The 139,139-nt window shown below is 34.2% G+C and overlaps 18 protein-coding genes, 1 long non-coding RNA gene and 1 pseudogene across 44 annotated transcripts; 11 read left to right on the top strand and 9 right to left on the bottom strand.

Moving 5' to 3' along the window:
* The first annotated feature begins 4,589 nt into the window (after positions 1-4,589).
* On the top strand, positions 4,590-7,203 carry LOC111290894 (abscisic acid 8'-hydroxylase CYP707A2-like). Its single transcript, XM_022882400.2, has 7 exons — positions 4,590-4,873; positions 4,966-5,284; positions 5,495-5,881; positions 5,974-6,148; positions 6,275-6,381; positions 6,477-6,595; positions 6,722-7,203. Exons 1-7 carry the CDS (start codon positions 4,677-4,679, stop codon positions 6,813-6,815), a joined length of 1,398 nt encoding a protein of 465 aa, XP_022738135.1. The 5' UTR covers positions 4,590-4,676; the 3' UTR covers positions 6,816-7,203.
* Positions 7,204-8,474: 1,271 nt separating this feature from the next.
* On the bottom strand, positions 8,475-13,260 carry LOC149515946 (uncharacterized; annotated as a pseudogene). Its single transcript, XR_016346082.1, has 7 exons — positions 12,928-13,260; positions 12,748-12,816; positions 12,447-12,476; positions 11,892-11,924; positions 11,154-11,224; positions 10,185-10,266; positions 8,475-9,848 (listed from the first exon to the last, which is right to left on the bottom strand). The product of XR_016346082.1 is annotated as an uncharacterized LOC149515946 (transcript).
* Positions 13,261-13,702: 442 nt separating this feature from the next.
* LOC111289325 (AP-4 complex subunit epsilon-like) lies at positions 13,703-22,976 on the bottom strand. The gene is made up of 11 exons (XM_022880284.2): positions 22,192-22,976; positions 21,307-21,492; positions 20,998-21,213; positions 20,768-20,878; positions 19,744-19,941; positions 19,535-19,666; positions 18,428-18,484; positions 18,217-18,333; positions 17,956-18,033; positions 16,220-16,363; positions 13,703-15,248 (listed from the first exon to the last, which is right to left on the bottom strand). The coding sequence occupies exons 1-11, from the start codon at positions 22,756-22,758 to the stop codon at positions 14,199-14,201; spliced, it is 2,856 nt and encodes a 951-aa protein (XP_022736019.2). The 5' UTR covers positions 22,759-22,976; the 3' UTR covers positions 13,703-14,198.
* Positions 22,977-27,680: 4,704 nt separating this feature from the next.
* Positions 27,681-33,113, top strand: LOC111290918 (decapping 5-like protein). The gene is made up of 7 exons (XM_022882434.2): positions 27,681-28,027; positions 28,532-28,632; positions 30,679-30,750; positions 30,827-31,720; positions 32,065-32,262; positions 32,387-32,497; positions 32,631-33,113. Exons 1-7 carry the CDS (start codon positions 27,880-27,882, stop codon positions 32,778-32,780), a joined length of 1,674 nt encoding a protein of 557 aa, XP_022738169.1. The 5' UTR covers positions 27,681-27,879; the 3' UTR covers positions 32,781-33,113.
* A 779-nt stretch (positions 33,114-33,892) lies between these two features.
* LOC111291437 (protein MODIFYING WALL LIGNIN-1-like) lies at positions 33,893-35,956 on the bottom strand. Of its 2 annotated transcripts, XM_022883201.2 has the most exons (4): positions 35,763-35,956; positions 35,545-35,678; positions 35,212-35,414; positions 33,893-34,583 (listed from the first exon to the last, which is right to left on the bottom strand). In XM_022883201.2, exons 2-4 carry the CDS (start codon positions 35,647-35,649, stop codon positions 34,349-34,351), a joined length of 543 nt encoding a protein of 180 aa, XP_022738936.1. In that variant the 5' UTR covers positions 35,650-35,678; positions 35,763-35,956; the 3' UTR covers positions 33,893-34,348. The 2 variants fall into 2 exon arrangements, with proteins under 2 accessions (XP_022738936.1, XP_022738934.1); XM_022883199.2 differs by having other exon boundaries at positions 35,545-35,956.
* A 1,644-nt stretch (positions 35,957-37,600) lies between these two features.
* LOC111289317 (Long-chain fatty alcohol dehydrogenase family protein) lies at positions 37,601-42,486 on the bottom strand. Its single transcript, XM_022880259.2, has 3 exons — positions 41,956-42,486; positions 41,360-41,629; positions 37,601-39,827 (listed from the first exon to the last, which is right to left on the bottom strand). The coding sequence occupies exons 1-3, from the start codon at positions 42,259-42,261 to the stop codon at positions 37,929-37,931; spliced, it is 2,475 nt and encodes an 824-aa protein (XP_022735994.2). The 5' UTR covers positions 42,262-42,486; the 3' UTR covers positions 37,601-37,928.
* Positions 42,487-48,373: 5,887 nt separating this feature from the next.
* On the bottom strand, positions 48,374-52,299 carry LOC111291393 (uncharacterized). 2 transcript variants are annotated; one of them, XM_022883089.2, is made up of 5 exons: positions 51,852-52,299; positions 51,689-51,766; positions 51,123-51,210; positions 49,026-49,168; positions 48,374-48,726 (listed from the first exon to the last, which is right to left on the bottom strand). In XM_022883089.2, the coding sequence occupies exons 1-5, from the start codon at positions 52,119-52,121 to the stop codon at positions 48,517-48,519; spliced, it is 789 nt and encodes a 262-aa protein (XP_022738824.1). In that variant the 5' UTR covers positions 52,122-52,299; the 3' UTR covers positions 48,374-48,516. The 2 variants fall into 2 exon arrangements, with proteins under 2 accessions (XP_022738824.1, XP_022738825.1); XM_022883090.2 differs by having other exon boundaries at positions 51,129-51,210.
* Positions 52,300-54,242: 1,943 nt separating this feature from the next.
* On the top strand, positions 54,243-56,166 carry LOC111289977 (uncharacterized). 2 transcript variants are annotated; one of them, XM_022881350.2, is made up of 2 exons: positions 54,243-54,382; positions 54,469-56,166. In XM_022881350.2, the coding sequence occupies exon 2, from the start codon at positions 54,498-54,500 to the stop codon at positions 55,971-55,973; it is 1,476 nt and encodes a 491-aa protein (XP_022737085.2). In that variant the 5' UTR covers positions 54,243-54,382; positions 54,469-54,497; the 3' UTR covers positions 55,974-56,166. The 2 variants fall into 2 exon arrangements, with proteins under 2 accessions (XP_022737085.2, XP_022737086.2); XM_022881351.2 differs by having other exon boundaries at positions 54,248-54,382; positions 54,493-56,166.
* Positions 54,249-66,113, top strand: LOC111289978 (uncharacterized). Of its 2 annotated transcripts, none has more exons than XM_089767385.1 (4): positions 54,249-54,382; positions 63,952-64,288; positions 64,533-64,712; positions 65,238-66,113. In XM_089767385.1, exons 2-4 carry the CDS (start codon positions 64,034-64,036, stop codon positions 65,865-65,867), a joined length of 1,065 nt encoding a protein of 354 aa, XP_089623511.1. In that variant the 5' UTR covers positions 54,249-54,382; positions 63,952-64,033; the 3' UTR covers positions 65,868-66,113. The 2 variants fall into 2 exon arrangements, with proteins under 2 accessions (XP_089623511.1, XP_022737089.2); XM_022881354.2 differs by lacking the exon at positions 54,249-54,382 and adding an exon at positions 62,376-62,563.
* On the top strand, positions 60,164-61,332 carry LOC111289979 (late embryogenesis abundant protein). The gene has a single exon (XM_022881355.2). The coding sequence runs from the start codon at positions 60,465-60,467 to the stop codon at positions 61,071-61,073; it is 609 nt and encodes a 202-aa protein (XP_022737090.1). The 5' UTR covers positions 60,164-60,464; the 3' UTR covers positions 61,074-61,332.
* Positions 66,114-69,192: 3,079 nt separating the features above from the next.
* On the top strand, positions 69,193-77,257 carry LOC111289312 (benzyl alcohol O-benzoyltransferase-like). Of its 4 annotated transcripts, XM_089767384.1 has the most exons (3): positions 69,195-69,959; positions 73,878-75,581; positions 75,875-77,257. In XM_089767384.1, the coding sequence occupies exons 2-3, from the start codon at positions 75,446-75,448 to the stop codon at positions 75,964-75,966; spliced, it is 228 nt and encodes a 75-aa protein (XP_089623510.1). In that variant the 5' UTR covers positions 69,195-69,959; positions 73,878-75,445; the 3' UTR covers positions 75,967-77,257. The 4 variants fall into 4 exon arrangements, 1 of the variants encoding a protein (XP_089623510.1); XR_016346080.1 differs by lacking the exons at positions 73,878-75,581; positions 75,875-77,257 and adding an exon at positions 73,424-73,866 and having other exon boundaries at positions 69,193-69,959; XR_016346078.1 differs by lacking the exons at positions 73,878-75,581; positions 75,875-77,257 and adding an exon at positions 71,104-71,450 and having other exon boundaries at positions 69,193-69,959.
* A 1,955-nt stretch (positions 77,258-79,212) lies between these two features.
* On the top strand, positions 79,213-87,382 carry ROPGEF14 (RHO guanyl-nucleotide exchange factor 14). Of its 3 annotated transcripts, XM_022881653.2 has the most exons (8): positions 79,213-80,101; positions 80,614-80,749; positions 83,940-84,323; positions 84,833-84,987; positions 85,071-85,145; positions 85,237-85,506; positions 86,006-86,353; positions 86,709-87,382. In XM_022881653.2, the coding sequence occupies exons 2-8, from the start codon at positions 80,674-80,676 to the stop codon at positions 87,081-87,083; spliced, it is 1,683 nt and encodes a 560-aa protein (XP_022737388.2). In that variant the 5' UTR covers positions 79,213-80,101; positions 80,614-80,673; the 3' UTR covers positions 87,084-87,382. The 3 variants fall into 3 exon arrangements, with proteins under 3 accessions (XP_022737388.2, XP_089623509.1, XP_022737392.2); XM_089767383.1 differs by lacking the exons at positions 79,213-80,101; positions 80,614-80,749 and adding an exon at positions 83,240-83,354; XM_022881657.2 differs by lacking the exons at positions 79,213-80,101; positions 80,614-80,749 and adding an exon at positions 83,339-83,856.
* A 427-nt stretch (positions 87,383-87,809) lies between these two features.
* Positions 87,810-90,744, top strand: LOC111290373 (isovalerate--CoA ligase AAE2-like). Its single transcript, XM_022881658.2, is given in 3 exon segments — positions 87,810-88,302; positions 89,187-90,565; positions 90,567-90,744. Coding segments are annotated over 3 exon segments (1,656 nt in total). The 5' UTR covers positions 87,810-88,089; the 3' UTR covers positions 90,631-90,744.
* Positions 90,745-91,853: 1,109 nt separating this feature from the next.
* BMY2 (beta-amylase 2) lies at positions 91,854-98,994 on the bottom strand. 2 transcript variants are annotated; one of them, XM_022881158.2, is made up of 10 exons: positions 98,410-98,994; positions 97,528-97,749; positions 97,191-97,271; positions 96,857-97,060; positions 96,154-96,348; positions 95,703-95,867; positions 94,831-95,091; positions 94,127-94,339; positions 92,892-93,111; positions 91,854-92,220 (listed from the first exon to the last, which is right to left on the bottom strand). In XM_022881158.2, exons 1-10 carry the CDS (start codon positions 98,827-98,829, stop codon positions 92,192-92,194), a joined length of 2,010 nt encoding a protein of 669 aa, XP_022736893.1. In that variant the 5' UTR covers positions 98,830-98,994; the 3' UTR covers positions 91,854-92,191. The 2 variants fall into 2 exon arrangements, with proteins under 2 accessions (XP_022736893.1, XP_022736894.1); XM_022881159.2 differs by having other exon boundaries at positions 94,831-95,070; positions 98,410-98,993.
* A 2,116-nt stretch (positions 98,995-101,110) lies between these two features.
* Positions 101,111-107,992, top strand: LOC111289824 (uncharacterized). 2 transcript variants are annotated; one of them, XM_022881161.2, is made up of 7 exons: positions 101,111-101,523; positions 101,629-101,838; positions 101,922-102,776; positions 103,091-103,285; positions 103,383-103,537; positions 104,843-104,953; positions 107,391-107,992. In XM_022881161.2, the coding sequence occupies exons 2-7, from the start codon at positions 101,653-101,655 to the stop codon at positions 107,449-107,451; spliced, it is 1,563 nt and encodes a 520-aa protein (XP_022736896.2). In that variant the 5' UTR covers positions 101,111-101,523; positions 101,629-101,652; the 3' UTR covers positions 107,452-107,992. The 2 variants fall into 2 exon arrangements, with proteins under 2 accessions (XP_022736896.2, XP_022736897.2); XM_022881162.2 differs by lacking the exon at positions 103,091-103,285 and having other exon boundaries at positions 101,349-101,523.
* Positions 107,446-117,018, bottom strand: LOC111289825 (Pectinacetylesterase family protein). 5 transcript variants are annotated; one of them, XM_022881163.2, is made up of 18 exons: positions 116,877-117,018; positions 115,168-115,297; positions 115,002-115,084; positions 114,669-114,798; positions 114,507-114,586; positions 114,346-114,432; positions 114,138-114,262; positions 113,960-114,020; positions 113,729-113,788; positions 113,553-113,630; positions 112,989-113,094; positions 112,757-112,902; positions 112,616-112,655; positions 110,234-110,308; positions 110,056-110,125; positions 109,341-109,450; positions 108,357-108,471; positions 108,078-108,257 (listed from the first exon to the last, which is right to left on the bottom strand). In XM_022881163.2, exons 2-18 carry the CDS (start codon positions 115,286-115,288, stop codon positions 108,173-108,175), a joined length of 1,572 nt encoding a protein of 523 aa, XP_022736898.2. In that variant the 5' UTR covers positions 115,289-115,297; positions 116,877-117,018; the 3' UTR covers positions 108,078-108,172. The 5 variants fall into 5 exon arrangements, with proteins under 5 accessions (XP_022736904.1, XP_022736898.2, XP_022736901.1 ...); XM_022881165.2 differs by lacking the exons at positions 108,078-108,257; positions 108,357-108,471; positions 109,341-109,450; positions 110,056-110,125; positions 110,234-110,308 and having other exon boundaries at positions 112,297-112,655; positions 115,168-115,302; positions 116,877-117,015; XM_022881164.2 differs by lacking the exons at positions 108,078-108,257; positions 108,357-108,471; positions 109,341-109,450; positions 110,056-110,125; positions 110,234-110,308 and having other exon boundaries at positions 112,297-112,655; positions 115,168-115,294; positions 116,877-117,015.
* Positions 117,019-118,190: 1,172 nt separating this feature from the next.
* Positions 118,191-122,929, bottom strand: LOC111290721 (pectin acetylesterase 8-like). Of its 2 annotated transcripts, XM_022882167.2 has the most exons (14): positions 122,566-122,929; positions 122,230-122,273; positions 121,967-122,088; positions 121,802-121,884; positions 121,277-121,406; positions 121,093-121,172; positions 120,882-120,968; positions 120,650-120,774; positions 120,480-120,540; positions 120,254-120,307; positions 120,097-120,174; positions 119,098-119,203; positions 118,673-118,818; positions 118,191-118,565 (listed from the first exon to the last, which is right to left on the bottom strand). In XM_022882167.2, the coding sequence occupies exons 3-14, from the start codon at positions 122,085-122,087 to the stop codon at positions 118,428-118,430; spliced, it is 1,209 nt and encodes a 402-aa protein (XP_022737902.2). In that variant the 5' UTR covers position 122,088; positions 122,230-122,273; positions 122,566-122,929; the 3' UTR covers positions 118,191-118,427. The 2 variants fall into 2 exon arrangements, with proteins under 2 accessions (XP_022737902.2, XP_022737901.2); XM_022882166.2 differs by lacking the exon at positions 122,230-122,273.
* Positions 122,930-127,155: 4,226 nt separating this feature from the next.
* Positions 127,156-127,775, top strand: LOC149515945 (uncharacterized). Its single transcript, XR_016346665.1, has 2 exons — positions 127,156-127,389; positions 127,504-127,775. It is a non-coding gene; the product is annotated as an uncharacterized LOC149515945 (long non-coding RNA).
* Positions 127,776-128,750: 975 nt separating this feature from the next.
* On the top strand, positions 128,751-131,521 carry LOC111289510 (HXXXD-type acyl-transferase family protein). Its single transcript, XM_022880621.2, has one exon. The coding sequence runs from the start codon at positions 129,422-129,424 to the stop codon at positions 130,766-130,768; it is 1,347 nt and encodes a 448-aa protein (XP_022736356.2). The 5' UTR covers positions 128,751-129,421; the 3' UTR covers positions 130,769-131,521.
* A 64-nt stretch (positions 131,522-131,585) lies between these two features.
* On the bottom strand, positions 131,586-137,998 carry LOC111289509 (Tetratricopeptide repeat (TPR)-like superfamily protein). 9 transcript variants are annotated; one of them, XR_002690193.2, is made up of 5 exons: positions 135,081-137,998; positions 134,860-134,938; positions 134,663-134,715; positions 132,285-132,417; positions 131,586-132,194 (listed from the first exon to the last, which is right to left on the bottom strand). XR_002690193.2 is itself a non-coding variant. In XM_022880619.2 (2 exons), exon 1 carries the CDS (start codon positions 137,634-137,636, stop codon positions 135,096-135,098), a length of 2,541 nt encoding a protein of 846 aa, XP_022736354.2. In that variant the 5' UTR covers positions 137,637-137,997; the 3' UTR covers positions 131,586-132,194; positions 135,081-135,095. The 9 variants fall into 9 exon arrangements, 1 of the variants encoding a protein (XP_022736354.2); XR_016346075.1 differs by having other exon boundaries at positions 132,316-132,417; positions 135,081-137,997; XR_016346074.1 differs by having other exon boundaries at positions 132,322-132,417; positions 135,081-137,997.
* Between the last annotated feature and the right edge of the window lie 1,141 nt (positions 137,999-139,139).

Below are 139,139 nucleotides of genomic sequence, written 5' to 3'. Positions count from 1 at the left end.
CTCAAACAAAGTATGCTTTTGATCTTATTGCTCGAGCAGGTTTAATTGATAGCAAGATTATATTATCACCACTTAAACAGAATATGAAGCTTTCTCCTTCTGATGGTACACTACTTTCAGACTCTTTTTGTATCGAACTCTAGTGAGTAGTCTCATATACTTGACAGTTACTCATCCAGATATTGCCTATGCTGTTCATCTAGTTAGTCAATTTTTGTATACTCGATTTACTCATTTTGTTGTTGTCTTTCGGATCCTACAATATGTCAAGGATACTATATTTCATGGTTTGCATTTTTCCTTTAGTTCCTCTTTTGACTTGCATTGTTATTATGATGCAAATTGAGTAGGAGATTTATTGATCGTCGTTCTACCACAGGCTACTGTTTCTTTCTTGGTTTTTCTCTTATTTCTTGTGAAGTAAAAAATAAACTGTGGTGTCCTGTTCTAGGACTGAAGTTGAGTATCGAGCTCTTATAAATGCCACATCATAACTTTTATGGTTACAATAGTTACTTCAAGATATGAGTGTTTCTCATCACTCTAGTACTCTTATATTTTGTGACAATCAAAATGCCATTCAGATAGCTCACAATGATGTTTTTCATGAGCATACTAAACATATTGAAATTAACTGTCACTTCATTCATCACCATTTGCTTACTCAAACTCTTCAACTTATTACTGTTACCAATGCTAATCAAAAAGCAGATATCTTCACCAAATCACATCCGCTTGATCAATTTCTTATCCTAGTTTCCAAATTCAAGTTAGCCTCTACATTACTATCTTGAGTTTGCGAAGAGAGGTCACCAATATTCTAATAATATTCTAAATTGATGATATTATTCTAATAATATTCCAATAATATTCTAGATTGATTTGATATTAATTTAAAGAATATTAGATATTGATTTGATATAGATTTAGATATTGATTATGTGATTATAGAAATTGATTTAATCATTATTTTTATTTATTGTATTTTTATTTTATAACAATTTACCTTTGTATAAATACGCTTTAAGCCTCGTTATAAAAAACAAATCAATATAATAAAATTTTCTTCATTTTCTCCTTTTTCAATTGGGAAAATTAGTATGCTCAAAAAGACTGCAGTTGTGATGCATGAATTTGTTCAAAGGCGGAGAGCCTAGGTGTGTGCATAAATGCTGGGTGCGGACGCTTGTATTTATGCCAGTATCTGATCATTGAAGCAATACAGTTTGCAGCTCACAGTTTAGGCTTAGGCTTAGCCTTCTTCGACCTTTCAATTTCAACTCTCTCTCTCTTTTCTAAACTTTCGTAAATCTATATGGGAACGCATGCATGCAAGGCAATTCTCAATTAATGTATAAAGCTGAATGCAGCCACTGGTTTTAACATTATGTTGAAACCATCTGCCTTACATCATTTTTCAGGACTTCTTTTTCTACCTGCACGAATGCCATCATGGGCCATGGGGGTCGACATCGTATTCATATGGCACACTTTGTAAACTTTAATTAGGCTCATTTATCTCTCTATATCCTTTTTGTAGCAAGGGACTCAGTGTAGTCAGAATCAAGCATGCATTGTCTTGCTCAAATTTTCGGGATGATAGAGAGAGATATTGGCAGACAAGTAATGTGTTAGGGTAGCTTTCTTGCTTTATATATAAATCTAATCCCAACATTACCTTGTCCGTGCGAGACTGCGATGGTACTGCCATGTTATAGAAAACTAGTCAAAAGAATCCAATTATTGTATCATCATATATAATTCTTGCCTAACAAAACAAATAGTGACATTCTTTGGGCAAATTTATGAGTTCCACTTTTTTTTTTAAGGAAAAAGATATATATATATATATATATATATATGATTTAACCCATGATTTATTTACACATCCTTTCGACATTTTTAATTCATCTAAATTTTGATAGCATCTATAAATGTTTACACACTCATCAAGTTAATTAATATATGTTATAAGTAGGGGTCATGGTCCCTCAAAAAAAATTTTTTTTACTCCATTGTAGAACAGTATCCAACTTCACTAAAAGTAATGCTTGCCCCATTCCCCATTGAAATTACTATATTCGGTCCCATTTTTTCATATTCCTGCCTTCGCTCTTGGCTATAAGGTGATTATATAACATGTTTTAATCATATTATGAATCAAAGATCTCTCTATATATATTCTCTTCATATATAAAATCTATACATGTTGTTAAAATATAAATCAATGTGCTCGCCAATTTAGTATCACCTATCAAAGTAGAATAAATGTTAACAAAAGCAATTTAATAATTTCGCACTATTCTTTCCATAGGCAAACAATTTCCTAACAAATACAAGGGAATTCTATGAATAAAATAATTTTGCTTTTTTTTTTTTTTTTCATTTTCGATTTCTTTACATTATGCAAGATCTTCAAAACTTTATTAGTTCCATGATTTGGGTAAAACATTTAGTACATGTTTACATGAGACATGCTATACATATGATGGATATAACTAATTAAGGAGTAAAAGAAAGGCACACATTGTGTGTGCATGGTGAAAACAAAATGAATAAAAGGACTAATTGTGCATTGGATATGTTAAAGAAAAGATAAATGGTAATAATAATAATATGCTTGGCACTTGCCAGTGAAGAAAAGCAAAATAAATGTTAACTTTTGAGAAAGTTGTGATTTAATGGTGATGTATATATAATTATATTATAATGTTTTGTTATCGATTTCTCTACAATCATCACCTGAAAATCCTTTCTTTGGGGGCAAAAACCTATGCATTTGTCATCGGAGAAGTACTATTATTTCAAAGAATGAAAGTTTCTTATGGAGAAGGGCATGTGTTTTGAATATAACCATTGGTTATCTATGAAAAGTAAAAGGCAACTATTAAAATAATTAGTTTATTGAACTTTATTATAATTCATTAGCTAATTATTACTTTATTATATAGAGAGGAATTAGCCAAGTCAAATTCTTTTAGATAGGACAAAGATTATTTGAATTGGTGGTTTCACCAGAAGGTCCCCGCCAAAAGATTTATTATGAGAAATTAAATGAAGCAAAGCAAAGTTGATCTCATTATAATTAAGCATTACATAAAAGGCTATCGACATGTGTGATTAATTTTCAATTCCTCTACAATTTGATCTTGGACATTGACGACTCTTTTTTCGGTTTAACTGGCTTTAATAATATGTATATAAGCCACATGTCTTGCTAGAAGTGATCGTGAATGAGTCATGCTCATCATCAATGGACTTTTCTTTTTCTTTAATACAAAAAAAAAAAAAAAAAGGGGGACCCAAAAGATTGGATATCTGACGCAGGAAAAATTTTTAGAAGATAAAAAAGGTTATAATATGTGTAAAAATGAAACACCTGATTTCCTTGGAATTTATATCAAATTAGTAGGCATTTTCATCTTTTGATTTTCATCTTCTTAGTGGTGTCAAGACAAATTAATGTGATTTTCATTACTGTACACAATTTGCAATTTCAGCACTAGAATCTTTTTAAGTGTGAATATGTGCTGAATGGCATAAATATCAAACAAAATAAATGGCAAAAAAAAAAAAAGTAAAAAATGTTAAACTCTTCATGTATATTGTCATCCATCTTAAACCAAAGTCTGAAAATGAAAAAAAAAAATTGTGTTTATATATGTAATTATTCTTATGTGGTAGCCTGTATAGATTATCAATTGGGTACATTATGATCCTACCTAACCACTGCTTTGAGATGATTATATTAATTGATCAAAGAAAATGGACTTTGAAATTTAAAAGGGAATGGCTTTGGACCAAATCATTCGGTTTTGGTGATATGAATCATTGAGTACTGAGATTTCACAGTATTATTCAATCAGTCCAGGATGGCTTCGTATCTTATTTAATGTAAGGTCCCATCTTTTATCTGCCAACCGCTGGCATAATAGCCAATTGTCCCAACAATGCTTGACAACATTGAGAAAGGTTTTGAGTTTTGACGGATTAATGGTTTGAATAGGCATTTTGATTAATAAGAATTTAGTTTAAGAAAGACAATCTGAAACCAAACAAGAAAACTTCAAAATCTCAGATTTTGATTGATAAAACCAGTTGACAAAAGGTAGTTTATGGCAGTCGAAGCAACAAGTTTATATGTTGGAACTTGACAGTCTAAACTTGCAAAGATAGGTCAAGAGTGGGTTGTTTGGCATTAAAGCTACACAAGTAGCAGGCAGGGGTATGGTGACGGTGTAGAGAAGTTGTGATTAAATCTGCTACATGTGTATGGACAGGGATAGTTAGAAGTCACTAATTAAACTAAACCAAAGCCAATGCCAATGCCAATGCCAAAAGAAAAGCCCTTTTTATTTAATTTTTTTTCTGGTCAAAATCTCAAAGCTTGCCCTCTAACTCACACGCTCTTTTTCCATTCTTCTGGACACGTGATTTCTCCCAGAGTATTAGTTTAGGACACGTGATTTCTCCCAGAGTATTAGTTTAGTAAATAGAGACCAACATCATGAATGAGCTGGAGGGAGATTCCGTGTGTGGGATTCAAGCTGTATTTGAAAGGCCTACCTCTCTCTTTCTTTCTTTGCCTTGTTTTGAGACCCAAATGCCTATATATACCCTCTTCCACTTGTTTTCCTCACACAACTACTCACTCCTTCACCCCCAACCATTAATACATGGCATTCAATTTCATGTTTTCTTTGTTTGCTTCAATCTTCTTCATTTTTCTCTTCCGTTCTCTCCTTAAATTCCTCAAACCCAATCGCCGGGAACTTCCTCTCCCCCCAGGCACCCTCGGCTGGCCTTACATCGGTGAAACCTTTCAGCTCTATTCCCAAAACCCAAATGTCTTCTTTGCTTCAAAGCAAAAAAGGTCTATACTTAATTCTTGTTCCGAGTACTATTTTCTGTTTACATGTAATGCATATTTACAATGACCGCTCGTTCTGTTTTGGTGTATAATAGGTATGGCTCCATATTCAAGACCCACATACTAGGCTGTCCTTGTGTGATGGTTTCGAGCCCAGAAGCTGCAAAATTCGTGCTCGTGACCAGAGCTCACCTCTTCAAGCCAACATTTCCAGCAAGTAAAGAGAGAATGTTAGGCAAACAAGCCATCTTCTTTAACCAAGGACAGTACCATGCCCAATTGAGGAGGCTTGTTCTCCGTGCCTTCATGCCTGAAGCCATCAAAAGCATCGTGTCTAACATCGAATCCATTGCCAAATTGTCACTCCAGTCAATTGAAGGGAGGTTGATAACCACTTTCCAAGAAATGAAAACAGTAAGCTTTACTTCTCTTTTATTGGTAGTGCAGAAATTTCTCTTTAAAAACAGAGAAAAAGCAGGGGTCCTCTGTTTTTCTTGCCCTGTTTCTGTTTACCCTGTTCCCGTTTTACCTTATTTACAAACTAAAAGTAGGTAATAATTGGTTTAACCTTTGACGAAATAACTTATTTACACTCCTCATTGATATGTTGCTCAAATTTTGCAGTACACATTCAACGTTGCCTTACTATCAATATTTGGAAAGGATGAAGTGCTATACAGAGAAGATCTCAAGAGGTGCTACTACATTCTTGAGAAGGGGTACAACTCGATGCCCATTAACCTTCCTGGTACACTTTTCAACAAATCAATGACATCAAGAAAAGAGCTAGCTCAGATTCTAGCCAAAATCATATCAACCAGAAGGCAAATGAAGCTCGATTGCAATGACTTGCTCGGGTCTTTCATGGGTGACAAAGAAGGCCTCACCGATGAACAAATTGCTGACAACATTATTGGTGTAATCTTTGCTGCTCGTGACACCACCGCTAGCGTACTGACATGGATAATTAAGTACCTCGGAGAAAACCCGAGCGTTCTTCAAGCTGTCACGGTAAGATTATCTCCTCCCCATACACCAAAGACTTATGAATAATTCATAACAGCGATAGCGGTCTTGTAATGCTATATATTGTGGGTTTACAGGACGAACAAGAGGCCATAATGAGTGGTAAAGACCAGGGCGGTGAGGAGCAAACTCTCACTTGGGAAGATACCAAGAAGATGCCAATAACTTCTAGAGTGATTCAGGAGACACTTAGGGTTGCTTCAATTTTATCTTTTACCTTCAGAGAAGCAGTGGAAGATGTTGAATATGAAGGTCAGTTAGCACAAAATCTCCCAAAATATCTTATAATAGTAGTAGCAGTACCTATTTATCAGTTTAGTTTTTTTTTTTTTTTGGTGCTAGTAGTTTGACTTTTTTCCTGCAAAAAATATTGTTCAGGGTATCTTATACCAAAAGGATGGAAAGTTTTACCGCTTTTTAGAAACATTCACCACAGCCCAGAGTTCTTTCCAGATCCTAAAAAGTTCGATCCCTCAAGATTCGAGGTAAATTTTGCAGAAAAATACATTTATACGGTTGACATCATTTGAACTTTGGGATCCCAAGCACTAATGCATACTTTTGCTCAATGATTGAACAGGCTACTCCAAAACCCAACACATTTATGCCATTTGGCAATGGAACCCACTCATGTCCGGGGAATGAGTTAGCCAAGCTGGAAATTATGGTTCTTATCCATCATCTGACCACAAAGTACAGGTACCAATTTGTTAATAGTCTTGCAATTGCAATCTTTCTTTTCAGTTGTGGATTAAAGCCCGTTTCTACAAATAGAAAAAGAAAAAAAAGAGTATCTGCTGACATTTTGGTGGTGGCATTTTGCAGGTGGTCTATAGTGGGTACAAACAGTGGGATTCAGTATGGTCCTTTTGCTCTTCCCCAGAATGGTTTGCCCATCAGACTAATCAAAAAATCATAGTAGCCTCAACTCAACAACTCGCAAAAGAAAGAGCAGGCTTACAAGTTGTTAGATAGGATGAAGCAAAGAAGGTGCAAAGCCAAAAGGCGTTGAGCTTTCTCTCTTTTTGTCCAAAAGAATACCCCAAAAGAAGAAACTTAAGATTAGGAAACCAACCACCTCCAAACGTACAGAAGGGTCTCAGAACTCATCTCATAACACCCAAAAAAAAAAAAAGGGAAAAGAAATTCTGTTTATTCTTTTCCAACTCATAGAAAAGAAGGAAATAAAAATCCAGTAAAATGATCAATGATTTTCACGTCTGTTCATCCTCGAAGGGATTGTTTTTGTAAGTCCGCAAGGCAAAAAAAGAAATAGAAAATAAAATATATCATGTGACTAGTTTTTATTCGGTTGTGATGGAACTCATGAACTTTTTAAACTTGGAAGGATGAATTTGATAGCGTATGTCTTCAACAACTGTTGATGTTTGGTATGAATGAGACAGCTCTTAAAACTACTAAACTAAAACTGTTGTCCAAATGCAAAGGAATTTATTTTTTGAGAATTCAAGAACAATAATCTTGTTAGTAAAGGAGAAATTTGAGGTTCAAAGTGAGATTGCTCTTCTGCCTGCATGCAACATCCTCATTCACAATAATATATTATTCTCAATCCTCAGACAGAAATAAATTCATTTGCTCGAAATGGGTACGAATTTCTAATCATCATCAGAAAACTAAATAATCTCCTTTTGTAAGATCGTGCACAGTATATATTGCTTTCCAGTTGCTTCCACATTTTACTTTCAAACAAATACTGCAATGAGATACATATCTACTACAAATTTCAACATGTTTAGCCTGTTTAAAATTGGAATTTAGTGTTTTAAAAGGTGCTTCTCTTTAACCTTTTTTTTTCTTTTAATCCCTTTCGGAAAAGGACAAAGGAAATTGTGATTATCGTTTTCGTTTAAGAGTAAAACTGCTGATCAAGACTAACAAGTAGGGAATAAAGGAAATGCCACCGTCTAAATAAATTTCAAGAAATCGTAGTGACTTATGACCAATATAAAAAAATGGAAATATATTTTCGAAACTAATGAAAACAAAAAAAAAAAAAATTTACTTTTAACAATTTAAAAATTTTTGTTTTGCAATTTTTATGTAAAATAGATCATAATTTTAAATATGAAAATAAATGACAAATGTTAAAATTTAATCTTCAAATTTAATAGTAATTAAAATTTAAAATTTTAGTCATTAAAACTAAAAATCAACGCTTTAGATTCTTGCTTTGCATATTTTACATTATTTAAAGGGAAGGGTCATTTTCAATGATCGTTATTATTACAAAGAATGGCAACAGCTCCTGCTTTTGACTTGCCATATCTTGAAATTTAAAATCTTAGCCAAAACTTCTGACTTTGGGATCTCCGTTTCTCATAACATAAGCACGTGTCCTTCCCTTGTTACTTGATGTCATCGTCGGGAGATTATATCATATATCCGCACGGAACAATTAAATTAAATTTATGCCCTCTGATTTCCTATTTTCTTATATGAATTAATAGTATCTCTATTTGAATCGTCCAACTTATTCCATCTTAATATCCTATAAATACAACTTAGCCATTCAAGAATGTGATTTGAAAAATCAATGTCTTGTTAATTAAATTACGCAAAAGGCTGAACTAGTTTCAATTTATAAATTTTAAAAATCAATATCATTCAACGTTGCTGATAACTTTCAGAAATGACCTTTGAGAGAAAATCGTCTCAATACAGATTGTCATTAAGTATGATTCATCATGAATGAATCAGTACAAGTCTGACCAAAAAAAAAAAACCCTCAAGTTAACATCGAGTATTAGGTCGTGGGATGAGTTGTTTCATAGATTGAAAAATATTGAGACAATTATCTCTGTCATGTCACCCAATGGCACGATGTACTTTGGAATTGTAAGCCAGCAGCAGCGACAAGATTGAATTTTGGGATCCCTTTCCTCAATATTTGACCCCCTTTAGGCTTTAGCTCCCTATCTCCACAAAAATGGCGGCCAAAAATGATAAAGTAATTAAATGGAATGAGCAAAATTAAAGGTCCCATTCTTTCCAATAGTAAGCTTGAGAGGCAGCGTGGCATTTGTGTCTACCCTATCCAACCAACAGAAGAGCAGAAGGAGCAAGGGCAAGAGAAAAGAAGATGTCATATCAATCCAACTCAGCACATAAATACCATTTTCATTGATTCTTGGTCTTACTATCTAGTCTATGGTATTATGTTATATACTTGTATGTTATAATGGGAGGATATTCAAAAGCTTGTAGATGAGCATCACACTAATAATAATTTTCTAATTTGAATATCAAAGGCAGGTCAAACAGTTATGTAGCCTTATGTTTAAGCTCAGATCAAGGACGTGCCACTGCCAACATTCAACTTCATATTCAGAATAAAATATTTATTACTACTTCATTGATTCCAGATATTTCAAAGTAGTACTCGACACCTTCTATGAAAAATATGACGAATCCAAACCCTCCAGTCTTGTTGACAAGAGTCCTTCAAATTCAAAATATAAAAGCATCTTTCCATGCTCAAACTGTGTAAAACAATCAGCACTTCACTCCATTCTGACAAGAACAACTTACATGCAAACAAACTCAAGGTTTTAATATCTCAGTACAAGTTGGTCTTATTAACCTATCCATGCAGCTAGTCGGTGCAGTGGAAGCTAACATTTTAGCCCATCAATTACAGATCATTAAAGCCAAACATTTTATTTTCCCCTTAACTTAAAATGCCACATCTTAACTGCAAAAGTTGCACTAGGTCAATTGAGATTAGATTTTCCCAAGTTAAATTAGCTATCAAGCACATGGCTTCAAGCCCATACGTCAACAAGTACATTCCTTTGGAAAGGAGACGAAATATTCATAACGTGAAATACACACCTTCTCAACATCTGTCGTGCTCAAGAGTCAAGACTTCTTGTGTCTTATTCTTAAGTAGCTCGATCTGAGCTTGGATGAGACTATTATGTTTTTCAGCCTATAAACAAATTGGAAATAATAAGACGCCATAACTTTCCAATGTTTCTAATCTATCGATTAGAACAAAGCAAAATTAACGAGGGTAGGCCATAACACACAATTTCAGCTAAACTGCAAACCAAGTCTATAACCCCCCAGAACACAGAGTTCTACTTAATCTGAAAACAGTCCACAAACTTTTTGTATGACTAATTTGATGGCTTACCTAGCTCTGTTCATACTTTTAAGTACAAAAATTATAGTGAGAACATGGATATAGACTGAAAAAGAGAAAAAGCTTATAATCGCCAACTAAGGAACTTTAAAATAGAAAAACTTTGAGTTCATTTCTTACCCTTTCCAGGAGGCCCCTTAAGTACTGGATCTCAGCTTTTTTTGCTGTTTAAATATTGTGCACTGCATCCATTACATTAGTCCTGCATTCAAACTCCTCACCAGTTCAAATGAAAGAAGTGCAACCAACATGGTTCCATGTGAATACACAACATGGTATTGGAGTGAAAATAATACAAGAAGGAACAATAATCAAGACAGGCAACATAACTCACTGGTATTAAATGTAAAAAGCGTTTTGTTCTGGTATAAAGCTGAGAGACTCAGCAATCTGAGGTTCTCAGCAGCTTTAGGGATAATCTGAACCATAACTACAGCAGAAAAACAAAAGAACAATCTAACTTGTCTTCATTTATCATCTTTTTTCCTAAACAAATGCTAAAATTTAACATGTTTAGGACCACTTTTTGATCATGGGGTTCATTCCAGTAAAATAAGCAACAGTATCAATGACAATTGTCCGATTGTTTGAAATCTGTCAACACTAACTTGCTTCCCTAGTTCCCATCCAACTGTGGATCCTAATCTAAACAGGAGTTGATGCACTATCAAGAATAATTGCATGAAGTGGCAGCAACAAGACAGGGCTTGTTTTGACAGGCAACAACTGATAGAACTCTGTGGCCTTTGAAGGTTGATAAACAAATGCAGATAGAATTGTTTATGGTTTCTCAATTCTGTCAGCTAATTTACTTGAGCCTTTCCTGACAAGCCTAGTATCCAAGATATTTCCAGTGTATATAATGTCCTTCAGGTTTATAAGCCTTAATTATAATTTGTTCAACAATATTTGAATACTTAGTTCAAGTAGTACATATATAACTTGAAAACAGAAGCTAATATGATTCAAATCTATGACAATTCAATTTGAAACTGCATATATTGAAATAGGATTGAATACAAATGTAACCCAATGTTATCAGTTAACCACCTAACATTCAAACAATCTTAGAAACCAGATGATACCTACTTATCTGAAAACAAAGGGTCAAGACATCGTTCTTCCACTAGTTTCTCCAAAGTATCAAGGGCAGTTCCTACCTATAAAACAAAGAAACTTAAAAATTCAAGGTCACCTGCATAAAAGGAGTATGATAGATGCACACCAATGCAATGCAATAAAATAGTCAGCAAATTGAATTTTATATAGACAATCATGAATACTAAGTGGGGCTGTCCCATTTAGGTCAAGTTTGGGATTTGTTGTGGCCCTATATTTAAAATCATTCTAGCAATTGACTTTTTATATTGAATACTTATGATACCAGAGCCCGATCTTTCTGTCTCCATTTTTTTTAGTCCACAAGATAGTCTTGTTTCTTTTGCAAATAGACAGATGGCAAGATTTATATAAGCTTTGAAGCTTAATAATTCCAAATAAAATGTTTAGGCTAAATTGTTTGGAAAAGAAAAGAAAAGAGAGAGAGAGAGTGAGAGAGAGAGAGAGAGAGAGATAGAAGGGGCGGAGCATTAGAATAAGGGCTCCAAACCTTCAACAACATATTTTAAGTGATGCTATAACCTTTCCTGACTCACTTTAACTAACTACGTTGGTTGCTATCATAGACTTCACATAAGTGCTTTCCCTCCCCCAGATTTTACTTGACATGTACCCATATTCAAAAGATGAAATAAAACCTACATCAGTTGTTTAATAAACTGATATAAATGAAACAACCAGATCGGTAGCTATTATAAAAGGGCATACCTGTGTGTCAAGGCATAAAGACTCAAATTCATCCTGTAACATTGAAGAGGTAAAATTAGAAATAAGGCATTATACAATATAATGCTAAAAGAACTAAGCGGAACAGAAGATAAAATTAACACAATCCTCTTGGCTGCAAAGTTGCTCAACTAGGCACCTCAGGTGGTCATTTAGAGAAAAGTAATGACTCAAGTAAAATTATCCTGAAACTTCCATCAACTTTTATATGAAGATACCTACGTTATATCAACATTCATTCTTTATATTATCATTGTATGCAGTTAACTATTTAATTCCACAATTCAGCAGAGAAAACCGGCCTAATTTCTGTTACTATAAATAATTATTTAAGCAATGCATCAGAGTTGATAGCAGTTCTCATTGCAATGCAAACTGAAGCCTGTATGGGTGAAAGCACTTGGCCAAAAAAACTTGGCAGGAGTGAATGTTTTGCATAACCTAAAGAAAAAAAAGGGGGCAGTTAACTATAACAATAATAAATGTTAGTTAAAAGAGTTAAGAAGGCATGATAAGCAAAGGGTAATGTATAGGTACCTCTATATTCCCATGCAAAGAGGTAATGACCTGAAAGTTTTGCATAGCACCAAGAACAAGTGTTAGTTAAAAGCTTGAACACAAAGGAGACCGACCGCAGCCAAAATGAAGAAAAGACATCTTTCAGATAGTGTTGAAATATATAATTCTAATAGCTTTCCTCTTTTAGATTTATGAGAAGTAGAATACCTTTTTAGTAAGGAGTTTGTCTAAATAATAAGGTAAGCCCAGATAATACTGAAATACAAAATGCATATAAACTATTGACATGGCATTATAAGAATATATATATATAAAGTACCTGAATAAAACGCTGGTGAAGACGTTCTTGCTCGGAACTTGTAAATTTTGGAAATGCTTTGCTAAATTCCTTTATAATTACAATAAAAAACCATTTAAAAGTCGCCACATTGTCATTAAGACAAATTTTAAAATGAAAATTTCTCAAAAAAAAAAAAGAAAAAAACAAAGGTAACTTAACCTGTTTAGGACAGGTAGTGAGAATAAAGCGAACAGCGAGGTTGAAAGACTTTTTCAAATCGGATTGCCTCCTTCCTGTCATCGAAGGAGCCCCATCGTCACTTCTGCTACCCATCTTCTTCTTCTTCTTGGATACAATATAAGCAACCAAACACAAACCAAAATTGAAGAGTAAAGGGCACGCTTTCTAGTTCCCAGCCAATTCAATGTTCAAATTTTGGAATTTCCTCCGCATTGGCCACGAGAAAGAGAGACAGCCCCCAGTGTTACTGTGTTAGTGAGAGAGAGATCTAGTACCCGCTATCCTTTCTCTATAAATATCTGACATTTCAAATCGAGGAGGGTTTAAAAACTTTTTATTTGCTTTTCAGTTTTATTACGAAGATTAAAAAAAAAAGGCATCAAGCTTTTTTTAAACTACTAGTATAATACTAGTATTAGTTTTTTTTTTTAATATATTGATTTAATCGTACCAAAATTTTTTTTGTATTAAGGCTAAATCAATTTAAAAAAAAAAAAAAAAAACAAATTGTTGCAAATGAGAACATGACTTTTTTATAAAAAAAACAAAAAACAAAACTTACGTGGAAATATTATTGATATTATTATTTAAAGAGTGGAGATTTAAATTTAAAAGCGGTTACCTATGTCAATGAATCAGCATGTGCACAAAGGAATATTCTTTTGACTGGCCAAACAAAAATATACTTTTTCAGCCTCGTCTTTGCCTTTCCCAAGCATTAACCAATCAGAGTATGGAATCAAAATTCTTGAGATGCCAAACAAAAGGACATATTTAAGTCTTCCCAAAAAAAAAAAAATTATGTAACATCCAAAAGAAGAACGGAGACCATTTATTATAGTACTATTTATACAGCATTATTATAACAACAAGAGACTCAACAGCATACAGTGAAAAAGCGGGCAAGCGCGCTTGGCAAACCCTCCGTCTTTGGGCATGAGGCAATTGGAAGTTGGAACAGCCACGAAAAGCTCCCCAGGCAAAACACTCAACAAAACACCCGTGTTGTGCTATTTCCTATGAAAACAACAACAACAACAACAAAAAAAACCAAAAAACTCTACTCTCCAACAACTTCAGACCCATATCTGGATTTTAAATCCCATTCCAGGTGGCTGGATCAAATTTCTACCAGTATCTCTGCATGTCTGCTCATAATAGCTTATAGCTCCTATGATTCACCAATCAACTGTCCAGCTGTATGAAAAACCACACTGAAATTTGATAGCCGTAAATACTTCAAATATACTTCAGCCAAGTAGATCTTTAAACAAGTTTGGATTCTGACTTGCCGGAGTCACACCCATCTGCCTAACCAGTGCATCCTTTTCCAAGGAATCTTTAGGGTTGGGGCCCTTACTACGTGGCATTGATTGCCTCGTTGTGGTGCCACCAGGCATGTTTGTCATTGAAGGATTTAACACGCCAGATAAAAGATCACCGTCTGCAGGTGTCTCTGAATACAATGCCATTATATCAGGTGACTTGGCAGCAGCAGTCAAACCATGATTTACAGCTGAAGCAACCTGAGTTGTGTCAACAAGGCCCTCTAATTGTTTAAATGGATCTACGGAAGGAACAGTACTTGTGACAGTTGGTTCCCCCAAATCAAGCAAGTCCAGAGGTTGTTGAACAGGAGGTGTCTTTTCTGATGCAACTTCCATACTAGACTTTGGCACATGAGACTTCTCCACCATGTGGCTGCTTGACTTAGAAATCTTATGACCAGTAGCTGCCCTCTTTTCTGTTTTTGATGAACCTCCAAACAGTGAAGCAGCAAGTTTCTTCTTTTCTGGAGAAATTTCAACCTGTGGTTTCCTTGAATCATAAGTTTCACGTGTTCTTGAATTTGCAGTGCTTGCCCCATCAACTTGTGTGATCCCATTAACTGTTTTCTGTGAAATAGTAGAATTTGAGGTAGATGTTGCAGGAGAAAATGTTGGTCTACCCCACTTCATTTGGACTCCATCTAGTCGTAGCTTGAGCTCTGAAGGTCCTGCATCTGATGATACAGAAGGCACAGTAGTCTGGTAGCTCTCCCTAGGATACATTTTCTCGGGCACCGGAACAAGTTCAGTTGAAGCAAGTGATGCTGGAGGAATCTTAGACTGCACTATCGGCTTTGGAAGCTCATACGCCTCAAACCTGAGACCATGTGATGAAGCTTCATGGTGATCTTGGCTCCTAAAATTGCTGATATTTAACATTCCAGAGCGTTCACTCTCAGGAATATAGGGCTGAGCGCCTTTTTCTATTGACTCTTGGATATAACCATTAAGGAATGAAAGCCCTTTATCAACCTGCAAGGAGACTCTTGCATGAAAATATATATAAATTAGAAAACAATGTTCCACCATGATGCGGTTGACAGAACACACAAGGAATTAAAAAGAAAAATAGCCATCATAAGCATGCTAATTATAGTTTAATGCAAAATGATCTTAACCTACAAATGGACCCTGGCTTTTGTAGAAAGCTAAGGTTTAAACATCGATCAATTAACCTAGCACAGGTATATGTTATAATCTTGTGAAGCTCCCAAAAAAATTTCAACAGAACATATACAGATCAATTGATTTATGTCATAAAGTTAATTCAACGAACTCCCAAATCAAGGAAAATTAATATTAAGTAATTTCTGTCACAAAAGAGTCAATTTTCAAAATGGGAGTAAATTTTAAGCCAACCTACTTGTAAAAACATTATCTCACTCATAGAAGAGCCAACACAATAGCAGTGCAATTTCAGTAATGAATAACTATTGGGATTGTTCAACAAGAAATATCCATGCGGTAGCAGACAACAAATACATGAGGCAACAGTATTAATCTTTCTTTATAACAAAATTTACAATTAAAGCAAGTACCACTATATATTCGAGAAGCAAGGAGAATAATGTTTAATTGTAAACTAAAGAAGTGAAGACATTAGAGCACTCTAAATGACAACTTCAAGCAATGCACTTACCACCAGAGTGGAACGGACCAGTTTAAGTCCTAGATGCTTTATCAGACTGAATATTAGGCCATGGAAGCTTCAATATATGTAACTAAACAAACAGGAAGGGCAGCAGTTTCATAAACATAAGACTTTCAGAGAATTTGGAACACAGACTAGAAAGACACAGAAGTTAAAACAAGACACTATAAGGAAATTGAAGTAGGAGATATCAGAGGTGTCACATAAAATGAGAACCTGTACATCAAAACCAAATTAAACAAAAAGAATGCAATTAAAAAACACCTCAATATTGGCCAAAAAGAAAAAGCACCTCAATGTCTTCACAACTTGCATCTGATGGCATAATACACGCAACAGCATGAGCATCAAGGCCAATCACTGCTTGCAGTTCATAGGCACGTTGCTGCAAATCTGTTGAGTGAGAAGCCAATAATTCTTCCATTAAAGATTGACACTGCATCAAGAGAGGAAACAGCAATCAGTCCACAAATTCTGTTAGACTTACAAGAGCTTAATATAATTACTCATGCAAGCACTATATATTCAGGCATTTATAACAAGGCCTTTCATCAAAGTGAATCTAGCTTTTATTGGAGCTAGTAAGCATTAAAAATAAATTCCCATCCCAAAATTTATCATGTGCCTTCCATCAAAGTGAATCTAGCTTTTACTGGAGCTAGTAAGCATTAAAATGAAATTCCCATCCCAAAATTAATTATGTCACCGACAGATCTATCACTATCCAGTTACAAGAAATTTGCAGCGATCTCCACCCTACCAGCACCCAGCACAATTGGCATCACCAACTGCAAAAATGCACCTTGTAATTCTTATTCCTGAATACCAAAGCATCAAAAGCTTATTCCTGCACATATTGTTCTCACTCCCTAGCCCAACCTGGTGCCAGCTTACCCATTACCCTACCATCCTTAATTTTGACCACTTGAGGAATCTCCAATGCAGATCTTATTCGTATATTTCCATAAAATAAAAACTGTTACTTTGAGAACCATAACTCTTTTTCACACCCATCATTATCTCACCATCACAACAACCTATTAAATGGTAGCTTAATTATAACTTCCATGTCCTTTCTATTCAAATATAACCCAGAGATAGAAATTAGAAATTTAAACAATAGAATCTCTTCTAAAAACTACAGTTGCTGCTACGAGAAAGATATCATTGTTATCGAACTGAAGTTCACATTCAATTCAATGAGAAAATGAAAACACAAACAACCAATCTGAAACTCAACCTCAAGCCTGAGTTATTTTCACCATTGCCAAATCATATGAAAAGAGACTAAGAGGTGTCTTATTTTCATACGGTAACTAGGGTCGAACTTTCCTTAATTTCAGTTATTTGCTTATTCCAAGTTATTTTACTGTGAAGAAAACGATTTCCAAGCAGCCTATGCATAAAGAAGTCTATTTTACTTCATTGGATACACTTCAACATGCTAAGACAACTTTAAGTTCACCTTATGGGTTTGCTACATGTAATTACCTAGGAACTATAGCTACGAGGTCTAGATTTCATGTTTCCTTCTTTCTATCTTTTTGCTTCTCAAGATAACATCAATGACTTGATTAACCATACCAAACTCTAGCATCCCTACTTTCAAATCTCTAATACCTCCAAACAATCAGACTCCTAATTTGTTTAAAAGCCATTGCAAGGTAATGTTGAGAGGATTACAGTACTTAAATTTTCTGTTTTTGGGCAACCAAACAACCAAAAGCAAGCCTTCTTCATAATAAAAAACTATAATCTTATTACTAACTTACAAATCCTAACCCCCAATTCCAGTATGTGAAAATAGTGCAAAAGCCTAAGATCTAGTTTCAAAGCATGTTGTTCAGCATCAGTCAGATACATGAAAAGCAAACACAGCTAGTTTAAATTATTTTCAGAATGTTGCGCTAAAAACATGCAACCTAACAAAAAAATTACCAAGGGATGCAAATACTCAACCACATCAACAACAGAAATGAGCATGCATTTGCATATAACAAATTTGTCCTCAAGTGTTTGGAAGCGAACCTCAGGCAGCATATCTACTTTCCTCCCAGCTGCTATTTCAAATGTATGTATTTTCATGAGAGCTGTAACTGCATATGCCTTAAAAAATAAGTGAAACATTATCACATTTTTGGATATTGAATGGACAATATAATATTATAAAAATTAAAAATGGTATTTTCAGATAACTACGAGAATAGTCAACATACAATCATGTTGTTTAACTGCATCAAGAAGTGGAAAAAACTTGTTTAAGATTCATTAGTTCATATTAGTTGATACCTTAACAGTCTCATCATTAGAATATGCCTCTGCCACATCACATAACTTCCCAATAATGTAGGAAGCAGAAAACTTTCCATCAGTGGTTCCATATTCTCCCAAGACCCAACAAATTACCTGAAATCAGAACTCACAATTAAGTTAATAATAAAAAATTTAGTACTGCCCACATACAAGGAACAAATGATAGAAAGGATAAAGGAGAACATACTTGAAGAAAAACAGATGGCAACTTTGGTTCACCAAGAATGCACAAGTATGACTCCACCTGTCCCAGAAAGTAATCATTCCAATTTAACATAAAGAAAAAGGAACAAAAAAAGATTAAAGCTAGAATACAGATGAACTCAGAAGGGTGAAAAAGTCGCTTTTGGCTGATAGATGTTAAAACATAAACAAAAAACCCTGACGAATTAATTAAGTTACAACACATACAACCTTCATTCAACAATCAGATAAAGAATAATGGATATGTATTATACGGAGTACTATATTTCTGACTTCAGCCCCTTTCTGCAGCATAATTTACATGTGAGACTGTAAATGCATCATAAGACATTACAATTTGAATTTGCAATGAAATTCCAAAAAATATGTCCAGGTATCTAATATTTGCAAAAGATTTCCACCTCCAGACATAGCTTTCAGTTGAAGCCCTCTGATCAAATTCAACCCACTTGATGCATCCATTTGTCAAGATCTAGACTTTAAGCTCCAGTATTTTTCTATAGTACTATCAAAGCCTTTATGAGGTAAAACTATTTTCATAACATGATGTTCCAATTGATTGTTAAATCCCCCATATACTCATAGGTTCTTAAAACTTATTGGCATGGCATGCCCATAAAAACTAGACCTGTTACTCAAGCTTGTGCTATATCTTAGAGGTTTCAGTTACACATTCAACATTTTCATTTCAGCTAGTCTTATTTTGCACAGTATAAAATTAATTGATTGTCTTGGCTACACTTGACTTTAAAATTTATTGAAGTAAGTGCATTAATTTTCATTTGTTAAAAACTGACTGCAGGTATCAATAAGAAATTCAATTCATTTCATTAACAAAATAGAAAAAGCACAAGGTATAAAAAAATCCAAGGTTTCAAGCTTTCAGGAGTGGTTTTTTTTTTTTTTTTTTTGTTTTCAGACTCAAATTGAAACATCATTAATTAAATACATAGATAAAGAAGAACAAACCAGATACAACATGTTAAATATTTAGTTAATTCATATGATGCATGAATTTGACATACACCAAAAGACAATGGGCTGCACGCGTGCATACAAAAGCAGTCTTCAAAATAAGTAAATAACTTACAGCAGATGATCTCAGTTGACTATCTGCAGTATCATCATCCTCTCCAAATCCCTCCGCAATCAACCGCATCAAATTATGTGCTACCTTAATATTCACCAGATCTCCCGCATGCTCAAAAACTTTGTTCATGGTCTGCGGGGTAAAATTATCAGGAATGGTTGCATTCTAAGCTAAGAAACTAAATTGGTCAATGGAAGGCAAATTATTACCTGGATGAACCAACGATTGCTCGGTGCAAATTGCTCAGCAAGTTCAACACATCGAGATGCTATTTCAGTTTTATAATGATTATCATTAATGCTAATCATATAATCAATCATACGATCAACAATAACCTCCACATTTGTAGACTTGGTCATTTTGTACAGTAGTTCAAATGTTTTTCTCTTCAGAGTGTCATCTGGGTCCTGTGTCATGCACTCATGTTAAATAATTGTAATGGCAAAATAATGGTTGCATGGCAGATAGCAAAATGAAGAGGCAAAATCATTCACTAAGTATTTAGCAGCCAAACCAAAACCACAAGCACAGATAGACGCTTAAGGAATTAACACCGATAAATCATTCTGCTACAACATACATAAGTACATCATTCACATTAAAGCATGGATAGAAAGGGCATTTTGAACTATAAAATCAATATTCAACCACAAACAAGGAGTGTTACATGCTCTAAAACAAGACTCATAGGTTACTCAAGTCCAGCGAACTGCCTTTGGCCAAATGAAAATCACTGAGATACCCGCACTTAAGTAAGATGAAACGAAAATAAAATTGACAAATTTTGTTCGGCAAACAAACATATAATTAAGGCTCAATCGTATCAGACCTAGACCATCGGAGGTCTCACAAATCCACTATCAAATTATTAAAGGCTATTCAGGAAAACCTAACACAGATTATTAGGATTCAAAACAGCTTCTTTTCTCACATGCTTCCCTGTTGGTCAACATTTTATGACACTAGAAGACAGATGGATTAGAATTTTCAAAGAGCATTCTACTCACTTTCCTCTAAATCTCATCTAGCAATCTTCAATGCTCCTGCTTCTACCCTTTTACCCATTTAAAAGAACCAAATAAGTGTTAAAACAGACCATATAGGGCAAGCCATATGAAAATAGATACATAGCTCCAAGCCTCCACAACTTACATCATATTAAAATATCCTGAAGTTTGTTCATAGATAACATAATCAAATAAAAAAGTGAAATGAACACTAGAAACTTCTCACCTCTAAGCAATCAATCACAGCCAATTGATGTTGCTCAGCAATCTCAGGACTTATCTTTATCAATCGGCCAAGAGCATCAACGCCCATGTACTTTAGGTTATGACTGTCACTCTGCCAACAAGAAAAAAGAGCTGGCATGATCCACTAAAGTTGCAAAACAAAATTCATAATGCTCCTCGACAATAACTCTCTGAATTCCACAAAGTAGGCAATAGCTACATGAGATATACCTTTAAAAATCTTGATATAACATCTGCCGCAGACTCTAATAACTTGGGATTTGGATATATAGAGGAAACACAGCATATGCACTCATAAAGTATAGCATTTCCTATATTACTTGATGAATCACATTTTCTGAATATGTCTCCCACTACAGTATACATTTTTGCACTTGATTGCTTGTCGCCACTTCCAAGCAATGCCAGAATTTTCAGCAATTTGATCTGCACAATGCAACTATGACTGTCATATGACCTACATTTTCAATTGAAAAATTAATTCACTGGGTGCTTAAGTAACCTAAAAATAAGCATTACCTGAATAAAAGGAGCTGGCATCTGATGGTAATCATAAGCCTTTGGTACTCTGCGTTCAACCACTTGTTTAAGAATGCTTACAAAGCTAATGACCAAATCTTTGTAAGAATTAACATCTCTTGTTACAAGATCAAAAAGCGGACAAAGGGTTGCACCCATAACTCCGGGATCATTATCACAAAGCCTCTGAAACAAAGGAAGCCACATTATAAGTAGATAAATGATACAGTGAATGTTCCTCAAGAAAAGTATATGGAGAAACATCAAATATCAAATATATCAAGATTAAATTGTCATTTTCGAATGAGTATTTCAACTTCTCAAGGCATATATTTTAAAATGGAAACCTTCATAAAAGTGGAAATAGTAATAAAACATATCAAGAACTTGCAGGATACCATTCTTTTAAATACATTTCACTCTATTTCCCCTTTTTTTTCCTTCCTTTAATAGAGGTCATTCTGCAATAGTTGGTATTTGAGAATTTGTGGTTTTAGTTTTGAACCATGGGTGAGTTATCGAACAACAGGTTAGCAGTTGGTTAATGAGCTTGAAATTCCTCTTATTTATTGATAAATTTGAAATCATTACATAAGACACGCCTAGTCATGCTAGTTTGTATGCAACTACTGCAAAATGATCATTCGAAAAACTAACCCAAAAATGAAGAAGAAAAGCAGCAAAATTGCCATCTGTAGTATTCATATCTACACATCACTCACATACATGCACAGAAACAAGATGCTATTTGGATTTCATAAAGGCTATAGGGTGAATACACAGAGACATAGTTGCATTGCAAGCTGATTATATCAAAGTGCATCAATGATAAAATTATATTAAAACCTATAAATAAATAGTAAAAGCAAAATGGGGAAGACATACCTTGCGAAAATTGGAGACAAGATGAGAGACAGAAGAGGGGGATTTCTGATAAAAGCGATGGAGAGCCATGATGGCCTTCTTCCGTACAGCCTCCTTAGGATGGGCAAGCAACTCCACGACCTGCGGCAATACGGCAGGAATTGTCTCCTCATTGATCAACTTAGAAACGGCATTTAAGGCGGCGCAGACCACCAAGAAATTGTCAGACTTCAAATCCTTCTGAATGGTGTTGACAATCAAAATGATCAAATCATGATCTTCATTCAAGAAGAGCGTAACAGCCAAGTAACCAGTTCGTTTGACGAGAAGACTATCATCGTGAGTCATCTTAACGGCGTGAATGTAACCGAAGGAAGCATCGTGACCGAGCATCTCCACGTAAACCAATCTGATGATGTACTCTTTCATCTTGCGTTTGGGGATGTCGGGCTCCGATATGCGGCGTTTGAGAGTCTCGATCTCGTTGAGAACAATTCGGTCTTCCTCGGCCTTGGATCGAGCCTCGCCGATGGACTTCACCAGATCCAGAAACTCTTTGGACTGATAGAATCCGCCTTGGGAGCCCATAGCGAGCTCCCTACCAATCGTCTTTAATTGCTCCAGCCTGAATACTTTGTGCGTCTATCAATTTTCCCTTTGGTGTCGAAGAATAGATCTGACAGTGAATAATCAGATAGTATTCAGAAATGTTTCTCTTGTGTTTACATAGTAGAGATTTTTTTTTCTCTCGGCCAAGAAGAGAGAGAGAGTAAAAACCAAAACGTGGTTGAAAGTGAAACGAGGGCACTGCCTGCAAGTAACCGGCGCATCCTATATTACGCATAATTCTTTTTGTTTTAATATTATAATTATTCAATTATAATAAAAAATATATAAAAATTTATCAATTATATATATAAAATTTACATAAAATTTTTATAAATTTAACGTATTTTACATTTTAATTAATTAATTATATTATAATTATTGTAAGTAAAATGCTCACGAGATATTTCCACGATCGAAACTTTAGAGTCGATTTTTATATTATTAGAATTTCATAGATTTTATAGCTGTATAAACCAAGGGGAGTGAAACTGTGAAATTATATTAGTTACTATAAATTGATAAGCAGATGATAAGTAGGGTGGGCAACTTAATCTATACTCAACGGGTATTGATTTGATCCAATTTTATAGGATCGATTTTTTTTTTTTTAAATCAAATTTCGAATTAAGTTGAGTAACGTTAAAGAAAGGTCGAGTTCAGGTTTTAGACAAATCTGATCCAACTCGATATTATATATAAAATAAAATTTAAATTAATTTTTTATTTATATATTTTTATATAATTATATATTTAAATATTTATATTTAAAAAATAATATTTTATTAATTTCGGATCTGATCAGGTACGATTTATATAATATCGGGTCGATTTGGGTTCAGATATTAAAAAAATAAAAAAAATCGAGTTCAAGTGTGACAGGTGTAAAATCAGGTTGAGTTCGGGGCGAGTAAAAACGCGTCCTGACCCGATCCGTTGCCATCGCTAATGATAAGTGATACGGGCCAAAATCTTGATGACTAAATATTGAATAGGGTCAAAGCTCAAAATGCTAAATGTCTCAGATCATGCATTCCTTATATTAAAATTATGTATATGTATAATATCAGTACTATTTATAATTGAGGTTAACCTTTTGTGAATCAATTTTCTCATGTATCACTTCAATATCTATCATTCAAGCTACCTGCTTATAAGTCTTTTCCGATTCATCCCTGTAAGATCATACATTCTTAAAGAAAGAATCTAATTCCCCTCAACTCATCAACTCATGATTCTTAAAGTAATCCTTAGCATCTGTCTCTATCTGTAGTCATTAAGATCCCAAGTATCGATTCGTCTGACTTAAGGGCACACAACTTTGGTTATCATAATATTATCATGATCTGATATGGTGATAACCCGACACTATGTCTACTCAGATCATCCGCAAGCTGTCATGCCTAGATTCTAAATGCACAACACAAATGTTGATCAGTAGCCAGCCCGAAGTCACACTAGGCTTGTCTCGTCTTAAGAAACTCATATCCCAAAGTCTCAACCCTTAACCTCATTCTAAATTGCTTGCACTCATGATGAACACTCGACATCATACCCATCCCGCCTTAAGGACTTGGGTGTGTTACTTCAACCACAACACACCTCTACCAATTGACTACAAAGGTTTAGTAACATGCCTACCTATTAGCCCACTCATCCATTAAGCTCGATGGTGTCTTTATACAAATATCATCTCATGATCCTTTTGTCTAAAGAAAAGGAAACCAAAGGTCCTAGCAAATATTATTGTCTAACCCCATGTTCAACGTAAAGGCACCATATGAGGTCCACCGAACCCAATTGTCTTCGAAAATAGATATCGTGTCACACTCGCGATCCTACGATATCTATCTACCCAAACATAATTTGTGCATATGAGTAGTTCACTTCTAACTAATCAAGTCTCCGCCTGCCCGTTAGCCAATAACAATCATCCCTTTACAAAAAGCATAAAAGATTTTATAGCTATACTACCAAAAATCGTAAGACTTTATGAAATACGAATACATTTTTTTCCAACCATCTCAAAGCCTTTTTTCACCTTACTCAAGCCTAATGACTTTCATCTTAATCATCATAATTTCAGTATTCCACTCGAAGGTGTTTGCGCACGACTTTGATCGACAACACTTGGCTGACTATCCGACTTTAAAGTGCCCCCCATTGGCTTGCACTTGTCTGCGCATATTATCAACAACATGGTCCCAGGCTTACACTACCGGTGCACAACTTCAAGACCACTGTCCTGATCACAAAATCTTGTCTGCTACTCAACTTAAGATCAGTCATGACAAGTTCGAGGTACACCAATACCTGACCATGACACTGAGCCTGAAAGCTGGCTGTGATGAAATTGGAGTGTGCCAGAAGGCTCTCACATCGGCACAACAACTATTTACTTTCCTTCCTCCCTTCGCCAGTAGCTTTAACTTTTTATTTTTAATATAGCACTACATAATCAGTATTTTTATGGATTAATAATGTTTTTAAAAATAAATATTTCATTTTATGCATACATAAAGTAATAGTATTTATGATTTCTATATTTTATTTTTAAGTTAAATATACAAAAAATAAAAAAATAAAAACAACATTCAAATTATATTTAGGAATAATTCAAATAAACCTCAAAGTTTAGTGCCACAATATATATATATATATATATATATATATAGAAAATTAGACACTAAAAGAGAACTTACGAATTTATAGATTTATATCTATATATATAGATCTATATTTTGTAAAGTAGAAGTTAAAACAACTAGTTGATATTAGAAAACAATAAATCAGGACCAATTGGTGTAGTCTTTGTAAAAAAAAATATAATGCTAAAGTATGAAAAATACTCATAGATTAATAATAATTTAAGTTTTTAATATTTTATTATAATCAATTAAATCATTAATTTTTTATTTTAACTCAATTAAATCATTAATTATATCACGTGATAAATTTTTATTTATTTTATTAATGTGATATGAAATTTTATTTTAACTGATAAAAAATTAATTGTATTTATTTTTTTATCCAAATAAATACTTAATTCAATGTAAATAAATATTGAATAAATTAATTGATTGTAACAAAAAATAAAAGCTTGAACGATTTTTTAATTATAGATCAAAAACTTTTTATACCCTTAAGACAAAATTAAAAAATGTAAAGTGATGTTATTTGCTCTACTATTTTTGTTTCATATATGTACTGTCTAACATGACTATAAATTTTTTTATTATAATAAAATTTGAGGTAAATAAATTATTTAAATCCTATTTCAAAACAGATATTGGAATTAAATACTCTAAAAAAAGATCACTAAAAGAGGTCACCAATCTAATACTACTTCTCAAAACAAATGATCGCAATCAATTAAGTCATCCTACAGATGGCTAATATACTATTGTCTACCCTTTACCTCTCCCCTTTCTTAATGCTCTGTTTGAAAATAGCAAAAGTATAACTGGTTTTCAATTAGATAATGTTCAAAATTTCGTTTTAACAGAATTGATGGATCAAATTAATTTAATTTGTTAATCGATCTATCATTAAATTAATTTTTATTAATTATCTAAAATAATTTTTTAATCTTTTAATTAATTCAATTTGAAAATCAATTTAAAGAAAATTATAATCAAAATATAACAAAATATAAATATAAAATGAAATATACATGAAATTGATTATTTATTTTATAAGTTATTAGAGTTTTTAATTTAATATTTTGTTAATTGAATATTTTGATGAATAATTTTATTTAATTTTGTTATAAATATGAAAATTTAAGAATTTAAAATATAATATAATTTAAATTTATTTATTATTTAATTAATTTAAAATTTAATAAAATTTTAGTCAATTAAAATTTTAAAACTAATAAATTTGATTCAATTAATAAAATTATTTTATTTTAAACAATTTAATTTAAAATTAATCGAATTCTTACATAGTGAATACATGTGCCATTCGAATGAATCTTTTAATTAGGTGTTGTAACTGGAAGTCTGGCTACAGTGTAATTTTAAAGTGAAATTTACAATGCTAATTGGATCTTAATTGGCAGCCAATTAAGGCCATAAGTGAAAACCTTAACAGAAAATAATATAATAACTCTATTTTAATATTTTTTAATAATAAGTAATAATTAATTGGCGGATAAAGAATACTAATGTATACCTAAAAAACGGCGCAAAATATCATTTTCTCTACTAAAATAAACGAGATCATCTGTTTTAATTTTAGAATTTTGAAAACAATGTGATATATAATTTATATATCAACTTCAACTAAAAATAATCCACAGAATTCTCTCAAGAAAAAAAATACATAAAATGCATCACGAATTTCACACAAAAATAAAAAGGCGAATGATTTTGAATTTATACGTCATGAGTTTTTTTTTTCTATTTAATAAATGTGTTATTTTAATAAAAAACGTTGGTCCATGACAAACGCAAGAACATAAGCTCGGGATGAAATTAGGCCCAACTATAATGTAATATAAGTTGAGAACTGGGGTGGAAATTTATAAAGCACTTACAAGATTGAGTATTCGATTGTATTTTAATTGTTATAATAAAAAATTTATATGAAATTCATATTTTGTTTTCCAATTTATTATTATAATATAAAATATTAATTACAATCAAATATTATATTCATATAAAAAATAAAAAAAAATTAAGTATAAATGATCACCACTAATAAAGAATGAGATTTTAACAAGAAACCTCAGTTTATAGCATATAGTTTGTTCTTCAATTTCATTTTGGGTTTTGCCCATTTGCGAAATGAGCTCTCACAATTAATTTAGGGCCCATATAGAATTTAGATCGAGCATTAAACGGCGCCGTTTAACTGAGTCGGCAATTTCTCCTCTATATATATAACTTTTACTCCCCCGCCTGAAAACTTTCCCATTGGGCCGAAGCAAAGTTTTGGATTATTGAGGGAATAATACTTTTGAAACAATCAATCAGAGAGAACCTATTCAAAAATTCTTTTGCTTTGTTTCTTTCATTCTCGTTCGTTTCCTGGCTGATTTTCTGGGGAAAGATTATCGCGATAGTTTTCTTTTTGGTTCGTAGCGTTGATTGAGTAGAGATGGCGAGCGAATCTTCGTCGAATTCGAAAAATGCAGAGGACTCGTATATAGGAAACTTCATTAGCCTCATCTCTAAGTACGATATACGCTACGAAGGTGTTCTTTATTATCTCAACGTCCAAGATTCCGCCATTGGCCTCAAAAACGGTACCCGTATTTTTCTTAATCAATATACGCATAAATGTACATATATATACACGCGTATTTCGTACAGATGCATGTCTCTTGCATGTTACGTATCTGCATATCTTCTACTGTCTGTCGACCTAGGCTTTGTTTTCTTTTTTCTTTTTTTTATATTTATATTTTGGTGAATGGATGATGCTCGGTCCTTGAGATGATGGTTTTCAGATGGATTTGTGTGCTTAGGTGAGGTTAATATGTACTATGCTGTTAGTATTTATAGGTTGGGAAATTTGTTGATACTTTTTCGATATTTTAGAGTGAATTTTTGCTGAAAATTTGATAGCGCATTTGATTATTTATTAATAATTTACTATAAATAAGTGTGGACAATTTTTGATGAAGAAGTGTTTACTAATCTATTCAGATATATGTGTATGGTATTACGATGGAATTGATGATGAATTTGGTGTTCCTAGTGCTGTTTTCTGAGTTTGCTATTGTGTCGTCTTCCTTTTTATGTTGCAGTAAGATCTTATGGAACAGAGGGTCGGAAGAAGGATGGTCCACAAGTGCCACCGAGTGATAAAGTATATGAATACATTCTCTTTCGTGGAAGTGACATTAAGGTAAGTGAGAGCATTTCATAGCTTCTTTTGTTTCGAATCCGCAACCAATCTATGATCTGCTTTAAGCAGATCACTTGCATTTTGTTGCTCATGTTATACATTGAGAGTTACATGCTTATTTTTGTGTTTATGTGTTTAAGGCTTTTACTATTTTATTCCTCTGTCCACTGTCTTATGCAGGACTATTGCAAGTGATAATTGTTTCTGCTAGTGCAACTCTTTTCCCTAATGATTATTCATCTTTGTAGATCTTATCATTTTTAAAGCTGTGTTTTTTATTACTCCGACGAAAACAATTCTTGTTTCTTTAATTTTTATAATGTTACTCATGCATTTATTTACAAACTCTCAGTTGATGTATCATAGTGTGTTTCTGGTGCCAGTTTCCACTTTTGCTGCAGCATCCTTTAATAAATTAAAAATCTTAGTAAACGCTGGAGAGCTCTGCTCTGAAGGATGATGTCATTTTTTGAGTCTTGCATAAATACCAGGAAAGAAAGAAAAAAAAAAGAAAGATATCTGATTTGAAAATATGAAACCTGAAGCATCAGTAAGTTATCAAACTTGATATGGCTATAATTGTGCAAAGTGAGAATGGCATTGGAATACTTGAAGAAAATAATTAGTGGGAGTTTTGTGTGTCTGGCATGTTGCTTTTATAGTTTTGGTATTTGGCACTAATAGTGTCCAATTGATCTTATGCTTCAGGTTTCTTCTTGTCTTGTCAAATTTCCAGAAAGTTAATCAATTATCTTAGGCCATGCCCTTTTAGTCTCGTGCATTTGAAAGTTTTTCTGTGTTCTTTGCGCATTATATTTGCTCTCATTGGGAGTTAATTGTCTACATTGACTAATGCATTTTCTTTTTTAACGTTTTGTGTAATAACTTTTTATTCTTGTTACAGTCATTATGAGTCAAAGAACCGATAGCTAAGACATTTATTTGAAGTTTAAAAATGTTTGGCTTGCAGTTAATCAAAATATTAGTTCTTAAAGGCAAATGAAATGATGTTTAGCTGCCTTTTACTTTGATAATATCAGAGGAAACAAGAAACATTGTCACATACTTGAAGAAAGTAATAGAAAACACTATTGTTTTTAATGAAAGCGTCTAAGGTAAACATCCATGAAAATTAGAGGTTTGTATGCGTAGAAGTAGTTCTGTCAGAGGACAACCATTTAGGCACCGCAATGGGGTTTGGGTTGAATCTTGTCCACTCAAGGTAATTCTAAATCTTCAATGTTTTGCTCATTGATTCTGATTGTATTTTATCTAATCATATATAGGAAAAGATTACTGATTTAGTTGAGAGCTAGTTTTGCCCTGGCTTTCCTTTGGCCTCTCATATTGGGAAGCTTCTGCTTGATTCCAGTTGTTTGTATGGGTATGCGTAAGAATGTCAATCTTATCTATACCTAATGGTGAACCTGATTTTTTACCCAATTGGGGATGGGGATGGATATTAAATTTTAGGGATAGGAATGGGGATGGGTATGATTTTAAATTTTTATTAGGTATGGGGACGAGGACGAGGACGAGGACGATGACGGATAATATAGCTCCCTTTAGTAAATAGATTTTTTATTAAATAATATGAAATTTTATTTTGGATTAATTACAATTAATATATTTTTATTTAAAAAATATATATTAATATATATTTATAAAAATTATATAATTGTGTAAGATAAAAATTAAAAGACTAAAAAAATAAATTTTAGTTTTTATTTTTTAAAAAAAGCTACAGGTATGTAGATCACTCATACCCATTAAATACTTGTGGGATGGGGATGGGGATGGGGATGGGGATGGGGATGGGAATGGGAATAGATTTGAAATACTCGATAGGTATGGGTATAAGGATGGGTATAATATAAAAATCCTGAGATAGTGATGGAGAATGCTTTATCTGGCCCATGCCCTACCCATTGACATCCTTAGGTATGCACATGCATATGCATGTAGATATTCATAGTAAAATTTTGGAAAGTTATAAGATATTGGTTTGTGGTGTATGCTTATTCATATTGAGACATTCAATTCCAGGATTTGCAAGTTAAGTCCTACCCTCCTGTGCAAATAGATGAGCAGCTTCACAATGACCCTGCCATTATTCAGGTATTGATGTTTAAAATTTCCCAAGGTTCAAATTTAAGAGTAATTGATTTTCTTCTTGTGTTACTTCCATTTGCAGTCACAGCTTGCAGGTGTGCCATGTAGCCCTTCTCTGTCACCTACAATTGGTGGTAGAACTTCAATAGAATCAACTCAGTGGCAGGATACCCCTGCATTAGCCAGTAGAGTCTATCCGAGTACTTTGCCAACACATCAATTTGCATCCCAGGTGGATCCAGCAAATTCATCAAATCATTCCCAGGCTGCTCAAAATGTCGGTCCTCCATTATTTTCCACGCCGTTGTATTTTCACGGATACAGGGGAACATCAATAAATGTTTCTCAAGCTCAACAGAACCAAATTCCTTTCCAATCTCCTTCAATGTTGTCATCTCCTTTGATGGTGCAGTGTCATGTAAACACTCCTGATCTTCACTCTTCTCCCATTATGGGATTGATAAATGCACCAGAACCTGTTAACCCTGTCCTTTCATCTATTACATCTAGTTCTTTACATTCTACGGTCACAGGCTCTTTTACTCCAGTGCACTATTCCATGTCCCCTGATATGCCATCCTGCTCATCCATAAAAGCGCCAGCCTCACAGGCTGCATATGCATCACTAACAATGTCTTCATTTCCTTCATCTTTTGAAGACACAAACATCAATGAATCTCAACCTGTGGGCAAATTAGTTAGAAGCCCTGCTGCCGCTGATCCTTCATCTGTTCTTCCCACCCGCATGCCTTATCCAGCTTGTTCTTCAGGTTCTTTGCAAGCATCACCTCCATCTTTGTTAACTCCGGGTCAGCTAGCACAGACCAGACCTAATGTGCTTTCTTCAATACAGAGTACATATCCTGGTCATAAGGATACAACTACTTTTGCATCACTATCCTCTTACACTCCGACTGTGAATTCTACTCTACTAACTCAACCACCATTGTTGCCACTGCCAACTCCTGCACAACAGGTCAGATAATTTTTCTTTTCTCCTAAGTTTCTTTGTACTCTGTTGAATCTGAAAGCTTATGCCTGTGAATAGCCATGCATAAATATTCTGAAGTGTTCCTATTAGTTTAAGCCTAAACAAAGATACAGATGTTAACCGTCTTTTCTACATGTGTACTGTTTTGACAAATTATATTGAATCTTTTCAGAAAAAGTTCTCTAACCTTTGCTGTTGATTCTTTTATTGTTTATATAAATGGATCAATATGGAGTTCAAGACGTGTTTAACATTCATTTTTGTAGACAGTATTGCATAGGTTGAAATCTTAGTCATAATTACTTGTTACATATTGTTGATTTTTGCAGTCTCTATACTCCACCACCCAGTTTACTGAAGAATTTGACTTTGAAGCCATGAATGAGAAGTTCAAAAAGGATGAAGTGTGGGGCTACCTTGGGAAGGCACACCAAAAGGATAAAGCAGAAGGCATAAAGGATGATGTGTCAGATCAGAGCTTGGTAGACAAACAGGGTCTTAGCCTTCTGTCAAAATTGGATCCAAAGGTTTTTCTCTTTATGCTCTATATGCAAGTCAGGGTTTGCTATATTCATCATTTTTAACATGAATGTGTGACTACAGTTATTGGTTCATAGAGGTTTGTATAAACTCTGTTGGGTTTTCCTGCAGCCTGCTTACACAAAGGATTGCTTCTTTGACACGATTTCCTGTAATTCTCAATCCCGTGTTGCAAAAAATGCACACAATCGTTTTTCTGAGAGAATGAAGTTAGATAGTGAGGTTTGTTATATTTCTCTTTCTTTTTCTTTTTGATCAAAGGTTTTTTTATATCTTTCAGAGAATAGGTATAGAACTTAGAAAAATTAAGGTTTGTTAAACAATTGATTTTTTTGTTGCATCTTTAATTTTCCAGACATTTGGCAACTTCCAACAGAGGTCTCATGTCAGCTACGGATCTTTTAGTGGCTATGTTTCTGGACGTGGTCAGAACTACAGGGGCTCTTATAACTGGGGCAGGGAATATGGCCATGGTGGGAGGGGCCATGGGAACATGTATCTTTGATGCTATATGAGTTTTCAGTATTCTGTTAAATCCCATGGCTGCTAGAGACATTGTCATCTGTCACCTCAGTTTACCTCATCAACCTTTGGCTTTATTAGGACATTATCTCGAGGTAAATGAATGTGGTTGTTTGGGATTTTCTTGCTGAGATGCTTGCTCGGAACTACTAGACTGATATAGTATGGCAGGTTCATGTGTTTTCTTTTTTGTGCTCATGAGCTGACCTTTTTTTCCATACTTTTTTATGGAAAAGAACCATTGTAGCTTGATGCATGTATGTGAATGATGATCGAGTGTCAACCATTTCTTTTTCTTTTTGCTGGATTTAGGTAATTTCCATCTACAACGCTAACAACCATTTATTTTATATCTGCACTGAGGTTTTGGGACAGTTAACATACTTTGTATAATGCTCTTATTATTATTTTTTTTTTTCTAAAAATGTGAATTCATTATCATGAGAAAGTTTGAGGAAAGCAGATAGGGGTAGGGGTTAGGTTGGCAATCCAACTCAACCCCGGCAGGTTTCGACCCGACCCGACCCGATCCCATAAGGTCGGTTTTTTTTTAAATTAGGTTTCGGATTTTAGACCAACCCGACCCGATATTATATAAAAATTATTTTTTTAGTTTTTTATTTATATATATTTATATAATTATATATTTACATATTTATATTTTAAAAAATAATATTTTATATTTTAAAAAATAATATTTTATGAATTCAAGTCGGGTCGAGTCAAGTATAATTTATATAATGTCAGGTCGGATCGAGTTGAATATTAAAAAAAAAAAAAAATTTAGGTCGGATTCGAGACAAACAAAAACTTGTTGCCAACCCTAGGTAGGGGGAGCTGAACTCAACCCAAGCTGGTTTGAAACCCCAGGTTTAGTTAATAGTGGTGTATGATTTAAAATTTCGTCGGTTACAGAGCTGGTGTAACGAGCGGGTAGAGCCCAGGGAGCTTAAAATTTGGCACTTTAGTTTGCTTGATATATATTACGAATAAAAACGAAAGGGGGGGGGGGGGGGGGGAGGTGGCAGAACTAAAGCAATGAATAGGGAATACATTTGTAAGGATATCAATTAAATTGAATTCACTATCGCTGTGGAGGCATCAAATAAATTTATCATTATTATTATGGGAATAAATACAAAAGAACCATCTCTTTCATTTTTGTTGAAGCTAACTAACCTTTCCTGATTTTGGGAAGGGACCAGAGAAGTGGAGTGCGTAGCGGGACATCCCCTTTGGGCTTTGGCCCTCACTCATTATCACTTTTCCGTTTGCTCCGTATAATAATAATAATAATATTAATATTAATATCAAGACAAGACAAGATGTAAAGGAATTCTAGTATTGCTTTTGAAGCCTCTCGTTTGGGGCTTCTGGCAGGCTTCTGTACCGTATATATTTTCAGTTGTTGACTTGTTGGCAGTTGCAGGTCTTGGACTTGGTGGAAGACATTATACATACTTGGTTGTTTCATTCAAAGCTCAAAACCCATCGTGTCACTTGAAACTAAGCTTCCAAAAATGGCAAACCTATCACTGGTTATTTTGTTTTTCATGCATTCTGTGCATATACTTTCTGGCCTTGATCAACTTGATTTGTCGTTATCGTTATGGCAGCTATCCCGAGCAAGGCCAACACGGCAGCCAGGCTTAAAAACCCGGAGCTTATGTACACTCCACCTCTAACCATGTAGCATTCACCGTCCAACCATCCTTCTCCATAGGGTTGTCTTCTGCTCATACTCGTGACCGTACTTATTAGGATGATTGCAACTCCAAAGCTGATCCTGCAAATTTGAAAGATTTGAAGCTTTTCATTTTTTTATAAAACAAACAAAAACCCCAAGGCCATGTTTCTGTTATCTTTTTAAATTATATTTTCCAAGGCGTTGAATCTCAGGGGAGATTATGAAACTGAGACACTTCCAGCTGTCCACGTTGTGTTATTCGGTTTCCCAACTAGTTGGTCTCCTCTATATCTATCTATATATATATATATATATATATATCATTATATCTCTTCAAAGCCATTCTAGATTCTGATCTGTACCCCAATCAGATTGACCCACAACACTGTCGTTAGCCCCACTGGGAAAAGGTGGAAAATGTGAAACGGTTATGAACTTGGGCCTTTTCTGGTCATTGTTATCCTATTCTGATTCTGGTGGCCAGAAATTCTAGAAATGAAATAGAGATTACAGTTTTAGCTATAGGCATCTACGATCAAGAATGAAGGTTTTTAGTTTTCTAGTAAATGAAACTATGTACGACCTAAAATATATGGGTCCACTATACAATTCTACCAGCAGCGAGCAGCCTAATTTGTTTATCTGAAAATCAGAATGTCTCAGACAACATGGCAATCCAGATTAAATGCTTGCATCAACAGACATAATGAAGAGGCCGATCACCTACCAGGAAAATGCCAGGAGAATTGCAGTAAGAATTGGTTTCTTAGCCTTTCTCGCCTTTCCTGATCTCGACCAGTAATTTGCACAGACTAATACGTTCCCTATGATTTGAGCGATTGAGAGACAGATTAGTGCAGCAACTCCGAATCCAAAGCCATGACTGGCAGGTAAGAAACACAGCTTTCCATCCAACTTGAGATCAGCCTTCTGCAAAGACAAGAAAGTTTTTTTGGAAAACATACAAAAGAAATTAAAACTCATATTTATTAATTGCAATGAATGAAATAAGCTTATAACTTATAATGAATCGTATATATATATATAACAAACTACGTACCTTGGGTCTCTTAGCCTCTGCTACAAGACATGAGGTGAAGGAGACAAGGCCGAGGGAGGCAATGACAGAGAAGACTAAGACGCAACCAAGTCGATGTTTTCCCATGGCAGGTGGCCGCTTTTCGTTGGAAGTGCCTTGAAAGGACAAGAGAATTTAGGTGAGGAAAGAAGAATGAAGGCGTGGGAGTTACTCAAGGGATAGAAAGTCGATGAAAAGACCTGTTGTTGTTGGTGGCTATCGTCCTCTTTCTGTCCCTTGGGTTTCTTCCTTTGCGGTGGTTGAGCTATTCTTCCAAACAATTCTGCCATTGCTTGGAAGGAGAGACACCGTGTTCCCTAGTCCTAACTGTATTTACTTTTTAGGTAGTTTTAGATTACATGGAAGCCTTTCTTTTTCTTTGACGTGGGGGTGGTCAACAACCACCTCAAGAGTTCCATTCTATTTTCTCTACTAATATATATATATATATATATATATATATATGTGTGTATGTATATAATATATGATAAACAAGACGATCCACTTTGATTCATAAATATTGTCCACTACAGATTTGCTATATACACAAAAAAGTGTAGTGATTTTAGTTAATAATTAGAAAACAACTGGCGCTAGCCGGATCTGCAATTATTAGAAGATATAAATTTCTTTCTTTCCCTTTTTTTTTTGTTAATGTTTGGTTGGTATAAAATAATATGTTTATTATATTGTAAGAGTATCTACTTTTTAAGCCTTTGATAGATAAATATATATTTTTAAATTTTTAATTGATAAAAAAGAGTAAAATACTAATATCTTGCTATTGTTATTGAGTTATCTGTTTACGCTAAGGATCATAATTTTTTATTTTAATATAAATTACGAAGATTTTTGAACTAATGAAAATTATATGTATCTATCTTATTCGATGAATTGGATTTCGATCTTTCTAATAAAAAACAATAATTAATCAATAAAATATATTTATTTTATAATTTTTTAAATTATTTATAGGATAATATATATAATAAAATTCATTATTAAGTTTTATAATTAATCAAACTACTTTTTACTATTATTATTTTTAATATATTTCATTTATCTAAGAAAATTTTTTTTTCTAAATTAGTTTTTTAAATTAATTTTGTCTTACATCTTTATATTTATTTAAAATTTGCCACTTAGTAAAAATAATTTTGAAATTCCCAAACACTTGTGCTAAAGACCCATGATTTATTTACACTTAATAAAGTCTAGAAAATTTGTCAATCAAAAGCTTTTTTTAAATTCTCATTTTAAGGGATTTTTTAAATAAATATTCTATTATTTAACAATTGGGCTTTCGCCTAAATTTATGGCCGAAAGACCAGATTAAATGTACTTTATGATAAACTATAACATAGTCTGATAGATATATTTTGGTGCAACTATATATAACAAAATATTATTTTTATTATAAGATAAAAGTGGGAAGCGGCCGGGGAATAGTTAAACGTTGGCGCTAGAATTATTAATTAGGGTTTTCCTTTCCAGGGAGATTTATTTAGCTTTAAATTAAGGTGGTGCAAGTTGGATATAGAGTTGGAGTTTGGTCTCAACGTATAATAATTAATTTATCAATATCAAACTATAAGAATGGAAAAGGAAAATCATTTGGAATCAAATTATAACTCCTCCTCTCATCTCTCTCTTTCTGCAATGGCAAGGCGGCTTAGTTAATTTGAACGCATTCCAGTTCCAATTCCATTGAATTTTTATTTTTCTCTGCTTCAGCTTCAGCAGTTTGTTTGCTAGCTTTTTTAGATTCAGAATTAAAAATCCTAATCACCCAATAATAAATAATCCATCTCTTTTTTAATTATGCTGAATTCCGTGGCTATATATTCATAGAATATATTTCTTTTCTTGCAATCTGACTACGTTTGTTGACCACCGTTTTCATGAAAGGATAAAATAAAATTACTTTGACAAATGGTAAATCTTGATTGACATAAGAATTAGAGCTCCAAGTTTCAACCTCCATCGTCCCTTAACCAATCTTCGGGTTACATACGATCAATTTTGCAGCGGAAAGGTTAAGTTCATGTTGTATGATATATATAATAAGCTAGTAGAGGATCAACAAAAGGAGACAATATTTTTGAACTTTTCATTATACAGTACTTTAATTAACAAGCAAAATTAAACACGCATAAGGGAAATTGAGGCCGAGGATCCTCAAGAATATTGAGGCCATCCGCAGCGCACTTGGCCAATATTTGGTTTGCAAGGAAGTCAGCAGATGAGTTGCTTCACTATGGATATATATATATATACAGACACACGCACATATATGCTGCAGAGTCTTAAGCCCTTAATTCAATCCCGAAGCACCCAAGCTTAATTTTCCTCATGTATATATCACTTCAGGGAGGTGGAGGTACAGTCTGGCGTCCCAATGATTGAGACAGCCGATTCAGTTTCTTCCTCTTCAGAACGTCAAGAACCGATTGTGCAGTACAGTATGCTATAGCCTGAACCGTAACCATTGGATTGACACCTAAAGCTGTTGGAAAAACACTTGAATCTGCAATAAAAAGTTCTTCTACCTCCCATGTTTCCCCCATCTGGTTCACTACTGATAGTTTTGGATCAATCCCCATGCGGCAGCTACCCATCTGATGAGCTGAACATATTTGTGTATTTAAGTTTCTTAGTGACCTCGAACTCTCCTCCTTGATAAACCTCTCAAACTCATGTGAGCTTACTTTCCTTACATTTATGCTCTTCCCTTTACAGTGATGTGTTCCAATCTCTTCAGCTCCAGCTGCTGCCAGGATCCTTAAAATTTTGTCTAATCCTTTCTTTAGATTCTCTTCATCGGTAGTTTCCATCTGATAACTAATTGAATTTGGTGAATACACGTTTCCTGACCCTTTATCCCTTGCCAATGCAAATATATGAGCTGTCCTAGAGAACCTGAGCATTCTCCTTTTTATGTCTGCACCAGAAAGCCAGGGCATTAAAGTTGAGAACATACCAGGGTGCAATGCTGGTGTCTGCAGTACTGCTCCATATCCGGACTTGTCCATATTTGCAACAACAGTAGACATTGCTGTCATGATTCCTCCTTCATAACTCTTCTTCTCTTTCTCTGGCCAACAACCGGACAAAGGTTCATCAGGAAAGTATCCCCAGGCCATTGCCACTGGATGGAGATGCAAGTTTTTCCCAATGTTCTCACTCTTCAAACCACTTCTTTTCAACAAATGTGGAGTACTGAGAGCCCCACAAGCAATTATGGTCACCTTAGACTCCACAATGCAGATATCTTTGTGCCCTTCGTACTCAAACTGGAAAGCAACCCCAGTTGCTGTTTTTCGGTCGCTTCCTTTCCTTCTTTTGTGTAAAACTTTAATGGCCTCACATCCAGGAAGAATCACACCATTTCCTGAATTTACCAAGTCCACCAGCCACGTCTCTGAAGTACCCTTCTTTCTCCCATCTTTGCAGCCCATACAACACCAACCACAGTAATGATCAGGCGGGGAATTTCTAGGGATGTCATTTACGGGATACCCCAGTTCTTCACACCCCTTTCTCAAAACTGCATTGTTGAATCCTTCTTCAAGAATTTCAGACTGAACTCCCATTTTGTCGCACACCACATCCATGGCTTCTTTGTACAATTTGCTGTCAAATAACTCTAGCTCATAGCGGTCACACCATTCGTTGATTACATGCTGTGGGGTTTTAATTGAAGCTGACCAATTGATTGTAGAGCCTCCACCAACAGTAGAGCCTGCAAGTATCACAACTCCCATGTCATCAGTTGCCAACAAACCACCACCCAGGTACATTTGATCCATACTTGGCCCTTCAAGAAGTGAAAGATTGCTTCGGGTGCAGTAGTTCCCTTTCTCTAAAACAATCACTTTGTAACCAGCCTTTGCAAGAACACCGGCAACAACACCGCCTCCAGAGCCGGAACCAACTACTACTGCATCAGATTTGATGATTAAAGGACGGGATGAGTTGGCTGCAGTCTTGATCTTCTTAGGAGGAACAGAGACCGGGAATCCAAATCGTCCTAGGTTATCCGCGACAATGTCTCGTGGGTGTTTTAGGTTAATAAGATGTCTATAGAGGGGACCAAAACGCTCTTCTTTCGCACCTTCACCGTCTTCTTCGTACTCTTGTTCCTTAGAGATAAAGTTTTGTAATTTTGATGTTTTGAAAGGACTGCAGGCATGTGGCTTGAACTCAGGGTCAGCTCCGCAGTAGCCTATTGCTTTCCATGTCAAGTTTTCATTCTTGTCATCTACCTGAATGCAGTAAAATCAACAGATGGGTCGGTTTGTTGTTATTTATTTAAATTATTAATTAAGCAAATTTCTTATCAATATTAAAAAAAATTACTATTCATTATTCAATAAATGAGATTATTTGACTTTGGTGGCCAAATCATCAAGATATGCAGTTTATACTTAATTATCAGTCATTAAGTCTCATAAAAAAGAAAATATCCTTTCCTTATCCGATGAAGTGTGGTCTTTCTTCCTGAATGCTGTTTATTGCTCAAATATTAGGATGAGCGTTTTCAATCTTTAATTACTCCATCAGAGAGACGGACGATTATATACTACTATATAATAACAATTTTCTAATTATGAATTTATGTTTATTTTTATTACTTACTATTTATATAATTGAGAAATCCTACTACTTTTTTTTTCTCTAAAATATGAGTAGCGGTTGCCTCTTCTAATGAATGTTGTATTGGTTTCTCGTTTTATGTCATTTTCTATGTAACAGTAGCGAATATTATTGTAGGAGTAGTAGGAACAAGGACTAGATTTACATCCAGTGCTATAAGTGAAGTTTATAAAATTTTTTATTAGAAATGAATAGATAAAAATCAAAATAAATTTTAAAATAGATAGATTGAAGATTTCATCGTATAGATAAAAACATGCATATTTTGAAATTTTTTTTAATATATTTATTAAATAAATATTTTTAATAAAAATATATTGACATAAAATATTAATTAATTTTAAATTTTGAATAATATTTTTTAATTTTTGTTACATATTCTTTATTAATTTATCGATTTGAATTTTTTATTAAATTATTTATTTATTTATTTATAATAAAAAATTACACAAACTCCACTAATAAAATTTCATATATATTTTATCCACAATTCTTTGCAAGCCAAATTAAGTATATAAAATGACACATTTGAATTTCTAGTTTTGGTGATCAAAGTACAATCCATTAATGTAAACCAGTAACCGTGCTGCCGATAGCCAGTAGATGCATTTATCGTTTATGTAAAGTTGATGTGCAATATTTTAACCTTTTTTTTAAAAAAAAGTGTAAATATGATAATTAAAATTAAAAATTCAAATCACATAATTATTGATAATTCAAATGTATATCTAAATATGTGTATATAAATGTATTAAAATCGACCACAACTTTAATGAATTACCTCTTTAATTAAGGGATTCAAGAGTATATAAAAAATTAGAAAGTGCGTGTCTATGTCTACGAATCTGTGTAAGTAAATTTTATAAACTAAATGATTAATATCTTAATTAATTAATTAATTCTTACCTTAAGTCGCAACACGGGTTTATATATTTGACTAATTTCTTTTTGAATTTCCATATATGTAAGCATGTTAAGCCCTAGAAGCCTAGCTATTCTTTTTGCTTCCCTCACGAAAAACGATGTCAGATCACGTACATTTTTTTGAAACAAAAGAAAGTAGTTCTTCAATTAATTAGCGAGAGAAATTAAGGAGAAATTAAATTTTAAATGAGAAGAGTATTAATTAAGTATTTGTTACCTGGGAGAAGAAGACTAGAAGTGTGAGAAGCTTCACAGCCTTGAAGAGCATTCTAAGGTGAAAGAAAAAACTAAGAGACCAGGAAATCAAAATGTCTTGTCTTTTCTGTGGAGACAAGTGAGAGAAAGCATAAAAGAAGGGAAATTTGGTTGAAAGGCTTCTCCTTCCGCACAGTACGAAGGTTCCAAGGCCTGTTGACAACAGCCACAGTGCTAATCTTATCAACCATTTCTTGGGATGTTCCACTCTCTCGCTCACCAATCCTCCTATCTGTTTTTTTTTTTTTTTTTAGATGTTTCCACAAAATCAAACCCATTAATATATAACCATACATCATCATGCACGGTTAGATATTATATAAACTAAATTAGCCTCCTTGATCATTTTGCAAAAGTTGATAATATAATATATATTGTTAGTTTTGACTCGAAATTTTAATCAATATATTAAAAAGTTTGAAAGGAGTGCACAATGATAGTGATGGAAAACACAAGGCAAACTCAAATATAGGGCAATAGAGAAACTATAAGCAAAGATGAAATATGCACGTACCAAACAGACAAGCTATATGTAGGGTTTGTGATGAAAATACGTACACGCTGTGGAGTATCAGACATGGAAGCTGAAGACTGATAAAAAGTTGCAACTGCATCATGATGATGATGATGATGATGATGATGAACATGATTTGAGACAGGCAGGGATGGGAGTAAGGTATCGCAGATGGCAGTGAGAGACTCCATTTCGCGGGTGGAGAGGGAGTTGACGTAACAGTAGTACGGTGGCGCCCCCAGGAGTTCCTCAGTGTCTATAATATGATTGTCATTATTGGCAGCGCCACTCAACTCAATCAGCGCCTGCTCCTGATCTCTCCCACTGCCAACACCATTTTGCTGATCCATATGTTGGATTATATACCTTAAGCTAATTAAGATTAGATATATAAAAGATGGGTTATAAATATATGGTATTATTATGTGAAGAAAAGAGCTTGACGTTCAGCTACCTATATATAAGCCATATATGCCTTAATATATAGTAATAAAATAAGATCACTACTTGAGAGTTGAGAGATTGGGTAGCCACTTGAGGTTTAAAAAAAAGAAAAAAGCTGACGATGAGGGAATACAGAGGAAGAGTGGAAGGGCGAGAACACGTGGAGAAGATGAGTAATCAAATTGCAATAGGACACAAGTGCATCAATCAAATTGCGCTATCAAAATAAATAAACATGTAACAATAAACGCCACCTCTTTACTCTTAATTAACTCAACGCAACTGCCACCTTTTAATTTAATTATTACGCTTTTCTTTTTCTATGTTAAGCAATTTTCTGAACAATTAAACAATCAAAGTGGTCCAGTTTTGATTAGACTTTTAGGATGAAAAATGAAGTAACTATGTTTAGCACGTGGCAATAATATTATATCAGCCAGCTAAGCGTTTATTTTCATTTTTTGAAATTTCAGTCCTTTTCTTAATTCTACTAAGATCCATATGTATAATATAATTTAATTAGCTGCATTAAACAACAAACACAACTAAAGGTGTTGTATGATCCTCTTTATTAACTTATCCCGATTTAGAAGACAAATTATATAATTATGATCCTCCGCGTACGTAAAAAACAACACTTGCGGCACATGGGCCTAGGTGTGATATATACAAATTTTGGGGCACGAAAACTCAAAGTTTTTAGTCCAAAATGAAAACGCAGCCAATAATGTTACTTTTATTTATTTATTTTTATATATATTTTTTCATACTCTTTGAGAGTTTCTTCCAAACCCAACAATATTCAACATAAAAATCTCATTTCTATTAATATATATTTTATCTTTCCTTCGATTTTCTTTGGAGTTGGAAGATTGAAGAGAAAGAAAGTTTAATATAAAAAATCCTTATAATTTCTTTTGTCTAATTAAATACTTCCTTTTTGGTATTTATTTTCAAGAGTTTTTAAACTTCTAATTTTATTTATTAATGAAGTATTAATTTGTAATTGATCAATAATGTGTATTCATTATTAAGGCATCCAATAGAAAAAATGAAGCCTGACAGTAATAATTAATTTTGTTTGCCAGTTTTAAAAGTAGTTGACGTAAAAATATATATCTCAGTACGTACGGGCCTACTAATCGTTGCCAGCTTTCGACCAATTTCAAACCAATCCTGTATTTATTTTAGGTTGAATTATGCTATTTGATCCATATAAAGGCAAGCAGATAGAAGAAGCGATGGATGAGATAGCCTCTCGTACCTAAGAAGTAAATAATCTTTGCCATAAGTCTTCAATGTCGTCATTCCTTACCTTTTTTTGTTTGTTTTTTTTCCGTCCAAAGTCAAATTCATTTTCTCTCTTATTAATTGTTTGTAGAATTTATAATTTATAAATATATAAATTTGAACAAATTTTTAACTGATAAGAAAATATATGCTCATTGTTATTGTATTTGTGAGTTTATTAAGTGTAAATTAAAAAACTATAATACGGGGGAAATGATTTACAAATATCATTTTTTGTAAAATATATTTCTTTCACATTATTTATAACGTACATCGAGATAAATCGAACAAGCATAGAATAATAAAATTTTTATTTTACTTAACTTTGCATTAATAAAATTAAACCATTAAATACTTTTTAGTAAGCAACAAAATCATCTTTTATATATATAAGAAACTTGATCTATTTCATAAAAAATTAAAAAAAAATAGTGAATATATTCTTTTCATCATTTGTTGGAATGATTCTTACTTTCATATATATACAAAAACTTAATCAAGAATTGTAACTCTTTAATTATATTGATTTGTTCAACCAATTAAATTTGTATCTTTTAAAACTTAAGAGGTGTTATTTACATTCTTTTATAAGTGAAATAATTCAATTGAAAAAGATTTAAACTTATTTGAAACGAATCTAACCTTTATAACTAAAAACCATATCAAATTTGACTTTAGACATTCGGATGACCTTGGAGAAATTAAAGTCCGTCAATGCTGGAGACATGTACATACGTGCAGCCTCAAGACTCGGGAGCTCGTAGTGAGAGTGATCCAAAGCACCGGACACCAACTAGGGACTGGTGAGGTGATTTTGTGTGATTGAAAATGAAGTTTAGTTTGATTGATTTATATGATTAACAATAATATTTAATATTTTCAATTTTTGCTATATCATTAAAAAAAATTACTCTCATTGTGATTTATATTTATAAATGCATTATGTAGTAATTAATTTAATACGTGTGTGGGGAGGGGGGGTTTCTAGTTGAAATTAATTAATGCGTGCAACAAACTTGGGTAGGAGGCACGACTCTCAATGTAGAAATATTTTTATTGTGGATTCTAATTGTCATTTCTCATTGACCATATCTTTAATTAATGAGAAAATTTAGAGACTTATTCAGTCACCAAAACAATTAACTTATACAAATAATAAAATATGTAGCCCTGCCCGTCTAATCACTAATTAGGAAGCCATCTGCCAAATGTCAATCATAATTATAAGCCTCCCATTACTATGGGTTGGGATTGCACACAATTCCCTCTAGGGTTAAATTAATTAATTTAAACATGCAAATTACAAAAGGACATCAAATATCATGTGGCTCTGCTATCTGCAGGGTGGGGCATCCATGGAAAGATATTTTTTATTATCGACATCAGATTTAAGAAGCGTATCTGCATATATAATTTTATACTCCTAGTAAACCTACTGTAAAACCAGAGGACAGTGCAATGGTGCACTAGCTCGCCTTTTTGTTGGGAATCATAAGCAAAAGGCAAAATCTGTAATGTAATGTGATGTGATTTCTTTTTACTTTCAGAGAAAGAAAGAGAGAGAAACTGAAGTTGTCAGACATGTATATCCAAACAAAGAAGTTACTCCAGAAATGGAAAGACTTTAATTATCTCAAAACACGTACAGACGTTTTATTTCAACACATCCAAGTCACGACGCCGACATAATTATCTCACAAAGAGAAAAAAAAAAATCCAAGATGACATAAAATACAACTAGCTAGCATCAGAATCCTAACTTATAAAATATAGCCAATAGCCAAACGATAAAGGTGCTAAAGGGAAAATCCTAACTCATACTAGCTACAAGACTGCATAATGCACTTGTGGTGGGGGGTTTTATTCAACATTTTATATATCACACTGTCACACTCTCGTTTGAGATTGAGATCATTCGATTCTCAAGGAGCAGATGGCGGGCTGTAGTGGCCAACACCAGGGCTATGACCAGGACTTGTTGGCCGAAAAGCTTCGCCCTCTATCTTCTTAAAACGATTTATAGTAAACCTATTATCAAGATTAACGGAAGGAGGACCTGGCTTGCTCAAATAATCTTTAGGGGTAGGCGAAGCACGAAATGCTAGTGACCGTGATGCTGATATCAGGTCAAAATGCTGCTGTAAAAGTAGAAACATAAACAAGGAAAGCCTAAAAATGTTAGCTGTGTGTGCCATCAATAAGGATTGATCAGAAAGAGGGCTATGAAGAAATATAGGAAGAACCAAGATGAGATCAGAGCTTCTAAGCTTAGTTACCAGTTTGCGGTTCACTATCTCTAAGACTGCTATTTAAGACGATTGTACGGTCCCACTAGCAGTTTTTTTAGTCTTCAAGATGGACATAAATTAGAGTTTGATGCACCTGCCTGCGTCTTTTCGATAATTGATGAAATACTGAAGAAAGGATGGGAATCATTCCCATAAATGGCAAGCTTAGCATTTCTTTTCTCATTCCAATTCAGTTACCTTTCTCTCAGCCGCCCATTGATTAGCTTATAGAATTTTTAAGGACGGCATGGATCTTGATTAGACAACACCATTAACACTTTCTGTTTATTTAATAGTATATATATGTTGAGAGGGACTGAAATCTGAAACAATGTATATCTAAGTAATTAAGTAAGGTCTTAAAAGCAAATGCTTCTTCCACTAAGCTTATTAGTTAGATAAAATATTGATGGCCTTGTTCTTTCTCCTCCTTAATATACATTTTGTTTGTGTGTCTTTTTTTAGATTTGTATTTAATGCAAATTGCTCATTCCTCAATATATATTGTCACTTAATTTGCTTGAAGATGAAAACCCAGGTTTAATTTTAAGCATTAGCCCATCATTTCCTGATGCATTTCTCTATGTGAGTTGGTGTGCCTCATTTTCTTTTTACCCGTTAAACTACCCTAACCAACCTCCTTTGCAAATTAAAATGCAAATTCCAACGTCTGGTATTTAACTATTAAGTATTAACCAGCTGGAATATTGCATTAATGCATCTGTGCTTTTAATTTGTATTGAAATAAACACAAACCGATGTCAAACTAGCCACCTGCAGAGAGAGAGAGAGAGATACAGACCATGAATTAACTCAAACCAAGGGAATAACACACACTTCTAATTCCTGATCATAAAAATTTTGAAAGGTTTCAGCCAGGGCTCTCGTAGGAAAATTAACGTATATATCATATTAGATTCCTTAAATTAATTGAAAAAAACTCAATAGTGTACTACTACTTTAGCAAAAAGATCTTAAACATTGTTGCAACATTTTGTTAAAACAAAAGTGCTTCGACATTTTTTGTAAACATATGCCATGTGCTCTCAACAATTGAATGAACCGTTGTTGATGCCATTCAACTGTGATGCTGTCGGCCTCTAACTCTAATAACATGGCATGGGTTTATATATATATATATATATATATATATATATATATTATATATATATAGATTTTGAAATAAAAAAAAATTCATCATTCAATGAGTCAAATACTCTTTTCAAACTATGATCTCACACACACTATCCCAAGTGCAGAGATTCCTTGTGTCCTAAGGGCTCTACTCTTCCATTATTCTCTAATTATCTCCAATATAATATGGCTTTTCAGCCTCCTTTCTCACAGCAGAATATATATTAAAAACTGCTGCTAGCTACTTCGAACCCTCGTACCCCAATCCCTTTCTTTTTTGTTTAAGGAAATCCTAACTTCAAAAACCATCTGTAGTGCGGAGGGTGATGATTAATATAGCTAGTCTATGGCTGATTGCCTATCCACTTCTATGGCTGACCAACAATATGCCGCAAACCTACTTTCGTACACTAAGGTTACGTAGAATAATATGATAATTATTTTATATTATAAGTTTTATTTATATATATTTAAAAAAGATATAATTATAAAAAAATTATTATTTTTTTAATTTTGGATGATTCAATCTTCTCAAAATAAAAAAGACTACTTTTAATCCATAGATTAAACTTAAATATTTTAAAAATTATATCAATAATTTAAATTGTATAAATTTAAAAAAAAAAAAATTTTTGATCAATAGATCAATTATTTTATTTTAATAATTACATATATCAAATATAAGATATGATACATTATTTAATTTAATCTTATGCATAATATTATCTTATCATATTTTATCATAATTTTATATATACCTAAATAACATGTCATGTGACACTGTAACTTCTTAATTAAGCTTCATTTGCATCATAAGAGAAAGAAAAAAGGTACAAGACTTGCCATTAAGTACTGCTATTACTATATATTAACAACTCCTTTTCCTTATGCTCTCATTACTATTTACGACCAGTTGCTCCTAAAAGAAAAAGTTACTATAGATAGGACCAGGTGCGGAATCTTGATCTTGCTGTTGTTATGCCATTTTCATAGCTTTCATTAATTAGTGCTATCTTTAATTTAATTTTGGGTACATAAAGAGGCCCAAAATTCCTGGAATTTTCCTTCCAAGAGTGTATTGAGCATATATTCTTGTTTATTTCTCGCTGTCAGTGCCGCTTGAGTTTAACGACATATATACTATAAGTACATAGGATGATGAGTAAATCAAAGCCAATAATACCAACTGTCATGTTGATTGTAAATGTAGATAAAAGGCATCACCATGCGGTTGTGTAATTTAGGCAAAACTGTTTTCTTTTCGCTGTTCTAAAATGCTAAACCCCCCTTGGCTTCAAACATAAGATTACGAATAATGACAATTTTTAAGTGCGTTAGATAGTTTAGAAATAATACATATCAGGAACAACACGTTGTTTCTAACATATATATTTTCATTTTTTTTTTTTTCAAAGTTAGCTTTGCCTAACTAATGTCTTTACAGAACATTCATGTAGAGCCATTGAGCTTAGATAGCAAAAACAGGCAACCTGATGATAGAAGGACAGATGCTGAGAAGCAAAGCAAATCCACAGGAGTGTTTATAACAGCCTTCTTGCACTTCTCAAAAAATCCTATTAGAAGAAGCATCACTATTACATGCCCAAGTTTGGTTTTCAGTTCACTCACAGATTTTATTTCTAACCATCTCGGTCGTTCCTGCATGTTAAAAGAAAAAGGTGTGTGAGAATTAAAGGACAATTTCTAAATTATTTGCATATTTTAATTTGATGTACTCTTCTTAACACTAGAGTCAGAGCACAAAAATAAGTTATATAGAAGATAATACATGCATGTAATAACTTCAAATTTCCGGAAGTTGGCAACTATCAGTCAAAAGGTTTTTCTTTCTTTCACCAACAAATAAGTTATCTCACAATCATGTAACATAAGATCCTCATGACCACAACTAGAAACAAAGAAAAATTAAACCAACTCAGGGAGAAATTTTGACTAACCTTTAAAGCAAACAAGCCAAAGAGATTTGATGTGGATGAAATCTTTTCCTTTGTTTGTGATTTTGCTATATCAAGATTGCAGACAAAGAGCTCATAAAGACCCATTCCAAAAACCAGCATTACTGTTCCCAGTAGATAGACATCTGGAAGAGCAATACAGTGGCAATCAATGGCCTCAGCTCAATAGGATTTAAATATAAACATCAATTTGGTTTGAACAACAATAAAGCACATTTGTACGGCATAGCTATCTTTTGACACTACAACATAAACAAAAGAATTTGACTATCTCAAGATGCATGATGCATGACCAACTTCAGAGCACTGGCATGCAACTACATGAACAATTCTAATACACTCAGCGCCTTTAAAACAAATAGATAAAACTTTCAGAAACTGTCATAGATCTAATACCTAGCTACATGAGATGCAGGGCAGCAATTATATCTATAATAATTTAGTTCAAAATGATTTAGAATTGTATAAGGTTTGTATCTGGTCCGAAGCGTCAAGTAAATGCACCTTGAAAACTAACCAAAAGTCATCTTTAAAAGTAGGAAAGCTAGAAGAGTGCTAGCTAAATAGCCAGTCAAAAGAATGTGAGACTAAGATGGAAAAGACGACAACCAGCCTCACTGCTAGAACGTACATCAGGATCTCCATAATCTGCCTCAAGAGATGATTAATGGCACAAACAAAGTGTAGCATGCAACAGCATGAGGCACCAAAGGACACGGACGTCATTTCAAAATAAAAGAGTAAAGACATCTATGCAGCCTCCAAAGCTCAAGAGGCGGTTACTTTAGGGTGGAAAACTTTGTTTCTGCCACAGGCTGAGCATCTAGACTTTACTGCTTTAGTAGCCTTAAAGCATAGTCATATTGCTCAATTTGGCTACTAACCAAGCAGATGGACACAAAATTTTAAAGCTACTCCCACCTTGTGAAGAAGAAAATATAAAACACTCTAATCAAGCATTCCAACCGAAGAAAATAAAATTACCACCAATCAGAATTAAAGAATAGAGTTTGTCTCAAATTTATGCACAAACAACAGTTTTTTCACTGGGGTATACTTGTTGTGATGTCCCACCTCCATGACACAGGATCAACACAAAAGGAAAGTTTTAAATGCAAACTAACTGACAACTCATATGTCTCTGTCTAAATAAGTAGCACTTTTGTCAATCTGCATATTCTCATTATATCTATACAGTAAATAAACAGAGATTGTGAGATAATGTTAGATAGTGAGGAAGTAGATAGAAATCAACGAATGGTAAAAGTATTGTAAATATTTATTTTAAGATGCAGGCTCTTCCTATAAGAATATTATTGCCTAAAAGATTCTATCATTTGTATAACTAAGTATTATATGAATATCGATCTGTTGGTTACAAACTTTCTTGGGAACATACTTGGGTAGCATATAAATTCGGGAATTAATAACATAATGCTAAGTCTATTAATCTTGCAAAACCATAAGTTGCCACACACACAAAAAAAGTATAAGCATACAAATCTAAGCTCCAAATCGATAAAAGTTTCTAGAAAGAAATAGAAAATCCAAATGGAATTCCATAAACTAACAGCAGTAAATGATTAAACAAATTCTTTGATATAAGCTACTGTGGACTTTACACCAGATCCATACCATGATCATTTTTTTATTGGATCACTAGTTTTAAAAAGTTTCCAATGGAAAAAAAAGAAAAAGAAAAAAAGAGAAACAATTTGATGGACATTGATGCTGATGCAACTGTTCTCATGTAAAACCCAAATGAACTTTGACAAGAGAACTTGCTTATAGCCCAAACAATTTAATGAAATTGCTTGTCTTCCAGAAAATTTAAGCATTAGACAAACTGTAGGATCAGTTTTATCTATGATTCCTAGTAATAAGTATTGAATTTTTCATTCCTTGAATTTGAATTTACAGCCTAGTATCTGGTGATTTTAGCAACAATAATTGAAGCAGCATCAAATAAATTCTGGGTAAGAAATAAAGGCAAGATCCGATGTTTCTTTCATTGGTATTCTATCATCAATCAGAGCAAAAAGCATAATAGCAAAAATACTTTGACCATAACAGGCAAACCTTCACCTATGGCCTCAACCAGCAAAAAAATCACTTTGCCACGATTCACAAAATATTCCATGAAAGATGACATAATATAAGTGCAACCCTGCATATCATAGAGAACCCCAGTGTAAATAAATGCATTTAAGATAATTGGATTAATGCAATATTATAAGAGTCAACTCATCTAACACGTAGTACATAGAATAAAACATGATAAATTACGTTTTATCCAGGATCTATCAACTCCTTATACTATTAGCTTCCTTGAAATTATTTCAATTTTTAGAATATCAAAATAAAGGACAAAAAAAAAAAAAAAGAGAAAACAGCTCTGCATATATTCCTTTGCTGTTCTTGAACCTCAACGTCAGCTTAGAAAACATAGAACAAAGAAAACAATATTGTATTCATGAAAGGAAATCATGAAGCCGAACAATTGTGCAAGATAATAAAGTAAACATCAGAAGAGTAACTCAATACAAAAAAAAAAAAAAAAGCATATAAATTTGAGTTTGAGTCTGATATATTAGTCTATTCCAAAAACATGAATGACAAGCTTAAAAGGAGTTCAAAAAATAAACCTTGACGAAACAAAGAAATGATCCTGTTAAAGACCCAAAAACAGCCAGAATAGTCAAAAACCGACATCGATAAATGACCTGCAAAATATATCCAAAAAAAGAGGTAAGTGTCCATTATCTGAAACAATCTCTTCTGTAACGAATCCTATATAGAATATCTGACCTTCTCTATGTCCTCCTCTATGGCTTCCAACTTGTTAGATGAGCCTTGAAAAACATCGCTGTCCAATTGGGAGTTGGTTGCGGCAATGGCTACTAATGGGATTTGACTCTCAGAGCTTTTGCTGGCTGGGAATTTAGCGACATGAGGCTCAAGTTTAGATACCCTTTTGAAACTTGGTCCCAATTTGCAAGAATTGTTGTAGAATTGCGTCAGTGGAATCGTGGTTCTGAGGGGTTTGGGGGCCAAATTGAAAGGAGAAGGTGGTTTCATGGTTGGGCTTGGCGGGTAGAAAAGAAACCAAGGGTCCTGGCAATGGCATCAAGAGTCAAGAGCCAAGAATGAGCCAACAGAATTGGAGTGGAATCGAGGGTGGTTTCATGGATGGACTAAGGAGCACTCGACCAAGCGTTGTATTGGAGATTTTCCTTGGCACTTTGCATCCAATTTCAAACATAAATGGGACTACGGGAGCCACGTATAATCATCCTTGTACACTTATTTCATCCGTGACTTATGAGTCATCAAGTGACGGTTGAAAAATAAAAAATAAAAAATAAAAAATGAAAAATGAAACTAAATAGTGGTGTTACTTCAACACACACTTAGTCTAGTATTTGTATTTTCCTTGGTAAAAAAAATATATATATATAAGCAATATCTTATCATTCTATTGTGATTTTTTTACCAATAGTCTATTGGATTGCCAATAGTCCATTTCATCCGTTTAATTAATATATAGAGTTCATAACTGCTTATACAAAATAACTAGTTGAAAATAAATTGGACAATATTTGAGGACATGATGATAGAATTTATTCTTATAACAATTAGGTTAGTATTGGTGGTAATATAATAAAATTTGAAATGAACGTAAAACAAAAAAAAAAAAAAAAGTAAAAATATGCTTAAACCATTACGGGAATATTCGAATATTTGACCTAATAAATTAATAGATGATTTTTTTTTGTTAAAAATTATGATTCAAATAATTTTTTAAAAATATTTTTAAAAAGGGCTTAAAAAATTATCTTTTATACTAATATTAAAGTTGCTATTGAATTGGCATCACCATTTAATCAGATTACTGCAGTTAATAAATTTACTTAAAAGTTAAATTAAAAATACAATAATAAAATGTAATTAAAGTGTTTAGCTTTTTTTTTTTTTTTCAAAAGAAAACTAATATCTTTCCGACAGGAGAGAAGAATGACGGAATAGAACTCACGCTTATATAACTTTCAATTAGTTTCTTAAATACTAAGTTAAGAGGGGAAAGTCAAATGTTTAGCTTTTGATGTTAAAAAGCTACCCAATCTAACATTATCAAACAATTTCTTTTTCTTTTTTAATTTTCACCCACATTATTAGTTTTAGTTATAATGTAATTATAAATGTAATGCCGCCTATACTTGCACATGGCATGCATATTTTATAGTCTAATTAAGTCATATTTGATACATATGATATGATAAGATTATATTATAAATAAGATTAAATTAAATAATATCATTTTATTTTATATTTGATATATATAAGAATTATGATAATATAATTTATTTATTTTTTTAAATTATTTTTTTTTAAATTTATACAACTTAAATTATTAATTTAAATTTTAAGAGTATAATTGAACATGTAAATTTAATTTTATAAATTAAAAATAATTCTCTTGATTTTCAAAAAATTGAATAATTTTATACTAAAAAAATATTAATCTTCCTTACAATTTCTACATTTTATTTAAATATAAATCAAATATGATATAAAATAATTATTATCTATCATATTAAGAATCCTATATATCAAAGATAACTTTAATTCATTATATACTTCACATATACTCAGTATTATTAATATTATATAGTTGGTGTTGTGATTATATAATATCTTATCATAATATACCAAATACAATCATTTTTAATTTATAGTTTATATTTAATTTATATTTTTATCTATTTTGGTTCATATAAGAATGATATTATACGGATAATTTTTTTAAAATTCATAATTAATACTCAATTACCACCAAGCACATCAAATCATCAATATAATCTAATATCCTAGTGACTGACAGATAATATGATTTGGTGCGTTCAATTTTTTTTGGAAAGGGTGCGTTCATTTTAATACCAGTCTATTGGCCCCCCCCCAAAAAAACCCAAATTATTATCTTTATACCAATTCAAAGTTCCCATCCAAAATCTCTTTCGATGCACAACTAATTAAGATTTCAAAATTTATACAATAAATCATATGACTTTCACAAAATTGCAAAGGGAATGGTATTAATTGAGTTGAGTTTGATTTCCGCGATCAGCAGAACAAACTGTTCTTTTTTGTGAAAGAAAATTGCAATGGCACTGCAGCTTGGCCCGAAGATGACAATTCGCTATGCAGTGTAAAACGAGGTGAATAGATTTTCTTCCGTCCCCGGCCTTCCCCAATCTCAGCCACTTCGCTTCCACTGGAAAGACCCAAAGGCTTCAAAGCTTTTTCGATTTTTGGGCAGAAGCAAGATCGTCAGCTCTCAGGTTCTTTCTGCAACTCTCACTCCGTTGCCTGATTGATTTTTTTTTTCTTCGAATCCGAATTTTTTAGGGTTGTTTTTTTTATGTAGTTGAACTCTCCTGGTTTTGTTTAGTCAAAATGAAAAAGGAAGCTATAGCTGAAAATCATAGCACTACACTCCCAACAAAACTCCAAAACCAACCACACTCAATCCCCAACAATCTCCAACCCCATCGCTTCCCCACGCACCTTGATGCACCCGATATTTCCCCAACAGCCCGAATCCTCTGCGACCTCCTCAGCCGAGTCTCTCCTCACGATATTGAATCTGCGCTCTCCTGCACCGGTATTACCGCCACTTCCGAGGTCATCCAACAAGTCCTTAGCTTTTCTTATAACCACCCCTTCTCTGCCGTCAAGTTCTTCCGCTGGGCCGGCCGCTTTGTCAAGCCCTCTGCTTATGCCTGGAATCTCATCGTTGATTTGCTTGGAAAGAATCAAAGCTTTGAACCCATGTGGGACACCGTGCGCTCCATGAAGCAAGAGGGTCTTCTTTCATTAGCAACATTTGTTTCTGTTTTTGGCAGCTATTGTACTGCGCATAGGTTTAGTGAGGCTACCATGAGTTTTGATGTCATGGGTAAATACGGTTTGCAACAAGATGTTGTCGCGGTCAATTCGCTTCTCAGTGCAATTTGCCGCGAGGACAATCAGATGTCAGTTGCGATAGAATTTTTTGATAGAATCAAGATGAAGATCCCACCTGATGGGGATACTTACGCCATTTTGCTTGAAGGGTGGGAGAAAGAAGGCAATGTGGCTAAGGCCAAGAACACTTTTGGCGAGATGGTGGTCAGACTTGGGTGGAGTCCAAATAATATTCCTGCTTACGATGCATTTTTGACCACGCTTGTTCGTGGGTCACATGTTGATGAGGCTGTCAAGTTCTTGCAAGTTATGGAGGGGCATAACTGCTCACCGGCTTTGAAATTTTTCTCTAATACTCTTGATATTCTCGTTAAGCGGAATGACTCAACCCACATTGTTCCCTTGTGGGATACAATGCTGGGTGGTGGGCTGGTGCCCAATTTGATTATGTACAATGCAGTGGTTGGTTTGTTATGCAATAACAATGATGTGCATAATGCCTTTCGGTTCCTTGATGAGATGGTGCTCCATGGAGCTTTTCCCGATTCTTTGACTTACAACATGATTTTTCAATGCTTGGTAAGGAATAAGAGGGTTCGCGATGTGGGACGGTTCTTTGTCGAGATGATCAAGAATGAGTGGCCTCCGACAAGTGCTAATTATGTTGTGGCTATTAAGATGTTGTTGGAGAATGATGACCCTGAAATGGCAATTGATATATGGAATTACATGACTGAGAATTGTGTCTCACCTCTTGAGGAAAGTGCAAATGAATTGCTCATTGGGCTTTGTAACATAGGTAGGTTGGTAGAGGTGAAAACGTTTGCCGAAACAATTCTTGATAGAAGGATCAATATATTTTATTCAACAATGGAGAAATTAAAGAATGCTTTCTACAAAGAGGGCAGAAGTCTTAGAGATAAGTATGATAGTCTTTCAAGGAGATGGAAAGCTATGCAGATGTAACGGTTTAAACTTCTTGTCACATATTTCTATATAGAAGCTTCTCCATTGCATCTTTGCTCTCGTTTTGATAACATGTAGAGCTGTGCTAGTCTAATATGAAATAATTTTTTTTTCTAGTAAAAGCAGCTTGTGCTATTTTTTTATGATATGTCGTTGTCTACATTGTGATGTGGCAATCACTCTCTTTTCCCAAGTATAATGCCTTCTTGGTTGTTTTCTTTTTCTTCCTTTGTCCTGTCTTTTGTTTGATTTCAAAATCACTTGTAGTCTTGATTGAAGTTTGGATGTGTGACCCAAATGAATTTTGAGCATCGGGATATCTTATTGCATGGAAATGCAATCACCAAGATAACTAGATAAGTAAGTCAACCCTTCTTTTTTTGTCGTAATATTTGCCCAATCAAGTTTATCAAATTTTTGTGTATTTTTAGTTATTATTACTATTTTGGAAATGTTACAAAAAAATTACACGTTACTTCTTTTTTCTTCCAAAATCTGCATGTCTAACAAGTGATACAATCATTCCTCCTTTAAACTATCAAATTGAGGTGATTGTCCCTACTTTGGGAATGAAGGGATGGTTCATCCTACCTTTTTGTTTCTTTTATTGTTATGCAGCATTAGTTTTTTCCATTGGCTTTGTTCCTTGGTCATGGTAATGAGATCTAATGGTCATTTAGTTGCTTTTGTGGTTAAGATTGGGATATCTAGTTGATGTATGTAGACTCTTGGAAATAGAGACACTACGACCCCAAGCTTGTTTACTTTGTCTATGACAAGGGAAATTTTTGTGCTAGTTAGCTAAGTCACACTTGATTTTGGTAGACTTGTCATGATGGAGTTGCATAGAGTGATTTCTTGGGATTGCTATGCTCCTTGGGTGGTTCCCCCACCAACCAAATGATTTGAACATAATAGAGGCGCTGTTTTATATTTTAATGATGAAAATTTATGGATATTGTGATTTCATATTTGCCCTAAAGAGCACTCACAATGAATGTTATCTACAAGCTCAATCATAATTTTGGAAGGACTCTCATGTAATATTTGAGGAATCTAGAGATTTAACGTTATACGCAATATTGCAATGGGGAGTATATGTTTGCTTTTTATAGTACAACAACAAGCTTGTGAAAAGAAAATTGGGGAACTCATTGAGATGAAGCTAGTGAAAGTTCAAATTTTCAATCATATAAGGATTGAGAGAATGATGTTTATTTGATAGTGCCTTAGACAAGTAACCTAGTGTATTTTACTCATTCGTAATTCAAAAGTTCTAATTGATTTTGGATCCGATGCTGTCTTGAGTGGCAATATATATGCACATTTTTAATGCATATTCACTTCAAGAGTTGCATTGGTGGATTGAAACCACATAAAGGCTAAAAATGCATTGTATGATGGATATTCAAAAAGAAATTACTTTGTTTGACTTAAAATAAAAGATTTTTTAAATGCTCAAGGATTTTAAGAAAGTATTTGCTAACCCTAAAGTACTTGCTTGAAATAATGCCTTGAGATAATTGTTCTAATAAAGCTTTATGTGGATGGCATATAGCTTGTTGGAAACCAAGTACCTATGCTACAATCTATAGTAGATTTAGCTATACAAAGAAGATTTCCATATTGGATATAAGAGAGGATATAAGAGAGGCAACGCACATAATGGGATAAAGATCTATAAGGATAGATCCAAAAGGTTGTGTAACTCTCCTAATCCATAAACATAGTCAAGTTGCTAAAAGAGTTTAGCATAATGGAATCTAAGAGTAGATCCTTGCCTATGTTAGATAGCTTACACATGGTGTTATTTCATGTAACTTTGTCTTTTTAAAAAAAAAAATGTTTTCTCTCCTTAAGCATTTTACCTCTCGTTTCTGAATTGATCTCTTTCCCCCCTTTCTCTCTCTCTTTCTCAATATTTTGTTGTTTCACTATCACTAGTGTTTTTTTTCTTTCAATTTGATAACAATCAAAACTGAGGAAGATGATAGAAACTTTCATCCTACTTGGATTTGGGCCATTTAAAGTCTTCTTTCATTGTTGATCTCATTGTTTCACGGCCAACATCATCTTCTCCAGTTTATTGTGACTTTGAGTACACCCTACATGCATATCATTGTCTTTCCTCTCTTTAAATGATGACTTCAACAATGGAATATTTTCATCATCCAACATTGATAGATATGTCCTCTCAATCTATCTCTCTTTGCATTTTCTTTCTCTTTGTTTTCATTAATTTATCTCCTTGCAAAGTGTTGGTTGATTTTACTGAATTAATGACTTGGTGGTTTGATGGTTTGTTGGAGGAAAATGGATGCGGGGAGTCAGAACAATGTTTCTAGCTTTGCAAAAGAAAACCTTATTTGATAAATCTCTAATCCAAACAATCAATCTCGAATTCATGTTGAAACTTGAAACCAACGTTCCAATTGGTATCATTTTTTTATGAATTTTCCATGTCCTATATGTTTTGCCTCTGAAAATTTCTTTTCACTTCTTTTATTGCCAACTTCTTTCCACTAGTTGGTATAGAGGTGTTTAGAGAAGTACTCTGTGGTCAAATTATCCTATGATTAGCATTAACTTTTTCATTGACTTCTATTTTTGGTGATACTCATGTTTTATTCCACATGTTGACTAATTTAAACACATAATTAAATTGCATAATGTGTTGTTATTTACTTTGACAATTTGAATGTGGGGAGAGTTGATGATTGATAATGCTAAGATCAATGGTTCCAAATGATATATTCATGAATTTGCAAGCTATGGAGAAACTTTTTGATTGAACAAGTAGCAAATGTTATATTATTGTCATTGTTATTATCATCATGATTCTTGTTGATGCAATACTTGGAGAAATAAATACTCCATTAGGCACTGGTTGTGAGTTGGCATAGCAACGGTTTGAATGCCTCTCTGTATAGGCAACCAAAGGTGATGTCAACAAGAAAGGGAGAGCTGAATGCATCGAACCTTATTTGCAGGTAGAAGTAATTAATGGTGAAACCAGATGAAGCTAGTTAGCTTATGAGTTGGTTCTTTTTATTTATTCCTTTTTTATGAAAGTGGTTTAAAATGGTGATTGACAATGGGGTCACATTTGCTATTTGGGAGCACATGTATTTATTTGAAAATTAAGGTGATGGGTGTTAATCCCTCTCATCTCGTGATGAAATGAGAGGTAACTAGGTGAAGATGATTAAAGTTTAGGTAGTATAAAAGTAACTACTCTCAAATGGTCCGTAGTTAACATTGTTGCATTCCTCTCCTTTGGCCTTGTTTTACCAAAGTGTGTAGCTCCCAGGTTTCACTCTTCCGTTCTTGTGTAATGAATGATGATGATGCTTGCATTGCATTATTATAGCATATTAATAATAATTAATTTGAAGCTGGTTAAAAAATGTGATGAAAGCGAAAGTATACTCTTTCAGTGTGTTAATTTAAACTCTTCAGACAAAAGAAATAATTACGATTGTGTTTTTTATATATTTAAAACTTTTATTCTAGTTTGATCTTCTTTTTTTTTTTTGTTTTTAATGTTTTAATACTTTATAAAAGTATAAATAGTTGGTTTTAAATTACTAGAAAAATTTTCATTTTTAGTTTATGCATAAGAATTTGAATTGAATGAATTTGTTGATACTAAGTATGTATTGTTTTGTATTTGTTTCTTACAAGTCTTTTAATTAAAAGTTACAAGTAACACTTAGAGAAAAATATATATTATTTGGTTGCACTTATAACAAAGTTTTTGTATATGTTTGTCAAAATATTTTTTATTTTAAAATAACTTTTATGGTCAACAATTTAGTTAGTATATATAATTGTAGACCACGCAGCCTCTAAAATGATTATATTTCATGTTTTTTTTTTTTAACTTTATTATCATTCGATAAAAAAGTAGACGCAGAATGCTAAAACTCTTGTTTGGACTTGGAAGCATATAACATTGACATAAGATCCCTTGTCAAAATTATTATTAAGTTAAGATGCTTGCCTAATTAATTATATAATATATAATATAATTTTATATAGTTATTTGGTATATTTATGGTTTAGATAATGGAGGAGGGGCAATATTGCATTAGCATGTGCATTTTATATAGACAGACGTTTGTGCGGGAAGAAGGCAGAAGAGTTAGGCAAACGGCATTAATGCAAGCAAGCAAGGTAGGTATTTTTGGCTTTTTATGGATAAAGTGGCCTTTGATTCCTTAATAGAGTGGGTTATACTAATTGAAAACACAAGAGGAAATGCTTTAAACGTAGGAAAAGAATTTCTGAAAAACAAAAAATAAAATGTAGGAAAGGAAAGGAAGATACCAAAACCTTCCCTACCATTTAGAGATAATTCTATACCTTACCCTAAACCAAAAGAGCATCCCCTTCAATCTCCATCACACCTCCTTCCTTGATAAAAAGTGTTCCAAAATCCAAAACCAAAATCCTCCCAATGTTGACATCGATAGGCCCGCCTCCGATCCAATGCTCTCAAAGTCAAAGTTCACAACCGGTCAGGAACGACGGACGCATCCCTTGCTGTGGTGTGCTGCCATCATCTGCACCATCCTCACCATAGCAGTCATCATCGCCGGCATTGTTACCTTCGTAGGATACTTGGTTATACACCCCAGGGTGCCTTATGTCAGCGTCATAGACGCTCACTTAGACCAGATGCAGTTTGATTATGCGGGTATTCTGGAAATTCAGGTTACGATAGTAATTCGAGCTCAGAATGGGAACGGAAAGGCGCATGCCAGTTTCTCACGTTCTGGCTACACCCTTAGCTTCAATGGGGAAGACGTAGCGCGGTTGGTTGCACCACCCTTTGAAGTAAGTAAGAACAGTTCGGTTAATTTTAATTATGTAGTTCAATCATCACCCATACCCTTAGATCCAGAACAATCAGAGGATGTGGACATGGCATTGAAGAGGGATTTGATTACATTCGATTTGAAAGGAAGCGCCAGGGTGAGATGGAGAGTAGGCCGTCTTGGGTCGACTAGCTTCTTGTGTCGTCTCGCTTGTCAGTTGCGTTTCCATCCTTTGAATGGAACCTACATTCCTTCTCGCTGTACTTCCAAGGCCAAATAATTTCTCTTTTTTCTGTTTGTTTTGTATGCAATGCTCCTCCTTGTATGCACTCAACAGCAACTCAAGCTCTCCACCCTGCCCAGTTGCCTTGCGTCTTTCATCATCATATGTTGAGGCTTCATTTTCCTTAAATCAATTTCACACAAAGTAATTTAGCGTATTTAGTGAAATTATTATTATTATTATTTTCTTCTTTTGTTTTGAGATACATTGATTATGAACTTATAATGCCAGTAATAATATTCTTAGTTTATTGGTAGGGAGACTTGTTCAAGTCAATTTCTGTTAAATATTATATATAATGCATGCAATTAGTGGCTTTTGTATTTTAATTATTTAAAGATGTTGTAGCAATTAATAAATTAATTATATTCTTAGAAATTAAGTAAACGTATAGTAATAATGCTTCAAATGCTTGGGAATGAAGAATTGAAAAGAAATTAATCATTGGAGGGATGGATACACGCAACTTTTTATACGAATTTATATATGAATATGAAACGTCTCTGCATTTGGTCGTCAAAAACGAAAAAAGAGGGTGACAAAAGAAACCTTCTTTTTTGTTCTTGTTTTTCTTTTTCCTGGAATGGCCTGGCCCCTCTTTTTTTTTTTTTTTTTTTTTTTTTTCATTCCGCCTAATTGATAGTGATACTATATTTTTTTTTATTTATTTTTGGCAAAAGATACGAATGTAACCACCGCCGTTTATTGGATTGGATTTCCTCCTAGCCTTATCCCTTGCCCATCCCAATATAGCCGGCGAACAAAAATCAACACAATTCAAATACAAATACAAATCTTTAAGGTCAATGTTGTAAGAAAAAAAAAATCAATATAGTGTTCACGCGACATTTTTTATTTTTTATTAGTGTTGTTTTTTTTTTCTTTTAAATTTTGTCGATACACATTATTTTGTCTAACTTATCGTAAAAGTATAATTATTATAAGAGGGTGGACTAATTATTTGTTCAAAGCTTCATATCTAGAGTTTGATTATTATATTGCGGAGTCATTTAGATTAAAATTATTTTAAAATATTATAAATAAATTTATAAATTATATACATATAAAGTAAAAATTATGATATAAAAATTAAAATATTTATTATTATTAAAAAATATAAAACAAAATCCTTAGCTCACAAACATTTTTTTACTTTTGTTTTTAACTTTTTCAAAAAAAAAATTTTTTTTAATGGAAATGATGACAGAACCAATAATTTAGATGGAAAACTAAGTTAGATATGATTTTAAAATTATTTTAAAAAATCGTATTTAATTAATCCAAATTAATAAAATTAAGCTGGAAATTGAAGATAAAAATAAATTAAAAATTAAAAAATACATGAAAACTTGCATAGATGTCAGCCATGGCGCGCTCTTGGCTACACCTTTCTCCTAACTCTGTCTCTGTCTCTCTTTCTCTGAAAAGACTCAAAAGGACTTTGTGTTGTAAATTCTAATGAAATCTACTACTTTGCTCTGCTCTCTGTAAGCACTTCTTTCATCCGTGTCGTTCTGAACTCACTATAAGCTACAAATGTATGTGTTTATGTATGAATGTATGTATGTAAAAGTGTAAACATTTCCTTTCTTCCTCGTTTCAAACTTGAACTGCTTTATCCGATGCTTTGCTTCTGTTCTTTCTGTCAGTGCTTTCTCACGCTTCTCTTGTTTGAGGTTTTGGATTACCATTTTACAAAATACAATTTTTGCACCTTTGGTTTTTGAGGCATCACGAATAGAAATATAATTCCAGAAAAAAGAAGAAAATAAAATCTGAGAGAAAACCCATACTATGGTTTCCTTAATGCAAGATTCTCATGTTTGAGAGTATCGTTCTTTATATTTGCTCGTATTGACTTTTGGACTCTGCTATTTCAAATGGATTTGTTCTGATTGTCGACCTCTTGTATTATTAATTCCAGTACTCTCTTCTTATCTATTGGTTTTCAGATAACATTACACATTGTGCAATCTTTATAATTCGCACCTGATCTGTAGACCTTGGAAGAATCTTTGAAAGTTTAATATGTCAGTTTAGTTCTAGGGCTGTTTGGTAAACAAGAATAGGAATATGTATCTTTGGTTTATTTCTATTTTAATTTCATAGTTAATATTACACTATCCAGGATCAACAAGGATTCACTTTAGCAAAAAGAGAATGGAGTTGAAAAGATAAAAATAAATCATTGTTGGTTGTCTTCATGGCAAACAGTTCTGCATCTCAACAGAGAATTGTAAGTTTGCATAAAAATGTTTGTGGTATGGAAGCAAGGCAAAAAATGGGTCTGATGCCACAACAGAAATTTTACTATATGTTTCCTATATAACTTTACTGACACATTTAGTGTAGTTAATATGTGTATGCCTTAGGACTGCAAGAGCTTGGATATAATAAGATTTTGTTCATTTAGAGAATGAAATTATCTCCATATGATCCAGTTAAGTTTGTAAAGAAGAAAAGCAGACAATTATAGCTGCAATGTATAATGCATATTGTGCAGAGGAGCTTGTATGGCGCTTAGGTTTTTGGTCTCTGGATAGTTTCTGTTTGTCTGTGTTTTGCTTCTTGATGTAGCTTGTCCCTTATGCAGGGGTCTATTAATGGCGTATCACATGCTAAGTTTTAAGGATGACATTATGTACGAAAATAATAATAATTATTAGATAAGAAAAAGAAAACTGTCTCTGAGAAGGTTTCTTATGACTTGATGTCTTTGATTTCACAAAGATGACCACGTACAATATTATGGCATTACATTGTTCCTTTGTTACATTGTGTTTTTCACAAGGTCTGCATAATTTTGTGGCATCTTATACATAATGAAGGTGTAAAAATTTTCCTTTTCTCCCTTTACTGGTTCGTTTTTATGCAGAGTATTGTGAGCTGAACCTTTAATTAAGGCTATGCAGTATGTGGGCATGTAATTATTAAGGAAGGAGCTCTCTTGGTTTGTAATGACTGGTTTGATGATGCTGTTTCCCAAGTTAATGACCAACCCAATCATCATGGTAACCATGCCATTTTCACTTTGCAAATTGGCATTCACGTTTTGTATGAAAACCGTCTTTATTGTTATTCAAACCTGGACGAAGTTGGTAAAGGCAGCAGTTTCCTTCGATGTCAATATGTTCTGGAAAGCAATAATTGGGACGGTTGCTCTTATATCTCTTCCTATACGAGTGTTGACTGCCTTGCAGAGGGAAAGACTGGTTAGTATTGTGACTTCAGCCTATTTAACCATACTAGAGACTGAAAAGTTGATATACAAATTAATGTTGCTTTAGACTGTGAGATGGCTATTTTTAATTACCTGCTCCTGATACAAGTAATTTTTCCTACACTTCAATATGTCACTATACTTTAGTCATCATAAACCTAGTTCCTTAACTTGTCCTAAATTCTTGCCTGTAGTCTTCTTCATAATTGAGATAAGAAGCATGGTATGGTTTGCAGCTGGAACAGCATCTGCATGAGATGCAGTTTGAGTTGGAGACTCTTGTTTGGGACAGGAAGGAGCTTGAGGACCTTCTCCAAGCAGCTGTTAGAGAACACAGAATTATGGAGTCAATGTTAATAGAACTTGAGGAGGAACATGACAAGGCTGTTGCCAAGATTCAACTATTAGAGGGTGAGGTAAATATCTTAAACTATTTGGAAGTTATAAGAATATCAAATTTCTTATATATATATATATATATTATTTTACTGTCTGGTGGGCATAGCAAAAGAGAAGAAACTCCATAATCAGACAGCAAAATCCTGTGTCTGAATGATGCAAACTCTAAAATATAATAGGCTTTAGAACAAGACCTCTCCCTCCCCACAAATTACCAAAAATTTGAGTGAAATTATTAAAAAATCATATTAAAATATGAACCATCAGTCATTTACACCATAAAGGATTTAGAAATGGACACAGAAATAATCTTAGAACCACAAAATATGCCATCAAACTAAAACCCAATAATTTGGCATGGATATGCTGATATGCTTTTCTACTCGTTTCCAATTTGCTATAGCATTTATTAAGATGCAGTTGGGAAGAACCTAACCCATGTTTTCTACATAATTATTTAGGTTCATATGTTTTCTACACGCATTGAATGTATCTTTCAGCAGGGATACTGCATATGCTGAAAATATTCTCCACCCTATCAGTTGCAGGGTTTAAAGGATGAAAACCTTCAACTGAAAGAAATTCAAGGTAATGCAGCACGGAGCGTTAAAGGTCATGATGCGACAAATAAGAACAAAAGTATAAATACTATTGACAATCATGTCATTCCCTATAGTATTGCATCATGGATTTCCGGTTATAAGGGAAGTAGCATCTCCTTCCAAGACCAGATGATGAACACAGAAGTATGGGAGGGTAAGAGCACGAGTAATATTGGATTGTTGGATTTCTTAAAAGCTAGCCTTGAACCAAGCGGATCTGTGCAACCATTTACACCCAGTGTCATTCCAAATTTAGATGTCAACATTGTTCTTGAACAACGAAGAGAGGTTGCACTTTCACAAACTGTTTTTAGTGCAACTTTATCACTTTTGGTTGGAATGATTGTCTGGGAAGCCGAAGATCCTTGCATGCCTCTTGTGGTGGCTCTCTTCACTGTTGTTAGCATGTCACTTAAAAGTGTTGTTCAGTTTTTCTTCACTACAAAGAACAGACCTGCTTCTGATGCAGTTGCCCTGTTCATACTTGGGACACTCAGTTATCCGACACTGCCAAGGGTTACCCGTATGCTGGCTCAACTGGCGTACTGGCTTGGTATCTCATTCAATTAGCTTATGTATGTGGCACTTGGAATACATCATTGTGCACAACAGACTAGACCATGGAGTTCCATTGAAAAATATATGTTCTCTCCTTAACTTATAGGGTAAAGGTTCATCAATATCTTTTCCTTTCTTTTGTTTCCTTGGCCAAAAGTAACTTGTAGCAGAATAATCATCTTTGAATGTGCGAAAATAAAGTTGTACCTAGGAGTGTAATCGAGCCGAATTGAGTCCATATAGTGAGAAGTTTGAACTCGAGCTTGGCTCCTAACTCAAAATTCGATATTCGGTTCAAATTCGATCGAGTTTCATTTTCTTAGTTCGAGTTCGATTCGTGATCAAAATCGAGCTACTCGAACTCGCTCGATTGAGCTCGATTAATATGTTAAAATAAATCGATTCTTACACTCGACAAGAGTTCAATTATTTGTGCTCGAGCTCGAGCTCGAACTCGAATTCAATATATTTTATTAATTAAAACAATAAAAAAATTTTAAATATAAAAACTCGATTAAGCTTGCGAGTTACTCGAACCGAGTATAAAAATACTCAAATTCGATTCAATCGATAAGTTGAGCTACTTAAGCTCAAGCTTGACTCGATAATAATCGAACTGAATTCAAATTTTATTCGAATCGAATCCGAATAACTTATGAGTATTAATGTATACATCTAATTGCACATTATGCTTTGCTGTTTGGTGCCATTCTTCTTCTTCTTCTCTCTAATTGAGGGCATTACAATGCTGGTGTTATAGTACCACATTTAAGTCTAGTAATTAGAAAAATATATGGTTAAACAGTTGAGAAGAATTAGGAAGCATTGTGGTCTCTTTCATGTCACGCGCATGTGCATCCTCCGGTTCTGTCCATTTCTCATATGTGATATGTCCCAATAAGGCCAAAAAGCCCAAAACAAATAAAGTCCATAGGACCTAGATAAGGTTTGCTTTCAACCAAAAGGCAAAACCCTAAATCACCTTTAATATTATTATAATACTAGTAATTATGGAGAAAGACGAGTACATTGGGGGATTTTTGCTTCCTTCTTTTATTTATGTTGTTTATTATACTACTAATGTAAAGTAATATGCACGATTTTCCATACATTAACTAATTGTCCAATTTTTAATTTGATGTGCGCTTTCACGCTTTGTTCCCAAAAAAGCAACGTTCAGATTGATGTCCGCCCGAGAAACAGTTAAAACCTTCATTTATGCTATATTTTTTTAATCGAGTTTGGCTTCTATTAATTAATTAGAATAATTTGAAAATTGAAGCCCACAAGACAACTGTTGTTGTATTAATTAATTGTTTAACCTTCTCATTAAAAGTATGATTTTTTAAATTCAAATATATTAAAACTTTGAAATGGAGTCCACGTAGCTGGGTTGCCAATATTTTATTTTATAGGTTTTGGGGGAAATTAGAGGGGTTGCCTGCCTTGCCTAATACCATGGATTGCCAACTATTATTCTGGCTTCGTCTCCATTTTATTGATTTACAAAAGCCTTTATTCAATCACTTACGTATATTATATTGCAACATTGGGCATGACAAATTGGCAATGACATAACAATTTTCTCTGATAACAATCCATCAACGTTGACTGTGTGGCAGGGAAGGGAATCAAAGGAAAGTAATGCTTGAAAGTTAGGTCATCATCCTTGTACAATTGACCTATATACTTTCCCACCCAACATTAATGTAATGTATAAATAAATTAATCGAGAAAACCAAAACATCGGCAAATGAAAGCATAGTACACTTGCATGCGAATATGTGGGCCATCATTCTTTTTTTGCACCTTCTTCGTTTCCATTCGTTGATCAAACAGTGATGGCAACAGTCTAATCAAAATAAATTTTTATTCGTTTTGAAATTTAATTCGATTTTAAATATATAAAATTTAAATTTGATTTGATTTAATAAATTTTTTATTTTTTATATTTAAATTTAATTTAATTTGATCCGATTCGAAATTAATAAAATATATTTTTAAATATAAAATATAAAATATTAATTTTAATATAAATATAAAATTAAATATATATAAATATATAAAAATAAATATAAAATTAATTAATTAATTAAAAAATAATTTATATATCAGATAGATTAAGATCAAATTTACCTGACTTCAAATTTTTCTTTATATCACCGACCGGATTCAATGCTCAATTTTCAAAAAATAAAAATCGATTCTAAAAAATTGAATCAAATCGAAACCATCAAATTACCTTCTCTAATTTCTAGCCAGCAAAGTCTACAAGGGAAAAAGCTTTCCTCGATTTGCGCTATGCTGGCATTGCCTTCTCTATTTTATTCTGCTGCTTTAAATATTTTTTCAAATTGATCGCCTCATTTCTAGTTTTATATATAATATTCAAATTATATAATAAAATAAATAGATGGATCAGTTATTCTTGCATGCCAATTTTCAACAAACAACCCTCAACGTTATTTGAGTTTGGTTTTTCTGAAACAGAGGGTGAAGGGTCTCTCTATCTTCACCGTAAAATGTCATAGATTTTCCACACTTTTTCTTTTCTTTATATTTATATTTTGCAGCTTTGCATATGGCTTTGAGAAAATTTGTTGGTCAGCTCAAAAGTTTGTTCCTATGCCATAATAAAACTGCTCAAGATTTGTTAAGCCGTTCGCAATGTTGGCTGGAGTAGTTAAAGGTAAAAATGGCAAAGCATCGGATTTCCTTTCTTTTTAAAGTATTATTTGTATATGAATCCTATTATTTTTTTAATATTTTAATCTGTTAATTATCAAATGAATTTGAATATTATTTTTTGAAACTTTTGTCAAACATATAAAATCAAACAAAAACTAAATATAAAATTTAAATTCACTCTTAATTAATAACAAACAACAATTTAAATAATAAAATTTTATTTATGTAACTAAACACATTAATTTAATTTGATAAAGAAATAATCAACTTGAAACATTTCAAAAACTAAAAACAATAATAATAACGTTCCCTCGACTTATGAAAATTTATTTTCTTCCTCAACGATAAATGTGTAAACCGAATAAACAATTGAATATAACCCAACATAAATAAAAAAGATAAAACATTAATGTAATAATATAATAGATTTTATTTTAAGAAATAAAAAAAATATTAAACGAATTTAAATATCCAATACTGTAAAAATACCATTTAAATCTTACACAAATAATAAATTTTTTATCCAAATCCCAAAATTACATATTAATAAATATTCAAATTCAATATAATCAAATCAAATAAAACCAAATATCCAATTAATTAATATCTCTTACCTTATTAAAGGCTACAAAAATTCAAGTCACGGAACAATTGAAACAACAAATCCAGTGTCACAATCTAACACAGTATTGGATGTGGATGACAATTTCATTTATTAGAATAAATGAACGTGTCACTTTGTTATTGGAAGAGCAGAAGAATAAATTCAACAGCAGGGCCCACACCATAACTCCACGTTCCAGTTGCAGACCCAGCGCACGTGCTCTTACTGTAGCTCCACCTCGGCCTTCTAGTGGCCTCTGCTAATTTCATTCCTCATTTAATATATGAAAAGTCACCAGCACCGCTGATTATACTAATACAGCTTTCCGTGTTAGTCATTTTTCAAGAAAAAAAAAAAAAAAAAAAGACACTTTCGATTCGAAATTTTTCTTTTTGTTTATTAAAAAACCAAAATCCTGTAGCGACACGTGCGAGCCAAAAATTGGTCTGTTGTGACTATAAATAACTAGCAAAAAACCTCAAATTCAAGCCCAGTGATAGGGTTATAGAAGTAGTAATAGTAATAGAGGGTTGCGCTCTTTTAGCAAAACCAACAAGTAGAAGAGAGTAGCTGGAGATTGATTCAGTTACCGGCGGTCTCTAATTCGCTTGGTGCAGGTCGGGAACTGATTGGCTGTTCCTTAATATTGGATTCGATTTGATTTTGAATTAAGCCAGATGGCGGGCCGTGATTGGAGGAAGCGCGAATTGGATCCCGCCTTGCATCAACTGAATCGGAGACCGCGGTGAGGGGTGCATGGATCTTGCCTTCTTTTCCTTCTTTTTTTTTGGGGGTTATGCTTCAGATCTCAGGTTGCGATTTGCTTGCTTCTTGCTTGTTTTCCCCCATTTTTTTTTAATGATTTGCTTCCGAATCTTTAGATTTAGGACTTCTTTTTGTTTTTATACAAATATATTCCTTATTTTTATTTTTCTTTGGAGTTTTTGTAGATGATGTTTCCAAATTTACTACACTAATAATAGAAATAAACAAAGAAAAAGAACACGAAAGAAGGCTATTAGCCATTGATGGATCTATTGACAATATATTTTGATGGTGATTATTATTATTTTAAAAGAGTTTGATTATGATTAGAATTTATACCTGGACAATGAAACCTTTGAATACTAGCAAATACCTGAAGGCAATTATCTTGCCAGAGAGCTAATAAAATAGCTCAGATTTTTCTCTTTTTTTTTCAAATGATGTTATTGTAGTAGTGAAGTAAACACATGATATATACCAAAATGCTTTTACTTAAATCTTGGAATTACTACGATAAAGAATTAGTTAATTTCTAATTCTTGATAATTAAGAGCAACATCCATTATGTTAGTAGCCATTTATTTAGGTGCAAACTTTTTCTTTCATACCTTATCTTTATGTCTTTGGTCAGAACTGGTCTAGTGTTCTTTTAGGTGAGCTTTTCAAATTTTTGATATACAAGAATATTCATAAAGAAAATTAAAACCCCATAAATTGATTAAACTTGTTACTGCACTGTTTGAGTAGAAGACAATTTCTACTACTAGTTTCCATAAGTTTTAATATTTTGTTTATTTGATGAGTCTAGGATCTATGTTTTTATTTAGTTTTTGTTTGAGCACTTTTTGTTGCAACTTACCATACTCTTGCAAGCCTCTTGGGGAATAAATCTCAGTCGTCGGTATAATGCTTTTGTTAATATTGATTCATTCTACCTTTGCTCAATTCGTTTCTATAGCTCAAAAGAACGAAGAGAAAAAAATGGGTGGGGGTGTAGCTAAGCTGTCCTAAAATTGCCATTTTAAACTTTTGGTTAAGTTGAGCTAATTTTAGAACTAGTTTAACTTTAAGTTTCTGTTGTGTATTTAAAACTTGGTCCTACTACCGTATGGTTTCTTTAACTGGAAAGAAAAAACTAGCTTACTGAACTTTATCTTAACTCTGTTGATCTTTGCAAGTTTGGAGTTGTAGGTTTCAATTTGAAGGCGGGGACATTCCAACATCATCTCTCCATTTCTTTAAGTGGGGCATGGAGGGGAGCTGTCTGTTATATTGTATGATCCGAGATATTTGGGCTTGTTTCTTTAGATTTCAGGGTTGGGTGGTAACCTGGGTAGACAACAGGTTTAGGCTTCATTTATTGTTCAATGAGGATGCATTTCATCCTTGAAATAGTGATTAAATTAAGTTTCTATATTTTGGTTTTTTGTTAACATATTGGTAGTCTATCTAGATAAATGTCTGGTCTGGGCATCTCCTCATTTTTAAATATTTGTGTATTTTTCTTGCTTCTAATTTGATACAAATGGTTGGTTGTACTGGTGTTTTGATTTTGCGTGTCTTCTGCAATGTGATTCTAATTTGATGTACTGCCCCCAATTTGAAGTTTGAAAATCATACAAAATGCCATTAAGAGTAGATCTACAGTTTCTTTGCTCAGGAATATTCCTTATTTCAATTTAGTTTTGTTTTCCTTGCCTGATACAGTGTAAGCTTGTAGTATTGTCGGTTATTTATTGATTCATTTAAAGGCTCTGAGATTTTACTTGATGGAGGTGTTGGTAGGAGTGTAAATGAATAGAGTTTTGGATGAACTATTTATGAACATGTTCAGTTTACGTTCGTTTATATTCGTTTATTAAACTTAACAAATAGTCTTGAACAATATTTTTATATTCATTTATTTAATTAATTGAATACAAACAGAGATTTGTTTGGTTCATTTATGTTTGTGAATAAGCGCGTTTAAAGTTCGTTTAAAGCTCATTCATTCATTGTTCGTTTGTTGTTCATTTGCTGTTCGTTTATAATAATACTAATAAAATTACATTTTTATCTTTTACATTAATCCTATTTTAAGGTTTGTTAATGTTTATTTGGGTTCGTTTATGTTCATTTAGGGTTTGTTTGTTTAGATTTGTTTTGATTATAACTTGTTTATTGTTCATGAATATTTTTGTTTATATATGTTTGAGAACATGTTTGAGAACATGTTTGATTAATGTTCACAAATGAGTTCGTTTAATTTAATTGAACGAATACGAACTGAACATGAACAGCCTATTATATAAAGGAATGAACATGAACGAACAGAGCAATTTTCTTAACCAACATGAACACTCCTAAAAATAAACGAATAAACCACGGACATACGTTCGTTCGTTCATGTTCAATTCGTTTACAGCCTTAAGTGTTGAATAACTTTTGTATTAGTATTTGAAAGTGTTAGATTGCAACACTATTCAGTGTGAATGGTTATTCTTTTCTTTTTACTGCTGGTTTGTCTCATGTTTATAATAATGTTGTTAATATTTTATCAACTTCAGATGATGCGTAGCTTGAAATTCAATATTACTGGTGAAGACAGCAATTTCTTGTTAGAAATATCCATTGAGGATTAAATTGTCTTTTCTAGTTGAAGTGCTTGTTGTTTGATTCCTTATGGCAACAATTGTCTTGTTTGAATTCCTAATTTAATCGGCACCAAGTCTTTGGCAATTAGCACTAACAAACCCAAAATTCCCTCCCCCCCTGTTTGCTAAGAAATGTTTGAATCATTATTGCCTTTGATTTTTTTGCATTGCTAGGTTTACATTGTTTTTAACAGCCTGCTCTCAAAAAGATCTTAACGCTTATTAACAGATCTGTAATTCCTATCCTTAATGATCATATTGATTTAACTAATGGATATATAGTTTCTACTGGTGAATGTTGACATATTTGCTTATGAAAACAGACCTTTTATTCCCTGTCTGTTGATATACAGCAGTGGAGCCTTTTGTCAGTCAAGTTAATTGATGTCTGAAGACTCTACGATGCTCTTGCCAAATTTGTCAATGGAATGCTGCTGTCTCTTCATCTAGTCATCATTCTGGTTTCAAATTTTCAACATAACTTTTGTTTCTTTTAGTGTCTTTTTCTTAGTGAGTAAAGGTCAAAAAGCCTTAGCATCATCCTTAGGGGTAGGTTTCCTGTCCACCCAAAATTCATGTTTGACAAATTGAAAATATTGGTGCCAGAAAAGTCCAGTATGTATTTTGGAAAATGATGGTGGGAAGATGTGAGACTGTGAAAGGGTACTGGGACTGCAAGGACCTTTTAGTATGGATGTTTTCTCGATGGCAAGAGAGATGTAAACTGATGAATCAATTGTCGTTAGCTTATTCTCACATTCTTTTATTCTTTTCTGCCTTTCTTATCCCTACGTGTGAAAATTTAGCACTCTACAATTGTTCAAGTTGTTTTTGCCAATATAAAGGATTTTCATGTTTAAAAGTTTATTTATGTGCAGGAGCTGTACATTGATGCATGTATATGCAAGTTTACATCAAAGCTTATTCTTAGTATGGTTAGCACAATTCTTTGACCTCGTCTTGTGAATGTATGGAGTTAGAATCTTTCCTATAATTTTGTTGTCATAGTTGTGGACACATTATTATGCGTTGTTAATGTCCTTATTGTAGATACAGACGACGAAGTAAAAGGTTATTATTGTGGAATGCTAGAATTTATCACAGATGACAAGCTCAGGACTGTGAGGATTCTTGGTTAATTGTTCTCTCTTGAAATGAGGCCGTATTTTTATTTTTACTGCCGTTCCTATTTGAAAGTGTTAACTGGGAAAAAAAATGCCCCTTTTTATGTTGGTGCCTCACGGTTACTTTCTAGTATATGCCCCATTGAAACTACTAAAATTGGTTTTTAGGAACAGGATGGTGTTTTGATTGGGACTTTCTCTGTTTTAGCTTTTGTGCAGCTACGTGCTTGTGAGCTGTTGTTGCTTCAGAAGCTTCTCTGAAGCTCACGTGAAGAACAGCGGATGCACAAAATTTTTCTTTTTTGGCTGATTGCCGGTCTATCAATTCGGCTCAAAAAGCAAACGTTGTGGAAGAAAACGCTGTGGCTGTGAGCTTGAACAGTGTTAGCTTTCTTATTTCTATATTCTATTTTATTCGGGTTCAATTTCTATTAAATTGTTTTTAGTAGATCATCTTTTTTTTTTTATGATTTAAGCAATTTATTCTTTTGTTTCAAAGGTTAAAAATTACCAATGTCACATATTAAAATTTTGATAATTTGTGTTCAAAATTAATTGGCACATCTGAATGAATGATTTGGTTGTTTGAAAATAGTTTCAACATATTGACAACGACCGTGACGATCCTAGGACCAAAGTGAATTTGTTTTTTGTTTTCATTTATTTACAGTTATAAATTTTATTAACAGAATCTAGTTGATTGAATGAGAGTCGAGAGTTTTGCAATGAATATGAGGTGCTAGAAATAAGCTGAATGAATTTGAGATAAATATATAAATTCGGTACGCTAAATGATACTTCACCACATGCATAAGAAGCAAAAGGGTACTAATGGAGGCGAGGTGATGAAAAGTCCAACACGCGCCCTAACAGCCGCATGTTTCTCACCCAAAAAAGCGACAAAACTAGCTAAAGTAGGGTGCGCAGTTACTTACAGACGACCTAATTTCCATGGAAATCCAAGGAGAGAGAGAGACAGAGAGAGAGAGAGGAAGGGATCTTCCTCAATTTCCCAACGGAATGAACTGCGCGAATTGGACGGCAACTTGATATGGCATTGCTATTTGCACCCACATGCCGCAAAGAAACCACATTAACTTTGTATGCACGGCCATATTCAATAGTTTTGACACGTTTCTAGGTGTCTTCGTGAAAGCCCCAACACTAATTAATTAAGAATGAAAATTATATCATTAAACTAATAAATGTACGACTTTTATACTATGTTTGTCCAGAGGTCCCCTCAAGAAAACAGAGTTTGGTCCCCCACCCCCTTTCACCCATAGTCAAGATTTACATGACATCTAATTAATTTGTTTGTGTCATCAGTCATGCATGCATTCTGACTGGGTATATTGGGAGTGGTTAAAGCTATCCACAATTAATTAATTTATGCTATTAATTGTAAGTACTATTGTAGTCTATATATATATATATATATATATATGCTATATATAATGGTATTATTTTTATCAATTTGTGAATCATGATCAGCATGAAAATGGCAAAACTACCCGCAGCACCGGCTTTCTCTGTTAGACATCAAGAGCCGAAACCAGTTGCTTTTGCAAAACCAACACCATTTGAAGTAAAGTAGTAAGTACCCATCAAATATAGATGACCAAGAGGGTCTTCGCTTCCAGATTCCCTTTATTATGTTCTATGGTAATAGTAGTTTCTTTTATGCAAGGTGGAAAAGACCCGGCGAATTGGTTATTAGAGATGCACTATCTAAAGCTCTTGTCTATTATTACCTACTAGCTGGTAGGCTTACTCATGATTGACTGCACCGCTGAAGGGCTCTTGTTCATTGAGGCTAATGCTGATATCAGTCTTGACCAGCTTGGCAACACTCTCCAGCCCCCATTTCCATATGTTGATTTGGTGCTTTTTGATGTTCCTGCTTCTTCAGGTGTCCTTGGATGTCCTTTGTTATTGATTCAGTTACAAGTGTACGATACATACATACACACACATATATATATATATATTTAATGCTACTGTGTATAGACCCCAACTAATTGACATTGTCGAAAATAATGCGGTTCAGAAGATGCAAAATGTGAGATTAATCGTCACTGACAGTGAGGCTGATTAGTAGCCTTTGGGTTTTCGATCAACTATACTAATATCACTATATGTGCAATAAGTGTATTATTCATATATACTACCGAAGAAATTATTTAAACATGATTTAATTTGCAGGTGACCCGCTTGATATGTGGAGGATTCATCTTCGCAGTTCGCCTCAACCATGCCATCTGCGACTTAATTGGATCGATTTGTTCAATTTCTGAACACCATTGGAGCGATGGCAAGAGCGGAAAACAAACCATCTCAGCCACCTGTACGGCAAAGAGTGATCTTTAGTTCTCGAAACCCCCCGCATGTGACTTGTGTGCATCATGAATACGAGGGGCAACAGCAACACACAACACCAGCATACCAAGAGTAGTGAATATGAAGCAGGAGAACATGGTTCATAAGTCTTTCTTCTTTGGTCTCAAGGATTTGAGCAAAATTCGGAAATTTCTTCCTCCTCACCTAGCCACCAGCTCAACTAATTTTGAGTTACTTATGGCATGTGTTTGGAGAAATCCAACCATTGCTCTGGAGCTTGGCCTAATCAATCAGATATTTAGCCTGTCATGCATGATTACTGCACGCGGCAAGCAAGGGTTGCAAGTTCCTGCTGGTTACTACGGGGATGCATTTGCCTATCCAACTGCAGTTTCAAGGGCCAAACTGGAATGCTGGGTGAAAATCCTTTAGGATATGAGGTGCAGTTAGTAAAATATGCCAAGGCCCAGATGAGTGAGGAGTACGTGTAATCAGTGGCCGATCATGTGGTGACCAAAGGTCGATCCAAGTATACAACATTGTTGAAATACCTTTCGGCGGATAGCAGAAGACAATAGTTGGGTTTGCAGACGTGGACTTTGGGTGGGGCAAGGCCGTTTACGGTGGTCCAACTGGGGCTATTTCCATTGCAAGCCTCTACCCTCAAGCTGAAAACAATTCAAGGAGAGGAAGGAATTGCCGTACCCATTATGTAGGCGAAGCCCATAATGGACAAATTTGAATGAGGGTTGGAAAAATAGACTCTAGCCCACAGCAGTACAGATGAATGCCCAAAAATTGCACCCGTACTTTAGGAATTAGGCCGGTAATGCCGACGCCCATTGCCCAAGCTGTGTAGGGCAGGCTGTAGAGCTCCGAAAGCACTGCAATTAGTTGGTTGCTCAACCATCAACATTACATAACCATATATACCAATAATGTATTACTAATATTAATTAATTTGTACCTATATGTATTTATCCTAGTTAACATATAATGATGTTAGTATATATGAGATTTGATAAAGCTTTATTAAGCTGTTATCAAAATTAGGCCCGTGCTACAAGTTCAAGGTTGTGAGAAAGACGACTAATGGGCATCATGCTTGCTCCATGTTTATCGACATTCGAGACTAGTCGACTACACCTTAGAAGATTGTGTCATTGACTTGTGGGTTGTCAAATGTCATTAATAAGCATTCAAATGTCATTATTCAATCGATTTTTTTTCTGAAAATAAAAAAAAAAATTTCTGTTGACCAAGATGCTTTATTTTAAAAATAATAATTATTCACTAAAAATTGGTAACAGATCGAATTGAGACGAAATTTTATTCGTTTTGAATCTGATTCAATTTGATTCGATTTTTTTTTTTATATCTGAACCAGACTCGATTTGATATTATATAAATTGTACTTGATTATATTTGAAATTAATAAAATATTATTTTTTAAATATAAATATTTATAATTAAATAATTAATTTAAAAATTTTTTATATAATATTGTGTCGAATCGGTTTATCTAAAATTCGAACCAAATTTTTTTTAAACTTTTATCTAATTTGATCCAACCAGAAATTTGATTTAAAAAAAAAATCGATCCTATAAAATCAAGTCGAATCGAAACTCGTTAGGAATAAATTGGGTTGTCAACTTTATTCACTTAAGATATATATATTTTTTTATGAAAGGATATATTTAACAACGATTAAAACTTATAAATATTTTAATTAACATTCTTTTAAATACACAATTACATTTACATCTAATCTATCAATAATTATTATTATTATTTTTTCTCTCTCTCTCTCTCTTAATTTATAATTAAAGTATTTTCAATAAATTCTTAAAGTATAATCTTAAATTTTTTTGACTTGGGTATTATATCGTTTAGATAATGTTTTCAAGAGTTCCCTTCTACTTTAGTAAAAAAAAAAAAAAAACTATTATCTTAAAAAAAATTTTGTAAAATTGCCTTGTCTAAATTTATTCTCTTCAAATTAAATTGAAATTAGTCAACCTGAAATACAACATTCGACAACCAAAGAAGACAATAGAAAAATGTGTTTAACTTTATATTAAAAGAAATTGATTTCCTTACCCCTCTTGTGAACTCTTAATGGTGGGATGCAAAGCACGTGTACGGTAATAATAGTAGTAGTAGTATTTAGTAAAAACATGTCTCGGAAATCCTAAAAAACTTAATAATATTACCGTAATGGAATTCCTCAAAATTAGAGTCTCCAAACCAAACAAACTCCCCTGGAACAGGGTAAGTATAACAAACATAAAAACGAAAAGAGATCTACCCAACCGAAGGTTGCTCCCACCTTTCTGTTTTCAAACCAAATGCACCGATTACAATTCACAGTAACATTCCAATATACTGTTTCGAGTTGCCCCCGACCCCATCACAAAAAAGAAAAAAAGAAAAGAGAAAAGTTACGTAAAAATAATAATAAGTGGTACTGATGGTGACGGCCTGATGGGGACCGGACAAATAAAAATGGATGGTGCGCTATAGCTGCTGGGGTTTTTCGGTTGATGGAATAAAAAAATAAATAATGAACAAAGAGCGGCCCATAGCCCAGAGCACTAGACAGATGCAGACAATAGACAACGTCCCTGACCGTCGGCATCTTTCTTGGCCCATAAAACGTGGAACGAGGCTGCCTCCCTCCGCTTCCAATTTCCTCCATCACTCGTTCAAATTGAAATACTACTTTAAGAATATAGCTACAGTAGATTAAAAAGAGAAATATGAACTTGATTGGGTGGGTAGGATAATTAAACAAAAGCTTCAACAATTCAAACTTAAAATTCAAGCAAAGGGTGAAATATGAGGTAAAGTAGTGTTCATTAATTGGCTTTTTGAGCTTCCTATTTAACTTGCAATTAATAAAATTAGATAGTGTATTTTACTAGAAGTAAAAATAATAGTAAAAAATTGAATATTTGAAATTGGCAAAGGCAGTTTGCAAGGGACGGTGCTTGCATATTAAAGATAGGAGTTCCTCAAAAGGCGGTGGGAATGGAATTGGGATCTGTCAAAAATCCTCATTACTCTCAAAGTAGCAGTGCTTATATATAAAAGTACTAGTTTGAGTTTGCAAAGCAGTTTATTTTTCATTTCTTTTATTTTTAAAATTAAAAATTGAACTTCAATAGTATTATGTAATTATATCGAAGCCGAAGGTAGGAACAACACTAGTAATATGGAGAGGCCAATTAATGCATGTAGAAATACAAATATATATATATATATATGGATAAATGTAGTAGGTTAAGTTGAAATTTGAAATTTGAATTCAAAGTGGAAAAAGAAAAGAAGAATAAGAATTGATGTCAAAATTGGATTCCAAATTTGCGGTTGGGTTCCCTGTACATTTTTCCAAAATACTATTACTTACAAATAGTAAGTAGACAGAGGTATGAGTAGAATATAAGAAAACAAGGCAGGAAAATTAAGTAAATACAGATAGATTCATATTAATCATTGTCAAATTAAATAGTGAAACGCAGGCAGGTACGCAGGCCCTATTGGCCTTCCACAAATTACATGAAGAAAGAAATTTGAAACTTCTCTTTCTTTCTGTTTCGATTTGTTTTGTTTCTGAAAGGATTGTAATTTACACGAAGAAAAGCTGTTCGTGAATGATTTGAGATTGACCATATATATATATATATTTATTGTGGATTTGATTTGTTGTTGCTGAAGGACAGCTACCAATCTCTATCATCCGTTGAAGTTGGGCCCCATTTTCCATGTACGGTTGGAATTCAATCTCGATCTAGAGGAGCCTTGCCCTGACGCTCTCTTCTCAACTCTATCTAGTTTAAAATTTAAAGAATTGTTTTGTTGGGTGATTAAATCTGCTTCTCTTCTCTTACGCTCTGTCTGTCTAAGCAATAAATAAGAGGGTCTTTGACTAAGGAAGGAGTAAGGAGGCCTCATAGCCTGAACACTATTACACAACTTACTGACCTTCTACTTTCTGACTCTTTCTTTCTTTCTACATTGCTCCAAATGTAGCAGCAGCAGCTTCAGCCCTCAGCCTTCACCGCACTCACCTTGCCTCCTTAACACAATAGGTTTGTTCTCCCAATGCAGTTTTTCATTTTTTCTTTCTTTTTTGTCCAATATATATACTATGGATTGGATGTGGACTTGAAGTTGTGGGAAATCCTTAATTTTATGTAGTATTTTCTTTTTTAACATTTCTGTTTCTGAGAAAGAATTCTCTCTCTCTCTCTCTCTCTCTCTCTCTCTCTCTCTCTCTCTCTCTCTTTCCTTTACCTATATAGTGAAGTCTTGTTTGCTTATTGCTTTGTTCCCTTGCTTCCATTATCTGCCCCTTTTTTCTCTCTTAATTTTGGGATGTAAAGACGCGTGAATGTAAAAGGGGTCGGCTTTATCTTTTACTTTATACAGACTTTTGTTTTTCACTACGAAAAACCAAAGCTTTCTTAAATCCCCACTTCACTTCTCTCTCTAGACACGTTTGATTGCCTTCCTTAATCAACCATTTCTCCTCTGTTTTCCGTTTTTTTTTGGTCTGATAGCAAATTGATTACTTAGTACGTGTATACATTTTCGTCGACAGAGAGATCAAGAAGAATAAGAAGAAAAAGAAGACGAAAAAGGTAAAAGCAATACAACGAACATGATGGTGATGAGGAAAAGACTGACTTGCTGTACCCGCGACAGAGAGATTAGCCTCGATTTTGATGAGCAAGACAGTAAGTAGTCCTACTAGTTACTTTAATTAATTACTAATTAATACGACTATTGTCATTTTGTTTTACCATTTTTTTTTCCGTGATTGAATCTAGTCTTTTGTTGACCAAGACCAAGATCAAGATGAGGAAGCTGGTTCTTCCACGTTACCCATTAGCTAGCCCTCAAAATTTTGTTTTATTGTCGAACATGATATACCTTACACATGGACTGAAAGCACTTCTTTGCTTGTCTAAAGAGCCAACTATTCTTTAAAGAACGCACTTCATCTTCATAATCTATAATAGTTCATATTCTGAAGTGCTTAGTAAACCATTCCACTCTATTCTTTTCTGAGTCTGTTGTGAATGCCAATTAGCATGTATGGATTATGTATCACTCATGTATATTATATTTGGTGCATGTAAACTTCTTTCTCTCATTTCGTTTTTGCTTTAATTAGAATTGAAGTATTGTATTGCATGACTTAGAAGGTTGGGGATTGAGGGGAGAGTATTGGGAGGGTCCCATAACTTGCAGACCATGGGCCATGGGGGTAGGACTGTTGGAGGAGGTGACCCAGCAGTTCTCATTTTTTGGTTGGCCATTACCATTTCTTCAATCTTCACTTAATAGTCACTGCCATTGCCATGCAGCAATGCTGTCTCTATTTAATTCTTAGCTGAACATTTATGGTACCCTAAGAGGAGGTGTGAATGTCATGTGCCTTTCTCTTCTGTTGCACTACAACCCACACCCATTATTTCTTTCTTTCTGTTAACTTGAAAAAGAATAAAGAGATATTATTCAAGCTTAATTTTTTGAACAGCAGGGAATCATGCTTCTATCATTAAATTAAATATTCAATGAATTTCTTGGTGGATCTAGGAGTTTTAGTGTGAGTTAACCACTTTTTGAAGACAAAGATGAGAAACCCGTGATCATTGCAAGCAACCCTATTAATTCTCGTCAAAATCTGCTCTTTAATAAATGAGCAGAGTTTCAAATCCACCAGATTATTAAGTATCTAAAGTTTAGATGCAGCCCCCATTTGTTTAGTATTTGAGTAGATACGCATGGTCATTGAGGTGGGCAAACCTTGTTTGAGAAAGATGTCCAATAGATACTCATGCTCATGAATTTTTACTAAGGTGAGTAATCCTTGTTTGAGAAAGATGTGCACTTGCCTCAAACAATTACTAGCATTTTTAATGAAGTTATATTCTTTGTTGTTATGGTCGGTCCCCTCAGTGGGCCCAAAGGAAACGCCTCATCGAGGTCTGATTGTCTCATCATTTGAAGCTATTTGGTTTTGTTTGAACTTTCAAGTTTCAAGCTAGGATACGGTGACAAACGGGAAAAAAAAAAAAAAAGAAGTATCGTAATGCTCTAGTAGTGTTACTAGCTATCAAATTGCCTATGGGCTCTGGTACAGAACCTCCTGAAAATGCATTGGTTGCCCTCCCTTCCCTCCAATCGATAATAGGTTAGGTTTTGAAGACTTTTCTTTTGCTTGTGGTCAGTGGTGGGCCCTTCCCTTCATATGGTACTGTTATCATTTAAAACTCTTCACTTAACAGTGTGAGACAATGAAGTTACTGAGTGGGGACACAAAAGTCATGTCCGGACGACTTTTCTTTCTCCTAAAAAGATGAAGTACTAGTAATTAATTATTGATACTTGGATGACCTAGCATCGGGGCGACCCATTTATTCAAAATTAGTTTTTTCTGGTTGCAAAGAGAAAAATACCCTGCTGCAACACGCCAGATAAAAGGAGTGGAAAGGATAATAATACTAACTTTTATTAAAATTCCTTTCTAGACTATAAAAACAAAAAACTTTGATTAAAATTAGCCACTTTCTTTTGTTGGCCATCTCTTTAAGTTTTGAGAAGTGCACGCGTTTTCTGGAGTTTGAGTTTGCCGTTGATCAGGCTCGAATTCAGATATAAGATGTCCTGTTTCAGGAAATTTCTCTCTTTTTTTTGTTTTTTTATGCGGGCCTACTTCTCAAAACTTGGGAAACTTCTGCCTTGTAGTCTCTTGTCTTGTCTTCATTCTGAAGAGGAAAATGCATCATGTACGGCAAGAACGCTAGCTGTTAATGCTTTTTCTTATCACATGATTGATTTTAGAACAAACGTGTTGAGCCATAACTTTTAAACATGGGTATAAGCCATAGGGAAAGAGGTGGGCAGTTAAAGTTATCCACATCATAAAACCCAATCATTTTACGCAATTTTTGTAGAAAATGAATCATCTTATCTTATGATCTATCCTAACTGCGGAATAGCGCTCGCCCTTGCACTACCATGTGCATGTGCATGTGCTAATATCTGACTTTTCTACAATAAGGACAAATCTCAATTATTTTATTCAAAATGAAAAGGGTGCATATGTGAACTTGGAGAGTCTGGTTTTTCTGATCTATGATAACCTTCATAATTACTTACTTAGCATACCCACCTGTCTAGATAAATATGGATGGAAATGGCATTTAATCAAATCTATTATGAGATCAATGACAGCTCCAAAAATGAAAAATATGTGAAGTAAGCGTCTTTGAAACTTTCTTCACTATTTCTTGCAAGAATCATAAATTTAGAAAGTTGCCGCAACTGATGGAGGTGATTGCTAGAGCCTGTGCATTTGTACTGATTGAGTGTTCATTAAGATCTCAATAAAAAAAAAATTGACTGCAGAAAATCATAACCCCCTCCCCCCCTCCCCAATTAATAAAATTGCATCATGTAAATTGACTGATATCTCTTTCCCGATGTTGGTTCTATGTTTACTCAATTTTCACATTCTCGTCTCTTGAAACAAAGAAAAAGCCAATGGCTGCTTTTAGAATTCCAATATCTAATTCTTTTAGGAAAAGTGTCACAGCGTTCATTCTATAAAATGATTACATTTGGTTACAACTTGAATGTCAAATAAAATCTTCATGATGAGGCTTACATTTCTGCACTTAGAGTTTATGTAGCAGGAGCAACATACAACAGAAACTTAAGCTTCTGTGTGTTTTGCTTTAGTTATATGTTGTATCATTATCTGCCAAAAGCTGATGACCACATGTGTAAACCATTTTGCAAAGGTGTCAACCTGGTTATGCTTCTATATGTTGTGGTATGATAATTGCTTTCAGAAGAATAAATTCATAACTTATCCTTTTGATTTCAATGAATGGAAATTAAATTCATATATTTCAGGGATAATGACATATAATGGCCTTGAGAGCTGTATTCTCAACAATAAGTCTTATGAAAACGAAAGCAGAACGAGCAGAGGAGATGGATGTGCATCTGATTCCTTGGATGATGATTTCTCAAGCTGTTCTTCTAGCAAAGATGCTTTTGGATCATTTTCTTCCAAGTGGATGAAGAGAGATGAACAAGGTTCAGATGAATGGGAGCCCTCAGAAAGCCCCAAACATTTTTATGTCAAAGAGAAACCTGCTTATGCCATTCAATCTTCAGATGTTAAGACAATGAAAGAAAATTTTGCAAAGCTTCTATTGGGGGAAGACATTACAGGTGGACGGAAGGGTGTTTCCACAGCTTTAGCATTGTCAAATGCCATAACAAATCTTGCAGGTGTGTTTCTTTCAAGTTCCTTATTAATCTATGACCTTCTTATTCATCATTCTCCTTTCACAATTTTTGCTTGAGATTCTGTTGTTACAATTGTTAGAAAGATAAACATGTATAATCAGAAACTTTTGTTCTGGAATGGAACTTGGAAAAATATGTTAAAGAAAAGCCATCTTACTTCGTGTTGTACTTAATTCATTGTGTCTCCATGTAACGAAGCATTTCAGAGCTTTGATCAAATGCACTGTAGATCTTGTTGTAAGTGCCTTGACCTCACAAATAGCATCCGCCACCTGCCTAATCCTACAATAAGGAAAAAGAGTTTACCGAAAATAGAAGATATAAAGTGGGAGAAACAGATATTTTAGAAACATACATCATGAGAAAGAGTTACAACTTAGTATAAAAAAGCAAGTACATTTTACAAAGTTCGATGTGTTTTTTCTGTTATTGTTGGATTGTCTTCTTTCGTTATTGTTCAACTTATAAGGTGCGCAAATTTGAATTTGCAGCCTCAGTTTTTGGGGAGTTGTGGAAATTGGAGCCACTGGCTGAAGAAAGGAAAAATAAATGGCAAAGAGAAATGGACTGGTTAGTCTCCCCTACCAACTATATGGTGGAGTTAGTACCTGCTAAGCAAAGTGGTGTCAATGGCAGGACTATGGAGGTACTGTTCATGTTTGTTGATCTGATTAACAGGACAATATGCATTCTGCTATGTGGTGAGATTTATGTATTTGTTTTGAGCAGATAATGACTCCAAAAGCCCGTGCAGACATTCACATGAATCTCCCAGCACTTCAAAAGTTGGATTCTATGCTTATTGTAGGTGATCTCTTCATTCTACCTTATAATCTGTATATTTTCTGTTAACATATGCCCACAATTGCCGGATTAAAATTTTGAAAATTGACAGGAAACACTGGAATCAATGGTGAATACTGAGTTTTGGTATGCGGAAGTTGGCAGTCGGGCAGAAGGAAGAAACAAGAGTGCGAGGGAGAGCAAGAGGTGGTGGCTCCCGTTGCCACAAGTTCCCAAAACTGGGCTCTCGGACACTGAAAGGAAGAAGTTGCAATGTAAGGGCAAGGTGGTACATCAAGTATTCAAGGCTGCAAAAGCGATCAATGAAAATATTTTGTTTGAAGTGCCTCTTCCATCCATTATTAGGGATGCCCTACCCAAGGTGAGCATACACTGCCCTCCGGATCATTCTTAACTTTAAATATTGTATCCTCACATAGTTTTTATAATGAAATCCTTCTTTATTTTTAAAAGCCTAATCTACAAGTCATTTTTATTTTACAATCCTAATCAGGATGACCCCTATCCTTCTCACCACCCCCCCCCCCCTTTTTTTTTTTTTTTCCATTTGCCAGCCATTTAACCATCTGTAGCAGAAGCAATACTTGTTACTTAGCTAGAAGCCCTGCTTAGAGAACAGGCTCGAGTCATCCTTGAGTTTAGTCCTTGCTTGATGTGAATCAATTTGGAAAACATTTGTTCGAAGGAAATAGAGAAATTGAATCTAAAGATTTTACTTGGAACCAGCTGACATTGGTTCTACCTTCAAATCTGATCAAATGTCTGATCATTTTGAATGATGAGAACAATTCCAAATGAAGTTTTATATAATGTTCCATTTTGCCTCTATTGTAACTCAATTTCTTTCTACGTGTCTACAGTCTGGGAAGGCAAACCTGGGTGACGACCTGTACAAGTTTTTGACTGTGGAGTCCAGCTCTGTTGAAGAAATGTACATTTCACTCAATTTGAAATCTGAACATGATGCCCTTGCAGCCATCAATAGGTTGGAAGCTGCTGTATTTGCATGGAAAGAGAGAATTACAGAACAAGCTAGTGGTAATTCCCCAGTGCGAAAATCATGGTCTTTCATTAAGGACCCAATGTCTGAGATGGATAAGATGGAGCTACTACTGGACCGAGCAGAAGCAGTTTTACAACAGATAAAGAGCGCATATCCGAATCTTCCTCAAACATTTCTTGATGCTACAAAGATTCAATATGGCAAGGTAAGTACGGGGCGTTTAAAATAAGCTTGTAGATTCCATTTCTTGAAGTATCAACTCCTTAACAAATGAGTATCAAAACAAATCATAGCATCTTGTATTCTACATTTTTCAAACTTGAACCCATATTATACTATATTAACAATCTGAAAGTTTGTCTTTTTAGTATTGTATTTATCAAATTTTAATTGCAAAGGAAAAAATTTACAAGCAGCCTAATGGTCTTCCTATAAAGCTTCCATTGCATGCTAGTAAGGAAACAATTTCATAGAATGAGACCTCTCATCATTACCCATTGTTTCATGGGGATGCGATAGAAATTCAAGATAATTCTCATCAACCACTTTCAATTTCACAGGATGTTGGGCATTCCATTCTGGAAGCATATTCACGCGTCCTCAGAAACTTGGCTTTCAGCATAATGTGTAGGATTGGAGAAATTCTGCAAGAAGATGCTTTGAGTAACCCAAATTCGCCTGTGGCAACATTGTGCTTCCCTGGAATGAATGTGGAGAGAAATATGCAAAGTCCAGCTTGTGGTCAGCGTGCAAGGCAGTCTCTGATTGATCAGATGAACAAAGCAGAAGGGAAGTACTGTGAGTCTGATTCAAGCAGCTATTCTGATAGGGAGTTATCGTGCAATGAAGGTAGAGCAAACTGTGTAAATGCAACACCGAGTAGGGGTCGAGTTTGGTGTATTGGTAAGGAGGCATGTGTAGGAGTGTCTCCTTGATATGGAATGGTATGGAAGTGTGATTTACATTTCAACGGTGCTTTTGTAAATGATTCTCCTTCCTATTCCTATTAATTATTAAGCTTTAAGAAAAAATGATTCTCCATCCTATTCCTATAAATTATTAAGCTTTAAGAAAAAGTACATATGTATTCTCAATTTCTCATCTTGCTCGTGTGCTGAGTTCCGTTGTCTTCCCCATCCCAACTAGTCAAGTACAAGCACGCTTCATTCCCTGCTTTTTATCTTCTCTACTCTTTACTACCAATAATAATCGATTCAAACTGGTTCCGCTTCTAGTTATTTTTATAATAAAATTTTCTCAAACTAGTCGTATCGTATCTCTCACATTTCGTCAGGTATGCAAGGTTTAGGCTTTGGTGGATATGTTGTGGCATTCAGTGTTTTATTTTTAGATTCATGAATAATTAGATTTTAGCTGAAGAGACTTGGCTACCTTCCTTCCTTCCTACAGGTAAGGAGAGGTCCTTGCCTGCCAATGCCAATTTCCTCAATACTTTTGACTCTCAAAGATAAGAGGTTATTTATATATATTTTTTATGATTTGCATATCTCAAAGAAACTAGTAAACCCGACAAAATTAGGCAAAGAGATCAACGTATGATTCGAGGCACATGCTGGGTACGGTGTAATTCAAAAGCCAGGCAGGCAGAACACTTGTTGGATCCGAAGCATGTACATATATACACTTTTTTAAAGCTGGTCTGAAATATCGAAGGTAATTGCTGTTGCTTCAGCTTCACTTGCTTTTCACCATATCTTTATCTCTTTTGTCTCCCTACAAACTACAAAGTACAGCCCAACCGTGCATCGCTTCTTGAGAAATTCATGGACTCGTCATCTGTTATTTCTTCCTACTCGTAATCCCAATATTCATATTAATATTAATAAAATTCCCTCATCAAAGATCATCATCAGGACTCAAACCTACCGTTGCCACGACTTTTGTTGGTTTAGGGAGTACTCCAACGGGAAATCATCACCAATGGAGGTGGAACTGGAGGGTACTGTGGTGCGTAGCTCCGTGAATTACGTGCCCTTGACTCCCATAAGCTTCTTGGAGAGAGCAGCCAAGGTTTACAGGGACAGGGTATCCCTGGTGTACGGTTCCCTCAGACACACCTGGGCACAAACCCATGACCGTTGTCTGAAGCTTGCTTCTGCTCTCTCCCTCCTCGGTGTTTCCCGCGGCAATGTGGTTGGTACCTTCGCTTCCCATTTATTTCCTACGCTGCTTGCTATAGTATTGTCCATAAATAAATATATTCATTGTGAGAATGAGAAGGAATCAAAATATCAATATATAAGTAGTAGACGTACGCAGTTTCACCTCCACTATTATATCCTCAACATCATCATTTTGTTTTCTTTCATTAAGCCTTCTAGTTGATATGTGTTCTTTCAAATTCATTATTTCCCTCAGATGCTAGCTCTTTATTTTATTTGGAATTTGGGAATTACAATTATAACTTTTTTTGGCTCAAAATAAAATATTTGCCCTTCCTTATTTCATCATTTTAAAATTAAATGTCTTAAAACATTATGCATTTTTTACTCTAGATCAATGCCTACAGATTTTTACTTTATATATATATATATATGTGTGTATATATATTTTATATCAACTTTGCAATTTTTTTAAAAAAAGTTTTTTGGCACTAAAAGGCATTAAATATCAATATTATGTAACATGTTTTAACATTTTAAATATAAGTCGAATTTTTGGTTCACATATTGATAATTTGATATTTGGATATTAAACCTTAACATCAAGATACAAATGATTCTGTATTCCTCTTAAATTGCATTGGTTTTTTTAAATTTAGAATGGTGGATAAACCAGTCATGAATGATGATATACTCCATATAGCCTTCTATATACACATTCTTTTCTCGTTTCCTGTGCTTTTGTGTGATAATTTTAGTCAAATCTGCTACACCCTCCAAGGTAACGGAGGCATGGCATCTTTATGAATTAAGAATCAATTGGGATTAAACCCCGGCCTAACCATCCATCTTCACTTTCAGCTCTGAAAAAAAAAAAAAAAAAACTCCATCGTATATTTAACTTTAAGCATGCAGGTTGCAACCCTATCCCCTAACGTCCCAGCAATGTATGAGCTACACTTTGCGGTTCCCATGGCTGGAGGAGTTCTTTGTACGCTTAATGCACGCCTTGATTCACCCATGGTCTCAGTTCTCCTCCGACATTCAGAAGCCAAGGTCATTTTCGTAGATTACCAGCTACTTGAAATTGCTCGTGGAGCACTCCATCTTCTTTCAAAAACCAACATAAAACCTGCCATCTTAATCTTAATTTCTAATTCTAATGCATCTGATGATTCAACATCTCCAAGCGCAACTACCGAAAACGAATATGAAAGTTTCTTACAAACTGGACATACTGGATTTGAGATAAGAAGGCCAATAAGCGAATGGGATCCTACCAGCGTGAATTACACCTCTGGCACAACATCAAGGCCCAAAGGAGTTGTTTATAGTCATAGAGGAGCCTACCTCGACTCCCTCTCCACAGTTTTGCTTCATGAGATGCCTTCAATGCCTGTTTATTTGTGGACAGTGCCTATGTTTCACTGCAATGGCCGGTGCCTTATTTGGGGGGTTGCTGCCCAAGGTGGGACTAACATATGTCTTAGGGGTGTTTCTCCAAAGGGCATATTTGAGAATATAACCCTGCACAATGTGACACACATGGGAGGGGCTCCTACTGTCCTTAACATGATTGTCAATTCCCCGCTCAGGGACCGAAAGCCACTTCCTCATAGAGTGGAGGTATTGACAGGCGGCTCTCCACCACCTCCACCCGTCCTCTTTATGATGGAGGAGTTGGGTTTTGGGGTAACTCATTTGTATGGCCTCAAAGAAACTCACGGTGCTGGGACATACTGCACGTGGAAACCTGAATGGGACTCTTTGCCTCCTGATGAGCGATCAACGATTAAGGCCCGCCAAGGAATGCAGCATATTGGTTTAGAGGAGGTTGACATAAAAGATCCTGTCACCATGCAAAGTGTACCTGCTGATGCTAAAACCATGGGTGAGGTTATGTTCAGGGGAAACACTGTGATGAGCGGATATCTCAAAGACTTACAAGCAACGGAGGAAGCATTCAGAGGCGGATGGTTCCGGAGTGGGGATCTTGCTGTGAAACATTCTGATGGTTATATAGAAGTAAAGGACCGGTTGAAGGATATCATCAATTCAGGGGGAGAGAATATAAGCACAGTGGAAGTTGAAACAGTTTTGTATAATCATCCAGCAGTTCTTGAAGCTGCAGTTGTTGCACGCCCAGATAATCACTGGGGACAGACTCCTTGTGCATTTGTCAAGTTAAAGGAGGGATTTGCAGCTGATGCTCAACAACTTATCAAGTTTTGCAGGGATCGCTTGCCGCATTATATGGCTCCCAAGACCGTGGTCTTCGAGGAATTGCCAAGAACTTACAGGAAAAATACAGAAGTTTATACTGAGGGAGAAAGCAAAGGCCTTGGGTAGCATTTCGTGAAAGTGGGGAATTGCTCGAAAACTGGAAGATGAATAAATATTTATCATGTATGGGTTAATGTGTTCTCCCGGTAAACATATCAAATCTCTTCTTATTCAGAAAACTGGTAGGATGTTGGGAAAATTCGTTATGTTTTCAGTCATTATATATATATATATATATTTTAGAGATAAACCACTAGTTATTGCTTAATTATGCTTCACCTCTAGAAGCATAAAAAAGCTTAGCTTAGAGAGAGCTCCATCGATTAACAAATTAAAAGTTAACAAGTCATGTCACCGATATTGGTTCAACAGTGAATCCTTCATATGTTGACCCAGTAATCTAGAGCTGAAGCTTTTTTACTTCTCAGATACCCAAAGTAAAAAGGAAACATACTACAAATTCCAAAACCAAATTGTGTGACAACTTGATTTTTCCAACAGACGGACATTGGCAAAGCATTCAAAAGATTATAACGTTGCTTAATTGTAACGTACTAACCATCCTATCACTCGCAATCCCCCTTTGCCACATCCAACCCCCCCGTTTTCTCTCCCCTACAAAATAAAAAAATAAAAATAAAAGACAATGAGAAAAGGCTCAAGTAACTTCTCATTCAAGGAGAACACTTAAAAAGAGGCCGACAGAAACAATACCAAAGTGTATTTAATTTATTATTATTATTATTAATTGAAGTTTTAACATATTTTGCTTCGTGTTGCCAAATATGAACAAGATTACCGAATACTAATACTAGTGTTTACCAGGCCCGATTTGGAATATTTTATCATTAAAATTTAACTCTCATCCCTTGTAATACTTGGATTTTATTTTGGGCTCCAAATGAAGAAAAAAAAACTCAACAAGCTTCAGTAGTAAATAACTATGTTGTAAAGAAAAACAGTTAATTTTGTATAAAAATATGGATAAGAAGGCTCCGTCAAAATTGTAGTCCAAATTTATTTAATACTTGAATTACCGTAGAAACATGAGAAAAGAAAAAGGAATCCTGCCTCTAATATGGGGGACACCTAAGATCTTTAATATAAACGAGTAGGCAGAAGAATGATCCATGAGAAGACAGACAGGCACAACACTTAAAATATTGCATATATGAAACAGAAAAACCAGCAAATTCAAAACATTGCTTTATATCAGAATTAAACTTGTAGTTTGCAAAATCAAATTTTTTTTCTCTGCTTATTTTGTGTGCTTCAGCCTCTGGTTTTACCTTTGATGATTGATGAGACAATGACAACGTACCACATATTTACTTAATTCCAGCAATATATCCCGTATCATTATACATCTAAGGTGTAAACTGTAAAACGCCTGTGTAGCTCTATTCAGTTTATAAACTAACATATATAATTACTAATTAGAATCACATTACATGAACATATGAACACAGAAAATACAAGCCAAATTCAGTAAAATCTCTAATAGGTGCTGACACCTAACATAACCTACACCTTTCACGTTATTGTAGACCTCATCATTATTAGCCTTCAGTTGAAATTGGCGATTCACTTTAATCATTCCATTTCAAAAAAAAAAAAAGAAGGAAAATCCACCCTCATCAAGGTACTAGCTCACCAGTAATATCTCCTGCAATGCATATTTACCAAAAAAAAAAAAAACTTAGAAAAGAAATTTTAAGTAAATTTTGCATGCAACAAATCATATAATTCATGAGAAGCTAAATGATGTGAATCAATGAATGCAACTTTAACAACTCTAATTGGCTAAGGAAAACATAATTGTATGTTGGGGCTAACTGGCTTAGGAAAATTAGCTTTATATTGGGGTAACATATTTTCAGAATGTTATGGTTCAAAGTTCAAACTACAAAAAAAAATGAGGATCACTACTTTTCATAGCAGGGCCATATAGTTTGTGGGAACATTCCAACCATGACAGCAACATTTAAGTTCGTGACATTTTTAAGTGCCACGTATGTATTGGACAGTGAACATGCGCAAGCAGGCTATGCTAGTGTAGAATTACTAGAGCTTAGTTACATCAATCATATATTTGTCAAGAAGACCAATACTATAGGAAATTCAATTAGAAAATCATATCATGGTCTAAATGTTTGATTGTAATCATTCACAGTAACCTCACAATCAGGTATGAAAATTTCATTTCTAGGTTTTGAGAAGCGCATAAGATTTTCATAAGGCCTTCACATATGAAAGAGATGGAGTACAAGATTGAACTAAGATACTCATTCAATTAAGTCAATTAAAAAGATAAGGAGTTGACTTTAAGATTCTTACCATGCATGCATTTAATGAAGTAATCCAAATCTGGGAAGCATATTACTCCTTGAACTAAAGGAGATGGCTGTTGATACACAAAGAACGAAAAGTGGCGACGATCAGGATCATTTCTTGGCTTGGCTGTCTCAATTATTCTCAAGCACCCTTCTCTGTCGTAACATGAAAGTGTATTCTCACCAGCAACAGCCAATCCTCGATCCCAGGCTGAATTGATGACCTGTAGCATTAAGTGAACGTTCATAAATATATTGCATACAATTTATGGATCAAGTGGTTCAATCAAATCATACCAGTCTTGGGTCTATTGTGACCTTATATCTCGGAGGAGCCCCTCCACCTATTATTGCTTGACCTACCAGTTAAAACTTAAAGAGTATAAACCATGACACCCTTTCTATATTAGAAAGTAGTAGTTTGCCTGTGGCAGGAGTAAACATTTTTATTTAAATATTTTTATTATTTGAAAGTATTATATATAGTTTTTGCATATCTTAATATATGTTAATATTACTCTAATTATATTTTGTTAATAATGATAATTCTAAAATTGAAATAAAAGTAAAGTTTAAAAATTAAATATATTAAAAATAATCATTCATAACTACATAACTTATATGTAAACATATTTGCACATGGTATACTGGTTAAGTGACATTATTCCCATACCGGTTAGCCTGGGGATATTAATTGTTTGGCCTATCAATTAGTGTTAATTACTAATATATATTTATATATATATATATAAATATATATTAGGCCAAACAAATTGCTCGGCCTAATATATTATAACTAGTTAACATTAATTGTTTGGCCTCATTTTTAATCCATGTCATAAGCCCATTTGTCTTTGTGAGTGTTATGATGTTATTCCCAAACTAGTTAACCTTGGGATATTGCAACTTTATATTCAATTGGACCTCTCCATATATTATCAACCGGTTTTGGGTTAGATGCTTAACACTATCTGCACCAAAAAATATTATTGCAAACCTCCCTATCCTTAAAATTAAAAGATGGCCTGGATGCGACTAAATTGCAACGAACTTGGGGTTTATTTAGCTTAAATGTGGGGGTAAATTTCAAAAAACCCCTTCAAAACACCCTTAAAGGCACTTTGACACCTCTTGTTTCAAAACACAACTTTTTGCCCTTTGATCCTTAGTCTTTTAGGAATGTTTTGAGGGGGTTTTCTGGATTTTAAATAAGTCATAGGACATCGGAAAGACTATCACCTGCCAACTCAAACCTTCTGGATCAGCAAATGCTTCATCACTTTCATAGCTACAAACCTGTAACCCAGAGCACATAAACTTCATTGTCACAGAGTGTTTCTTTAAAACCTCAAAAACTGGAGAATATCCATCCTGATTGGTTGGGTTATAATATCCTGCTGTTAGCTCTGCTGCATGACTGGAAGCCTTGTACCACCAATAAACTGCAGGTATCTGCATATTAGCATCATAAATTAGTCCTTCTTTTCTTTTCCTTTTTTTTTTTTTTGTGTTCTAATATTTTGCTAGCTCTAATCAGAAATCATCTTCAGGAGCCACCCACAGACTACAACAACCTCCACTTTATTTCAGTTCCAAAACTAAGCAGGCCATACATCAAAACTACTATATATGACCAGAGTTTCACATATGAAATTCATTCAATTTTCATGGAAGAATTTAATAATGCACTCAGGATCACGTAATTGGCTAATTCATTTAGATTTCAAACCGACCAGGACAATCAAAAGCATAGGAGTCAGGTGTGATGTTAGAAGAGAATTGACAAAGAGAATGAAGCTTAATTGCATGAAAAGTCATTAAAAATAAAATGGTCAATGTACCATTTAATGACAATGAGTCAAGAAATGACAAGTCATGCAAATGAAAAGTATAAAAGTTAAACCTAGCTTTCTACAGGCATCTTTTGTATACTGATTGCATACCTTAACAATAATCTTGGACTCCTCAAAAGCAAGACTTGCTAGAGACAAGACATTGTCAGCATGGTCTGTTAGTGACTGGGCATACCAATGGAGGAAAAAGCGCCCATAGTAGCTATCATAATCACCTCGTTCACAAAAGAAACTGGTTTCATGCGGCCGAGAATTATATTGACCAGCATTATCAGGTCCTCTAGCCCAGAAAGAGTGCCCACGCAATTTAGCAGCTTTCCGTAGATTTTGCTGTAAATATTTATCGTAACACTGAACAGATTTGATGGTATCAGGTATAATGATGGCATACAGGCATGTGAAGTCAAAGAAGCCAAGTGAGTCTTCAATTAAACACATCGATTACATACTAGAGAGACTGCAAAACTTTAGCATGCACTAAAATAGAAAACCATAAATACTATATGAGCATCATTTAACACGAAAGCACTAGGTACAGCACAGAATGAGCTGATTTAGTATTCTTTTCTGGAGTGGATTTTATGAATTCATCCTCATTTTAGTTTTGGCATATCTATTTGCAGGCTGATTGGGTTTGACTTGAATGCACACAGTTGAGTTAAGGAAGCCAAATTGAACCATTTTAACACGCTTTGAGTTCTTATATGTATTCATAATAACTTACATGTAATATATATATATATGAATAAGCAAGCATTCTAACTTGAGCTCAAGCTAGGTTGATCATAATTGCACTTAATAGAGTTGAGTTCAAGTAGCTGGACTGCTTCTTCATATCGTATCTATTATCATTTGCATAACAGAGAAGACCTATTCAACATGTGTTTTAGAATTTACACCCCAAACCTACATTGTTAGATAGAGAAAAGAAACAGAAACATGAAGTTAAAGTTACCAGATACCTGAAACTCACCGATGCCAGGATACCTCCAACCCATCCTTTCTGAGAAAGAGGGATACCTCAACTCCCCAGACGGTCCAAGTCCAATCTCCACCGCAGAAAAAAGACCCTCTGCAAACAAGTCATCAAACTCTGTCCTGAAGCTTCTCATGAAATCAAAGTAGACCTGCAAATAATTGACAATAATAATAAGTGACACAATCAGCATATGCTAGAGATAACTGAGCAAATTTTTGGTCCAATGCATTAAAAGATTAATGTGCTGAACATAACTTTGGTTAGGGAAAGGGAAAAATAGATCAAAAGCTGTTGAATAATGCAGAAGAGTAGAATTCCATTTAAAAAGCTAATGGATAGACTTATCACCTTTACCTACCTATTAATATAAAGGAGGCTGAAATTAACTATGAAAATATACATTGGCATAGATATTAGTGATACTATTTCAATACCTCAACACCAGTTCTTCCATTTAAAACACGTTCTTTGTCAATGCCCCAAGATAAACATTCAGTAGTCCTCCTCCCCTCACGATCTGTGAAGAAGATATTCTGGTTTTCTTTTCCTATCTCCAAAATCCAACTGGGTAGGGAGACCAGTACATCAGCAGAGCCGGTTCTTCCATACTCATGAAATGCCATTACAACCTTGCAAAAGTGAAGATGTAACTTTAAAAGCGATTCACTAACTTTAACATGGATGCTTTCTATATAAGACAAAAACCAGCAAAGAAAATTCCTGAAACTAAAGGGCTAGTCCAACAAATGCAGAATAAAAGTTTTGAAGCTTCAACAATTTGTATCATTTCCAATTTGAGAAGCAAATACGTGTAAAAAAATTACAAATACATGGTTAAAAACCAATGATCCTTTCAAACAGAAAGCATTTTTTGACATATAGAAATAAGCTTAATAAAGGATGAACTCCTAACTGCAGATATTTAGGAACTGAAACAAGCAGATGTCATGAGAGAAATGCATCCCTTAAAAAGCTCCCAACAAGTTTCATTAAATATAGATTCAGTAAGGCTGTAATTCATATGGTAATGGTCATGAAAGTCATTTCCCACTACTCTATCAACTCTTAAATAATGTTAAGGCCAGACCATAAACAAAGGCGGAGGGACAAATGCAACTCCATTGAGTTGAAATCCACCTGTATCTTCATCTTGAATTCTCGGATAATATTAAATAATTCCCGGTAGCCAGACCACACGTACTTCTGAGGGTTCCAACTCTCAACAATACCCCACCAACAATCTACAATGACTCCATCTACATTTAAGGAGTTCATATGACTTAGCTCATGTCTAACACCCTCAGCATCAGCCAACTGGCAAAAGTTGTTGATGACACCAGTCTGCCAAAGAACAGAAAAGAGTTAAGCGTACAACAAGACAATTTGAAAGTCAATGTGAAAATTAACAAGCTATGACAAATACTGTGAATCTCAAGATCTCAATCCAAACAATCAAAGAGCAAGCACTCACTGAAAGCTTTATATAAACAGGTACATATTCGGTGCCTGTAAAGTCATTCTCATGCTCCGTGGGATGAACATCTTGTATAAGCTGCATCAATCAATAACCATTATCGGATCTATTTACACTGTCAGAGGCTCTGTAATACAGCAAAATTTGACAAACATACAGATGAACCATATTGCCAGTCCAAAAAATGGTAGCTGAAGGGTATCTAGTCCATTGAATAACATACAGATGAACCATATCTAACGCTTTCATTTTTAATCTTCAATCATGTCTATAATCCTAGAATAAGGTACACTAGCCTATCATAATGATTTCCTTATTATAGCTCAAAGTTTACCTGATCTGCCTCCAGGCACTCAACTGAGTTAATGGGACTAGCACTTGGATATTTCTCACTCCTTGTATCTCTCTCAGCTAAAACAACAGAATCAAGAGATGCTGGTGACAAACTCTCATCAATTCTAACAGGTGGCTGACAGTCTAATGTTGCTTTAACAGAGCAATTCTTCAAAGAACTAGCTGATAATGGACTTTCACCTGACCTCGCTGAAAATGCTCCCTGTGCATTACCACAGGTCAAAACGTGGTGATCACAAAGAAAAATCAACTACCATGTACATTAAGTGGCAACGGTAAGGCATTTACAATATGGATGTCCATAGAAATGATCAAGATTCTTCATGCAAAGGTAGAGAAACAAACTGACTAGAGGTAAGAATATACAGCTATAAAAGGCAAACACCAAACGAGAAACTTAGGCACCAGTGGTTCAACAAATAATTAGATAAAAAGATAGCTAAACCATGCTTGAAGCTGACACTACTCAGTTCTATAAAATCAACATACATCATGTGCATAGAATGAACATTATGGTTTTGAAAAGACAACTTAATGGTTAACGCTACAAATTGAGGCTGAGCTGCATAACCATGTATTAATCCCACTAAAGAAATTGAGAACTCTAGCAACTTATTAGCAATTGCATAGACATTATAGTCATAAACCAGCTAAGGCGCAAAAACTGGCCACATGATATCCAAGTCTTCGGAACTAAACCCCAAGTAAAACTGTGATAAAACTTATGCTAAATACTATGGTCGGAGATTTTACACTGGAGAATGAGCAAAGAGATTGAAAACAAAGAAATCAGTCGGCATTAGCATTTAGCAAGTAAGACTAAAAAAACAAAAGGTTTAGTAGTTAAAGAAAGAAAACAAACCAAATGTTGTTGATGTTGGGGGGGAGGGAGAGAGTGCCTGTAAGTAGTGCCGTCGGGCTCAACGGTCCAACCAGCCTCACGCGCCAAGGCGGCCAGCACATCGTTCATATCAGCACGCGCGGGGAGAGGGAAATTGCCGTATTGCCTCAAGCCGGCCAGCATACGGCTGGTGATGGCTCGCCTGTGCCGTTCCCGAAGCTTAGTCCTCTCTTTTTCTTTCTCTCTCTCACGTTTCCCCTTGCCGGAGGAGGAGGCAGTGCTTGCGGCGGCAGTTCCAGAGGGAGTGACAGTGGGGCTGACTGATGCAGCAGCCGCTGCGGCCGTGGCAGCGAATCCGCGGGGTCGCCGGGGCTGAGGCTGGGGTTGGGGCTCCATCGTGGGATCTAGGTTTACATTGGTGGAGGATGGAGGATTTTGCATTTTCTTGTTTTGGTGTTTTAGTTTGGGAGTGAGTGAGTGAGTCAGATCTTCATCCTTTGACCTTGAATTGAATTATCGATCGTCCTTCATCTCAACTCCTGTATCACTCTCACTATACCTATGGATTCTGATCTCTGCTACTGCGTGCTTTTTTTATTGTTATTTAATTTTAATAAGATAAATTACCATATAAATTGATAGTGTAGTTTTTTAATTTTATAAATGATATTAACAAAAGTGATGTATATTTTAAAATAAAAAAATTAATTGAAAAAATATAAAATATATATCATTTTATTAATCTATTTTATAAAGTTAAAAATTTTAATTAATAATATATCAAATAACTTATCTATTAATAATAATTTTGTGAAATACTCGTGCCTTGCGGAGGATCATAAATTTTTTTGTTTTACCTTTTCTATTTTTTTTGTTTTACTCTTTTTATTTACCATTTTTTAAAATTTTTCAAATTAAGAAAAAAATAAAATATTAAAAAATAAAAATAAAATAAAATAATGTTATATAAGCGAGTCTTAAAAAATAAAATCTTAAAAAACATATATAATATATATAAAAAAGGAAAAAAATCTCAAAAAGCAAAATATAAACATAAAAGTGAAAAAAAGAAAAACAAGAATGTATCACGTGGCACCTTTTAAATCATACACTACATTAAAAAAAATCTGAGTAAAAATTAACACATTTGTAAATTTTTTTTCTTTAAAAATCATAAAATTAAAAAAAAAAACGTGACATAATATTTGTATTAAGTAGATCTTATAAAAAAATATTGATTAAATATTTTATAAAATTAAAAATAAAAAATAAAGAGAGTAAATAAAAAACAAAAAAAAGTTTAATATAAGGGATTCAAACATTAAAAAATAAATCTGTAAGAAATATATATTTTTATTACTTTAAATACGTTCACCAAACAATTTAAAAATAAAGGCTAAAAAAGCCCTAAAAATAAAGTAATAAAAAAATTTATACATAAAGAAAAAACTGAAATGACTTGTGATAACCTAAAAGAACGAGACTGTTGATCGTACGGAACTTTAAATGGTACCTAAAAGTTGATTTTAAAAAATCTTTGTTAATTTTTTATTTAAAATGGGAAATTTAATATAAATGAATTCTATATATAAAAATATAATGTTTTAAAAATATATATTTTTTATAATTTAAAATAAATATTTATTAAATATTTTAAAAGTGAAAAAAAATACGATACATGATAACCAAATAATAATATATATGACAATCAAACAATTAATCATATAATTGTATATTAGCAAAATTTAATTATTAGATACTTTTAAGTTTGCATAATATCCTTAAAAATACATTTTCTTTTAATTAGTATCATTATTTATTATTATTTAAATACAGATATTAAAAAAAAAAAAAAAGTTACCTCCTACCGTGAAAGATTTGAAAGGTGAAAAAATTAACGTACATATTTTTTAAATTGAGAAAACGGACTAGGCCCGAGGCAGTTAAAGTGTGTGAATTTAATTTAATTTTATATTGAATTATTTGATTATGTTTTGATTTATTGATTGATTTGTTGATTTTATTATTTAGTGATTTTTAATATATGTATGTAATATCTATGGTTATGATTTTTTTTATATTTATAATTTTATAAAAAATGTTGAGAAAATATAGGCATAATTAAGTTTTAAAATAAGGATTTCTAAATTATGTTTATAATTTTATTGATATATATTTTTTTATTGTTGATAAAGTGTTAAATTTTTAAGTTTAATGATCAAAGTTTTGACATTCAAATATAAAAAAAAAATTAAGAAGTAAAATGGTATTTATATCCTTAAATTTTATATTTATTATTGTTATTATACTTTTTTTTGTAATTTTTTAATCAAATCGGTGATTGTGACATCAACTCAATCAAATATTTTAATATTAGCATAGATTAGATAAGAATTAGAGAAGATGAGGAATAAAGAGGTTTTGAAAAGGCATACATATGAAATAAAAAGGAATACCATTATGCAGTTTAGGTGTTCTTGATAGAGAAAAAAGGTGATGGATGATGGATAGAATGAAAAGAAAAATGAAAAGGAAAATATTTTTATTAGTGTTTTGTAAAGTGAAAAAGTGTAAGAATGGATAGGATTGATAAAAAATGAAAAAAAAATTACTAATCTAAGTAAAAGAGAATAAAAGAAGAAAAAAATATCGCTTTTTTTTTTCTTTATTCATAAAAGAAATTTATTTAAAATATAAATATAAATATAAATATATATCAAGTACTTATATTTACAAATTTATTTACAATTTGCTTTTTAAACTTTCTTTTTGATAATTTGAAATGGAATTGAAAACGAAAAAAAAAGGAATGAGGCGGGAGGAGTCATAAGGGTAGCAATGGGCAGAGAGGTCCAAGCCAAATACAGGCAGAGAGAGAAGGCGCCATCCCATTCCCATGCCATGTTCTCTTTCTTTACAACTATATCATTTACTTAAACAATTATTACAATAACCTCCCCACCCCCTTCTATCTATTACGCACGTACGGAGGCAGAGCCACTTGCTTCCCTCCCCAAGCAAGGGTTCACCCCTTCATTCCCTTTTCCTATCTGAAAAAAAAAAAAAAAAACAAAAACCTTTTCAGCTGAGACACTCCTTTCGAGATGTATCCCTCGTCCAGATCTGAATGTATCAGTGAGTAGTATATCACATTTCAAACTCCGCTTGTAAATAAGCACAATCAGAAATGGCAATGACATAATTTAGGCTGATTTTTCCATTTCTTTTGTTTGGGTTTAGGGTGAAAGTGAAACAAAGCCACTAATGGGATCCGGTGGGAGCAAGGGTTCTTGCAGAGGAGGAGGAGGAGGAGGAGGAGAAGCAGGTGCATCTGTAGCTTCCTCATCTAGCGGTGGCCGGTGGGAAAGATCCAAGGGGAAGAACAGAGTTTTCCAGTCCTCATGTCTGGGAGCGCCATCTGGATCTGCTTACGCCGACTTTGACCATCAGGTCCGTCGCTTTTCTCATTTCTGCTTTTTTGTTTTTTGCTTCTGCCTCTTCCTTATAAAAGAAAAAGAAATTCGCCTCTTCAGGTTATTGATCACCGGAATAAAGACCACGGCTCTAATTTCACCAACCGAAACCGGAGAGATCCGGAGTCGGAGTCGGATCACGTGAAAAGAGAACGTTACAGAAATGTTAAAGGTGAAGCGGCATCTGCTGATGAAATGCCAATGCCATGCATATCTTCCAGCGATATAGATAGAGATGCATCGAGAAGTGGTAGCAGATCTGGTAGAACCGCCGCAGCAGTGAATCACTCTCCTTCTCGCTGCCTCTCCGGCTTTAGCTTCCTTCCGGGTGACGTGAGCTTTAGATTAGGCAGGGCTAATAGTTTGGGGTCGTTTAGGACATATCCTGTTTCTCCTACAAGTCTAGCAATGTTGAACCGTGATGACAATTCTGTTACACTTGAACCTCAACAACTACCCCACAATTCTTCTTCTGCTCACAACGCAAACTTACATTCTCCCATAATCTTCAATGACGCGGATAGGGATAGGGATAGGGATAGACGTGTTGGAGTTGGGAGTCGAGAGCCTGTTGAAAGGAATGTTCGTTTTAGCAGAACCTTAAGTGTTGGAAGGCATCGTGATCGTGTTCTTCGTAGAGCTTCCTTATCTGATTTCACATTCTGCCCTTTGCAACAAGGCCGACAACACACTAATCAAACTCACGCATTTGAAGGAGACAGGGAAACACGGCAATCAGCTACCTCTCCATCCACAACCACTTCCTCTCATACTCCCCCCGTTATTTCCCACAACTCCGTTTTTAACATTCAGGGCCATGAAGTTGAAACTTCACGATCTAGAGAAGCCAGGTATCATGATTTACTCGAGCACAGATCCAATTTCCTTGAAAGGAGGAGAAGAATACGATCTCAGGTTTGTAATCTTCTTCCACCTATGACCCAACCCTCTACACTTTTTAATTTAATATCTGATGATTACTGAACAATACAGATAGCATCTCATCAACCACTTTTAACTGTACTTTCTTCATTAACAATTAGAATTACAACAATTACTTAGGCTAACCCTTTTCCTGGTGCTTTATTTCTATCTAATTGTGTCTGCTTCTTCTTTAGGTTTTGCCTCCATTCCTTTCTGCCATATGTTGATTGAAAATTATTCATCTCGGTGAAAGCAAATACTTACTTGTCTGTTTACATTAGTTACTGACATATGAACTGCTTTAGGTTCGAGCTCTTCAAAGGCTGGGAAGTCGTTTTGAGAACTTTTCTGGACATGAAAGGTCTTGCATTTTATCTGGTCAACATAGAACTGGTCGATGCACATGTCATGTAAATAATCGAGATTCCAATTCAAACAATGACACCAGTGCTAGGGCTAGCATATCCAGAATTGTTATGTTAGCTGAAGCTTTATTTGAGGTCATTTATATTTGTTTTTATTGCCTTCTCTGTTGGATCTTCCTCCTTTCTCTTTGCACCTATCTCTTGGAGTTAAACTTTTACGAATCTTAATTAGGTTCTGGATGAAATTCACCAGCAATCTGTGGTTTTATCTTCTCGACCTTCCGTGTCTTCAATTGGATCTGTTCCTGCACCTAATGAAGTTGTGGAATCGCTTCCTGTCAAAGTATACAACAAGTCAGACAAACTTCAGAATGATGAGGCTGCACAGTAAGTATTTATTTTCTGCTGCTATTTGATAGATGTTTACCATTGAAGGATGAACCTAGGGTTTAGCCCAAATGGTTCACACATCTCTCTTAGGAGGTGGATTCCCACAAGGCTGAGGTTTGATCCCCAGTACTTGCGAATTCCCCTTCCCTAATTCCTTTAGGCCTTGGCCTCCTTCGTACCAAAAAAACTTGTATGAGGATACCTTTGCAATTATTCTTATTAGTTTTTTAGCGTTTCTGTTATTTAAGTGACTTAATCTAAAATCATGTTCTTAGATATATCATATACTTGGGAAAACATACCAATCAGCTTGGGGTTTCAGGTAGTAGTTAATTAATCTGTAATTTTTTCATCTTCTTTAGCATTAGATATCTTCTGCTTCAACTAAAACAATGCTTTAAGAGTGAGGTTGGCTTTGCAATTTTCAATCAGCTAATTTAGTACACTAATGAGACCTGAAAAAAGAATGGTTGCTAGTTCAGTATTATGGAGATAATGAAATCTAGCTCTTTTTGGATGCTAAGTTAAAAGGCATGCTTCCTGGTTATATTCACCGATAGGCTCAAGAATATTTGGTGTCTGAAACTATTAATGAGCTTGCTTGAACAGGGTTTATGTTGTGCGTTGCAATAGCTCTGTTGTTGGCAGACCTCATGGGCAACCTCGTGTGGATTCCCGAGTCTAATTCTATGTAATATATGAAGTTAAATGGCATGATTTGTGTAAGACTTATGAGAGAAGGAATAATTAATTATCCGGTCATTTACCCACAATATCAGTTGAGATGAGTTCCATATGCAATTTTCCAGCATAGAGGACTCTAATTTGGCTTTAATCTATTAGGTTTTAGCGGCTATGAATAATGTGTAAAATTGAAATATGGCCATGATAAACTTGGTGTAATATGTATAGATAACATGGATGTGATGTGAAATTAATTACTTGAAGTATCTAGAATGAAAGCATTGATATTCACATGATAAACAATATACAGATTTCTTAACCTTGAGCATCGATGCCACAAGTTTCAGACCTCCTAAGTGACCTAGCTAGAGGTTAATGATTGTATTGGTCTTTAAACCAATACTAATAATAGAGGAAATTGGGGGAGCCAGAGATGTAATTTTAATCAGATTTAGCTATTGTCGCATCTGTATACACTTATACAGTGGGGGGCAGATATGTGGTTTCTAAGGGTCTTAACCATTCGGTATGCCTTCTCGTTCAGTACCTTCCCATGGAAATAGTCTGCAATCAGGCTTTTTTTGGTCCTAATTTTTTGTCTTTATATTCAAATAACAGATGTTACATATGCCTTGTGGAGTATGAGCAAGGGGATAGCATGCGGATATTGCCTTGTAATCACGAATTTCACAGAATTTGTATAGACAAGTGGCTCAAGGAGATTCACAGGTATAAGATGGATAACTATTATTGCAATTATTTGTAATTTATTGTGATTGTAATTATGTGATTAACTGAGTGTTAGATAAAATAGACATGTATTACCAATAGCTAAAATAGACATGCATTACCAATAGTCCTTTGATCAAATGGCATTTCTTCCCCTGATGGAGAACATGGGTTGCATGCCACATGTTGGGTTATCATTAAGAATAGTGAAGTGGAACAGAAAGACCAACAGTCATATGAGACTTGAAAGACTCATCTAGATGATATTCCCTTTCTGAAATTTAGACAAATGAATTTTTTCTGTTATATGGTAATGCAACAAATATATAACTGTCAAAGGATGATGCGGACATTACATACAGGATGTAGGTCCTAGAGCCTTTGGAATGGCATGCAGATGCATGCATTATTTTTTCCTTCCCATTAATCTACCCTTTACTCTCCTTTTTTATAATTCCTGTTAAATGATCTGTTGATTGCTATCCAATCTAAGGCATCTTGATCCTTTATATGTTTGTTAAGGATCTGCCACACTTTCTTGCTGCCTAACCTGGTGGTAGAATGTATGGAGAATTAGATTCCTTCGTTTCATAAGCATAACATTAACAAAAGTGCAAGGCCACACCAATAAGGGAACTAATTCTTTCTGGCTATTCGTATCTTTATCTAATTGATGGCCTTAACCAATATTTTCTTGTGTTATATCCACCTTCTTTTAACTACTTTTGGCTAGATAGAGCCCTGCTAATTTCTACTATTGACTCTTTCATTGTGTAAACTTAGGAAGGATTGCAAGAAAATCTTGTAAAGTTCTCCATTTAGGAAGGTTGTTCACTTGGCCCCACTGAAAATAGAAATTTTATATATTTGTTGGCTTCTAGTAAACAGTGTTCCCTCTCCCTAACAGTGAGCTGGGGCCTGGAAGGTAATATTACAAGTTTTCTTCTACTTGCTTGCATAATATCTGTAACAAACACCCGCACAGGCTTTCCCAGTTTGTACTAACGGTCTATTTTTTTTCAACCTTTGAAAATGTTAAGGGCCTGTTCAGTTTGGAAAATGTTTTTCATTTTCTATTTCCATTTTTACTTTAATATTATGATCAATAAAATAATGTTACATCAAGTAGAACTAGAAAATTAGAAAATGATGGAGAACATGGGTTGCATGCCACATGTTGGGTTATCATTAAGAATAGTGAAGTGGAACAGAAAGACCAACAGTCATATGAGACTTGAAAGACTCATCTAGATGATATTCCCTTTCTGAAATTTAGACAAATGAATTTTTTCTGTTATATGGTAATGCAACAAATATATAACTGTCAAAGGATGATGCGGACATTACATACAGGATGTAGGTCCTAGAGCCTTTGGAATGGCATGCAGATGCATGCATTATTTTTTCCTTCCCATTAATCTACCCTTTACTCTCCTTTTTTATAATTCCTGTTAAATGATCTGTTGATTGCTATCCAATCTAAGGCATCTTGATCCTTTATATGTTTGTTAAGGATCTGCCACACTTTCTTGCTGCCTAACCTGGTGGTAGAATGTATGGAGAATTAGATTCCTTCGTTTCATAAGCATAACATTAACAAAAGTGCAAGGCCACACCAATAAGGGAACTAATTCTTTCTGGCTATTCGTATCTTTATCTAATTGATGGCCTTAACCAATATTTTCTTGTGTTATATCCACCTTCTTTTAACTACTTTTGGCTAGATAGAGCCCTGCTAATTTCTACTATTGACTCTTTCATTGTGTAAACTTAGGAAGGATTGCAAGAAAATCTTGTAAAGTTCTCCATTTAGGAAGGTTGTTCACTTGGCCCCACTGAAAATAGAAATTTTATATATTTGTTGGCTTCTAGTAAACAGTGTTCCCTCTCCCTAACAGTGAGCTGGGGCCTGGAAGGTAATATTACAAGTTTTCTTCTACTTGCTTGCATAATATCTGTAACAAACACCCGCACAGGCTTTCCCAGTTTGTACTAACGGTCTATTTTTTTTCAACCTTTGAAAATGTTAAGGGCCTGTTCAGTTTGGAAAATGTTTTTCATTTTCTATTTCCATTTTTACTTTAATATTATGATCAATAAAATAATGTTACATCAAGTAGAACTAGAAAATTAGAAAACAAGGGTTTCCAAGCTATAGTTAAAACCAAGAGTTTCAACATTTTGTTGTTTACCTTATTTTGTTGATTATGTATAAAGTACAAACGGAGATGGAAATCGATAGAATGAAGGGAAAAAAATGGAAAATGTTTTCCATAACTTGACTAGTCCATTTGTTCCCTACTGAATTCGATTTTGAGTGGTGGCATTGGTTTCCTTTCTTTTCTTTCCATCCCTTGTGTGCTACGACATTTGCAATAAGATTATTTTGGTTTTAGGGATGTGTAGACACTTTGCTGACTTGTTTGATGGCTTGCAGAGTGTGCCCTCTTTGTCGTGGGGATATTTGCAGACCTGATTCGTCGCCTGTGGAGAACTAGAGCTTCCAGCTTTTCTCCAGACTTTCTGAGGAGCATTGGCAAACCCGCATGTTCTTTTATCATCTGTGGTTGATCATGATAGGGAGAGAATCGAACTGATAATCTTGAGCATGATGTATCAGGAATTCTGCCTGCCTGCACAATAAAGATCATTTTGGGTCGAAAGAAAAGCGCTGAACTTAAAATTTGCAGTGCCCTTGTGCAGAACTCAGCTGGAAAGGAAAGGACAAAGGGGAGAGGGGGGGAGAAGAAATTCATTGTTCATTTTTATTCTTTTTAACCAAGAAATATTTTATTACTAATATGCTCAACAAGTATGTTATCCTCTCCCTGGTCCCTGCCCACGCTTCTCTCATCAGAAAGATTAACTAGCACAGTGACGATTAACTTTTTTTTTTTTTTTTATCCTTTTCTAGCAAAAAGGAAAAAGAAAATCGTTTCAGTTGGACTGATTCTCATTCATCAGTGTATGACGAATCTGACGTTGAAATTCAGCAAATCGGATGCAAATGGGCTCGGAGTCTATCCATAATTTCTACAACTTGCTTCCAACAAGTAGTCAATTTCTATAAAATTCATGAGATATTGTCGAAGCCATTCTCATTAAAAGATGAAAACAAGGCCGCTAGAAATAAATAGAGATTTATTAAATAGAGACACACAGAAGTTGCCCATCCTTGTAGCACAGAAACTTACACTTAATCTGATATGGAAGCCAAGGTTACAGGTTTCTTCGATTCAACAGCCAAACAAATTGATCGACAGACACCATAGCACGAGATGCTGTGCCAACTGACCCATCATATCTGACAAAAGTGGATGAGAAGTGAAATCCTAGTCCATATTAAGAAACTACATTTATATACTCAAGTGCTCTTACATCATGCAAAGTAGAACAGACTTACAGTGCAACTAAGAGAAACGCTGATGTCTGCATGACAATGGCACCTTCACCAACAGGTTTTGATGTGTTCAGGCACCTTGCACAGAACCAATTTTCATGAATTGATGTAACCATGTCTGTCATCCATATACCAGCTTCCAAACTTTAATGGCAATATACTTATTATTGAAAACAAACTTGCTACTAAAACCAGACATATAAATTTAACAATTTATTGGTAAACATGCCTAAAAGTAGAAACAATAATTTGTGAAAAGACATTAACAATATTGCACACCAAATCACTGGTCCACAATGCTAATTAAGAAATGATTATTTCTACCAAGTTTCTTCAGTTTTTGCTTCCTTTACATGCTAAATCTTAAAAAAAAGTAATCTAGGGAAATAGACTCTGCCCGAAATAAAAGAAAACCAAATTTGAGGCTGTAACAAGCCTAAAACAAGTCAGTCACCTATTCAAAGACTAGCTTGAGTGAAACACAAAAATATATAACAGTAAGCAAAGAACCACTTATACCCCCTTTCTATACCACAAATAACAGAAATCCACTCGACAAAAAAAAAAAAAAAAGGAAATAAAGTCTAAACATTCTTTCCCTCTTTAGATGTTACAATGTAAGCACTCAAAACCAAACTGAAAAGAACAAATGTGGCTTTTCAACTCTCTCTCTCTCTCTCTCTCTCTCTCTCTCTCTCTCTCTCTCTCTCTCTCTCTCTCTTCTCCTAACCAAAATAGAAATGTCATTTAAAGATTTCAAATTATTCATTTTGATGCACTAGTGATCCACAAAAGGTGCTCCATGAATCTATATAGAGATGGATTTATTTTTCTAGGAGTCAAAATTCCAGTGCACATGCAGAAAGTTGTAGTGCTTTCAAATGGTGAGTAAAGCAACAACTTTAAAAGAGAGAAGGAGAGAGTCTAATTTCAATGAATTTATAAATTAAAAAAAAAGAAAGGCATGTAAGCTTCAGAAAAATTTACATTGGTTATGCCCAATCACAAAGCTCTCTTTCTGCAGTTTGTTGCGCTTGATGAAACTGATAAATTCACTCAATTCAATGGGACTGATCTTTATTCCTTCCTGTTCGGCACTGTCAGACAAACCATCATATTCAGTTTTCTGAACAGAATAAGTATCTTGGCGGAAAGAGAGGTGTGATGATGCACATAATAGGATAAAACTTGAAGCATGTAAAGAACATGTTTCTTCTGACTTGCATTTAATTGTACATTTGGAAAGCAACATGAGATGAACATGTGAGTTTTCTTTCCGTTGTCAAAAAACAAAGCATTCCTTAGTGACTAAGAATATAGAAAATCTACCAGCCACATATAAACAATGGAATAATTTCAAAAGGTATTTTGACTTGACAATAACCAAGAAGTATGAAGAAGATAACCTTAAGTTAGATTATGCCAGGAAAAATGTCACACTTACAAATCAGAGTTGTTGAACATCTTTTGACACATTGGCGGCAAACACATTCATTGTAGAAAATTAAATTTGAGAAGCTACTAAGAAAACATAAGCATAAAGCAACAAATGCAGCCAGCAGCATTGTTTTGAATGTGAAGATTATGAAAAGAAAGGGATTAACATAATTACTAAGTATGACTTAGGCATGGTGGATGAGCTGGTTCATAAAATTAAAGCTATGGTAGACAACAACCTATGACTTGGTATATAATATCTTACATAGTAGACAACAAACGAGAAGGTCTGAGTGGGTCATAGTTAATCAGCAAAGCAGCCTTCAATGGCTCGCCTGCAAATGTGTAACAAGCAAGATTAGTAATTGATATATATACTTATATATATATATATATATATATATGGTAAAAAGTAAGGGATGAAAAGTTGAGATAGAGGTTACCAGAGGTGCCAATATTGGTGGAAGCCCACTTGTCCCAAGATTTTTGTACAAAAGACCAATCCATTGCGGTTAAACCTAAAGCTAAACCCTAATCAGCAACAGAACAATAGCCCATTTTATAGCACATTACAAATAAAGCTAGTATGTAGAAAATTTAGAGCATTAAGAGGAGATTAAATTCCCCTAAAAACATGCAATTGTTGTTTGAATTAAACATGAGTAGGAGCATCGTTTTTGGAGAAAATCGGAAATCTCAAATGAAGAAGAACGAAATTGTGGGGAAGAAGAGACAGAAAAAGTGCTTACTTTAAGGACTCCTTTGTTTGATTCCTAACACGAAAGTGGAGTGTCTCAACCAAAGCATTGGCCGCTGCTTTCAGTTCCAGTTTCAGTTGGACTACTTGTTCTTTGTTATTTGGGGTTTCCGCTACCCTTGCAACTGCAGCTGATCCCCCTCCCCTATCCGCACTACTACTTTTTCCAATAAATAATAATAATAATAATAACAGGCGCAAAGGTTTATGGGTGTAATATACCACACTTAAGGTTGTAGTCGGACAACTTTCGGCCCAACTTTCTCCCATTGGATATATATATATATATATATATATATATATATATATATATATATATTAAATAGGGTTAATATCACAAATCATCTTTGAATTATATAAAATATTTAATGTAATTTTTAAAATTTTAAATTTTTTAACTTAATATTTAAATTATAAATTTATTAGTTAATATAATATTTAAAAAATTATTTATTCATCATGAGTTGTCATTTATATTTTGTTTTAGCTCCGTGGAAACAAAATGTTTTTTTTAAAGATTTTTTCGAATAAAAATAAAGAAGAAAATAACAAGAAAAATTGTTTTAATCCCACTCTTCTAGAAAGATCATCTAAAAAACGAATTGTTTTGAATGCATTCATAAAGAAAAGTTAATATAAATGTTACGAGCCAAATTCTTATTTCATTTCATTTTCATCTTATTTATAATTTTTATTTATTTATTTATTTATTTTTATCTATCTTCTATGAAGGAGTCGAATGAAACCAAAGAACTACATTAAAAGTGAAAAATATATTAATAGATTTATAATTTAAATATCACATTAAAAATTTTTAAAATTTAAGTACTACATCAAATATTTCATAATTTATGGACTATAAGTAACATTAATCATTTTTAATATAATAATTTAAAATTTAATAAAAATATATTTTGTATTTGATATACTCATATAAATTATGATATAATAATGTTTTTTTTAATTTTAAATATACTAGACAAAATATAAACGGATACAAATACATAAACTGCCAAGATTTTTCAAATATTTTCCTTAAATTATTTTTAAGTCTTTCATAACTTATTTTCTTTGTCTTTATGTTATATCGTTTTGTACTAATTTTTTTGTTAAATGAAATTTCTTGACTACAAAAGTTATATGTATAATTTTTTTTTAAGGGATTTAGTGTAATTGTTATACTTTTTTTAATTTTGGATTTGAATTAAAATAAATATTTTAACTCTTAACCATTTGGACTCGAGTAAAAAAAGAGTGTAATGCCTATACTAATAGGACTGGATATATACCACCCCCAGTCCAATTTTTATTTTTTAACTTGTTCCTTATCTATTATTTCATGGCTACTGTTTACAAACACTAACATTTTACTTTCCTTAAAAAAAAAAAAGAAAAAGAAATACTAATCATTTAATATACTTTCATTAATTTTTTTTTTCCTAAGATATTAAGATGATGAGATATCTGCATAGGTAGTTATAGCATAGGTGCTTGTTAATTGGCTTTTAATTTCATTTTTAAAAGTTGGGGGATATATATAGCATAGTAATAGCAAGTTATTCCACCTTTTTGCAAATACTATTACCAACACAGCATATGGCTTTTGTTCTGCCATTCCTCTGTTCCCAGGTCTTGCTATTGGCAAAACATATACTTATCAATTTACACACAGAAGAATAGTTTAAAAAAAAAAAAAAAACATTTCCTAAGCATGCAATGCTTGAAGTAAGCAAGATGAGACTGGTAAAATATCTAAACCCTTAATCAATTTATTCTTCTAATTCAGTGCCAATTACATTACATAGATAATACAACTCTACTAATGTCTAGTAGTAATAATACAAGTTGAAACAACTTGTAGCTTTCTTTGTTTTCAAGTTTATTATATATTTCATTTTGCTTGATAAAAATAACAAACCAGAGAGAGATACATGAACTACAAATAATGGATATGCGTGAATTATTTATGACTGATAAGTAGTCTATATGTCTGGGACTTGTGATTCAGAATCAGTCTTTGGGCAAGTGGGATTGCAAGGGTAAGGGCAGTCTATCTTTTGGACGGGACTCCGCTCATAATACCAGTCTCCAACAGCCTTTGCAATTTTCTGCATGCCTCACATGTATAAGTTAATAATGCTTTAGATCGATCCAGTAGAGTTTAAACCACCAACAAAATTAGATATAGACAAGGAACAACAAAGCTTACCGTGTTACCCACTGCTGGAGAATTATTGCTTGACCACGTTATCTGCTTTCCTGCTTGACAGTGGGCATAGCAGGAGTCTATAAACATTCCTCTAGATGAAGAGTTGCCAGCTCCTGTCAGGGCACTTAAGAATTGGGCCCTGAAATCTGTAATAACAATATTTTTACTCCATGTAAAGCTTCTATGTATATATGCTTTCATTAAGGAGATAAATAACTTGAAGCATTGCAACCTTGGATGACTTTGAGCTGCTCAGTTGTACACTTCTTTAAATCATGCTTGCAGCTCTTCCACGCCTTACCAGAGTCGGCATCACTGGGCGCCAAAATGTTCTTAATCTGATGATTAATGCAGTTAGCATGAGGCGAGAGATTACTAAAGGAGAGTATATTAAATATGTTATGGATATTCTTCATATGCCGATTGCAAATAAGAGAACTGCATAAAAACAGCTTTAGTGTAATGATACTTTCACAGAACACATGCCATTAGACAACCAACTTTTGAACTAATTTTCCATTTTCATTCGCAATGTTGCATCCAAGCTTCAAAACTTGGCTCTATCTCTACATGTTAAATGCTATACATGTCATCAATGTTTTTCTCTTCCCAATGTTTGATCTTATTGAACTGTAGCATGAAGCCTATAGCTCTCTCAATCGAATGTGAACATCTTATGATTTTGGGTTTAGTAACATAAACGCAAATGTACTGTCATATTAGATTCAATTGGCATGTTTTTTTTTTTTTTTTGTTTTTTTTATTCGCAACTCTTGAGAAGCAGAAAGATACTGACCTGCCAGGAGTCATAAGCTGCATTTATGAAAAAGATTGGGGTCTGCATAGTCTGCACCACGTACTGTGGGAAGAAACACTGCAATTTTGCAAAGAACAATGGTGAGAATGAAGAGGATGTGCAGCATAGTGGATATTATCATTATATTTTTATGGAATCAAAATAGCCACACATACCAACTCTGGTCTCATTCTCATTCTTGAAGTGCAAGATGCTGGCAAATTTTTAACAGATCCCTGCACAAGACATTACATTTAAAAGACATGTAAGGGGTCCATTTCTGTCTTGTTTGAGAAAAAGAAAATGCATCAATTCTAATCTAGCAGCTCACAAGTCACAATCATTTAAAAGCTTCAATAAAGTCCATTAAAAGAAAAAGAAAATGGGAGAGAGAATAGAGACAGTACATGTAACTTAGCCACTTGGCCATAGAAGTTTTCTATGTGCTGCCCTCCAGAAACATCCTTCCTGCCAGAAATAAAGAATTATGTAACGTTAAATGAGAGAAAACTCAACCATATTTAACATATTCTGCCATTGTTTTAGATATAAATAAGATCAGGGTAGAAGTTCAATTAAACTTACGCATGGAGGAAGAAGCCAGCATCTGAAATGCATTTTACTTTAGTTGTAGCAGGAAGGAGAGCTCGAAATCTGTCACAGTGCAATATTGAAGCCAATCCACCAGCAGAACAGCCAGAAAGAATAGCCTATAATAAACAAATTCCAACAAGTTATCAGCAAGTAGAAAAAGGTTACTGAATGAATTACCAAATATTAAACAAGGTCTTACATTTTTAGCATTTCTCATTCCTTTTGCTAATAGATCATCAATGATAGCTTCCCAAATTCTATTTCCTCTGAAGAAGAGATTATTAGCCTGACCACAAAACTTAGTTTAAAAACCAGAAAATGCATTATGTATTTGTTTTCACAATAATTCAAATAACTTACTGGATTGACTGCCTCCACATCGCCTGAGAATGATGATCCATCACAGTACCTAACCTTAATTCGATTCCAATTGTAGAAATCTACATGTTCAATAAAATAAATCTGTTAAGATGAAAGCATCCAATAGCGGAACTAAACCAGAGGGAAATTGTCTAATCCTACCTGGATTGGATTTTTGCTGGCCGCTCAAAAGTCCAGAGAAACCAAATTGCTTGACCATTTGCTTTGATGAGCCTAAATCAGTTTTCATACGAGAAAGGCAAGTCTCGACACTTTCACACCATCCTCCACCCTGTGAAGTCATGCAAAACACATAAGATTATTTCATAAATTTGCACATCCAATCAGTAAGTGTCATTGTGTTATTAACTGTGAGTAAAGCAAACCAATCTTCTTTTTCTTTCTTTTGAGATGAGTGACTAAAACCAACCTTTTTAAAAGTCAAAGCATTCCATAAGTAAATACACAAGCAATCGGTGTGAGAAGAGGACTAACCTCCATGTGAACCAACCAATTATTAACCCCAGTGCCAAAGCCCTTGTCGAAATGGTAAGCAGGCGGGCTCCCATCCAAACAAACTGCACAACACTAAAAAGTATATCAAATACACTACATTATGTTGCTCCTATATAAAACAGAAAAAAGAAAGGCAATCTCCTACCAGCTCCTTTTGCTACGGCATCCTGCAGATAAGTAATACCTACGCTACCGCCTTCTGCTTTCAGTAATATAAGCACATAAACCAGAAGACTTAACCATTGGGGTAATCTTGCACCAACCATTCTGCTCTGCTGCACTTATTAATTCAAAATCAGTGTGATTAAGGAAAAGGATATAAACTAATGACAAAAATTATAAATTCAAAAGGCTGTTTCTAACTACGGTTTCTGGCTATTATAATTTTGTTTTACCTTTTGAAGCAGGTTTTTCCTGCTGCATTTGACAATTATACATCCAAAAAAATACTAATACTTCTAATAAAGACATAGTATAGAATATAATCCATGCATACATGTATAGTATTTCATAGCACAAGAATATGGAAATATAGAAAGATCCTTATTAGGCGTGGTATATGTAAAATATATATACACTGAATCAACATTATTAGCATTATCCCAACATATACCATCAGATTAAAGCAGTAATTATTAACCAACATCATCATTCATCTCATTTGAAACTGATATCTAGAAATAAATCTGCAGTTTAACTCCAACCACAGATCATCATCTCATCTGTAGTTAATGCTATTTCATCTCGTTATCGTTAACAATAAGTTTGTAATAATATAATTTGAGTTTTGTTCAAACAAAATCTATTGTTATCTACCTATAAAGAATATAATACATTTTTATTCGGTCACAATCATAGTTTGTAATGGTATAAGTAGTAGTAGTAGACTAGTAGTAGCTGTATTTTTTTTTTTTTTTTGTTATTTAATACTAGTGTAATGCTACTAAGTACAAACATCCAGAGCAGACCAAGGACTACGAAATCCACAATGGCCTAAGTCATTGTCAAGGCGGTGGATTCATAATGATGTATATTGTGTGAGCCGATGGGAGAATCGACATCAGCATCTCCTTCTCCCTAGTAATAATAGTAAAAGTGTTGAAGCCCAAATATTAGACATAGAACTTACAAGCAGTAGAAATATTTAGAACTGTGATGGCATGGGTCAAACTTCAAAATAAAACTAAAGCAAGGCCTTGCCACTTCAGCCCATAAGATAAGATAATACTACTAATAATACTATTTGTTGAGAGTTAAAGATCTAATCTGATCCACTAAAAATTATTATTTTCAAGTAGCAGTATCCGACAAAGCTCACGCCTGTCTGCACAAGATTGAAGCATGGTCACGAGATCATAACCCATGACTCGCTCAAAAACCAGTCAACTTTTTTTCTCTTAGGACCGGAGCAGCAGCTGCACGGAAGAGCTACCGCTCATAAATCGCCGGAAGGAACTGAAACAGGGAGGTGGAAAAACACTGCTCTGTCTGTCTAATCCTAACATTAATTCCCTACATATAAAAGTAAAATCGGTAACTGTTGCACTGCATTCACCCAATCTAAGATCACACCCTGCATCGTCCTTGAGCTTAGTAATTACTAGTACTAGTATATATATTACCGCTACTTCACTCTTGCTTTGGTGTTTGTCTGTGTGTGTCATCGTCATCCTCACCCCAACCCGACAGCCAACACCCATGGCCAGGAGTTAAAAGGTAAAAGGAAAGATAGTAATACCAGTAAATGTAAAATGTAAAAACACAAACACTCAGCAGCTGCAAATCAAGGATAAGCATGAGGGGTAGGACGACTTTTTAGTACTTAGTATTAATTTGTTTAAGATGAAAGCTTACCTTGAGAGTTGAGAGCGGAGAAATGAGAAATTTTGATGAAGTCCTAATAAATTCCCGCGGGGCTGGGCAGCTGAACAGCTAGAGATGCTTAGTACTATATTCCTTTCTTATTAGGATTACAAAATGCTTGCTTTTGCTTAGTGAATTGTGAGCGACCGCTGATTCCTTTTATAGGCCTCATCTGATTGTCCTGTCCGATAACGCGTGCCAACTAAGCATGCAGATAAAGTGAATTCCACAGTTTAGTGTCGTGTCGGTGTGCTCATTAAGTTACACGTTCCAAGCAAGTGCTGATGCCATGATGGCGGATGCCCATTGGCTAGGCTGGCCTGGCCTGGCCCGATACGAAACTTTAACTGTTTGTTCTTTATTCAACCCAAGACTCAAGCCGCTTACGGGGTTACCAGTATCACCAAGCAAAGCACTTTCATCAAGGTAACTGATTGTTGCTTACAGTAGTTACAGGCTTTAAATTTAAACTTTTAACTTCTTTACTTAACTATCAAGTTAATTTTTTTACTTTGGATTTGGAAAAGGTTATTCTCCATTCCCTCGTCTCTTCCATTGGTTCGTCTCTACTCTTTAGCAAATTAATCCTCCTCGTCCTCCTCCTCCACCAACCACCACCACCACCGTCATGTTGCATTCTATAAATAGCCTTAACCTGCCTTCTGTCTGTCTATTGACTTACAACAACTCTAGGCGGCCCCTGGGCTCTGAATGACTGAAAAAATTCAAAAGAAAACATGTACCTAAAACCCGACCCTACTCAAATTCAACTTTTGTAACGATGAGATGACTAATGATGTGACCATGAAAACAATGCTCTAAAAACAACAGCGCTGGCCAATGCATGGCACTACTTGATCCGGCTTAAAAGTTCCAATCATTTTCCCCATTTCATTAAAAATGGAAGACCTTAAAAATCCATTTTTTTTCTGAAGAAGTAAAATTGTATAAATACTTATTTTTAAGGATTTACTATCAAAATTTACATTTGAATTTTATATAGGAATTTAATTCTTCATCTTTTGTTATTATTTTGCTATTTTTGAACATTAAGTGTTGTACTTCATCCCTGTAGCAGATTTTTCTGCTTCTTTAGGTTTTAAAATGAAAAATTTTAATTATAAAAGAAAAACAAATTTTACCCTTATGTATATATATATATATATAAAAGCAGACAGCAAGCAAACACACATTGCTAAAGACACCTTCCCTCCCGTCCCAGACTGACGGTATAATAAGTAACAACCATCTGCTAAAATCGTTAAATTTTATTAAATTTTAATTATGCTTATAATCAGAATAAAGTTCAGATTAAAAACAAGGTAATTTATTAAGAAATAATAATTTGAATACACAAAAAATGGAGCCACCCAACACACAAGTTCAGTGCAGTGGTGGTCTTTGTTTATTTGGAGGACTTGACCAATGGTAAATTTCATTTCACGATTCCAGCTAAATCATTTCTATATATATAATATTAAAAAAAAATTTAATACTGCTACTATCTATGTAGATGAATGTATGTAGGTAGACGGAGAAAATCTATAATTCGGGGTAGTTTAAATGTGCCTGTGGGTCATAAACACGGTTGTGGCAAGTGGGGTTGCAAGGATAAGGGCAATCTATCTTTTGAAATGAATTCCGGTCGTAAAACCAGTCTCCAACTGCCTTGGCAATTGTCTGCACAATACATTTTACCAGAAACAAAATCAATGTCTCGAAAATTAAAGGAAAGGATAAAAACAATTTAGACAAGAAATATAATAAGCCACTATTTGCTTGCTTACGGTTTTATTCAGCAGTGGCGAGTCTGACATTTGCCATAATTCTTGCATCTCAGTTTGGCAATGGGCATAGCAAGAGTCTATAAACATTCCTCTTGATGCAGACTTGCCTAGTCGAAGTAGTGCAACTAAGAATTGCAACCTGAAGTCTGAAATATAGACACAAAATTATGATTAAAATACCCATAACTAAATTTTCCAACATTGCTTATAGTGCAACAAGAGGATACACATCTGATCTAAAGTATAATGTATACAACAGGCTAGGAAAACCTATAAGCTTTTAGGGTGTTGAGGTTATTTAAAAGTAATTATAATTAACATTTGCCTCATCAGACAACAAACTTCACTCTCTTGTCTTGTATACTGAACCCAAAAAGAAATTGAAGGCTTCTTACGAGTCTAAAACAGGAATATTGTTGACTCACTTTGCATGGTTTTGATTTGGCTGGGCAAGCAGTTCTTTATATCAAGCTTGCAGCTCTCCCAGTAGCCACTCGGATCAGCAATGACCGGTGCCAAAGTGTTTCGTATCTTAAAAAAAAAATAATAATAATCAAAGGATTAAGAGAAACTGCAAAACATGTATATTTTATTTGTAATATATGAGTGGTATAGCAATATTTGAGTATATAATTTTTGTTTTCTGCCATTTCCTTCTCTTTCCAAATTCTGATTAAGAGTTATACTGAAGCTGTAAAAATAAGGAGCGTTTCCCACAAATTTTGATGGCACTCTAATTGCAAACTTTTAATTTTGAATCCCAATTCGATGTTGAAAGTAAAACAACAAAAATTCCTAAGAAACAGAAAGGCAAAGAGATACAACTAAGTGAGGTCTAATGTTATTTTACATGTAATAATTATCGCATGACCTCTACAAAACAAAACTGCAATTGACATTCAAAGAGGGACAACTTAATATCTGGAAGAATTAAAATTCCAGTTTTTAAGTCTTATACTGCTCAGCTTAAACTATTTGAGTCTAGAAATAAGAAATGAAGATAAAGACTTACTTTCCCTAGCTAGTAGGCTATAACTGGTATTATATGTCAGGCAAGAGGCTGAAGCTACCATCCATCCAGAGGATCCAGAGGGAAGCTCAAACTAGATAAACGAAGGTCAGGATATGAAAAATTAATAAAGAATTTAAGCCTGAAAAGAACACAGAAAACGCTTCCTTGCATTTTGAGTTGGCAGACAAGGCTTATGGAAAGGATTTGGTCTGAGTTAAATGGCACATGAAGCATAACTTTACCAACAGCATGCAACCTCTATCGTTATTTTTTATATAGTCATTGATGCCTTTGCCTTAAAACCTATCAATCCAGGTTTTTGAACAACCAAAGAAAGTTGCATTTGTTACATATAATTTCAGTATTGATTTGCACAGTCATTTTAACTTATCGGTAGCAGAAATGAACAAACCTGCCACGAATCATATGCTGCATTGATAATAAAAAGAGGTGTTTGTATTTGCTGTGCCATGTATTGTGGGAAAAAACACTGTGAAATGTAGATGAATATTGGTAAGAGGAAGTTGAAATGGTGAAGACTAAAAGTAGTGACGGAAAGCAACACTTACCAAAGCAGGTCTCATTCTTGAAGTGCAGGATGGAAGCAAATTTTTTGCTGATCCCTTCAAGAAAGAAAGAAAGTAAGAATCAGATGTCCTTGACCAGTATTTCAACTTTGTTAAAAACCAATCATAAATAAAAGTGCTCACAAATTAATGTAAAAAACATAAACGTTAATGGGGGATTTAAAAAAAAAAAAAGCATTCATCTGAGATAGAGAGAAAGAACCAGTACATGTGTTGCTACTAATTGGTTGAAGAAGGATTCAATATAATGTCCTCCAGACACATCCTTCCTGACACAGAACACTTGCAATGTTATTAATATTAGACAAAAGAAATATGTCAACTAACATGTAGATTTCAACACAAGGTCTGGGCACAAGGTCCTATTAATGAGCTTACACATTGATAAAATAACCAGCATCTGAAAGACATTTAACTTTAGTACCCATAGTTAGGAGGGCTTGAAAGCTATCACAATGCAAAATGGACGCCAATCCGCCGGCCGAACATCCTGAAAGAACAGCCTATAGAATGAAATTTAATTGAACAAATCATTAGTTAAAAAAGAATCAGTATGAAGAAAGGCAGCTGGAAATAGTTGACAGATCATCATAAAAAAACGAAAGCTCACATTTTCAGCACTTCTCATTCCTTTTCCCAACAGATCCTCCATGACAGCAAGCCAGACCCTCGCACCTCTGAAGTGAAGATTAGTAACCTGATGAAATTGCTAACTAGTTAACATGAGGGGAAAGAAAACTATGGGTAGAACTGATTCATCTTTCAAGTCTCCCCATGAAAATAGAAATTAATTCACGTCACCAAGATTAACAATAAGTTACTGGATTGACTGCTGCCACGTCGCCTGTGAATGATGATCCATCACAATACCTGACTTTGACTCTATTCCAATTGTAAAAGTCTAAAACCCAATTAAAATTCATTAAACTACTTGCAAAACAAATAACATATGCTGGAAAAGTAATTAGAAAAATAGAAGTGACTGAGTAAAATATAAATTCGTGCCTGGATTGAATTGATGTTTATTGTTCAATACGCCAGAGAAAGGAATTTGCTTGACCATTCTCTTGGAGGAACCTAAATGGGTATTTTTACGAACCAGGCAACTAGTCACATTATTGCACCATCCTCCTCCCTATGAATTTAGTGCAAGGGCAATTAGTATGACTGGCAGTACATTAGGAATAGAAAAAGAGAACTTAAAATTGGTGAGTTCAGTCCAAGAACATGTCATTTTATGACATAAAAACCAAACTATCAAAGAAGTAAGTTTTAACTCAGAAAGTGTAAGTATCTTGATATACCCTTGTACTACAGGATTAAACATCAAACTCCTTTTTATCCTTGTTCTTTTTTGGGATAATTCAAACATAAACTCCTTTTATCTGAAGAAGAGACAGCCAGAGAGAAGTCTCCTTTGAAAGAGATTTAAGTATACCATGAGTGGTATCAAGAATCCCCAAATCAATAAATAAATAAATAAATACATCCTGTTTTATGATACAAATGGATTTTGACTAGTGGACAAACCTCAAGCTGAATTAACCAACTATTAATTCCAGTTCCGAACCCCCTATCCCAATGGTAAGCTGGCGGGCTTCCATCCAGACAAACTGCAGTTACATCAGAATTTAAACATATTTAAGAAATTTGCCCAAGCAAAACCAAAGAAAGTAAGTTTTAAAAAAAACTGACCGGCTCCTTTTGCTACTGCACTTTGAACATAGGTAATTTGGATGTAACCTCCTTGTGTTTTGAACAACAGCAGTCCCGAAACAAGAAGATATAACCATTGCCAGGATCTTGTATCCACCATTCTGTGCACGTTAAACATTTAATGGCATGGCCTAATTGAATTACCCAACTAAATAAAGCAAGACAGAATGGAAACAGAGCACACCAATATTATATACCAAACGAAAAATAAAAAATGAATTGAAAGACTATTCTCTGCTTACTTCACTGATAGAATAGCTGGTAAGAATTGTATGTCTCCAGATGACTAATGGTAAAAAGCACAACCAGGCGAGAAAACGATTGATTTTCCAACAAAAATTGAATATTAGGTATCAGGAAAATCCTAAGCAGTAAATTAAAATTAAATAATGCGAAAGGCATATATGAAAATGTAAATTCAGCTACCAGACTACGAAATAATCTGTGTAAACAGCAATATGCAGTGGCCATTGAACTTAATAAACTTAATTGGCCACACAATACACACAAACAAAGACACAGATAATTGAAGTAGAACGTTATTGTTGTTGTTGAATAATTAGATGTATAGTTGACACCTGCAACTGCAAGCAAAAAGAAGAGGACTGAACAAAGAGATGAAGATGGGATGGGAGGGAACCGCTTTGGAGGGAATGTGATGGAGCTCTTAATCCAGTTCTGTGTCTGTGCTCACAGCATTTCAGTTCCAACCAAGAGATGGTGAAATGAAATGCAGGAGTCTGAATTATAAACCAATACAAATACGAGAAGAAAGTAGTACTGTATGCGTATACAAGGAAGCAGAGAAGAGAAGGGAAAAGTTGGGAAACAGTGGGGTTTTTTTTTAATGAGTGAAAAGTGGAAAGTGTAAGTGCCGCTAGTTGTGTCTTTTTGGACCTTGTTTGAAGGCAACAAAAAGGACTTCCAGTTTGAGCATAGAACAGAGCCCGAGAGCCGGCACCGATTCGCTTAAAAACGCCAATAGCAAGAAAGTCCGAAAATTTTAATCTTTTTTGTTGTTTCTTTTCTTTCCAGTTTTGAAATTAAAATTACCGTGGGGGTGTGGGGAAAAGCTTCATCATAAGTGGGGTCAAGGTGAACCGACCCATGACATGACATGACATGACATGGATCATGGTCATGGAAACGTATGGAGTGCAATGAACCAATCTTATCAGCGGACGCGTTCCAGCTGGTTCCACCATCATCCACTCTACTGGAAAATATTGAGTTTGTTCTTGCCATTATGTTTGTGTTTGTGTCTGTGACTGCATTCCCTTTTCAGTTTCTCTTCCCGCAGCTCTTCTTTTCTCTTTCTTCTTCGTATATATAATAGTTAATATAATATTAAAAAAAAGAGAGTATTGGTTTTGGTTTCTTCTTTTCTCTCTCTTTCTATATATTTAATTTAAGTGCATGTCAAAAGTCAAAATACAGACATCATCAGTATTACACTCACGATTCCATTACCATTTAGTAGCCAACATGTACAATCCCGCATGCACTAGATTTTTGGAAAGAAGAAAAAGAAAAAGAAGCAAAAATGTAGTATAAAATTTTTTTATTACTTGTTACTAAATTATTATAAATACTATACAGTACTCTACATCCATGCTTAATGCTTGAAATTAAAGAAAGAAGCCAAAAAGTTAGTGGTTTGTCGTTGGTGAATTACAAACTCTTGTCCTATATGCTGTAGCATTGGCTTGTAAGTATAGAATTAACTTAGAAGAGAAAAAAAAAAGAGATGTTTGTTAGTGTTGGAGTTGAAAAAAGTTTGGTGGGTGGGTGGGTGGGTGGGTGGAATATTTAATTGGAATGTTATTGGAGCCCCCATGATTAGTTAGGACGTGGCAGATAATGTTTCGTGGAGGATGGATCTAGAATTCTTTCTAATAGATGCGGCTTCAATCCAAACTGCACGTGATTGACGGTGATTACTGTCCATTGTTTCAAAAGCTGCAGACCCCATGCCTTTTTTTTTTTTTTTTTCCTTCTCGGCCAAACGCCAGTTCTTTCTTCTTTGGTTGGTGTAATTCCATTTAGGCAGCCTTAGTTGTCACCCAATCAACTTTTATTATTATTTTTTTTTTTAAATTCTCAAGTCAATCAAAGGCTGCTCAATGTATACATCTTACAGAAATAGTAGTATTTATTTGGACAAATAAATTTTCTATCTTATACATCAAAAACACCTTTTTCAATTCTAGCATAATGAATATGTGCTGATTTTTTTTTAGATGAGTGATAATGACTGCTTAAACTACACACACGTTTTCAACCTTGTTATGCCCATAATGTGTTTTTGCATATATTAATTTAATCAAAGCAGTAGGTGAAATTTGAATTATATAACAAATTCAAATTCACCTTCTCCAGCTGCTTTAGCTAAAAAATCAATATAAAATTTTGTCTCCTAATAAACACGAGTAAAAGAGCAATATCACACACTCTCTCTCTCTCTCTCTCTCTCTATATATATATATATATATAAATTGCTTAAACTCATATAACACTTGATAAAGAAAAATTTTATCTTGAAGAAATTGCATAGTCTTTTAATAGCTAAAAAACATTTAAAATGAGACGTTAACAAATTGCATGTCTAAGTGCTACTTTCATTATAATTACTAATATATTATTACCTTTGTATTCCTCCTCTATGTATCTAAAACCACATATTGATCAACACATTTCGTGCCTAACAATTTTTCACATTTGATAAAACACAATGAAGATGATAGGATGGATTGTGCCCGGGAACGATTTTTTTTTTTTTCTAGGTATCTCAAATTTTATTTTTAAATATTTTTTATTAATAAATTAATAAATTTATCAACAATATTTTATATATATTACAAACAAATATCTTTTAAATTTTATGAATTCCCTTAGTTTATATAATTTGTAACATACGCTTTCTGTCAAATCAAGATTGGTTTTGCAATTATTATAGTATTTGATTTTTTATTCCCTATGAATGTTTGCCAATATGCATTAGAGAAGCAGGTAGGCCATATTAAATAAAGAAAAAATAAAATAAAAATGAGGCCACAATTAGAGTTGAAAAGGGAGAGCCATTAATTTTAGGTAATGCTATGCATATGGTAATGTCACATCGAAAGTTTGTTCCTTTAATTCAATATCCTGTCCTTATTCTTTAATGAACGGCTGATGTCTGCTTATATATCTTTCAACTTATTACTTTAATTAATTTATAGCTTCTTTTTTTTTTTTTTTGTTAAATAATAGACAAAAAAGGGTAATACTATTGTCTATATTATAAATTTTAGGATTTCATCCTCAAAAGTTGAACCAGAAAATTAACTTCTTAAGTTTTAATTGTTGCTTTTTTTTTTTTAACAAATTTCAAATATATATATATATATATGTAGATTGGTTAACAAATACATTAAAAATAATGGCAATAATTTATTAATTTTTCCTAGGTAGAGCTGGATTTAGGATAGGAATCAAACACCATTCAACAACAATTTAAGACTTAACTAACAAAATTAGGTGCATGAATTGGAAATTAAAGGGACTTAAGAAACATTCGCTCTATAATAGTGGAGTAAGTGGTGATAAGATATATAAAGCCTAAAACTAAAACAGCAGCTACCACAAAAATAATTTGGTGGGGAGCAGGCAGCCAATCTGGATCTGGTGGAGGTGGTGGGAATGAACCATGGTCCATGAAAAGAAAGAAGAAAAGTTCCCCATCTGCTTCAAAAACTGAGAAAGCAATACTTCAGCTAACCCTATCGTTAAGTTTGTTTGAAAAGACCATACCCTATATATGATTTGTGAACATCAAGGCAATTAAGATTAACATTTCACCAGGACAAAGAAGAAACAAAGAATAAAAACATCTAACATTTCATCAAGCTAATTTATTATTATCATGCATAGTAGGCACTAGAGATAGCCGAAATGTCGGTTATAAAGAATCAGATCCTATGAAAGTGATAAGAATTATTTAATTTCATCTTTGTTTGACAATGATTCAACCTAGAAAAAAAATTGGTTGCATAAATATAGAAATATATAATTCAAAACGACAAGTTTGGTGCTGGAAAAGCAAACAAAAAGTAAATCAACGTAAACACAATTCATAGATAAGATAGGATAGGATAGGATAGGATAGGGAAAATGACTTTAATTTTGTGGCAAACAGAAAGAGGGTGATCATATGGAATACTCCTTTTATAAAATCATACTAGTATCATATTTGAAAGTGATCATGGCATAAAATAAATAAATTAATAAGACCCCAAGGCAAGCATTGAACATGTGGACTTAAAATAATATATATTTGTAGATAAATGGAGTACATATTAGATTGATTTATTACAAAATGGGATATAGAAGAATGAATGATGCTTTTTGTCGTTTGAAAATCAAATCAGTTTCATTCATATGAATAATAATTTCGCAGTATAGCTACAATTAACAAAAGTCGTAAATTGTCCCAATTAACCAACCGATTCTAAGTTGGGTCTAACTAATAAATCATTTAAATTTGGTCCACAGTTGTGTTCCAGGGATAAAATTACCAGTATTTTAATTTGGTCCACAATGGTTTGGGTGATTGAATGATTCCACATGGGAAATTAGTTGTTGTGGACGATCCTATTTTGTGGGCATGGCATGTGATGCTATGATCTATGCTCTTAATTTGTTGCCTTTTCTTTATCTTCTTAATTATAATTATAATAACGAGTATATACCGACAAATCAAAGAAAATTAAAAGTATGGTGCAGTTTTATCAATTTCAAATTCTGACTTTGTAAATATCCTCCATATTTGGATCAAAATTAATAAATTGTGGGGTTTTGATGGATGTTGGTCTCTGTCTACATTTTTTTTTTTTTTTTTAAAGTTAAGCTTATTTCTTTTCATTCTCTACAGTCAAGCTAATCTAAGCATACTTTTACTTGTAATTCGTTTGGGCCTTCTTTTTGGGTTTTGCAGCAAATGGGCATTGATTTAAGATTCATTCATGACACAAAGTTTGAGCTCAATTTGAATTTCTACGCGGATCATAATTTTAAACAATAATACAAAATATCCATTGCCTGTAACGTATCCTTTTCTTTGAAAAATGGTTCAAAGCCAAAAGCTGTTGCTGATGGGCTTGGGCTTTCGGCTGATTTATTGCAATTGTATGGGTTTACTCTGGTCAGGTGTTTAAGCTCAAACAAACCAAACACAATGGGCTTTGGGCTTTTAGAACTGTTTTTTATTTAAGGGTTGTGCCCAAAAAAACAAGTGGAAAGCGGCGGAGAGTAGACAGATGCATACAAGGAAAGGAACATGGTCGCCGTCAGGTGGACCATTAAGTCTAGCTTTATCCTTGAATCTTTCACCTACCCATTCCTCCCATCACCGGCAGACGTAGGTACGGCTGTACTGCACACTATTTATCAAAATAAAAATTAAAAAAAGAATGATAATCTCTTTTCATCTGTTTATTATTGTTCAAAATTCATTTCATGATCTCTGTCCGTATCAGTTTAAAGTCTTAGTGATGAATGGACGGAAGCGGCAAAATGAGTATGAGCACTAGTACGGGAGGAAGCAGCAGCAAGTCAGCCCCATTAATTCGGGAATTTGTTAGCGTAGAAGGCGGTGCCAGTGGCAGTGTCAGAGGCCAGCCTGACGTCTTGTTCATCTTTTCTCTTCAATTTATCCTCACGCTTCTGCCTTCTTCTTTCTTCTTTATGTCTTTCCAATTCTTCTAGTCTTAACTTCAATATATGAAATTACCACATGCATTATTTATTACCTTTGGAATTTCTCCACATCTTTCTCTTGTTTATCTTCTCTTTCAACTTTTTTTTATGATTGATTAGGAAATATGTACGTGCCCTTTTTCAATTGTTCCAAGTGATTGTTTACTTCTGTACTATCAACATCAAACTGCCTTGTTACAGATGGAAGGATCTTTCAAAGGCCTTGCCTTGCCTGGAAAGCTTAACGTGATTGGACCCTTACGGCTTGTAATGTAAGTTGTAATAAGAATTATAAATAGAAGATCGTCGTTACTGAAATTCTTAGTATCCTAAAAGGATCATCATAGGAGAACACCTGTCTCCGTCTGAAAATAATTTTGTGTGTACTTTGATCCGATTTTTGTTGGTTTTTTTTTTGCAAATGACGCAACATAATGAAGGCTTATTCCACCAAGCTACGGGCTCTAGAAGTCTCGATCCGATACATTTACTTTTTTTTATATATATATTTACTCCTATTATATTTTCTCATAGAAAAAAACAGTGAAGTACCACCGGCGGAATTTGACAAATGAAAGTGGGATAAGTCAGGCACGTCTTCAATTTGAGTGATTAAAAAAAGAACTTGATGGGCTGACGTCTACACTAGTAGTAGTTTGTTTGTTTTTTCCCCCTTCCCATTTTGTTACTGCTGATGAACATCAGCCTGACTCGTTGCATTGGACCAAGGGAAAGAGAGAAACAATGACTGCCACTACTTGCGTTACGTTACGTTACGTCTATGAGCTTTGCAAATTGCAAATGTTAGTGCAGGCAGATCGATTACCAAGGGTCATCTATCCAACATCTCATCTTCCATTTTCCCTTACTACTTGATTATTGGGACCAAATTTGATAAATTTCCCTGAACACAAGTCCTAATAATTTTGGAATACCAAAAAGTGGAGGGAGAATTGAAGCAGCCAATATCTAATCTACTTGTCAAAAAGCATATGATGACTACTTTTGACCATTTTATGCCCATGTATGCCTAATGCCTAAAAGTGTGTCTATATATATTTATAATGGGTATCTTCATACTCGGTCACTTCTCTAATCATGACCTTTACTTCCTTACTTAACATGTAGCCATCACTTACTTTCTTGATTCCTCTCATCCAAGTTAAAATGCCAACAAATTCCCACTGCTCTTTTTTCCTTTTTAATCACCATGAGAAACCCTGAGTCACAATGGCTTATTTTGTGGGATTTCTTATGCTCAACGGAATCATTAATGCATTGCATTCAACTAAAAAAATTCTCAGTCAACAATGATGCTGCCTGCCATACTTGGCCATTCAAGTAGTTCTCCTGCTTTCCCCAACAAGGGCTTGAATCATTTCGCTGTTACAATAAATGGAACCATTTAGACAAATGGAATCTGTGGTAACTAGCGGAGTCATGAAAAGCTTAATAGCTTTTCAGCAATGCTTTCTTTCATATCTATCTTTAATTTCCTCCATTAAGTATGTTTCTTAATCTAATTATTAATTTCTCACCAATTGTATTTGTAGGTCATGTCATTTATACACAATGCAATGCTCGATGCATCAGCCATATACACTTGCATTTTATATATATAATATACATATATATATATATATATATATATAAGCATAGGTGCATAGCTCATACTTTGTAGCACTGTCAATTACTGAGATGGAGAATCCGGAGGAAAGAAAATTCCAAGTAAAATTCACCAAAAAGAGCATCGTCAAAGCTATCAATCTCTTCCCAGAGCGGCATCATAAACTTACACTTTCAAACCTTGATCTTCTTTCTGGCCGCTTTCCTGTGACATACTTGTACTTGTATCACAGACCTTTGATCAACAATTTCTCCTCCACAGTTGAGTCACTCAAGATCTCCCTTGCGAAAACTTTAAGTTTCTACTACCCTTTTGCTGGTCGAATAGTTGAAGACCCCGATACAAATGAGCCTCTAATCATATGTGACAACACCGGTGCACTCCTAGTGGAAGCCCAGGCCAATATCCCTTTGAAGAAACTGGACTTTTACAATTTCAACGAGTCCCTTAATGGGAAACTAGTGTCCATCAACTCCGACTTTCCTGTGCAAGTCCAAGTAACAAGTTACACTTGTGGAGGGGTGTCCATTACTTTCACCTTTGACCATGCACTAGGCGACGCCAGTGCTTTTGGCATGTTTCTCTCCTCATGGTCCCAAGTGGCTCAAAACATGCCAATCTCTTGCATACCAGATCTCGGCAGAAACCTTCGACCTCGCCTCCCTCCTACATATCACCCTTGTCTGGATGAAACCTTTGTCAAGTGCACACTTGAAGAGATCAGAAACATACCTAAAACCAACATCTTGCTTAAGCGCCTTTACTATGTTGAGGCCTCAAGCATCAATAAGCTGCAAAGTCTTGCATCTGCCTATGGTAACAAAAGAACAAAGATTGAGGCTTTCTCTGCCTACGTATGGAAGACCATGGCAACTACCATTGATAAAAGCCACGCCAAGTGCAAGATGGGTTGGTTAGTTGATGGACGTGGTAGACTCAACGGGGACCATGGATCCATGTCAAATTACATCGGTAATGTCTTGTCTGTGGCTATTGAAGAGGCAAGCATTGTAGAAATTAAGCAGGGCTCTATATCGGACGTTGCCAACAATGTTCACGAGGCCATATCAAAGGTAACTAATCAGGCTTATTTCTTGGATTTGATTGATTGGATAGAGTGTCACAAGCCTGGGTTGATGCTCCCGAAAGTTGTTCTAGGTCGGGAAGGGCCTGCCCTTGTTCTCTCATCAGGACGCAGATTTCCAGTGGCCGAATTGGACTTTGGCTTTGGTAGTCCTGTGCTAGGGACAGTCTCCTCCATCATTGAAAAGAGCGGAGTTGGTTACATGAACCAGAGGCCAAGTGCTAAGGGTGATGGCTCATGGGTCATTTCTGCTATCCTATGGCCAGAACTGGCAGCAGCATTGGAGTCAGATACAGTTTTCGAGCCCCTGTGTGCGTCTCATCTACAAATTTGAGGATAAACAACTTAAAAGATTAATTTTATGTCCAAACAAATTAAAGGAGTAATATGGGGGGATCCTCTACTCTACTTAAATGAATATTAGGGGCATTAGCATATGTAAGCCAAAGCCAGTTATAAAATTGTGAAGATCTGGTTTGGTTATTTGCAATGAACAATGTAAGAAAGGGGGTGTGTATAAAGTTGAGATTAGTGGGAATGATGACTCAACCCATGTCCCAATGGCAATTCCCATGGTTGATACAGGACAGGAAAATCCTAAAACAATCGATCATCCCATGGCAACAGAAGTGTCTACACTAACAAGTGATCATCATGCTTTGATGTGCTACAACCATGAGCTTGTGTGGAGCAGAGTTAAAAGAGTTCCTCAATGCAATGATCCATTTAGCACTTTTGTTGCTTGTTGAAACTGAAACCAGTTAATTTCAAAGCTAAAAGGCGTGGAAAAACAACGGTCCACATAAATAAGTTTAATTTCAAATCAATCTGGTGTTTCCTCCTCCGTATCTCTAATGCTGTCTTCATGTTTCAAAACATTTACCAGCTCCAACGGCTTGAACTGGTCTCCGATTTTATATTGATATTATATGGAGATGATATATATGCACACACACACTATATGTTACAACCTATCATTAACATAATCTTTAAAAATACTACAAATTTTAGTGTTTACAATTATGTGGAGTAAATGGAAAGGAAAAGATAAAGTCTCACCTTAATAGAAATATATAAAATTCCATAAATAAATATATGCATTAGATTAAGATACTTTAAATAACAATTGAGATAAATGAAACAATACGAAATTTATATTTTTAAAATTGAGTATTGTATTGAATCTCAAGAATATCAGGAATTTGACAGTCTCTTTCTTGACTCTTATTAATTACTTTTTCTCATAATTTCCTTCTATGAAAGTATGACTCATCAACAAAAAACATTCTTTTTTTTTTTTTTTGCTTTTTTACAATTGAAGTTGCTGAAGATGATCACAAAAACTAAAAATACAATATTCTACTAACAGATCACGTGATTGCTGATATGACTTGTCAATCTTATACACACCTAAATCAGTATTTCTTCCGGACTTACAAGCCCAAACACCCAGAACTGCTTTGTTGTTTCTTTTTTTCTTCCTTCCTACTTCAAAATCCTAATTCCCGAACAAAAAGGAGAGGAGGGGATTTTTTTTTTTTTTACCTTAAAACTTCCAAAACAATGGACTCCACCTAGTTGGCAAGGTAATAAAAACAGGAATCTGTCAAATAACGCCAAAAGCAGGTTGCCCATCTCTACTGATTAGCCGAGAAATGATGCACACAGGGTAGGCTCACATATAATATGCCACGTGCTCAGTCTTACTAGGAGGAACTTGATCGCGACACATGGCACTTCTAGACATGCAGGAGAACGTCCTGAAACATTTTTAAAGGGATGTATTTAAGACAACACTTCAGAATATATGCGAAGCAAACTAGTTATAGAAAAATAGATCAACTAAGTACAAGTTTAAAAGTCCAAATAAACAAAGCAAACCCCTACTCTCCAACATCTTTTTCATGATGCAAGACAGTTGTAACAACCCCACACAAGCAAATTTATCTTTTACAACATTCTCCAGGACCCTGAAGCATCAGCCTGTCGCATGCAAAAGTTCAGTCAGGCACCTAAAAACTCGAATGTACGTGACATTTTTGGCACAAGAAGCAAGCACGCAATTGTGAGAATGTATAACATGTAGGGAAAAAAAAATTAGGTACCTTTCTTAACATCAAAAGTTCATAACCATCAAGCACTAGTCACTCAATGAAAAATTTTCAAATATAATTCAACAAAAAGTTCGCAAAAGAAGTAAGTCATAAAGGTATCAACAAGATAACAGGTACAGCTGTTTGTTACATACTTGACATATAATTAGGAGCTTTGTGTCACTTTTAATTAGGGTGACAACAGAAATTTTATTGGTGAAAATTTTATTTATGATTAGGACAAGTGATTATTCTTACAACTTTTTCTTTATTTGAAAGAGACTTCCACGTTATTAAAAAGACATAAGGGCATTTGTACACGATCCAAAAATTCTTTCATGAGATAGAAAAATAAGAATAATAAAATGGTAAACTGATGACTATCTCACACTGAACTCTTTATAATTACTTTACCATCAAGGATGCCTGTTATATTCAACAAACTTGCCAAGTGATCTTATTATTTTAGGCTTCAAAGGTAACAGACATGCAAATGAACAGCATGAGCAGAGATTCTTGAATTGGAGATATTTTTGCCAAAAAAATAGAAAAGGGTCGTTTGTCACTGTTCTAACCAACTAGCAGGCCAAACAAAGAGACTGGTTAGAGGGACATTTCCAAAGACATTGGACAATCATGTCCAAGGCTTAACTTTGTACTTTTTGATCATCCAACCTTTGTGTTTCACATGTATTGAACATAAACGTAACATTTTAAGAATAATTTAAGAATTTGTTTATAAATGAAAGTATAGGAATGAAATATTGTATGAGTTTAGCATTTTAAAAATGGAATTCTCATTATATCAATCTATAATAAAATCCATTAAAAATGCAGGCATTCATATACTAAGGAATTAAAGATACTATTCACAACACATTGTATCCTACTCTTTCTAAAATTTGGTATTATTATATCCCTGTCATAAAGTACCCACAGCACCCATCTACGCACATTTAAATATGTTGGGAAGAATATTTTTAAGAATCAAGCTGGTACATGCAGAAGGGGGGGGGGGGGGGGGGGGCTAATGCATTTCCTTTGCCTCTCTGTATCTGTTTGTCCCACATCTGAGATTACTATCTTGGATTCTTGTTTGGTTCTGTATGTCAAGTCAAATTTTAAAGATTTTTCATAAGTAGTAACTTAATATATTCTGATAGATAATGATGTATTAGTTTCTACATAATACTTATCTCCATACTAACCATATGCAGAAATTAGCTGATAGATTTTAACTTTTCTGTTAAGACATACCTTCAAGTGTTAAAATATATAAGTAGGCAATGGCAAGGTCTTTAGCCCAACTTTTTATAGGAAAGTTGGTAAATGCACTAATTGTCCATAACCCCAAGTGATACTAGGAACATTGGCAGTTTTATTTTGTAATCCATATCTTAAATGTTCCCTTTGACAATTTAGGGTGGTTCTGGTGGCATAAGGAAAAAGTGAACCATAACAACATAATGGTCCTCAAAGGAGCCTACTAAATAATTATCTTCAATACTTAACTTGAAAATAATGACACTGACATTGGGGATGGCCCTGAAAGATAGGGTGCCACTTTACAGAGCTGATTCAAAGCCTCTAGTGAAATGAATTATACCTTTTTTATGCAGTTATGAGGAATTGAGATTGCCAGCACGTTTAATCCATTTTAAACCATAACATATTTGACAATTTCTTTTCACTTCCAATTAAAGTTAAATCATAACGAAGTGTACATTTTAAATCAGCTTTTAAACAATCCAATCAAAGTTGAATTATGCTCCGAAAGCTAGTCAGAGTGCCTTTCAATGAATATTTATGACCTCTAAATCACCACTACAGCTGGAACCACCTATCCCTTTAAAAGGATTAGAGTCAAGGATTAAGACTAGAAGTTCAGAAAAACATTAAGGAAAAACCATCTTTCTAATATTAACCTATAAAAAAAATCCATCTAAAGACATTAGCTCAATGGCTCAACCTGTCCAATATCAAGTACTCACAGAGTGAATACTTTTGTAGAAGACATGCCAAGTCAAAATAAATTAGCAGCAAATAAAATCCACAACAAAAATTTTGAGAGAAAAATGACTTAAGAACGGGACATTGAAGTCTTTTAGGAGCAATAATAGACGCTAGAGAAGTACCTTAAACCCAGACCATGCATGGCTTTGTACTCCATTGCTTGCTAGCAGCTTGCCTGGAACGACAATGGGGAAAGAATACATACTTCTATTATATTGGGATAGAAACCCACAGTCACAGCATAAACTCCTAATATAAAGCACATACATCTAAGATTATGGAATACTAAGATTACAAGTAACAGGATGAAGCAACGAACCTTTGATGTTTAACAACGACTATGAAATTTGAAAAAGAGAGATGAGCCATTGTTGTCCCATAGTCAACAATAAGCTTTCCTAAGAAAGGAAAAATGCAAAATACAAGTAACCAAACATAGTAAAACAGCAACTGGGCCAAGTAGGACATTATATAATATTGTTGCAAAGATCCAGTGAGATATCACATCAAGAATATACTATACAGAAATATGAAACCAACCTTCGGGAACTTTGCTCATTCTTGACTAGAGAGTTCTGACAGCTGATGACACCCATGAATCAATGTTGTATATGTAATTTCATCCAATGGTTGTCCTTCGTTAGCCATATTATCACATACTTTAAAAGCATCGTCCACCCTCCCTTCCTTACATAACCCGTTGGTAAAGGCATTATAAGTGATGGTATCCGGGACAATTCCATTTTTAACCATCTCACTGAGGAGCTTCGCTGCTTCTTTCATGTTACCCAATTTACAGTACCCATCGATCATGACAGTATAGGTAATTTTATTAGGTTGTACATTATATGAAGACATTTCCTGTAAGAGACTCCCAACTTTATCCATTTCACCTAGCCTACAATAACCTCCAACTAGTGCTGTATAACAGACGACATTAGGCAACAATCCCAGTCCTCTCATTTCCACAAGAAGTTGTCTTGCATCATCAGGAAGACCCATGTTGCACATTCCATGTATTAGAGAAGAATATGTGGCAATAGTTGGTGGGATACCCTTGCTTTTCATGTCATCACGAAGTTTAAAGGCCACCATAATATTCCCATTTTTACAGTAAGCTCTGATCAGTGTATTGTAAACAACAGCATTGAGCTCCACTCTGTTAGTAATCAATTCATTGAACAGGTTTTGACCCTCTTCAATTTTGTCAGCTTTACAGTAGCCATCTATCAAGATTGCATATGTATAAACATCGGAAACTATACCATGCCTTTTGCACTCATCCCAAACCTTAACAGCATCTTCCATTTTCCCCATATTCGAAATGCCATGTATAAGCAAATTGTAGGTATAAATGTCAGGCTGAATTCCTTGCTTAAACATCTCTTCCTTTAACCTAAAAGCTTCCTCCACTTTCTGCTCTTTGCAACATCCCAAAATGAGTGTATTGTATGAGACCCTATCGAATACCAAACCCCTCTGTAGAATCTCCTTTAGAAGTGTAATTACCTCTTGCATCTTACCTGCTTCACATAAACCATGAATTAAAGCATTTGAGGTCACAGTGTTGGGTGCAAATCCTTTCTCAAAGAGCTTCAACCAAAGTTCAATAGCCTCAGAATGCTTTCCATCCTTGCAAAGTCCACCAACCAAGGTAGTCATCAACCTGTCATTAGGCCTTAAATTTCTCAATAACATTTCCTTGGTAAAATGAATAGCAGAATCGAATCTAGACTTCATGCATAACCATCGAATTACAGAACTGAAGGCACCAAGGTTTATAGATAACCCTATAGCTAGCATTTCCTCTAAAAGACGCTCAGCATGCTCCATTTGGCCAGTCCTGCAAAACCCCTGCATAAGGGAATTAAATGTGACAGAATTGGGATTCATTCCCTTGGACAACATGTCGTCCCTTATCCTAAGTGCCTCATCAATATTTTCCATCTTGCAGTAGCTATCAATTAACGTATTATAAACAACCTCATTCGGGACAAACCCCTTATCAGACATTTCCTTCAAAACAGAATTTGCTTCCTCAAATTTATCCAATTTAATCAAACCATTGATAAGAACACTATATGTAATGAGGCTGGGTCGCACTCCCTGTTTTGTCATGTTCTGTTTAAGCCGAAATGCATCATCCAGTCTGCCATTCTTGCATAATCCGTGGATAATATTATTATAAGTAACTACATTTGGAGCAATACCCAAGTTTTCCATTCTAGAGAACAGGGCAATAGCGTCCTCAATTCTTCCACCCTTGCAAAATGCATTAATCATAGTAGTACACAAGTACACATCAAGAGAGACAAAAGGAAACAAAGTTTCAAACACTTGATACGTCTTTTGCAGCTCATTAGCCTTCACTAAAGAATTCAAGAAAAAGTTGCAGGTTTTGGAAGAAGGAAACATACCCTTGTCGGCCAGTGTAAAAAAAACATCAATAGCATAAGTGAAACCCACATTCTTGAACTGGGTGCAATAGAGATGCAGCAACAAATCAACCCCCATAACCCCAGGAACCCCTTTAAGAGAGGTATTCAAATCCGCCAATGCAGTAGCAATCTGAATATGATTAATGATAGGATTGTTAGGAGAGGAAAGCGGAAGCTTCCCATCAATCAAACGAATGCAAAGCAATCTAGCAGGGGAAAAATGATGGGAAAGAAGAAGAAAAAGAATCAAAATAAAATATGATCGAAGGGTAAAATGGAAGTTGAAGGATTGGGAAGCAAGGTAAAAAAAGTTCAAAGTGGTTTTGGGATTGACATGGGGGAAAAGGGCCAAGAAGAATCGATCAAAATCGGAAGGGGACAAAAGAGGAAGGAGATGTTTGCATTTGGAAGAGTCTAGGGATGGCTTAGAGAGAATACAAGACAGCCTACCAAGCAAACTCTGGTTACTGTTATTAATAGGATTGTAGGAGGAGGAGGAATCGGTTCGATTCAAAGGCGGCGGAGGAGGCTGCGGTTGAGGCTTGAGTTGTTGGGCAACAGAAGTGGTAGTAGTAGTAGATGTTACGCAGGTTAAGGGGCGTGTGATTGGGGTGTAGATATAGATGGGTTTGATGACAGCCAGTCTCCTCAAATCCATTGCTAACAATGTTTTGGAGTTGTAGGGGAAAAGATAACCAGTTGATTATACTGAAATTGACTATGCCATCAGGTCTTGGGGCATTTATTTGAGAGGATAACATGCAGCCACGCCCATACCAATTTAAGCAAGAAACACATTACATATAATACACCCTTCCGAGACGAGACGAGAGGAGAGGAGAGGAGAGGAGAGTAGAGGAAACCCAGTCACTCAGATTAGGTTAGAATCTAGAAAAGGCCAATTGCAGCAAGATAGAAAGAAGAGGAAACAAGAAAAGAAAGCAAACAACAAAACCACGAGGAAATCAGGGTTGAGAGTTTGGACAGAGTGAGAGAGGAGGAGAGAAGACGGTTTCCTTCAACCCAACCTGTAACTGGATTGGCTCAGTGGGTTAAGCGACATTCGGCCCATCCTCATAAGTCCTAGCATTAACAAGTAAAGCCCTTTTCCCAAGTCCAAATAACAAATACTAGTGCTACATATTTTTGGTCAGAAAAGTGGAAGTGTGTGATGTCCGTTGATATATTGTTAATTAAAATTTAGTCTTAACATTAAGTAAATAATAATAATAATAATAATAATAATAATAATAATAATAATATACTACTAATTAGTAGTATTTTTTTTTCTCTGACTTTGCTTGCAATTTCTTGTGAAATTAAAGTCTCAATCTCAAGTATGGAGCAAGTCCAAAATTTTGGGGAATATTGACGGCTTCCGGAAAATAATTAAGGATTGATGTGAAATTAGAATATATATATAACATGGAGAAATGGATGTATATGCCTCTTGGTCCCGGCTCCTAGACTTGGGGACGCTGATTTTCGTTTTTATGACAAAAACTGAGAGGCAGACAATTAAGCGGAAAGGCTTGTTTGTGGCTCTTCGCATCTACTATCTTTCGCTCTCATGTGCGCACATTTGCACTCACCAACTTGGCCTTGCCACTTGCCATAACATTCTTCATTTTTCTTTTTCTTTTTTTTTCTAGGGGAATGTCAATTAATTAAGCCTGCAAATGAAATTATTAATCACCGTCTTATATTTGGATTTATATTCTATATATAGCTCTTTATTTTAGTTAATGATTTGTGTGCCGAATGTTACTAATCAATTCATCTTAAGACAAAAGCAGAAATGTATACGGTGGGAGCATGGGAGGATAAATAGTAATTAGGCAGGGCATATATATTAATGTGGTTAAGCAGAAGTAATTATATATAAAAACAATGCTGTATGGCGTCGTCCCTTTCATATATATATATATATATATATTATTTTAACTATATCTTCTTCCAGTTTCTGAATTAGCTAGATTTGATTAAACAGCTAACTGAATAATTTCCCTCTTAATTAATTTGGGTTATTCATCTACATATATATATTTTTATCATTTTTTTGACCAACAACTCAAAACTTAATCAAATTATTATATATTCTAGACTAGTGACGGTATTTATATATATATAGCACTGTTGGTTACATTATATGAGTTAATAC

The sequence above is a fragment of the Durio zibethinus genome, chromosome 11 (assembly GCF_047325235.1).
Source record: "Durio zibethinus cultivar Kanyao isolate XHJ-2024 chromosome 11, ASM4732523v1, whole genome shotgun sequence".
NCBI classification, from domain to species: Eukaryota; Viridiplantae; Streptophyta; class Magnoliopsida; order Malvales; family Malvaceae; genus Durio; species Durio zibethinus.
This window is presented reverse-complemented; position numbering and strand designations above follow the sequence as displayed.

Bases quoted from the DNA above. Each gene is read 5' to 3' on its own strand.
- LOC111290894 (XM_022882400.2), top strand. From the start codon at position 4,677: ATGGCATTCAATTTCATGTTTTCTTTGTTTGCTTCAATCTTCTTCATT. The intron at 5,882-5,973 runs GTAAGATTATCT...GTGGGTTTACAG, and splicing joins GCGTTCTTCAAGCTGTCACG to GACGAACAAGAGGCCATAAT. The intron at 6,382-6,476 runs GTAAATTTTGCA...ATGATTGAACAG, and splicing joins TCGATCCCTCAAGATTCGAG to GCTACTCCAAAACCCAACAC.
- LOC111289325 (XM_022880284.2), bottom strand. From the start codon at position 22,758: ATGGGCTCCCAAGGCGGATTCTATCAGTCCAAAGAGTTTCTGGATCTG. The intron at 19,942-20,767 runs GTGAGAAGTTTC...TGCATGACACAG, and splicing joins CTGTGATTGATTGCTTAGAG to GACCCAGATGACACTCTGAA. The intron at 18,334-18,427 runs GTATGTTCTCCT...TTCTGATTTCAG, and splicing joins TGCCATCTGTTTTTCTTCAA to GTAATTTGTTGGGTCTTGGG.
- LOC111290918 (XM_022882434.2), top strand. From the start codon at position 27,880: ATGGCGAGCGAATCTTCGTCGAATTCGAAAAATGCAGAGGACTCGTAT. The intron at 28,633-30,678 runs GTAAGTGAGAGC...ATTCAATTCCAG, and splicing joins TTCGTGGAAGTGACATTAAG to GATTTGCAAGTTAAGTCCTA. The intron at 32,263-32,386 runs GTTTTTCTCTTT...GTTTTCCTGCAG, and splicing joins TGTCAAAATTGGATCCAAAG to CCTGCTTACACAAAGGATTG.
- LOC111291437 (XM_022883199.2), bottom strand. From the start codon at position 35,649: ATGGGAAAACATCGACTTGGTTGCGTCTTAGTCTTCTCTGTCATTGCC. The intron at 35,415-35,544 runs GTACGTAGTTTG...TTGTCTTTGCAG, and splicing joins CAGAGGCTAAGAGACCCAAG to AAGGCTGATCTCAAGTTGGA. The intron at 34,584-35,211 runs GTAGGTGATCGG...TCAAATTTGCAG, and splicing joins ATTCTCCTGGCATTTTCCTG to GATCAGCTTTGGAGTTGCAA.
- LOC111289317 (XM_022880259.2), bottom strand. From the start codon at position 42,261: ATGGATCAGCAAAATGGTGTTGGCAGTGGGAGAGATCAGGAGCAGGCG. The intron at 41,630-41,955 runs GTACGTATTTTC...AAAAAAAAACAG, and splicing joins TGTCTGATACTCCACAGCGT to ATAGGAGGATTGGTGAGCGA. The intron at 39,828-41,359 runs GTAACAAATACT...TACTGCATTCAG, and splicing joins TTCTAGTCTTCTTCTCCCAG to GTAGATGACAAGAATGAAAA.
- LOC111291393 (XM_022883089.2), bottom strand. From the start codon at position 52,121: ATGAAACCACCTTCTCCTTTCAATTTGGCCCCCAAACCCCTCAGAACC. The intron at 51,211-51,688 runs GTTTATTTTTTG...TATGATATGCAG, and splicing joins CATTTCTTTGTTTCGTCAAG to GGTTGCACTTATATTATGTC. The intron at 48,727-49,025 runs GTTAGTCAAAAT...TTTAACATGCAG, and splicing joins TTGGCTTGTTTGCTTTAAAG to GAACGACCGAGATGGTTAGA.
- LOC111289977 (XM_022881350.2), top strand. From the start codon at position 54,498: ATGAAAAAGGAAGCTATAGCTGAAAATCATAGCACTACACTCCCAACA.
- LOC111289979 (XM_022881355.2), top strand. From the start codon at position 60,465: ATGCTCTCAAAGTCAAAGTTCACAACCGGTCAGGAACGACGGACGCAT.
- LOC111289978 (XM_089767385.1), top strand. From the start codon at position 64,034: ATGACTGGTTTGATGATGCTGTTTCCCAAGTTAATGACCAACCCAATC. The intron at 64,289-64,532 runs GTTAGTATTGTG...TATGGTTTGCAG, and splicing joins CCTTGCAGAGGGAAAGACTG to CTGGAACAGCATCTGCATGA. The intron at 64,713-65,237 runs GTAAATATCTTA...CCACCCTATCAG, and splicing joins TTCAACTATTAGAGGGTGAG to TTGCAGGGTTTAAAGGATGA.
- LOC111289312 (XM_089767384.1), top strand. From the start codon at position 75,446: ATGATTGACTGCACCGCTGAAGGGCTCTTGTTCATTGAGGCTAATGCT. The intron at 75,582-75,874 runs GTGTCCTTGGAT...TTTAATTTGCAG, and splicing joins TGATGTTCCTGCTTCTTCAG to GTGACCCGCTTGATATGTGG.
- ROPGEF14 (XM_022881653.2), top strand. From the start codon at position 80,674: ATGATGGTGATGAGGAAAAGACTGACTTGCTGTACCCGCGACAGAGAG. The intron at 84,324-84,832 runs GTGTGTTTCTTT...TTGAATTTGCAG, and splicing joins TGCCATAACAAATCTTGCAG to CCTCAGTTTTTGGGGAGTTG. The intron at 84,988-85,070 runs GTACTGTTCATG...TGTTTTGAGCAG, and splicing joins TCAATGGCAGGACTATGGAG to ATAATGACTCCAAAAGCCCG.
- BMY2 (XM_022881158.2), bottom strand. From the start codon at position 98,829: ATGCAAAATCCTCCATCCTCCACCAATGTAAACCTAGATCCCACGATG. The intron at 96,349-96,856 runs GTGGATTTCAAC...CACTTTTGCAAG, and splicing joins AATTCAAGATGAAGATACAG to GTTGTAATGGCATTTCATGA. The intron at 95,092-95,702 runs GTATCTGGTAAC...AAATCTGTTCAG, and splicing joins CTGGCATCGGTGAGTTTCAG to TGTTACGATAAATATTTACA.
- LOC111289824 (XM_022881161.2), top strand. From the start codon at position 101,653: ATGGGATCCGGTGGGAGCAAGGGTTCTTGCAGAGGAGGAGGAGGAGGA. The intron at 101,839-101,921 runs GTCCGTCGCTTT...TCGCCTCTTCAG, and splicing joins ACGCCGACTTTGACCATCAG to GTTATTGATCACCGGAATAA. The intron at 103,538-104,842 runs GTAAGTATTTAT...TTCAAATAACAG, and splicing joins CAGAATGATGAGGCTGCACA to ATGTTACATATGCCTTGTGG.
- LOC111289825 (XM_022881163.2), bottom strand. From the start codon at position 115,288: ATGGTTGGTGCAAGATTACCCCAATGGTTAAGTCTTCTGGTTTATGTG. The intron at 112,656-112,756 runs GTAAGCTTTGTT...TGAGGCATGCAG, and splicing joins CTCCAGCAGTGGGTAACACG to AAAATTGCAAAGGCTGTTGG. The intron at 108,472-109,340 runs GTAAATTTTTCT...TATGGATGACAG, and splicing joins TGTGATTGGGCATAACCAAT to ACATGGTTACATCAATTCAT.
- LOC111290721 (XM_022882167.2), bottom strand. From the start codon at position 122,087: ATGGTGGATACAAGATCCTGGCAATGGTTATATCTTCTTGTTTCGGGA. The intron at 121,885-121,966 runs GTCAGTTTTTTT...ATGTAACTGCAG, and splicing joins TGCAGTAGCAAAAGGAGCCG to TTTGTCTGGATGGAAGCCCG. The intron at 120,308-120,479 runs GTACTGGTTCTT...TCTTTCTTGAAG, and splicing joins ACCAATTAGTAGCAACACAT to GGATCAGCAAAAAATTTGCT.
- LOC111289510 (XM_022880621.2), top strand. From the start codon at position 129,422: ATGGAGAATCCGGAGGAAAGAAAATTCCAAGTAAAATTCACCAAAAAG.
- LOC111289509 (XM_022880619.2), bottom strand. From the start codon at position 137,636: ATGGATTTGAGGAGACTGGCTGTCATCAAACCCATCTATATCTACACC.